The sequence below is a fragment of the Lynx rufus genome, unplaced genomic scaffold, assembly GCF_022079265.1.
Source record: "Lynx rufus isolate CCGP_SWC_20201006 ecotype Redwood Valley unplaced genomic scaffold, mLynRuf1.p SCAF_2, whole genome shotgun sequence".
In the NCBI taxonomy this organism is placed as follows: Eukaryota; Metazoa; Chordata; class Mammalia; order Carnivora; family Felidae; genus Lynx; species Lynx rufus.
The window spans coordinates 14,319,499-14,462,483 of record NW_025814834.1 but is presented as its reverse complement, the minus strand read 5'-3'; the positions used below and the strand labels follow the sequence as shown (position 1 = coordinate 14,462,483).

The 142,985-nt window shown below is 46.7% G+C and overlaps 4 protein-coding genes across 8 annotated transcripts; 2 read left to right on the top strand and 2 right to left on the bottom strand.

Annotated features, from left to right (window-relative positions):
* Nucleotides 1-2,367: 2,367 nt before the first annotated feature.
* WDFY1 (WD repeat and FYVE domain containing 1) lies at nt 2,368-48,217 on the bottom strand. 5 transcript variants are annotated; one of them, XM_047082775.1, is made up of 13 exons: nt 35,240-35,522; nt 34,292-34,400; nt 32,229-32,296; nt 25,600-25,673; nt 20,908-20,962; nt 19,128-19,278; nt 17,393-17,505; nt 15,508-15,634; nt 14,418-14,523; nt 9,300-9,401; nt 7,697-7,827; nt 6,527-6,635; nt 2,368-5,709 (listed from the first exon to the last, which is right to left on the bottom strand). In XM_047082775.1, exons 3-13 carry the CDS (start codon nt 32,233-32,235, stop codon nt 5,650-5,652), a joined length of 1,035 nt encoding a protein of 344 aa, XP_046938731.1. In that variant the 5' UTR covers nt 32,236-32,296; nt 34,292-34,400; nt 35,240-35,522; the 3' UTR covers nt 2,368-5,649. The 5 variants fall into 5 exon arrangements, with proteins under 5 accessions (XP_046938731.1, XP_046938729.1, XP_046938730.1 ...); XM_047082773.1 differs by lacking the exons at nt 34,292-34,400; nt 35,240-35,522 and adding an exon at nt 48,044-48,217; XM_047082774.1 differs by lacking the exon at nt 34,292-34,400.
* Nucleotides 48,218-53,335: 5,118 nt separating this feature from the next.
* MRPL44 (mitochondrial ribosomal protein L44) lies at nt 53,336-66,024 on the top strand. Its single transcript, XM_047084809.1, has 4 exons — nt 53,336-53,546; nt 55,503-55,971; nt 62,145-62,323; nt 65,507-66,024. Exons 1-4 carry the CDS (start codon nt 53,368-53,370, stop codon nt 65,694-65,696), a joined length of 1,017 nt encoding a protein of 338 aa, XP_046940765.1. The 5' UTR covers nt 53,336-53,367; the 3' UTR covers nt 65,697-66,024.
* A 7,680-nt stretch (nt 66,025-73,704) lies between these two features.
* On the bottom strand, nt 73,705-136,217 carry SERPINE2 (serpin family E member 2). Its single transcript, XM_047083669.1, has 9 exons — nt 136,019-136,217; nt 99,547-99,827; nt 96,566-96,793; nt 90,750-90,947; nt 82,430-82,628; nt 80,684-80,784; nt 78,713-78,799; nt 76,072-76,155; nt 73,705-74,463 (listed from the first exon to the last, which is right to left on the bottom strand). Exons 2-9 carry the CDS (start codon nt 99,803-99,805, stop codon nt 74,426-74,428), a joined length of 1,194 nt encoding a protein of 397 aa, XP_046939625.1. The 5' UTR covers nt 99,806-99,827; nt 136,019-136,217; the 3' UTR covers nt 73,705-74,425.
* Nucleotides 135,626-137,405, top strand: LOC124514142 (translation initiation factor IF-2-like). The gene is made up of 3 exons (XM_047082215.1): nt 135,626-135,935; nt 136,042-136,517; nt 136,831-137,405. The coding sequence occupies exons 1-3, from the start codon at nt 135,626-135,628 to the stop codon at nt 137,089-137,091; spliced, it is 1,047 nt and encodes a 348-aa protein (XP_046938171.1). The 3' UTR covers nt 137,092-137,405.
* Nucleotides 137,406-142,985: the final 5,580 nt, after the last annotated feature.

The window sequence follows — 142,985 nt, the reverse complement described above, 5'->3', positions numbered from 1 at the left end:
TGTCGTGATGGCATCACAGTCATCCCAGCCGACCTCTCTTCCTCTGTGCCCTTGGCTGCTAAGCAGCCTTCAGTGGTGATGTGGGTTCTAACTAGACCGTCCTAAAGAAAGATGGTCTGCTTGGCAGACAGAATTCTCATTGTAAACAAACTGAAATTCCACACATTAAGCCACTAAGATACACGTTTTTATTCCCTATTCAAAGGGGGAAAAAAAATCAAATGTTGGCAATGGCGTGAGGATATTAGCAATAGGACTAAAATAACGGGGCGCCTGGGTGGCTCAGTCAGTTGTGTCCGACTCTTGATCTCTGCTCAGGTCATGGGCTCACGGTTCATGGGATCGAGCCCCGAGTTGGGCTCCACGCTGACAGCTCAGAGCCTGCTTGGGATTCTTTCTCTGCCCCTCCTCCTCTCTCTCTCTCTCAAAATAAACAAACTTTAAAAAAAGCATAAAAAGCTTAAAATCTACATCTTCTTTCGGGGCACATGGGTGCCTCAGTCAAGGTTAAGTGTCCAACTCTCGGTTTCCACTCAGGTCATGATTTCTGTCTCGCGGGTTTGAGCCCCACGTCAGGCTCTGTGCTGACAGCGTGGAGCCTGCTCGGGATTCCCTCTCTTTCCCTCTCTCTTTCTGCCTCTCTCCCCCATGCTGTGTCTCTCTCTCTCTCAAAATAGGTGAACTTAAAAGAATATATGTGCATCTTCTTTGACCTAGTAATTCCTACTTTTAAGCATTTATCCTGGGAAAATACTTGCAAAAGTGGGCAAAAACGAGCATACAAGCGTGCGGAGTTTAGTATTTTTTTTTTCATGTTTTGTTTTTTGAGAGTGAGCCATTGGGGGGTGGGGGGGGAGGGTAGGACGTAGGAAGTAGGCTCCGAGCTGTCAGCACAGAGTCCAGGCAGGGCTCACCTTCAGGAACCACGAGATCATGACCTGAGCTGAAGTCAGATGCTCAACTGACGGAGCCACCCAGGTGCCTGAAAGTTTTTAAATAGCGTATTCATGAAAATTCTATTCTAAAAATCCGTACGGTAACTTCAGCGTGGTAAACATTGGTTAGACAGCCGCATGATGGAACAAGGGGATACTGCAGCCCAGGCTGGACGATGTTCCACTGCACACGCGCGCACCCCCCCCCACCCACTTCAGTGGACTAGAACAAGGATTTATTTTTCCCTCATAAAATGGTTCCACGGGACGTTCTCCGTCAACACGTACTTCCGCGACCACCGTGGGCCACCCACGGGGGCTGAACCGCTTACCTGCAGTCCCATGCTTCTGCAAGCACTTTGCCAGCTGAGGCAGGTCACGCGGCCTCACCTAGGCCGCGGTCGCGGGGCGTGTCCCACGTGTCCCAGGGCCCAGAGCGCCTGTCCACCCCAACTGTGCAGCAAGTAAAAAGGCTAACGTGGGACTCCGCTTTTGATACAATAAGCTGTCCGTAACACAGTACAGCAGGTGGGAAAATGGCAGGGCCCCTTGAAAATGGGTGGCCCGGTCAGCGAAGGGTCGGGACTCTTGACTTCGGCTCAGATCACGATCTTGCGTTCGTGAGTTCGAGCCCCGCGTTGGACTCTGTGCTGATGGCCTAGAGCCTGCCTGGGATTCTGTCTCCCTCTCTCTCTGCCCCTCCCCCGCTTGGTCGCATGCACGCACTCTCGCTCTCAAAATAAATAAACTTAAAAAAAACAACAACAACACTGGAAAGACCTACAGCATAAGGTTGACCGTGTTTTCTCTGGGCGGTGGTAGGACAGAGGCTTTTGAAAAAAATCTTTGTTAGACTTTTTGGTGTTATCTTTTTATTTTCCTTTTCTGTTTATTCCTTTTTATTATATATTATTTTATTACATATTATTTATTCAATAAAGGTATAGTGCTTTGAAAAAAAACACAGTAAATGAATGCCTTGCTGGTTTCTCAATCAACTCATCAGTTCTCTTGGGTCTGAACCACGCTGTTTCTTCGCAAAACTGAGCTGTTGACGTGGAGAACTACGGCACGGAGACCGGTGTCTCCAGGGAGTCTAGATATGCTGAGCGATCTGACTTCAAGGCCGCACAAACTTCAAAAGAGATGATGATACCTAACCCCTAAAGCTTACCTGACACACTCATTACACGCTAGCACATCAGAGCAGGCGGTATGGAGAAGGCAAGTGCTTTCAAGTCAGACAGACAGACAGGATCTTCTCGGTTTCCTCATCTGTAAAGCAGGGACAATAACGCCCTGTGGGAATGTTGGCAGATCAAAGAGCGTAAGGTAGGCAGAGCTCCCCGCACGCACGCGCAGTGTGCTAATAAGTAGCATTATTGCCCTATGTCCAGATCAACTATAACAAAAGCTAAATTAAGCAACAGGGTAACAAGCAAGGAACATTTTATTGTGTATGCATATTCTCAAAAATAACACAAAAAAACCGAACCCACAAACAGGAGCAAAGGACAAAGTTTTCTAACTCTCTGGGACACACAGGGCACCATGTCTTATAGAAACGTAGCTAGTACAAGACAAAATGTACTAATCAACATTGCCCTTTGCTTCCCCAGTCAAAAAGGCTATAGAGTAAAACACTTTAAATTGTATTCTAATATAAATTTGTTGCACAATTAAACCTCAATTTACTCAAAGAGTTACTGTATAGTAAACTACAGAAAATAGAGTAGGCATTCAAATAATCTGCTCACAATTAACAATTAAGCAATAGACACTCAAATAAATACAGCATGTATTACTTATTTGTTAAACCTCACACTGATAATGAGCAGATGCTTTATCATGAATAGTAACTGGTTCCTTACATTTTAGGAGACACCAGATCCAGTAACGGAAGTAGAAAGTAATTTAATGAAAACTCATTTAAGAAAATATTTCCTTGGGTCTGAGTCACTATGGTATTTATTACATATTCAGGCCAGTTTCAACAGTTGAAAAATGTAGGTACTAGCAAACTGAATTCTTTAGGGAGAGAACCAAGTGACGCATTCGAGAGCACTATTTTTTGTTTACATCCCCCAGGCAGCAGGACAGAAGCAGGACATAAACAGAGATTTACAGCGTACTGAATAACGTTTCCGGCTAATGCTACGCTGGTGTTTCTATCATTTGCGTTTTTTAAAAAGGGCAATTTTAGAACACATCTAGAATGAAGAATTGACATTTCCTTACCACATACATAACTAGATCTAAACGTGAGGATTTTCTCTAACATTCTGTACTTTTTAATCCCTATTTGTAGAAATTAGTGTGAGTATTCAGGAATGGAAAAACCACAAACTGTTACTTGAAGAACTATTTTAAATGACCTGTTTAAGAGCAACGCAGTCAAAATAAGGCAATAACTAGAAGTCTAGCGGTATTTTCCTTATGTGCCCAGTCAGCAGAATTGAGAAAATAATTTTTGCCCACCTCTATAAAAATATTACCCCATTTGCTCCCTAGTAAGTAGTAGAGACAAGACAAGCTTGCCATGTGTGTTTTTAAAAAGAAAAGTGATTAACAGGCTCTGATGGAGACAGAAGTCAATCGAAACATTCCTTCCTTTTCTGGATACCCCTCTCTAGTTCTTTGTTATATATGCCTTTCCTCCTTGGTGTATATTAGCTTAACCCCTTAGCAGGTGCTCTCACAACCTTATATTCTCTATAGAACACTGGGTTTTCCATTAAGAATTTTTTACCGTAAAAAAAGGGCTGAAAGCTATGGCGTGATATTGTGCTGTCTACCACGGACACGATAAAATCACATTGGACAGAAGTTAAAGGCGAACAGAACCACAGCTCAGTACTCTTTAACACGGCCAGAAACAGATCATATACTATTTTCCTTTCAGGACTTCATGAAATCCCCAGGATAGCACCTTTGTACGAGCTGGACCATTAACTGAACGAAATCTAACATTCAATGCTGCCCTTTAAGATCCCACCCCTCAAGCTTTCTTCCAGGCTGTGTGAGTATCATATGTTTTGTAAAGAGCTTAAGAAATGTTATTAAAGGTGATATAACACAAAAATTATAAGGAGCAACAAAATCCTTCAGTCGTATTTCTGAAGGCAAGTCAATTTTTAATGCAGATCATTCTAGATCATTCTAGAATCCTTTCCTTATTATTTGCGTCACTTGGCCATTAAGATATCTTAGTTTAACTGCCTGCCTTAAACATTATAGTCCCTCTCAGCCGTTGTGAAAAAACAGATTTAGTCCCTTCATGGTATCGCTCAGAACAACCACGCTGTCTTGATATGATCCCAACACAGTGACGCAGTAGTTTTTATCAGTATCCACCAGTAAGACTAACAAAAACACTGTTGCTCTCTACTTTAAAATCTGTCTTTCAGAAAAGTAGGCCTCTCTCCACTCACTTGCACAGACCTGAACAGGTACGTGTACTACTGTAAAAACAAACAGTCCAAGAAATAAATACTGGAATATTAAAAGACAGGCTCCCCCTTCCCCACCTCTTCCCCATCCCGGTACTAAGTGGCCACAAACTTTTAAAATGCCATTTGACACGAGAGAATTCACTGGTTGTTATGAACGTGATTTACAAGGTAGGAATGACTGTGCAGGACCTGGTGAACAATTGCTGCTCTGGGTTGCCCATTCCCTCCTATGAAATATTAACGATATTCCTCACAGCAAAGAGTCAACACAGTTTAAAAAGCTCTGGAGTTCTTTTCTGCGGTGTATATCAAATTGCCACAATAGCACAGGGGCTCATCTTGGAACTACAAACCGAATGCATGTGTCTTTTTGGAGGACTGCGCCGTTCCGTGGAACAGAACGATCGCTTCCCTTCGCAGTCATGCTGGTAGCTGGGTGGGGTTTTCCATTTTCCATTGGTCGTTTCTGACTGTAGTGAGGGAGTCAGGCGGCTCGTGTGACTCCCACGTTAACAGCACCATAAATACGTTTTGTCCTCAGAGCACGTCTGGGGGAAAGGGAAGAAGGTGGGCTGCCCGGGTTAATCTAGAAATTTTACAGCTCGCTTAGTAACAACCGTGAAGGTTGGCCGTGGCATACGGTCTGGGAAGAGGAAGCAACGAATGTGCCAAACATTGAGGGCAGATAACGGCCCTACCTGCCCAGAACAGGGATCCTTCAGAAGTTTGTCCATAACTAAGTGCACAGGATCCTCCCACGCAGACAGTAAGGAAGGAGGGGCCCTCTGGGCTCTTGAGCTCCTGCTGCGCCCCTCAAGACGGAGAGACCATGTTCTCCTCCCCCTGCTCCCTGCTCTGACGACAGAGCCACCGAAGCCGACAGAGCCACCGAAGCCCGTGGAGGGCCCACGAGTCTGACGGAAGGGGGCTTGCACCCAGAACTGCTTTAACAAAGTTCTAAGCATTGGCGCTCTTTTGTTCAATAGTTTTTCCTCTGAAACTCGCATTTGCCCAGTCGCTCCTTCAGCACACACGAGCTCCCTGTTCACGAGGGAGCCTTACCGAGGTCACTTCGTCCCCACAGGTCGTGCCACAAGTGCCCCCAAACACAGGTGACATGTTTTTCTTTTTTAAAAAAATGTTGCTTTGTCATTTTGGCGGCTACTGGCCATTCCCGTGACGGGGACGGTGGTGCCATGGGGAACGGCTGCATTTGGTGAAGGGCGCCTCTGGGAAGGTGCAGGCCTCGCCCGGCTCCCAGATCAACACGGAGAAAACCCAGTTGCCAGACTGCAGCCCACCACAGGCGTCATGTCCCAAATCTGCAAGAGAGAGAAGATGCCAGCGAGGCAGTGCTTGTCACGGGCTCCGAAAGCAGAGCTCACGCTGCAAAAGGCTGTTAAACTGGAAAAGGGGTCAAAGGAACTCACTCTCGTTCTTCTGCTATAAAACCTTCTCAAGATCTACAGTGACAAAAGCACACAAACCGTTCACTAAAATGTGAAAAAAGCTTGTAAGCGCTATCCTGTCACCTGAAGATTCCATCACAATGTTTGCTAGACATTTATTTTCATTTTTAATAAAAAGCCGACTGGGGAAAGCCCCTATTCTGAAGAATTAAGAGATAAAGCGTGTCATGATTTCACAACTCCAGAGTGGCACTGAGTCTAAAACGCTAGCTTTTAGTATCTGTGTTAGTGACCGAGGGATCGAAAGAAACAACGTGTGGTTATTTCTTACAAGTAGGAAACCTTCTGTCCAGGATCCCAGGACCACCAGCAAGGGAAGGACGACTGGCGGCAGGGGTCGGCTAAGGGGTCGGCTAAGGTGCAGACGAGCTGCGAGGCAGGAACCCTGGGCAGATGGCCACACTGGGTGCCAGGCCCCACCAGCTACCCCGAGGACAGATGTGGTACAGGGAAACACCACCGGAAGGAGCTACCACCAAGGGCCTGGGGACTCACAAACACGTGACTTGTTACTCAGGGTTTTCAACCGGCTGCAGGTGGCATGGCTGCTTGTAAAAAGGGAAGGCGAGCCGGCCGACCAGAAATGGGACGGACTAGAAGTCTTCCGTCCACGGCACGACCACGGAGCCATCTGCACGCACACGCTCGTCGGGACAACCGGGCAGGTTACCTTTACAATGCGGTCGGTCCCACAGGTCACCATCAGTCCCCTGGCAACGTCCATGGACATGTGGGTAATGTTATGCTTTCCTTCATGGAAGGTTGCTAGAGAAGTCCGACTGACCAAGAGAAAAGAGACCACTGAAAGCTCAGCTGTTTCTAGAGCTAAGGAAAGAGTCTTCTTAGCAACATAAAGGAAACACAATGATAGTGTCCACATTTGCTCCTCAAAATGTGCCTACAGTGAAGTTTATAATTAAAGGACTACAGAAGGCACGATCAGCTGCAAGACTGTTCTATAGAAGGTTTGGCAGAACTCCCCAGATAATGGATATGTATTGTTTTAGTGGGAAGGCTTATATATTCCTAGGCACTAAAAAAGCACTTTTAATAACGGCAGAGGAACTAGGGGCACCTCGGTTGGGCGTCTGACTTCAGCTCAGGTCAGGATCTCACGGTGCGTGGGTTCAAGCCCCGCGTGGAGCACTGTGCCGACCGCTCGGAGCCTGGAACCTGCTTCGGACTCTGTGTCTCCCTCTCTCTTTGCCCCTCCCCCACTCACGCTCTGTCACCGTCTCTCAAAAATGAATATACGTTAAAATTTATTATTATTTTTTTAAATAACGCAGAGGGACTACACTGCATGAGATCCCGTCCTGTGGGTAAGACCCTGGCAGGGAGGCTGCAGGGGTCGAAGCTTCTCTGCGACTGGGAGCAGCCCTCGGGCGCTGGCTCTCACTCTGCCCCTGCGCCCGCAGCCTCAGTCTCCTCGGGAACGAACTGACCCCAGCAATGCTGCACTCGCCTTTCAACTTGGGGCTCTGCCACGGTTTGCCAGTCTAGAACTTTCTAAGATGATTCAAAGGTAAGGGAAAGAAAATTAAATTTCCAAGCACAGGAGAAAAAAGCTTGGAGCACGGGATGAACCGGCTCAGCCACCGCATCAGTGCACGCGTGGCCTTGACCCTGCGCACCGCCCTTCGTGGTGCGGGGGCTCGAGAACGTCCTTCTGCTCAACTGCTCAACTCCCACGGTGTTTGGGAGAAATCTGCCTAGGGTCATAGGGCGAGGGCCGACGTGCCTCCTCAGAAACTCTTCACGGAGCTGGGAAGGGGCGAACATCTCTCAGGCTGCTTCCCCCTGCAGGTGCACAGTAAGACAGAGACACGCGAACACTCACTCCTCGTCTTTGATGGAGTCGTAGCAGGAATCGCACACGCGGACTTGGAACTCGAAGCCCATGACGGGGTAGCTGGAGCGCTTGCTGCTGCACTTGCCGCAGACAGCCTGCCCGCACTTCCTGCAGTGATGCTTGGGGAGGGGGGGACCGGGAGGAGGAAAAGGAGGAGGTTAACGTTTGCTTCCGCTTCGGGGCTCCCGGTTTCCCTTCGGGGGAGGGGGATGGGAGCGGGGTAGACGGGCCAATCTCAACATTTGTCAAGGAATTCCAAATCTCCTTGCTTTACTGGTCAAATACAGCTTTCGATTCACTCATAACATCTGTCTGGATGTCAACAAACGACATTACTAAAACCAACTTCAAGTTCGTTTAGGAGCTTAAACGACTAGAGGTTTCAGAGCAAAAACAAAATCTATTCCTACGTCAGTCAGAGAAAAGCTTTGAAATAAGGTAACGTGCCCTCATTAAGAAATAAATATCCATAATCATATGTTTTACTATTTCTTTTAATCTTCCAAACTGTGATTCTGGAAATAAGGCTCGAGAACATTCAAAACAGACCAGTTATTATTAACTTCGACATATTCTCTTCCTACTAAAAGTTTAGTGACCTGTACCTTTCCTCTCTCCAATCATAAGATGGAAATTAATTTCTTCACGTTTCCTGTAGAAGGAGGGGTTATCTCCCCCATCAGTTACAACGCACTTGTTACCACCAGACACATGTTGTAGGAAACAGGCCAAAGATGGAATTCAGATTCCATTTCAAAGCATCAGAATGTTATCCAGGTGCTAAAATCACCCCTGTGTTACCTGCCAGTCTCATATTAGACCTTGCGGCAGCGTAGTTCTCTAAGTAAAATTAAAGAAAGTTCATTAATACACACAAACTTTAGGCCAATCCCTCACAGAGGTGCTAAGAAATAAAATCAGCATTCTTTTTTACTTACCTGCACAAATTCATATTCAATCTTAGTGCACTACCTTCATGGTTGCTGTAGAAATATGGTTTTTTTGGTAGAACTTTAGAATTACATGAATACTCAGTGATAAGAGCATCTTTGAAAGCTATAGGCTACTCAGGACATGTTTCTTTAATTAGAAAAAAAAAAAAAAAAGTACCAGAAACATGTTTAGTAAAAATGTTCGGGTATACTTATATGGGACAATTTATGACTAATTTAAATTCCTAGTATCAGAGTATTCCAATGAGGGCCAAACTGTCACATGTCTTTAACAAACCGCAGAAGCATAAAGCTTCCAGTCATATGACCTGCTTCATTCTAATTCTGTGCATGGCTCGCATGGGATGCTGACGTTAACAAGCAATTCTCCTAGACTGAAGGATCTCTCGTGTAGCTGCAAGAGGCACTCAGTGTTTTCTTGTGCATTCCTGATTTTCCAACGCAGGATAAAGCGACAGCACAGCTGGCCCCAGGAAAGGTCCCACTCGCTGTGAGTTACACAGAGACCGTGATATCAAAAACACAGGGGTTCGCAGCGTTTACAGGAAGAAGAAGGATTCCAAACAAAATGACGGACTAATACCGCAAATAACAAGGTGCACGATTAACCTAGCGACAACTCAACGTTGGCTACTCACCTGTCTCAACCCCAGTGTCTTTGTGTCCCACATCTGTTTTATGTTCCAGAAAAAGGGCTGCTCGCATTTCTGACAAGAATCGCTCTCTAACCACTGAGGAGCCTGGGGGAGGAGAAAGTCAAAGCCACCATTAGAGCATCTCCATGTTGACTAGGATTTCTCAGGTTACTGATACAACAGTTCTAGACCTTGTTGGTGCTGGCCAACAAGGAATTTAAAAAAAATTCCTCAATACATCATAGCGGTTGCCATATTCAATACTACCTGTGTTCAGTAATCTTTATCATCTTGGCAATGTTTACAGGACTGTCCGGTTTTTAATCTGTAGACAGGACGGGGTAATTCAGTTTTCACTGGGAACTCCTAAGGGATGTCTTCGTAGATTTCTGTGCCAGAGTTGCTGAATATCGAAATCCCACTGAGTGAAAACCCACTTGTTGCAGAATCTGGGGGATGACCACCTGGGAAGTCTTGTGGGGTCACATCTTCCGGGGGCAGCTCCTGTCAGGCAGATTTGCCAGCCGGCCCCTCCGGCTCCCGTGAGCGGCTACCCTCCCGTGGGCACACGCACCGTCGGCACACCTCCGCCCCAGCACCGTGCTCTCTGGACTGTAATCCTATATGCACGTCTCGTTTCTCCCCACGAGCCTGTCATTCACTGCTCTTACTCATCCTGATGCATGGACAGCCTGTCCCAGAGCAGGTCCCCAATGAATTTTTATTCAAACAGGACGATTAACAGTCTTGATGTCACTTTAACCAGAACTTAGAAAGCACTGCTCTACACAAACCATTAGATTGTACCCGATTACAAGATGAAACTGTTAAAAGCCATTTATGAACCTCAATCACTTGTCATTACATATGTGCGATACAAACAGGAGAGAACACGAATTTCTGTCAGGCCAAAGACTGCGAAAAAATGATTCTTTCTTGATCTTGAAAGTGCACACTCCAGAAAAATACACCTGGTGAGAGGTGACCATGACGGGAGAATGGCGGACACCGCATTGCACCGGCCCCACTGACCCTTCTAAAGCAGTCAGTAAGACGGAGAGCCTCCAAGATTGAAGCCGGGACTTCTGGGGGCTAAGAACAAGTGCCTCTGCGTCCTTCTTTTGCTTCCAATTGCTTCAGGACTTTGGGCTTTCCTGTTTCTTACTTTAGATACGTCGTGAGAAATAACTTCTGCAAAGGACTTTCTGGGGGGTGGGGAGCACCACAAATAGCACGAAGTGGGTTCGGACAGAAGACAGGTTCCTCTGGATAACCGGAGAAATACTGGAAAGAAGGGAAGGTGAAGAAAAGGGTGACAGAGACGTGCACCCACGTGGGAAGGAGGACGGCCTTGCTGCAGAATTACCTCTTCCGCTTCTGTGATCAACAGAAGTCGGGGGTGGGGGTACGGTGGCTGGGGAACACTGCTCGGGAACAAGGCCCCTGAGGGAGAAAACGGGCAACACGGCAGGTCATGCCACCCACGGCATGGCGATGTCTGTCCGCGGGGAGGGGAAGCAGGTGCCGCTGCCTGGGCTCGGGTCCGGGACGCACGCGGCACCACACACACGTGGAAGAAAGCTCAGGATGTCTTGACAGCAGCAATATCCAATATCCCAGCAGGAGCACCCGCCTCGTGAGGTGGGGGAGGGGGGCGAGTCCACGCGTGGGAAGCGTGTGCATGGGGCCTGGCGTCCCAAGTGCCCCAGGAGTCCGGGCGGGGCACCAAGTAATTCTTGTGCCTGACGCCACCTGATTTTCAACACAACCCGAGGAGACATGCAGCAGCGACACCCCCACGGTGCGAGCAAAGAGACCGTGGCTCTGGCGGCAAAGCGGCCGTAGGGGACTAGTGTGTAGCTGGCCATCTAGGAGACCCTAGCTCGCCCGCCGCACTCGACACAGCATCCCCGAATGGGTCTTCTCTCTTTGAACGTGAGGCTCTCCGCACGTGGTTCTGGGGCGTGGCCACACTCCAGCCGAGCCCTTACCCTCAGGAACATACAATTCCATTTAGGGGCTTAGGAAAGAACATTCCTTGACTGAGCTGGGGTGGGGAGAGGGGCTCCAGGGAAGAAAGGTATGCTTTCCGTAACTTCAGATGACACACAAAAGACAAAATCGGAAGTAAACAGGCTTTCTGGAGCGTTTTGTTGTAAGAAGCACCCGCAACTTTCTTTCTTTTAATAGGATACAGTGCTATGCTCCAAGCTATCAGGAACCATCCTGTTCTGTGCTTATTCTCTAAAGGGATTTTTTTTTTCTTTCCTGAGAAGAGCAGAAGAGAACGCTAATCAAGCACTGTTTCGCTCTTCCTTACATACTGTTCCATCTGCCTGTGCTGCACAAAAGGGGCGACGTAACGAGAATAATCCCCCGCACAGCTATTACCAACTGTTGCAATAATCTGCATGGTACTAATGTGCACCATATTGAACATCCTGCGATCTACTAGTTTAAAATAAGGTTGTCTTTTGAAGTGGGTTCATTCTAATTATTACTTACTCATTTATATTGCAGGTCAACTTCCAAAAAGGAGCCCCGCTAATTATGAGCTAGCAAGGGGGCAAATCTGCTTTCAGCCTGCCCCAATCAGTATTTCCCAGTGACTCAGTAAGAAATTCCAAGCAGCGTGGGGCTAGAGAATCTGGGACTAATTCTGTGTGCCCTTGCCTAAGGAAGACCTATAAATTGTACAAACCCTAACTCCCAGGCCAGAACCTTCTGTATCTGTGTGTGGGCTGTTTCCCTTTGCACTATACTCAGCTGGTTTAAAAAAAAAAAAAAGAGAGAGAGAGACAGAGACAGAGACACTACTAAAAACAATGCATCTTTCTGACCCAATTTGCTTCCCCACCACCACTGTCAACTACTGAGAGAGAGAAGCCTGCAGAGCGTGACGTGGAACCCGCCAGCATGCATGTGATCGGGGGGGAATCTTCCACAAATGACTGAAAAGAGACGCGCCTACAAAGGAAGCATCCTGGGCGATGTCTTTTCTTTCCCTAGACGTATAAATGAACTCCACAATCGTGTGCCCTTGAAGGGGGGAATCCTGCTTTTATTTTGTTAACTACTTTTTTCTAAAAGAATTTGCCAAGGATGAGAATAGTGGACTGAAATCCAAGCGGGTGAGCTCTTAGAAGACGCTCCAGCAGCACTGGCCCCAGGCGTCGCCCTCCCACGCGACCCTGGGAACACAGCCTCTGGTCTGTGCGCTCAGAATGAGACTGAAATACAACGGGCCAAGAGTCCAGGAAATTGAGCAGTATGCTAGGTGTTTGCTCTTGATGCCTGCGAGAGCAGCTACTGGAAAACACAGTTAAAATAAACCTTTGCAAGGAAAACTGTATGTAATATTATGCCAACGTTATAGATAATTAATAACAAGTCAGCTTAAGCCTTACCAAAATATTTTGCCGACTCTTAAGATTTTCTGTTTGGTCTCACAAGTTTACTAAAAAAGGTGACAATCACTACTTCACGTTACGAACTCCGTTTTATTATTTACGGGGGTGGTCTGTTTCCTTCAGGAGATTACAAGCTTCTTGCAGGCAAGAAGGCATCGAGAGCATGGTAGCCGTAAAGTCTGGAAATGAGTCACGTCGTGACTGTTTTTTTAATAAACCGAACCCCCCGGATTACGTCTTCTGCGGCACGTGTGGTACAAGTCACGCGCAGAATCTGGTGGGACGGTGGCATCCCAACCAACGGGGCCCAGCACGCGGGCCTCCGCGCTGCATCCAGGACAGCGCCCTGAGCAAACCACGTGACCTCACACCACGCAGTAGGCAGTGCCATGCAGGAGCGGCAAGCCCTCGTTTCCAGGCATCAGAGCCACCCTCGAGGGGCTCAGTAAATGTTTCTGAAGTTGAAACGGAGTCCTCGGTCCCTCAACTCTAAAATCTTCTCTTTTGAGTCAACAAAAAGTCAGCTCTTCTGCTACCTACATCACAGGTTGGAAAAGACAGGTAATACCCACGCTGGCAGACGTGAGAATGGAAATCCTGCCTGGAAGTCATCTGACAACATCCATAAAAAGCATTAAGAACGTACACATCTCCTGTCCCGCAGGGTCTACTTTCAGAAATTTGTCTGAACGAAATAGCTGAACAATCATACAATGACGAGGTCATGAATGCTCACTGCAGCATTGTTTAAAATAGAAAAAAAAGACAGAGTTGCCCACAGGTGAGAGGACAGACTGGCGGTTGCCAGAGGAGGTGGTGGAGGGAGGGTGCGACGGGTGACGGGGGTCAAAAGGTACCAACTTCCAGGTTGTCAAAGAAGCAAGTCCTGGGGAGCTGAGGTACAGCCAGGAGGCTGAAACCGCGCTGGGTACTTTGAAGTCACTGACAGGGTGACTCGCGCAAGTTCTCATCACAAGAAACAAAGATTTGCAACTGCGGTGGCGGATGCTAACCGGACTCAGTGCGGTGACCGTTCCCGATATGTGCGAATGCCGAATCACTACACTGTACCCCTGAAGCTAATACAGTGATATACGTTGACTATTTCTCAATTAAAAAAAAAAAAAAAAGACAGCGAGTTTGTTTAGACAGAGTATCCGTCTAAAGAACCAGAAGCGGCTTTAGAAGGTGTCTTTGGATGACTCTACTTCACGGAAGAGTGGACAGAGAAACGACGACACTCCTCTAAACAAGGCCCCATAACTCGTTAGCCGCGCAAACCAATCAGAATTCAGGTCTGCTGAAAAGAACACTACGTGGACACCACCCGGTAGAAAATAAAAGCAGAGAACAGTGACATACTTCCCAGGGAGACGAAAAGCACCTTGCTGCATCCCTCTCCCAGCATCCACTGACAGGGACGCTGTGGCGCCCACTTCGAGCCCAGCGGCACCGGGGACCGTCTCCAGGCTGAAAACAGCCTTCGTGCAGTCTGCGGGCAGTGCTGGTCGCCGTGGAAACCCTCTAACGGGCAGGGGTGCAGTGCAAAGTGACACACGGGAGCCCATCAGGCGACAACCAACGAGCACGAGGGCGCAGAGCGGGGCTGTGCTAGTCGGCACTGACAGCCGGCAGGGTGGGAACCCAAGAAGCCAGGTTGTGGGGGGGGGGGGGGCCCTCCACATCAGCCTCGTCTTGCTCGTTCCCTTACCTCCTCTCTGCTAACGTCCATGTTCCACACTGCGATTCCACCATCCGACGAACAGGAGACGAGCTGCCTCGTGAGCTGAAGGTAACACAGGGACTGCACCCTGTCACTGCAAACAACACACATCGGTCACTTGTCTCGACGTGGAAAAACACAGGCTCAAATCTCGCCCCTTGCTGGAACCAGCAACCGGCATTTTGCCACTTTCAGGTACGGTAATGTGGCCTCTGGCATACACTTTAGTCAGATGATGTGTAATGACTCTGTAACTTACTATACGGCATCAGAGTTTCCACGAAAGAAACACTACTTTCAAATCAGTCATTCAGCATCGCAGGCCACAGAGAAGACGATGGCTACAGTCCTCTGGGCCAATCCCTGTGGTCCATTCCTTTTCGGGGGCGCAAGATTCACCTACTTGTTCATAACGAAGAGCAAGGAGGGGTGACGCCCTTACTGGAACGCAACCCGGAAACAATCTCCTGACCTACAGACTTGTGTGAAGGATCGTTCCTCGGCTACTTTGCTACCCGACTCTGCTTACAGTGGACAGCAACAGCCTACCCGAGAGCGAGGAAAGGAAAGGCCAATGTCCTCTTCCTCTGAACACTAGAAGGCAAGAACCTGAGTAATTCGACATCATGGCTCAGGTGACGGGGCCTGTGTCAAACCACACCCGCACATTACTTTTCAGAATAACCAAACCGGTTAGGCATCCAGTTCCAGACTGGCTTAGCATGGCATTCCGTGCAAGCTTCCCCGGCCGAAGTTCTCACCCGCAGTCCTTAACCCACCCGTGCCCTAAGCAGATATTTCAAGAGGGTGACTCCTTGGGACAGACAGGTGGCAAGTGCTCTTTGGACAAAGAAGGAAGAAGACTCTGGGCTTTTATTTTTGGGGGGGGGGGGCGTCTATAACACCAGACACGCAGGGCTAACAGAAAAGCAGTCCAAGTTAAAAGTGGACAGAGTGAGCCCCAGCATATGGCTGCCTTCACAGATGGGAGTTTGGAAAACAGAGTATCAGAATACTAATACTGCCCCGCCTCCCCCACACTCAGATTCTTTCCCCACCCCCACCAACAGTCACGCACTGGTGGCCCTGCAGCAGCAGTGTGCGGCCTTTTCTTCCTCCGATGTCCCACATGATGATGCTGTTGTCAGAGGCTCCCGAGAAGAGTAACCGCTGAATAGGGTCCCACCAGAGGCAGGCGATGCTACCTACGGTGAGAAAGAGGAGAGGTGAAGTACAGCCCTGCACCTGCGCATACACGTTCGACAGCCAGACCGAACTAGGCCCGGCTGAGCCCCTGAGTAAAACCGTATCTTTGTTGTGCGAAAGGGCCTTCAACACTTTATCACGAGTCACAAGAAGACACGGCATACCTATCACCCAGAGTTACAAGACAGTGATCTGCAGTTCTACATCAAACTACTTTGAACACAAAGATGTTTAAAGAATTTTTCTTCGTTCTGTACCAAAAAAAAAAAAAAAAAGATACATATTTATGAAGGGTTAGTTCAGAAAAAGCTTTTGAGGGGAAAAAATAAAAGCGGACAATATTCAATGAGAAGAGACAGTGAAGATCACTGTGGTCAACTTAGGGAAGATAAACGTCTAGATTATTCCAGGTTGCCGGGGCCTTGCAGGTGTTTAACCTCAAGATGCATATGTGTAAGGAAATTAAGTTAAGGGTCTCAGAAAACAAAATGGTCTGCACACAATGATGCCTTCTATATTGGCTAAACTTAACAAATTTGATACCCTTGAGAAATCTTTCTACAGTTTTCTCTTTCAACAGATTTCTCTCTCGGCGGTTCTATTGATTACTGCTTGCCTAGAAAAAGTTGTCAACAAACTTAATAAAACCGAGCCAGTCACCCAAGTTAACGCTTCTGGCACGTATAGAGAAAACCGACGAAGTCCCATTCAAAAGCAAACAACGGAAACTAGTTTCTCACAGAGACTTAGCATAAGGGAAAAAAAGAAGCGTTCTGCAAAACTGGCTTCAGGGAACAATTGTGCACAACTCCTGACCCTATTTAATGCTGTGCCCTGTACACTTCACTGGAGGCCTGACAGCAGATAAACATGGTCCTTTGCTATAAACGCTACTAAGCAGTCCCCAGAACCCCGTCTGTCCTTAGCAACCCAGAGAACACTCAGGAGCCTGGGGACCATGAGACCATTAGTCATAAACACAAGTGGTTTCCTTAGGGGCTGTGCCTTCCTGCCCGAATACGTTCTAACTTACTTACCCCCCTTTGCTCTACAAGATCCCCCATCTGACAGACTCGTTTTCACTCAAATACATTCGCTAGAAAGCACAGAGTATAGAGTGTATTTAACGTAGGATACCTAAAACACTATTTTCATAAGTAAGTTCATCATTAGTTCTTTCAACGGATCCCCCATTCTTCCATCGAAACCAGACGGTGCTCGAGTGTCTAATTTGTTACCCAAAATGGCCAAGTGAGTTTTAGAACTCTTCCTAGAGCCTGACCAACTCACCGCACTGTAGAAATGATAAAATCCCACCCATCCTTTCCCCTCCGTCGCTAACCAAGCAGAAGCAGAACAGCCCAGACATCTCTCCTAATTGTATTGTCTCCCAGCTCTTGTTCAGTGTCCTAGAAACTGACAAATTAAAAAAAAAAAAAGTACAACATTCTTCCAAAGGTCTTACCATTTATAAGAATTTTAAAAGATCTTCCGAAAATAATTTAATTTAAAAAGACACACAAAATAGACAGTATTATCCACATGAACCATCTGGACAGGGTTTTGACGACACGGAACCCAGCCCAAGAGGCTACTTACAGTTAGCCTTCACTCTTTTAGATCTATATCCCACATCTGGCTAATCAAACCGGAACCGACAGGTCATAGGAGCTGATCATTCATGAAGCCCCAGGGCCGAGAACTAAATCCGGATGCCCAGATTAGGTGAAGAACCCGTGGGTGATCACACAGCCTACCTTCATGTCCTTTGAGGGTTGTAATAACTGAACAGGAGTTCTGTTCAAGCTTCAGCAGGGTGATCTGCCCAGAGTAATCGCCAACAAAAGCATACTGAGTATCATAATCATATCTGTGGAGAAGCAGTCAAGGATATATAACACAATCCATCCGAAAGTTGTAAAATTGAACAATGTGCCCTTTAAGGAAGTAAGCACAAGCCTAAAACTATGAGACAAAGAAATACCCAACTGAAATTCGGGCAACACATATTTAAAAAAAAAAAAAAGGCTTTTCAAGGCGGAATTCTTGGGAAAATTAATACTCACTCATTTGACAAGAATTCACTGAGTACCTGTTACTATTCCAGCCAATACTCTAGGGTATTGAAAAAAAAAAAAAAGAGCTGACAGAGAAGACAGACATCAAAACAAGTAGTCATAATCAAACTGCAATTAAGTACAAAAAGGGAAACACTCAATAATGAAAACAGCAAGAAAGAACTGGAACAAAATGGCTATTTATGAAATATCTCTGGAAATAATGTAAAACCGGTAGCAAATACGGACACAAACCCATCTTTCTTTTGGCCTGGATGAGACAGCTTGAAGTGCAGAGGATGATTCATTTTAAATCGCCGTGGAGAGTTTTAATCATCCAAAATGCAGTTATTTGAACAGTAGTAAATTTAAATTTTAAAAATACACGAACCATTGACAGCAACTCACTACTTTCTCGGTCACTTAATGGCCATAGAAACCGGTGGCCGAGCAGTAGTTTAAAACACATCAGGCTGCCCATTGCTTCAGTGCCAAAACACAGGTCAGGCACAGCCTGGGCTGTGCCTTTGTGCTTCTGCACCATTTTCTCGCAATCCATATGAGAAGCCTACCCATGACAGAAACACTTCCTTAGCACAGGACGAATCAAAGTATTTTTCCCTTATCTGAATCTCAAATGTATGGGACTGCTTTGAATGCTTATTTTAAAGACCTCATGCTGTGCATTCATTTGTAGCAAACATTTTTCATAAAGCCTTTCCGTGGAAAAAAGGGATTTACCGCGCCAGACATCCAACTCTGGAAAAGGAACTACTATGGGGTATTTGCCTGTTGACAGCCTTGAGCGCACCGTCCCTGAGATACACCGCTGCCGCGGGTCGCCTGTAAGGGCAAATTCTACAGGAAACAAGTTCCAGACAGTAGAAAACTGTGAAAGCAGCAATTTGTTAGCGTTCTGAGGACCCTAAGGCATCTCTGAGAATGTTAAACGGATTATGAACCCCCTCCACATACACGCCGACCAACTATAAACCTCCCTTAAGTCCATTTATGAACTCCAGGGTCACAAATCCTTATTATATATTCTTTCAGGGTCTGCAAATGATCGAATAAAAGATCGACCCCCTTTTTGTTTTTCTTTATTCAACAAAAAGGTCTTTATTCTCACCTTGAAATGCAAAGGAATGAGGGGGTGAGGGGGGTTGATTAAGGAGGTTTAGGTTTCCAAGGTTTTGTATTAAAAACAGACAGTACTTCCCGGCAGAGAACGGCAATTCATCTGATAATGATTTTTAGTAAACCACCCAACTCTATACCAAAGAAAGGCGGACACAGAACTTCTTGGATTTTATGCGAAGTACGCAGGAATCGCTCAATCTCTGGATCTCAACCGCCAATTCACGATCAGATTCGAAACGAACTGCCGCGACAAGGAGGCGCCGGGCAGGGGAAGGGCCCGCCCGCTGAAGGATACTGTAAACACGAGGCCCAGGAAGTGAAGAAGTGCCTCCCGAGCATGTTCCCGCTGCGGGTGCACATCCAGCTGACGCACTTGTCGTGGCCGGTGCTGATCACCCACTCGGCAGCCATGCTGAAGATAATCGCAGACACTCGGTTCTGATGAGCTGCGGGAACACAAAGGGAAGTCTGCGCCCTTCACGAAGAAACGTGACCTTCCGAATCTGAACGGAGGCGCGCGCCTTCTCCAGCCGGCTGGCCTGGGGGCTCACGGTCTCAATTACCCTACCACGGAAACACCCGGGCTCCGTGAGCCAGCTTTCAGATGACCTTCCCAGCCCCAGCTCAGCACCACACACTTTCTTTCCGTGGCCCAGCTGCCCTGTGTCCCTACTTGGGTGGACGATGGGAAGCACAGCTCACTGAAGACTGATGCTCAAGAGGGATTCCAACAACAGATCAAAGAACAGACTTTTTTTTTTTTTTGGCTGTACTCGAGAGAACATTTTTCCTTTGCTATTAATTATCAGTCCCATATGGAATGTGGTAGTCTTTTCTTAAAGGAACAATGTTTTTTTTATAGTCTATCACTTTAGTACTTTGATCTTTTAGAAAACACTGACATTGTGAGCAGGAGAAGTTCCATTTTCTGAAATTAAAAAATAGTGCAAGCATTTTGATTCTGGAATATTTTCTGTTTGTCTGAAACTTTTTGTTATTTATAAAGACAAAGTGTTTGTGGAGTTCTGTATTCCAAAGTAACAGCTGAGAAAAAGGAAGGCATTCTATCATGTGACCTGTCAAATACTTTCGTTTCCAGGTTGATTGTAACCACACTAGGGCAGTAACCTGTCTAGTCTACTTCATCTAGTATAGGACCTGGCATGCAGCAGGTGTTTAATAAATGCCCAGTCTGATGAATGAAGTTAGAGGCTGGACAGAGAAACTGTTTGACCTTGCTCTCAGCTGTACAGGCTGCTTCAAAAGAATTGAGGGACTCTTTCTCATACATTAATTCGAAAACACTACAACTCTATGAGTATATGGGCAAAATCATCAACAGACATTCATAAAAGATCACAAATGATCAACCCTAAATAAAGCTTAAGTAACTTTTAAATTGAGAACTTTTTGACTATCAAACTGGCAAAAAACATTTGTAAGAGCAATGTCGTACAGACTTGATGAGCAGATACTTTCAGCTACTCATGGGATTGTAAAAATTCACACTATTGCTGGGAAGAAGTTTGTAAAAGAAATCTAGAGCATTAAAAAACTTGTTTGAGCCAGCTACTCCATTTTTAGGCATTTGTCTTAAATAGAAGTAACCCAGGGCTAGGGGATTAGCATCAGAATAATAGTCAAGACACACACACACACACACACACACACACACACACACACACACACAAACACATACCTCTGTGTGTGTGTGTGTGTGTGTGTGTGTGTGTGCATGTGAATGTTTCATACGCTCACCTACGTATATATACACTGTCATACAGGTCAGTGTGTGTTAGCAAAAAATGGAAGCACTACCCATGCTCCAAAATAGAAGAATGGGTAAATTAAACCTGGTCATGCACCCAATGGAACAGTATAGAAAATTTTGAACGGTGATAAGCAGGAAAGGATGGTAAATATCTCTAAGAGTTAATAGCCTCCTGTATAATTGGGGAAACACCACTAAAAAGTTCACGTGAAACCTAATTTTGATCATAAGAGGCAGTGTTCTAGTTTTGTGTGCGTCTATCTACACACATATATATGTAAGTATGTGTGTGTATCATAATTACCTGGGTAAGTCTTGATAAAGTTCATTTTATTAAAATCTTCAGAAACATGAAATTCCTAAAAGTAAACACATGCAATAAGAAAACAGTCATGGTTTTAAAAACAGGAACTTAACTTTCAAAACAAAGGAAAATCCAAACCTAGCTATGGCCAGAGGTGGGACTCAAGATTAACTCTAGAAGAATACTATGGAACTGCTTCTTTCATTGGGCTTGTCCTCAAGCCACTAGTTCTTTTGGGGAGCAGACCGAATACGGAAGGTGCTGCGGACCAGCACAGTATTTTTCTGCAGTTCTCCCTCTGCGAGTGAGAGCTTTGTATTCCTTCTCCCTCCGCTGCAGAGGAGGGCTTGTTAATTTTGCAGTCCTGGTTACGCTGAGCATTCCTCAAGATGACGTCCGTAAAGCAAAATTACAAAGACCCATTATGAACAGAGTTCTCAGCTACACTGAAAATATGGCATTGGGTACCTCACCAATGTAAGGGGGAAATTACATATATTTCATATAGAACACATACAAAAAAAAAGGAAGTGTAGAGGTTGTGGGTGGTTTGCTTTTTTAAAATACTCTGTATCTTCCTAATTTTTTATAGACAGGGCAATACTTTATAAGTAGGAAAAAATAAAAGTATATACTTGTTAATGAAAAAATCACCTTCAGCATAAAACGAAGACACAACTCTAAAGAGAAAGCACTATGAATTCTATTGATCGATGCTAAGTAATAAGTTTCTAAGGCTCTAAGTAACATGGACATTGTGAATTGTTGACAAAGAGAAAAAAAAACTCACAAAGGAATACTGATCCCTTGCTCTCCATCTTGGTATTGGAAAGTACAAAAATGTACCAGTATATATTACCATATATGTGTGTGTGTGTGTTCATATATGTACTATAATATATATTATATATCCTCAGATGTAAGATAATATATATAATATACAGTATATATGCCCAGTATAAATGTACTAGTATATATCACTGTATATATACTCATCTGTATTGGGTGGAAAATCAACAGATCATGTGCTAATGAACAGTAAACCGGATTCACATTGCCCCTTTGCACTGAAGAGGTGTGTGTTTTTTCTGTGCTGTTCTATAATCTACCCCTGAACCGGGAGCCACAAGAAGGGTCCCTGGAGAAATCAATGTGCAACCACTGCCATCACTGGAGAAATTATTTGTGCTTCGTGGCTTCTGGTTACACACGTGCATGCCCATTGCCACGGTATTCCTATAAAATTTTCAGGACACAAACGAGAACATTTGCATTTACGGCTCCGTGAGGCATTCACCGCAGCCCCAGACTGACGGGCGAGGAGCTGAGCAAGCCTGACCCTGCCCGCCGCTGAGTGAACTGCTTGGGCAGGGGGCCTGTCCTTTCCACCGGCTTCTTCCTCCCTGGCTCTTCCACACACTCGAGGCCTCTTATCTTTTCGTTTCAAAACCAAAACAAGCAAAAAACCAACAAAACTGTTTTTAACAATCCTCCGACTTTCTTCGGCCCCTTCTCTGAGATCAGCCCACACTGGCTGCCCTCGGGCCCTCCAGCTGCTCTCTCCTGGTCATTCTTCCACCCACCGCCCTCACGGCGCTGCCACCACTACAGAGAAAGGGCTTTCCCTTCCTGGGATGTCCCCAGGGTCATCTTCCAGGCCTGACCTCATCCTCTCTCTGCTGCACCTGACAGTTACTCACCCCCATGTGAATTTCCCTGCCCCTCTGGCTTCCACGGCCACAGCGTCCTCGCTGGCTGTCCTCCAGCTCTGCCCATTCTGCCCCCGTCTCCCCCATGGGCTCCGAGCCCTCTGATTTCCTTCCTGCTATTCCCAGGGAACGTGACCTTGGCCCTTGGCTCTTCTCAATCCACCTGCTATCCCCAGTTGGAGCCGCCCGGCCACTGTTAGCAGTTTCCGCTGACACCTATATTCAGAGAACTCCCAATTCCAGACCAAACCCTTGAGGTTCAGGCCCACGGACCCAACTGTCAAAACGGACCTCATCAACTTCCCCTCTGTATCAGCATCTTTTCTTAGAGGGCAGCTGACCGCTCACCACCACCATCCTGGCTAAAAACCTGGAAGCCATTTTCACACAGCTCTCTGTTAAGCACCCACATCCCACCAGACATCAAGCCTGCTGCCCAGACAGTTCTCGAAGCCATCACCTCTTCTCCAGCACTACCCCCAGTGTTTCGCAGTCTCATGTCAGGGTCCTGAAGTAGCCTCTTAGCTGGGCCACCTCAGTTTCAGCCCTGTTCCCCCGAACTCCACATACAGGCACGCTAAGCTCACAAAAATAGAAACCTGATGAGTCTATGCTCCCCGGCTTACTGCTCTTCAATGGCTCCCCTTCGTGCAATGATTACCTAATGTACTTGACCCTGAGGTTCGCTGTTGAGAGAGGTCACTGAGAGGACATGACCACCAGCTGGCCCGTGAACTGGGGCCCTGGCAATCAGCAGTCAGAGGCCCCTCACCCTTTTCCCTGGTCTCTGGTAAGCGTGTGTCACTTGGCGTCCCGTTCCCAGAGGCTGTCCCAAGGACACAGCCTTGATGGCGACGTGCTGTTGGGACCATCTGGACAGTATACGTGACTGAACCCAGTGAAGGCCACTATTTAAAACTTTTAAGATTCGGGGGCGGGGGGTGGGGCAGAGACTTCCTCATCTCGCAGCCATTCAAGACAAGCCTTGTACGTAGCCCCCTGGCTTCTTAAACCTGCTCCCCACCGCTCTGGAATGGCTCACCTCTTTCTTCGATCTCTCCCTACCTTCTGCTCATTCTCTCCCCCAGGTGAACACAGCCATTCTTACCGCTGAGAAAAAACCACCCTCGATGCTGAGGACTACAGCCGAGGCTCCCAATGGGCTTCAGGCTTGCATATCTGATGCTAACTTCGCATGGGCGGCCACTGCTTATCCCCCTGGTCTCTCAACTGTACGGCTGGGTTCCTCGTTGTCCTCTCTCCCTCCAAATGTCCCCTCCTCACATGCCCCCAAGCCTTTGTCTTCTCAGTAAATGACACCACTGTGTACCCAGTGACTCGAGCCAGAAACCTGGCTATCACCAGCCTCCTCTTCTTCCCCTCGCCACAACCAATCTTTCCCAGACGCACCTCAAATCCACCCACTTCTGTCCACTGTCCCCGTCAGCGTCCTCTCTCCCAGGGTCACAGCCTGACCATCCAGCTTCCATTCCTGCTGCCCCCCCAAACTGATCCATCCTCCACCAAGCAGCCACAGGGATCATTTGAGCGCATAAATGATATCCTGTCACTTGCCTGCTGAAAGCCCCGTAGAGCTTCCCACAGAGTCTACAGCAAAACTTAAAACTTTATCCAGACCCACCAGGCCCGACACGACCCGGCCTCAGACTGCTTCTCCCATCGCCCCCCAGCCCCGCCCTGGTGCTGAGCATATTGTTATCACACCCAAGGATGAAATCGTGGATGTTCTCACTTGCTCCAAGGTGGTGTCAAAAATATCAATCCAGCAAGCTAAACCCAGAGCAAACAGAAGGAAGAAAATAATAAAATTAGAGTTGAAATAAATAAGCGGACAATAGGAAAAACAAAAGAAAAAAAAAAAAAAAACACTGAAACCAAAACTGGTTCTTTGAAAAGATCAAGGAAATGGACACCCATTCATCAGCTGGAGCCAGGAAGAAACAGCGAGGACTCCAACCACTAAATCCAGCAACGGAAGGGGGACACGACCGCCAGCCTTGCAGAAGAAACACAAAGGCTCGTGAAGGGCTGCTATGCCCACGTGACAGAATCCCATTCCACCATAAAAGGAATGAGGCGCTAATTCAAACGCAACACAGATGAACCTTGGAAACATGCTGAGTGAAAGAAGCCAGACACGAAAGGCAATGCATCCTATGCGACTGTTTACATAAAATGTCTAAAACAGGCAAATCTCTGCACTCGGAAAGCAGATTTGTGATTACCAGGAGCTGGGAGAAGGAGGCGTGGGAGTGACTGCTAAAGGGTACGGGTTTCTTTGGTGGGGGTGGTGAGAATGTTCTGGAATTAGAGAAGGTTAATGGTTGTATAATCTTGTGAATATACTACAAAACCAGTGAATTACATACTTTAAACTGGTGAAATTTCACGCGAATTATACCTCCATTAAGAAAATACACGTACACACATCCACGCAATTAGAATCATAAAAATACCTACAATCTACACTAACTTGAAATCTTGAATATCTAGCCCTTCGCCACAGATAGTTTGAGAAGCGCTGCCTTAAACGGTCATATGAGCTGTTGGCTCAATGACCAGTCACCAACCTTGCCCTCTGTCCCTCTCCACGGTTACACTTACATACACGTGCACACGTGTGCACACAGGCCGTCTGCCCACCCCCCCGGCCTGGCCCCCTTCACGGTTCAAGGATGGGGCTGCTGTAGGCCTCACATTCACCTTAGGAAAGCTGTGCTTTGTGGCTTAGGCTGAACACCACACTATCAATCATGAAAACATTCTGAGCTCCGTGACTAGTTTAAAAATAAGCACTAATTAAAATTAATCCATGTTTAGGCCTAATACCCATACTGAAGTAAAAAAATCTTTGATGCCAAACCATCAGGCATCCATCGTTCTTTATTCCAACCGTCCAACAGGCGTGAACGCTGGGTGGGGGGGTGGTCAATGTAACGCATGCACTCTGGAAGCGACCTACCATGACGGCTCCATTATCCTGGCCCACAAATATCCGTCTGCTGTCGTGATGGTAAGCCATAGCAGAGCAAGGAGCTGCCAGAAAGACAAAGACCATATTAAAGGCAAAGCTACGCATTCTAAGTCATTGTTCAAAACACGTTATTTAAAAAGCATACACGATTTAGGTTTAAAAAAGAGGGCAAGAATGTTCTGTAGAAAATAATGATGTAAACGGAAAAGTTAATGGTTATTAACCATTATTGAAGTTCCTATTGAAGTTCTTTCTGCTGCTGCAGTTTAAAATTCCAACTCAGGGGCGCCTGGGTGGCTCAGTCGGTTGAGCGGCCGGCTTCGGCTCAGGTCACGATCTCACGGTCCGTGAGTTCGAGCCCCGCGTCGGGCTCTGTGCTGACCGCTCAGAGCCTGGAGCCTGTTTCAGATTCTGTGTCTCCCTCTCTCTGACCCTCCCCCGTTCATGCTCTGTCTCTCTCTGTCTCAAAAATAAATAAATGTTAAAAAAAAAATTTTTTTTAATAAAAAAATAAATAAAATTCCAACTCAAAAAAATCTCAATTGTTTTGCATCTTTGAACAGAGCAAGCGGGCATGCAGATTCATCTGGCTGTAATGCCCACCTGTAGGCTACGGAGTCCACAGACTGGTGCTCGGTGCTCGGAGTGAGAAATCTGTTCTCTAAACTCAGCAGGCCGTCCTGCCCCACCCCCCTTCCCCATCACAGCTAACAGAGTGGCTGGAATCATGGAAAAGGGGTTCCCAGCGCCAGAATTCCGATTCCACAGCATATGTGAGCCAAGTTAGGAAAGCCACTTTGGGATTATGTTTTCTCTTCCGACGGTCAAAAAAAAAAAAAAAAAAAAAGCCGGGGAGGGGGGTCCCTTTGCGATGACACACACAGCCTCAGTTTGGAGTACTGCAGTGGTAAGGTGCACAGTGGTGTTATGTGACCGGGCTAGCACCTGCTTCTTCTCACATCCACAGCCCTTTCCAGGTTCTACCTATCTGTCTTCCTTCTTTCCTTCCTTCCTTCCTCCCTCCCTCCCTTCCTCCCTTCTCCCTTCCTTCTCATTCCAGAGAATGAGTCACAGAGAGGAGAAACTCCAAATCATCTCCTTCTGCTAAAAATCAGAATTAAAATGATTTGTGAAATGGAACACTTGAAATGTTTGGGTTCGCTGCAGCCTAAAGAATTTCTATTGACCATGTGAGAACCACCATGAGGGAATACGTACCGTGAAACAAACTTGAGCTTACTTTGAGGTAACCCTTCTTACAAAAAAGTAAAAGAAAAAATATCTTATAAACGGCATTACCATTTGAAAATGGGTTAATTTAAGGTTCTCTCTCTAGAAAGGGCTGACATTTTCCACTGAAGGACAAAAGTAAACTCGAACACTGGACTGCACCTGAAGGCAAAGACATAGATAGCTGCATGATGAGATGATGGAAAGAGGCTTTTTCAAGTGCAGAGAACTACCCAGCTGGAAGGCAGGTGTTACCGCAGCGCGCACACAACAATCACACTTGACTGAAGTCCGTACCCCTCATCCACCACACTGAACTGGGGGACTAGAAAGAATGACCAAGTTTAGGGCCACCTGGGTGGCTCAGTCAGCTGGGCATCCGACTCTTGGTTTCGAATCAGGTCACGATCTTGTGGTTTCGTGAGCAAGAGCCCCACGTCAGGCCCTGTGCTGGCGGCATGGGGCCAGCTTGGGATTCTCTCTCTGCCTCTCTCTCTCTGCCAGTCCCCAACTCATGCTGTGCCTGTCTCTCTCAGACAAATAAAAGTTCTTAAAAAATTAAAAAAAAAAAAAAGAACAATCGAGTTTAAGAATTATAGCCCCAAAGGTATATGTATCTTAGTGTAATGTACAGTAAAACCTTGATTTGCGAGCATAATTCATTCTGGAAACGTGCTCGTAATCCAAAGCACTCATATATCAAAGTGAATTTCAAGAACCATCGGCTCAGTTGTGATGTGATGTCTGGCATCACCTACTGCTTGTACCGCAAGATATCGCTTGTTTATCAAGTTAAAATTCATGAGATGTGGCGCCTGGGTGGCTCAGTCGGCTGAGTGTCCGATTTCGGCTCAGGTCATGATCTCAGGGCTCGTGAGTTCGAGCCTCATGTCGGGCTCTGTGCTGACAGCTCAGAGCCTGGAGCCTGTTTCGGATTCTGTGTCTCCTTCTCTCTCTCTCTGCTCCTCCCCTGCTCTCTCTCTCTCTCTCTCGCTCTCTCTCTCTCTCTCAAAAATAAGTAAACATTAAAAAAAAATTTTAAAAACTCATGAGAAATGTTTGCTCATCTTACAGAACACTCACAGAACAAGGTATCTGCAATCCAAGGTTTCACTGTGCTCTTCAATAGCCATCATAAAATTATCTTTGGCAAACCAAACATGCGTTGATGATTTCAGATTCACTGTCGTCATTTTTGCTTACTTCTAGGTTGGAACAAAATCTTAACACTTTAGTTTTAAGCTTCTTTCGATTCTTTTTATGTCCAACCCCCCCTATAACAAACTGTCCATAAATATGTAAAATCCTCCCTTGTGTAAAATTTACAACGTGCTGAGTAGTTTTATGAGGCTAGAGAATTCTTACATTTAAAAAAGGAAGAAAAAACCTTCCCTAACTTATTTGTTTGGCATCTAAAGATGTCCTGGCTTTTTTCTTTTTTAATTTTTTTTCAAGTTTTATTTTTGAGAGAGACACACACAGAGAGAGAGAGAGAGAGAGAGAGAAAGTGAGCGGGGAGGGGCAGAGAGAGAGGGAGACACAGAATCCAAAACAGGCTCCAGGCTCCAAGCTGTCAGCACAGAGCCAACGCAGGGCTCAAACTCAGGAACCATGAGATCATGACCCGAGCTGAAGTGGAACGCTTAACCGACTGAGCCACCCAGGCGCCCCTGTCCTGGCTTTTTTCTAGAAGGGAAGGTTCTAGTGAGATAAGCAATATTAATTAAAAAAAAAAAAGTTTGGATATTCACACGGTTTTATAAACATGCAAAACACATACCATCTTTAACTCAGTGGCCTTTTATTTTTATTTTATTTTTTTTTTTTAAATTTTTTTTTCAACGTTTATTTATTTTTGGGAGAGAGAGAGACAGAGCATGAACGGGGGGAGGGGCAGAGAGAGAGGGAGACACAGAATCGGAAACAGGCTCCAGGCTCCGAGCCATCAGCCCAGAGCCCGACGCGGGGCTCGAACTCACGGACCGCGAGATCGTGACCTGGCTGAAGTCGGACGCTTAACCGACTGCGCCACCCAGGCGCCCCTCAGTGGCCTTTTAAAAAGGCATCACTGCCATCCAAACTCATATGCTTCCAACTCTAGTTTTGTAAATAAAGGTATTTTTGGTTTTTCCCTTCATTTATGCACTGTTTATGGTTGCTTTCATGCCACAGCGGCAGAGCTGAGCAGCTGCCACAGAGGCTGTGTGGCCTTCAATGTCTAGATGTTAGCTGGCTGGCCCTTTGCAGGAAAAGTCAGTGCCCACCCCGTGACTGCGGTGGGTGGCGTCACTCTGGAGCCAGACGGCAGGGACTGGAATCCCAACCACAAGCCATGGGTTTAACCCCTCTGGCATCGGTTCCCTTGTTGACCAAACGGTGAAAAGACCCCATCCCTTGCAGAGCTGTGTGATTTCATAGAAAGGTCCTACCCCAAAAAATGAGGCACGAGTCACCGGGTAGATGTGGACACTAGGAGGGACCGTTTTCCCCTTGGCTAGAGCAGATTCTGAAAGTTCTTTTTGCTCGGTGAGGTAAAGTGACAGAGTGACTCAAGTGTACAGAGCAGCATGCTAAGGGGCAGCTCCCTTCGCTCTGTCAGGCCCCAAGAAAGAGTTTCACCTGGTGGATGGCTGCTCGCGTGTCCTCGTCCTGCGTCCTCAACCCGCAGACGGTGTTCAGAACCAACTGCCACTTCTCACATTTTGAAACCCGTTTGGGAACAAAAGTCATCGCGAAACAGTCATGTCTCGTCATTCATTCGCCCTGTTTTCTGCCGGCGGTGTTCTCACAGTTTCACCAGGGATGCAGTTCCAGATGGAGTACAACACAGAAGCATCCGGAAGCACCAAGCTGAATGTGTTTGGGTGCAAACATGTGGGTGGCAGCCACCGACAACGGAGAGGCTGGGCCTGTTCTCTCCAGCTGTCACTGGTCTTTCCAGCCACAGCATTCTGGGAGCTACTTTCCAGGGGGGACACTTAAGCCAGGTTAGCAAGGGATAGCAACAGAGAGAGCCCACGCCACGGGCCCGAGACCTAAAAGCCAAGAAAGAGTGCACACTTCCACTGCCAGGTTTTGGGACAGAAATTACAAAGCTGTACTAAATATCTGGGATACACACAAACTGAGGAGTAAGTGAGCAAAATACAGGACAAAGTCTCTATTCCAAGGAGCACGAACGACTCCAAGGTTGAGGACTCGGGGACGTGAAGCTGTGCCCAAAATGTGAAGTGCGGGGTGTGGGGGAGAGGAGGGGACAGGAGGAATAAGAGTGGCAGCATTAACAAGACTGTCCACAAGGATGACAAATGTTCCCTGGCACTGGCAGGACCTCCTCGGACTGTGGCTACTGCCGGCCGTCAGGGCCATCACTGGGCCACTGCAGGTGAGGAGTTACCCGTCTGAGAGACGCCTCTGCCCTGCTCCAACAACCCGCCCCCCCAGAAAATTTCCCAAACGGGCTCCATGAGTACATCTGCCAAGCCATCGGTCATCACCGCTGAGAGGGGGCAGGCAAGGTGACGCACGCTCCCTATGTGTGCGGACGCGGGCAACAGTCAGTCCATAGTCCTCAATTATGATTAGCTTTTCGCGGAGACCTCTAAGGTGCTACGTCTCATACAGTCTTATGGTTCCTTTTGTAATGGTTATCTTTGTCCCGGTATCTTCGCTTTCAGCGACTAACCACCAAGACAGAGGAGGTGCGCAGCCTGCCCAAGCTGTCCCAGGCAGGCAGAAAAAAGGAAACTCCTGACGGACTACTAATTGTTTCTGAGCACGACTGCAGGACCCGAATGCTTGCGCGCGCGCATACACACACACACACACACACACACACACACACACACACACACACACACACCGCAAGAGACGTACAAAGGAGGAAGCGCAGCCAAGGAAAGAGGCCCTCGGAAGGATGACCCCGACTGATTACTCGGAATCGGTGTCTAACACGCCCCACTGGCTCTGGGCTAACTCTTAAGAAAGCTGTGAACGCAGTCAACAGTGTGTGCAGCGAGTGGCAAGGACTTTACAGCGGTGTTCGGACGTAACACAGCATCAAGCAGGCCCCAAAGCCTTTTTTCTTTTCCTAGGGGGTCCTCTGAATACTGGAACCCTTAACCGAGGAAAATGCCTCATTAAGGAATTAGCAGCCAAGGATGGCTTGTATGTGGCCGTTTGGGACGGCAGGATCCAAGCCCAGCTTGGGCCCGGGTGGCACCCAGGCCTCTGCTGTGGGGCTTTCTTTTCGAGAAAGGATGAAGAGAAGGAGTGGGGTGGGGGGGGGGGGGGTAGGAAGGCAGTGCTGCTGACATCTGCACAAAAGGCTGGAACTTAAGTGTAATTTTAAGTCACTGCATCCCAGGGCGATTTCAAAATCCCAGTGCAAAGGCTTTATCTTCTAGATTGAGTTTTCGAACACATTTAACTCCTGAGAAAGTTCTCTGCGTAGAAAGGGTTGTACTTTGGACCCAATCTCTCAGTAGTACCGGAAGTTTGTGAAAAGGCTGGGCCGGAGGCTGGTTATGAAGGCAGGGGGGTGCACAGAGCTCGTTTTTAGTGTCAGGATCAGCTATTACCAAGTACACGGTCACTAATAATGCAAGTTGGCAAAATAAAAACAGAGGAAAACCTGGGGGTGGCGGGCATGCCCTCCCCCCCCCACCTCTCCTTTCTTTTTTCAGTTTTGCTCAACTCAGCTTCAGTTAAGCCAGCAGACCCAGCTTCCTTTGCAAAAGAAAAGAAGTCTTCCTGTGATTTAGCATAGTCTGTTGGGGTATGAGGCAACTAAGAAATTCATTTTGAAATCTAGTAGCACTGTTTAAAAATTTTTTTTAATGTTTATAGATTTTGAGAAAGAGAGGGGGGAGTGAGAGTGAGGGAGGGGGAGGGGGAGAGGGAGAGGAGGATCCCAAGCAGGCTCTGTGCCATCAGCGTGAGCCTGATGTGGGGCATGAACTGTGAGATCCTGACCTGAGCTGAGATCAAGCGTTAGGTGCTTCACCGACTGAGCCACCCAGGGGCCCCTAGTAGTACCTTTTATTCAGGCATATTGAAATTTGATTCATCGGGGGCGCCTGGCTGGCTCAATTGGTTGAGCGTCAAACTCCCGCTTTCGGCTCAGGTCATGATCCTAGCGTCATGGATGGAGCTCCGTACTGGGCACGGAGCCCACTTAAGGTGCTCTCCCTCTCTCTTCCCCCTCCCCCCCACCCCCCATTTCCTGGCACGCTCTCTCCCTCTCAAAAATAAAAATTATATTTGAAATTTGAATCATCAAAGCATTAGACACACTTTTCTTGCTCTCAAAAAAATAAGTATTTGAAATATGAATCATCAAAGGCATCAGACACACTTTCCTCAAGTGGAACAGCTCAGCTACTCACAGGCCATTGTGTGGTAAATGCTGGGCCAGTACTGACCGCTGTCTCTTTTCAGCCATACTCGAATGGTTCTGTGGAGAAAAGAACGAAAGAGTACTTTTTAGTAATTTTATCTTCTTTTGTGCTCCAGGGAAATGTAACTATTTATTTTATTTTCAGTAGTATTTCCCAAATGACCTCATAAGGTTAATCAGGTGGACAAACTAGAGAAATACGCCAGGACCCACAAGTACAGCACATAGTACATTATATGTAGTCCATACACTATTCACACACACACACACACACACACACACACACACACACACGTGATCTACAGTTACATATATATGACCACATATGGCAAGTTATGTAGTAGCTCAGAGTCAGGATTTCAAGTGAGTTTTTTTTTTTTAATTTTTTTTTTTTCAACGTTTATTTATTTTTGGGACAGAGAGAGACAGAGCATGAACGGGGGAGGGGCAGAGAGAGAGGGAGTCACAGAATCGGAAACAGGCTCCAGGCTCTGAGCCATCAGCCCAGAGCCTGACGTGGGGCTCGAACTCACGGACCGCGAGATCGTGACCTGGCTGAAGTCGGACGCTTAACCGACTGCGCCACCCAGGCGCCCCTCAAGTGAGTTTAATAATACATAAAATCTCATTATATGAGGATACACCAAGAAAACGGGAGAACTATTCACTGCTTTTCTTAGTAAAAAACAAACTGTGCAAATTTGGTTGCTTGCCATCTGGGCCAAATGAGGACAGCAGAAGATACAGACGGAACGACAATGCTTCTGGAGAAGCGGGACAGATGCGCATGGGAAGCAGAGCCCACAGCAGTGCTCATTTCTGATAAGTCCCAGCCTTCCTGCCCCCGGGGGGAAATCACCCCACGCCAGGTCTCTGGGCCTCTCCTTTCATCAGAACACACACAGGGAGATGAGGAAATCCTGTACACAGGCAGGAAAATGACAAATGACCAGAATAGCCAAAGATTGGTATTTTGGCTCATGTCAGAAGAACAATAAGGAACACTAAGACCCTTCCTCCTCCACTCACAGAACCTCCTCCAAGCTCCAGGCCTCTTCCTCTTCGGAACCCCTGGGACACTCGTGCCTCCTCCCGCACAGGCACGCTCTGCCTCTGCAGTGAGTCCCAGCCATCCCACTGTCCCTTCCTGTGAGCTCTGTCCCAATCCCTCTCCTATGTCTAACAGCAGCACCGACTCTGGCACGCAGCTGGCGCTCATTAAATGTTTTCACCTTAAACTAAAATACAGAAGGCTAAATGTTGACTCAACAGGTCACCATCTTGTTTGAAGTTCAAGGCAAGTATGACTGGTCTATGAGGATAAAAATCAGAACAGTGTTGCTTCTTGGGGAGGAAGACAGAATGTAAAGGGACACACAGGATGGCAGGGCTCTGGGGAGTTGGTTACAGAGTGCATGAATTTGTCAGGACTTGTCCAGCTGCAATTAAGATCTGTACAGATTCCTGCGTGTGATTAGATCACAATAAAGGAAGACTTAGACGTTGACCTTCACTCATCCAAATAAGTAAGATGACCCAGTAGCACAGTGGGCAAATTACTACTTTGTAGAAGAACTGAACACAGGCCTCGGGGTAGGAACAGCCATGTGTACAACATGCCCTGTCTTCCGGCCACTGCCAACTGGTTACAATGGAACCTTTGCCAACCTTCTACACATCCCGCCCCTGATCACAACTGGCTAGACCAGAAATGGGCGTCTGACCCTAGCTGAACCAATCAGCTCCTCCCTTGGGAAATCAGAAACAAGGAGCGAGAAAAACAGATCAGTGTCTCCAGTAGTTGAAATGGCTGTTTCCGGTCATATGTTTTGCGATTTGGATTGCAGAATGTATGAAGTCAACTTATTAAAAGGAGAAACGAGCTGCAGACGGTCCAGGTGAGAGTCCCTCATGCCCAAAGCAGAGCTATTTCCCGAGACTGGGGTTTTGCGAGGCAGACACCCCAGCATCCTTACCAGAAACACCCTCATCAAGCAGCCTAAGTCAGTCTGACTTATTTCTGTTGTTTGCAATCAAGCAAGTACCATATACCGTGTCTGAAGAGACACCAAGAAGAATATCAAACACCGTCTGTTCAGCTGAGCGCCATTAAACGGGGTTCACAAGGCAAGATAACCAGGCAGACTTTCTTTTGAGGTACCTGTATCGTGAAAAGAAGTTCTAAAGCGTCCAAGTTCACATCCAAAATTAAAAGAGAGGGGAGAACAGACTAAAGCATGTAGAAACAGACCTTTAATTTTTACAGTTTGTAATTCCACATCTTAAACCAAAATTTAACACTTTTCAAGGTAACATTTAGACTTCTCTGTTATGGGGTCCTTGGTTGCTGTTCATGATTACCCGACCTTCTTCTTTCCCAAACCTCAGAAGTTAAAAATTTTTCATAATACAGACCTTTGTAGTTTGGAGCCATTTAAATCAAGTTATGAAAAATGGCTAGTGGCATAGAAAGTGTTCACGTTATAATGTTAAGTGAAAGCCCTCTACAAAACCAATAACGGCAGTATGATACCAATTTTGTTGGAAGATACCATCTGATCAAACCTCTAGATTCAACTACCAATTTACAGGAAATACAGAGGAACGTAAACACCACCCCACGGGTGCATTCAGCAAAACTCAAGACCACAGGCAAGGCTACAGACAATGACCCAGTTCCTTCCACAAATAATTTGCATAGGGAAAAAAATAGAGATAGAGGATCAGGTTATAATTAAAGAGGTTTTAAGAGATATATCTAGCAATCCCAATGCACAGACCTATCTGGATCCTCACTCAAACAAACTGTTAAACACACGTGTATCGTCGTGAAACTGAAAATCTAAACACTGACTAGATATTTGACAGTATTAAAATACCGTTCATTTCTTTAGGTGTAAGAATGGTGTTGCAGATTTTTGCTTATTTGTTTTTTTAAGAAGTAAGCAGTGATTCCAAAATGTGATGCTGGCCCTTGCTCTCTGTTATCGGTACACCCACCACAGTCTGGCTCCGTCAGCTCCTCTCATCACCTGGTGGGTTCTTCCCTCCGACACGGTGGGCCCGCCCCGGGGCAGGTGGACCAGCGGCTGCAACTCCCAAGGAGCCACGCATTCCGTTGCCCGTGCTGAGAGCCCACCAGCAGTTGGCGGTCTCAAATCAGGGGTCCGTGTGACACTTAGTGCCTATGACTTCCCAACCCAGACCTCTATCTCAACGAGCTGCCGTCCTCAAGGGCCCCAAGTACCCCGAGCTCCAGTTAGGCCCTCAGCCCTCCACCCTCACCACTCTACCAAGAACTTCCCTCTCCAGATAGTTTATCTGGGCATACTGCAGCACGGGTGCCATCTCAGCATGACACAGCCTGTCACTCGCTACAGAAGGCTTTACGGATACATTTCATTACTTACGTTCAACATGAGGGATGAAGCCAAAGGAGCTGCAAGAAGTTAAAGGCCAACTCCTTGAGAAGCCTTAAATCTACCCCAGGGTCCTACTCCAGTTCCAAAGACAGGATAGGAAAAGGCAAGGCACCGGGAGATCAGAGCGTCGCACAGCGCCCCGTCAAGTCCACCGGCCTTCATTCGTGCGGATCACAAAGGGGTTAAACCTGCCAGGTTTTTTAAGGGCCTAAAGAAGAACAGAGTACAGACACATTCTAAAACCCTTCAAATCAACTCCAAAAGTTGTGGGTCATGGACACACTGGCATCTCAAAGAAGGAAGGACTCAGTGCCACAGGCTTTTCCTTGGGTCCTCTCGTGAGAAGAGCGATACTCAAAGGCAGAAAAGGCGGCCGGAGAAGGGGAAACCCTAAAGGTTATCTCTTCCAGCCAATCATCTAACCTGGAAAGGTCTAATTTTAAGTCTGCAAAGCTCAGAATGATATTCAAAACAGCCCAAGGTCAAAATGGAACCTACCTAGACACCGGCATTTTGTGAAACGCAGTATCATTTCCCTTGGAGGACAAACGTTAGTACTGTACTTTGGCTTGCACCCAGCTGACACACTGGGAAACTGGCAAGACTTAAATGATCTCATGGGATGTTTCGGTTGAAAATCGATCTTATCCAGGCTGCAAGAAGCCCATCCTTTCTTGGGAATCAAGTTCCAAAATCGGCACTTGACCTTGACAAGGTCTCTTTGTAGTCACACCTTCTCTCTGGAACCCTGCCTCTTCTCTTTTCAAGCCAATCTCTTTCCCTTCCTTCCACAACAACGCTAAAATCTCTCACTTCCAAGATGAAATCAAGACAATGCTAGGTTTAACCCCTAACATTCCCGCACTCCCAAGAACCTATGCATTAAACAAAGCTGTATAATTTCTACTAAATAATATAGGAATGTGTTTTGTATGGTGTTTAGAATAGGTCTCATTTGGTTTAAAGAATGACTGCAAAAACAGGCTTAAGTTGGGCTGTTTATTAAAAAAGTCAACAAATGGGGCACGTGGGTGGCTCAGTCGGTTAAGCGTCCGACTTCAGCTCAGGTCGCGATCTCACAGCCCGTGGGTTCAAGCCCCATGTTGGGCTCTGCGCTGACAGCTCACAACCTGGAGCCTGCTTCGGATTCTGTGTGTCCCTCTCTCTCTGCCCCTCCCCCACTCGTACTCTGCCCCTCTCTCTCTCAAAAGTAAATAAAACATTAAAAAAAAATTTAGGGGCGCCTGGGTGGCTCAGTCGGTTGGGCATCCAACTTCAGCTCAGGTCATGATCTCACAGTCTGTGAGTTCGAGCCCCGCGTCAGGCTCTGTGCTGACAGCTCGGAGCCTGGAGCCTGCTTCGGATTCTCTGTCTCCCTCTCTCTCTGCCCCTCCCCTGCTCATGCTCTGTCTCTCTCTGTCTCAAAAATAAATAAAAATATTAAAAAAAAAATTTTTTAATTAAAAAAAGTCAACAAATTCCACAGGCCGAGAACACTTACTATTAAATAAATTGGAGGTAAAATCTATTCAATAAGTTCTAAGCAACACAATACAGTTTGTGACATTTATAGGAGAAAACTATTAAAAACTCCAGGATGTTATTAAGAGACCATATAATCACAGAGTATCAAGATCAGATGGTTTTATTTCTACAAAACCACAATATTGCCTGCCTAGACGAATGTCTAAGCTGCTTTCTCTACTGAGTTAAGATACAACAGCTTAACTTTTCCTTTAATATTTTGACAAGTTTACACCCACGCACCTCAACTCATTTTCTGTTTTGCTTGCTGCTTATTCTAGCCATTTTTCTAGAGGATGGATTTTCTTTGAGATTCCAAGACCATGTCAATCTGGAAAAAAAAAAGTCTTTCCTTACAACCGAAATCTCAGAAACAGGTTGATCTTTGCGAGGCTCTATTTTTAAGCTATTTTAAAACAATAGCTTGACAGTTTTCCGAAAGGTACTTAGAAAGGAAATGTGTCATTTCTTTCAGGGTCTGCATACAATTTTTTTCAGACTTCTCCCCGCTAAGATTACCTACATCTACCTCCTCCGGCCTCCTAGTTAGAGAAGCCGGAACTTCCATACAGCTGCGGCATTTTCCGTGCGTAGATGAGAAAAGGTATTTTTATGTGAGACGGTAATGTTACATACGCATCGCCACACTGCCTGCACGCCGCTACCCACGCCTTATTTGTCCGCCGGTCTTCAGCAAGGTGGACGGTCCGCTTATTTTCTAGACAAACGAAAAGCCAACGCTCGCCTGTACTTTCTTGTTTTAAAGGTTTCGAACTGAAACGTGTTTAAAAATGTGGGGGTGAGCAAACGGACACCTGAAAACAATAATAAAACGCTATTGCTAGGGTTCTCATAATTTTGTGTCAGCACCGCAAATCAGAACCAGCTCTTTGGCAAGAATTTGTTCCATATGGTGAGCAAAAACATTTCCCGCCTAACACTGCTGGTTCTGCTACCAACAGTCATGACAACAACAAAGTGATTGAGACACTCCATGCTTGGCAACTGATTCTGAAGACATTGGTTCATAGGAAAAAAAGAATTACGCATTTAAAAAAAGTTACTCTGAGCACTATTCAAAGGAGTAAGAACTGGGGGGAATGTTAAATAATGAAATGGGCTCCAGGCATATTAATTCAACGGCTTACGCAGTCATTACAAATAGTTATGAAAACCATGGGTCCGTGATAAGCTACTTGAATTAAGAGGCTGTTGTAGCCGTTAAAAATAGTTGCCAAGACCATGAATCCATGAGAAAAGGTTTATGAAATGTTAGTTGTTTTTTTTTTAAAGCATAATGTAAAATGACAGAGCTAACTTCCCTAACCGGGCTGAGCAGGACCGGTAGGAGAGGAGAAGGAACGCACCTGTGAGACAGCCGAGACCTATGGCTCCTTGTTGGGGTGGGGGGTGGTCCTGGAGCCCTGACATCCAGAGAACTGCGGGGTCCCCCACCTCCGCTCAATAAGCAGAACAAGCCAACAATCAAACAAGGAGGAGGTATCTTGTGTGACGTCAAGACAGCATCTAAATGTGAAGACTGCTCACTCCGCAGGAATGTGTCTGTCAAATCATTCCCAACAAGCGCCAACCAGGCTGAGGGGTAAAACAGGCCTCAGATTAGAAGCTCCAGTGCCAAGGGCGGGCACTAGAATCAGAGCAATTTCCAGCAGGGTGCAGAGCCTTCTCTTTCTTTCGTAAGGCAGATCCTAAGAGGCTCTGGTCATCCCTCACGGGAGGTTCTCCCTCGGAGATTGGTACTGTCCTCAACAGGGAGTCATGCCACGGGTGAGGCCCTGAAGTCTGGAGCGTGTCATGCCCCCACCAGGTCTGGTCAAGGAACTGATGCATCCAGGAGGCCAGTGCAGAGGGCCAAGGACGTCCAGAGCTCATAAGGAGACTCGGACCTGGACACAAGGGTTAGAGACACTGGGTGAACAGAGAATGTCACGCCCCGGGAGCGGTGAGCAGGGGGCACAGCCCCACAAAGGAATCAGATGCAGAAAGGCAGAGAAGAGAAGACACCCAAAGGCCCGGGGGCACCGGGCCTGAAAGAGACAGGGCAATAAAAAACCATGCCTCCTGATCAACACGTGGCCCTGCCTGACCTCTTCTAAGTTCACAGTAGTGAACTGTAGCGGCAGACAAAGCTGCTTCCTGTATTCTAGACACACATTCGGATTCGAGAAAGACGACGTCAGTCGAGAACGTGATGCCACATCCTCATGGCAAAGATGACAGCCAGGACCTCCATTTTATACTTAGGGAGACAGAAGGAAGGAGAGTGCAGGCCCTAAAATCAAACAAACCAACGTCAATTTCTTTGGCCGTTTTGTCCAATTCCATCGCTCTTATGTCAAAGGATGATGAAAATTCGCATTTCAAAACATTACAAAAGTAAATAATTCAAAGCCAAGAGGCTTTACGTGATAAATAACCAGTAAAAAAAAAAAAAAAAAAAAAAGGCTTTTCAGAAAATTCCACATTTTGTCCTCCAAAGCAGTAAGTAACCCCTAAACAATAAGGAAACATGAAGCGTTACTTTTTTTCCTCCGAACAAACCCAGACTGTGGAATAGCCTACATCTAATTTCAAAGCTCTCATGTAGTTCAAAGAAACACTGACTTCTGTGCTAAACAGGAGCAGTATTCTTACAAAGTCTCTCTCGATTAAGACATATTCTGTGTATTTTATTATATACTGTATTTTTACAGTAGAATAAGCTAGAAAGAAAAAATGTTAAGAAAGTCATAAGGAAAATAATTTATAGTTTATACCATAAACTATATGTACCAGAAACATATAAAATAATTTATAATTTATACCATACTATAGAAAATCCACATATAAGTGGCCCTGCACAGTTCAAAGTCATGTTGTTCTGTTCAAGGGTCAACTGTACTTGCTGTTTTAAGCCACTGAATTTTAAAGTGGTTTGTTTCATAGCAATAACCAAATAATACAATCCTACCTGTTCCAAAAATAGAATACCTTTAAGAATACTTAGGATTCTGACCTTAAAAATTAAAAAAAAAAAAAAAAGCATTTGGCATTTACTGAGTACCAAGGATTTAAATGTACTGAATAAACAAATAAGTCCACTTCAACTTTTAATTGAAATACAGGATCTTCACTTTACACAGATGTTAATTTGAATCCCAAGAAACTAAAGAAGTTACTGTAAAAGCTAAATGAAGTTATTTCTCTTAATTAAATATCAGTCAATATTGTTCATCCTATTAAGGATCATAATTCTGCATGTTCTTTTACCTTACTATAGCAGATACATGAAACGCAGACTAAAAACCACAAGTCTGGTTAAGAATGAAGTACTTATTCCAGGAAGACTTAGTCTGTGATCTTCTCCAAGATATGCCTGCCTGATGATCAGAATGGGTAAAGAGGCTCCTTTTATCACTTCTGGTCCCTCAGACTCCCTCAAAGAGTGATAAAAAGCAAGTTAAACATATAGTTTAGGAAATCACCAAGTCGATAAAGCCTCCTCTGCTTAAGCTGGACTAGAGGAGGAAGGCAGACAGAGTCAAAGCATGGTTTTCCTTGTGAAGAGCACGTATCTCAAGCCAGAAGGCATCTTGTGGGAGTGGTGATTAATTTCATTTTTTAACCTGAAACTCCATGAGAACACACATCTGGATCCAATACATTTTATTTTCCAGTACGATTACCTTGAAAATCATGCCTACACTTTTGATAAATAGATTCAAAGAGCACACGAGGGCTGTGGCAAAATCACAAGGCCAAATTCTGTCTCGCTTGACACAGCAGCATTTATAAAACGAGATCTTTTTTGAAAACTCTCAAAAAACACCCTAATCATCCCCAAACAGCTGAATGAAAGCAATTCAACCATCTTCATATTATAAACTGATATACCAGCATTATTCAATTAACCAATTAAACACAAAATACAAACGATAGCATATGTTACAAATTAAGCGCAAGGCCTGATTCTTTTAAACTCTTACAAGAGTAAGTTTGAGGAAATCTGATTTTCCGGTCACTCTTAAGGCTGCTGATACTATTTCATATCTTGATAAACCACCAAGCATCTCTGTTACCATCAGCAAAGGATATTTTTTCCTACTCTGACTACCTTCAGGGGCTACAGACATAATGGGTAATTCTGGTAGCCTCCATGCTTTCTATAACATTAGGATGTTAGCCTGCAAGAGAAAGAAAAGGATGTGGTCATCAATGCAATCTGCTTTTATCAAATAAAGAGCAGTTTCCTTTCAGCCAAGTCTCTTGAACTCTGCCCTCTTCATTCCTGCCACAGAAAGCTTTTCTCCTTTGGTAACAAAAGGGGAAAACACTAGATTTTTATTGAATTGACCATCTAAACGGAAAGGCAGGGAAATCGGCCCCTTTTCACTGAGGATAATTAGATTGGCTGAGGAAAATTTAAATTTCCATCTCCTTTTCCAGGAAAGGAATTCAACTGCCCACGATGATGACTCCTGATTTTGTTACAGGCAGATCTCTATCCCAAGAGGGAGGCCCCTTGTGGGGCATCTCCCCCGGCTCCTGAGGGAAGGACGCTTCTCCAGAAGCCAGATGGCTGCTTTTCTACCTGCAGGTATTTTCTTTTTCACTTGAGGAACCATTCCTGCTGTTACCTGTTCACTATTAGCATCGAGATGATTTCTTGTGACCTCTGTGCTATCAAGAAGACTAAAAGCCATCAGAACCTCTAGGAACAGGAGCAATCCAGGCAGGATGCAGTCAATTTAGGGGCTGTGCAAAGCTTTCTTAACTTCAAAAAAAAAGAAAAAGTTCAAACTCTATCCCCAGCCTCGTCTTGAAACACAAGGTTAAACTCACCCCAGAGAAGCACAGTTTGAGGAACTAGGAAGAGTAGCCTGGTTTCCAATTCTGTTCCATGCTTTATTCCTACCAGGTCTGTTTAGTGATTCACTCATACTAACATCTGAGAGACCACGGCATGCCTGCTTTCCTTCTGTGAGTCTAGAATTTTGTCAAGTGCTACGGCCAGCCCCCAATAAAAGCAGTGGGTCCTGAGTCTCTAATGAGCTTCCTGGTAGACAATATTTTACAGATGTGGACATAACACAGGAGCACTTCCTGTGAGACTCCACAGGGCAAGGACTCATGGAAGGTGACTCTGATTTCCTCTGGACTTCAACCATTCCTTTCCTTTCACTGATTCCGTTTTGTGTCCTTTGTAATAAATCATGGCCATGAGGACAACCATCTCCTAGTGAATCATCGAACCGAGGGGGTGATCTTGGGGCCCCCAGACACAGCAGGGCAAAGATTTTATGAGGAAAAACTAATGACTGACATGACTTGTAAATGACCAAATATGGAAATGATGAGAAGGCACAACTCAAAGACTGTTACAAGAACTTAGGTTTGTAAGTCACGCCGAAAATAGTATTGCTTTTATACAGGAAAAACTATTTTATTCACACACACACACACACACACACACACACACAGTAAGCAGATATCTTTAGCTTTTGATGAGACTAAAGTAATTAAATGGGAAATAACAGCCAACATATATATGGTGCTTTCTCTGTGCTGGGCACTGTTCAGTGTACTTTGCATACTAATTCATCTAAATCTCACAAAACCGTGAGGTAGATACTATTCCCATTTTGCAGATGAGAAAACTATGGCACAGAAAGAATAAGTAACCTGCACAAGGTCACACGGCTGGGATTCAAACTCTGGCATTCTGGATCCAGAATCGGTTCTTAACTATGCTATAAAAAGAAAATGAACGTCACAAAGAAGGGCCACTCTAACGAGAGAGGAATAAATGCTTCTTCCCTTCTCACTTCTTGCTTTTATTTTCTAACACAAATCAAAGAGTCTACTTTTAGGCACTGCATGACAACAAAAACACAGCAGTTAACGCCCTGGTTATCTGTATAAGCTAACAACTTCCGGCTATGCCAGGTTTTCTCCTAAGCATAACACTTAAAAATCAAGTGGTTTATTCGAAATTGTTTCTGCCTGAACAGTTAGTAAAGATACACTCTTTCCCTCAAACCATCTTTTCAGTCTTAGAAATGCCTAAAAGGAAATACACATATTAAAGTAAACAGCTGGCATAACAAGAAGATGCCACCAAAAATATGCTACGAGTTGGTTTTCTGTCATTTTTATCGCTTACCAGCCTAAGCGCAACATCCTAAAATATTTCACAACACGGGAGCTCTGCCTTTGTTTGACTCAGGCCAAGCAAAATTTCTTCTCCAGGAAATCAATCGCCTGGCCTCCAGGCCCCTGATGCAACAATAGCATAAGCACGCTCATCCTCAAACTGTTTCCCAAAATTGAAGACCTCAGGACCACAGCCCTAACTTATTTCTAAGGTTTTATCACAAAGGTTTTTTTTTCTTTTTTTAATTCTATCCTCCAACTGACTCTAAATTTTTGATGCAGTCCACAGCAAAACAGTTCAAAAGGCCAGTGGGTCCAGGGAATGGGTTTTCGCTGTCTCACCACATTGCAGTTCTATTCTGAAAGCAGTCTCATTTTCTGTTTCCACTCTCAGGAAAATGACTGCTGTAGCTCAAGCCCTTCAACTTACCGCTCAGGTTATTGCTTTTATTTTTACAGTTTCCCAGACTAGAGAGACAATCATACTTTATTCACTGAGGAATTTTTCTTTGTAAAGTCCACGCATGTATCATTCTTCTGTTTTGCATGCTCAAGAACTGCCCGTTCCAAAGTGCAGGCAACTGGAAACTGAAGAGTTTAGGGTAATTACCACGGTAACAAAATCTACATGAATGCATACAAAAGAGTAGGGCCGTTTTTTTCTGTTAACCCTTTGCGGCCCAGTAACCCCGAATGTTTCTGCCAAAACCATGACCAGTGGGTGACCCCAGCATGATGGAATTAAGCTCGGTATCCCACACCGGTTTAATACTCTGAGCGGATTGTTCGCATTAGCTTTGTCATATACACAGTTTGGTTTTAATGGGAAATAAACTCGTGCATGTAACAAATGACTCCAGGCAAACATATCCCAGAGACTGATGTAAAAGAGGACAGACAAGGTATAAACAGTGTTCCCTCCCAGTGGGCCTACACAAGCAAGCACCGTGACCCGGAACTTGCAGAACCGGGGTTCTCAAAGTGGGGTTCCTGGGCCAGCAGCAAAAACAGCACTGGGAACGTGGAAGAGAGGCAAACTCTCGGGCCCCAGTGCAGCCTTGCTGAAGCAGAATCTCTGGGGCAGGGCCCAGCTATCTGTGTTTTAACAAGGCCTCCATTTGATTCTGATACATGCTCAAGTTTGAGAACCACTGTCTAGAGAGAGCAGATAAGGAAGTACATTAAGCCTAAACCAGGGTATCTCAGCCGTGGCACCACAGACATCTGGAGCCGGTAATTCTTTCTGCGAGGTGCTGCCTTGTGCATTACAAGGTGTGGCGCATCATCTCTGGCCTCTACCCACCAGATGCCACCAATTCCCCCCTACAGTCGTGACAACTGAAATGTCTCCAGATATTGCCAAATGTGCCCTGGCCAGCAAAGTCACCCCTCACTGAGAACCAGTTTTCGAAACTGTCAAAGGCCCTCCGCGGTAGGGTGCATACCCTATGTGTTCTCGGAGGCTCCCAGCAGGGCCCGGGGTAGCACCTGCAAGGGACATGCACTGCTGTTTCCCCGGCAAAACAAAGGGACACTCACACGGCATGGGATAAACCGAGATTACAAACGGTCTCATCTATTCAAGTGGTAGCACCAGTGAGTTTTCGGGCCCAGTTTACAAACAGAAACCACTTTTGACTTTTAGAATGTATTGAATTTTGGAGCTCCTGATGAGGGAAGTGACTGTAGTACCCACCTCAAGGGGAGATGTGAGGACTGGATGCCGCCGAATACATGGGTTCAATTCTGTACCAACAGAGAGAGGAACTTTTTTTTTTTTAATTTAAATTTTCGTTCAGTAACATACAGCACAACAATGGCTTCAGGAGTAGAATTCAGTGATTCATCACTCACATACAACACCCAGTGCCCATCACAAACCCATCTAGCCCACCTCCCATCCCTCTCCCTCCATCAATCCTTGTGGTTGCTCTCCCTCTCCCCCTCCCTGCCCAGAGAGAAGGGACTTTTAAAAGGTTAGCTATTGTTATTTCCAACGTACAAATTCTGATCACGTCGCTTGCTTTGAAGTCTTTGATGGTTCCTCACTAGCTACGAACTAAGGTCAAATTCCTAACAGTGGCATACAAAGAAGGCCCTTCCAAAACGAGACACTAGGACCGTCCAGCTCTCAGTACTCTCTCCTGCCATGGCCACTCATCCCCACTTTGCTCCGATCACCTAGAAGTGACGGTGGTTCTTTATTCCCTCCTGTTCTTTCCATCTGCCTGGAACAGGGATGTGTGTCCTCCTCCCTTCACACAGCCCACTTCTCTATCCAGTGACATCTCCTCTAGGAGACTTTCCTTGAACTCTGGCCCTCAGGGACACTCTTTCCTCTGTGTCTCCCCAACACCCTAGAAGCCGAGAGCACAGGGCATCTCTTCAACCAGTCTGTCCAGTCCTTTGGAAGCAAGAGATTTTGGCATTACTGGTCTCTCTACACTACAGGTCCAGCAACACAGTAAGTGTCTAATAAATGCTTGTTTGATAAATAAGGGCGATCAGTGTTCTGTTTCCTCCATATGCTGGTTTCAGCGGGTCAAGGGCCATAAAAATCAATGAATCAGAAGTTAGGAGGGCAAGTGCTGTGGCTTTTGATCCCTGTTGTATTCCCCAAAGCCTGGCACTCAATAGGTACAGTATTTCTAAATATACGAATGCATGAATGAATAAATGATTGAACAGTAAGACACCTATTTATGACAATGTAAAGACAGACCCCCACATCCAACAACAACAAAAACCCATAGCCACGTACTTTCATAAGTCTCATAAAGGCACCTGCTAAGAAACGTCCTACCTTCAAGAAAGCTCCATGGCCTGAAACACAAATTAGAAACACAAGGCTCTAACAACCTTCACCTGGTCTGGTCATCAGCAAAGGCCTTGCTGTGTACGAGTTAAAAAAAAAAAAAAAGAGCTGATCTAAGGCTCCCCCCAGAACATTTCAGTCCCAGAGCAGCTAAGTAATCACTTTCCATAAAACATTTATCAGCACTGCTCCTGGTCAGTAATCTCAAATATTCAGCAATTTACCCAACATGCATGAGTCATGGATAAGATATTTTACTGAATAAGATAGCTAAGTTTTATGAAATGTCTGCATCTAAGTTGATTATCACGCAAATATCATTCTTGTGCCCTTTGCCTTTTTTTCACATTCCCTTCGTCTCCCTGTGCCTCATATCCCTCTCTCCCATTCCCTGCCTGCCTCTGCACACCAACACCCAGGTCTTTTGCAATCACTCCCCACCTCCTCTGAGGTTGGCTACATTATACAAGCCAGGAGAGGCTATTGCCTGCTCATAATAACAAGACTCGAAAAGCAAAATACAAAGGTCAACTAGGCAACCCAGGAGGCTTCAAGTTTTCTGTGCCCAGAACAGGCCCTCAGATGTTGCTTACTTCAAAAGATAGGACTACAAAAAGCTGTCAGCTCTAAGCAAAGAACAGTACCTTCCATTTCCAGAAAGCCTTCTGGCTTCTGGAATATCACCATTTAAGAGCACTCATTGTAGCAAGGAAACACAATTTCACTGAGCAAACATCCGTCATTTCTTCCAAACTCCTATTGTAAAGCCACAAACCTAAACTTTCAGGGTTTTAAAAACAAAAGTTTTAAAACAAACCATATCTCTCCAATCCAATCGCACAGCCCTGGGCAGACCAAAAAGGTAAGAGTCCTGGGTTGCATTTCTGGCTTCAGCAGTGTCTCTGGGGCTTTCCTGGGGCCTCAACTTCCTCTTGGGTAAAATGACAAAATCGCACCAGATCAGTGTTTCCCAAATGTGTGAAGGGCATTCTTCAATGCCAGTTGTCTTAGTACAAGAATGAGATGACTTCAGGTGCACACAGGATAACATACTCTAGTCATTAGTTTAATTCTTTATGGCAGGTGATACTGGGTTTCTGTTAATAGTGGAAAACACATTTTTCTTTAAAATCAAAGCACCCAACCTTTTAAAAAAATAAGTCTCTTTTAGGAAAGAAAAACAAAACAAAACTATGTAGTAAATAGAGTTCAGCGGGTCCCAGCAGCTGTGAAGCAGAAGGGAGAGAGTGAATGCTCCTGGAGGTTTGCTGAGAAGGGAATCCTTCGCAGCAGGACCCGCGGTCACCTGCCTCCAATACTCCTGGCTCAGAGGTTTGAAACTGACTGCGGAAGGCCAAGAAATCCCCTAGAGGTCGCGACGCTTTCGAGGGGCAAGCAAAACCCCACAAAGGAGAGGCAGGGACGGGGGTCCCGGGCTAGACAGGCGCGGTGGGGGTCACCGACGGGAGAGGCGCGACGGGAAGGGGTTACCCCTATGGAGGGGCGCGGCGGGAGGGAGTCGCCGGCTGGAATGGGCACGGAGGGTCCGGGGTCCCGAGCTGGAAGGGGCGTGGATCCTGGGCTAGAATGGCCCGGTGGGGGTCACTGACTGAAGGGGCGCATTGGGACAGGGGTCCTCGGTTGGAAGGGCGCTATGGGACCGCGAGAGGAGGTCCCCCGCTGGAGGGGGCGGTGAGACCCTGGTCCCCAGCCAGAGGGGTGCAGTGAAGGTCCCAGACCGGAGGGGCGCGTCGAGGTCCCCGGGGCCGAGGACGCCCCCTCCCGGAGAGGGACTAGGCCGCCGACCCCACGATCCCCACACCCTGCCGCCGGCGGGAGTACGGGCCACCCCCGTCGCGCCTCCGCCGGCGCACGACCCGCCGGCCCTACCTGTCCTCGCTGGCCGTGATGACGCCGTCCTCCTTGGGGATGAGAAGCGCGGCCGTGACGGCGTCCTGGTGCCCCTCGATCTTGCTCAGCAGCACCGGGCGGCTGCTCTGCGGCCTGGAGTGGATCTCGGCCGCCATGTTCGCACGACGGCGGCGGCGGCAGCGGCCTCCCGGGCGGGAAGCCCATCAGCTGACGGCCGGGCGGGCGGGGACGCGCCGGTTCCGCTCGGGCTCCCGGGGCCGCGTGGGCGCCGCGCCGCCGTAAGCTCCCGAGTGCTGCCGCCCGCGCCCGTATTGCCTGGGGAAGCCGCGCAGCCGAAAACTCCGAAGCCGGGAGAGAGCCCCGGAGGCCGTCTCCCAACAAGTGGGAAAGTGACAAAGGTTGAAAGGTAAAGGCATTCACCCAGCAGTGGATTGAGCCGTTGGAGGGACGAGGAACTGTCCCCCAAACCAGAGCCTTCTGGAAATAATGATACTACGTCGTGCTTCTTCTTAGAAGCCATTGTTTGGAAGATTTCGAAGATATGGCAAGCGTGAAAAAATACAGTGCCATTTTTAGAATCCTCGAAAGACAGTCGGTGACACTCATTGAGTGGTGACTCTATACCAGGCACTATCCCCATTTCCTGACACGGATTATCTTATTTAGTGCTGATAACAACTTTAAGAGATGGAGAGACGGAGCTCTTGTATTCTCTTTGTAGCCGTGAGAAAACTGGACCACGAAGAAGTTAAATCACTTGCTTTAGGGCGCACGGCTATTAGAAAGAGAAAACTCCAGGAGATGGCGTGGTGCTGTGATCCAGATGTCAGTGCTGCCAGGAGCTGGCCCAGCGCTGACAGCTGCTTCCTGCGGAACATAAACACCAAACAATGCCACTCCATAATCATATATAAACACAGCCAAAACATGAAATTGTCCAAACCACACAAATGAACAAACATCCCTCTATGCTGGCTAACAAGAGTGACTCCTGTTTCTTTACCAGTTAGTTCCAGCTTTAGCCTCTGCCTAGTCTTCCTTCCTCTAGACAAGATTTAGTAAAAGCTCCAATCATAGAATGACCCCCATTTCCTGACAAAATCCAGTCCAGTCCAGAGGATAGCCCTTCTTCCTTAAATCCTCCCTAAAATCACCAAACACAAACCTAAATCCTACAGTAAGTTCTATCACTAAGGCTGCATAATTCCCACGATATGCCTTCTCCTGCCAGTTAGCAACCAACCCAACGTGATCAAGTACAGGTGCGTTCCTGGTGGCTTTTGGCTACAGCACATCAAGAGCTGCTAAGTTACAGTCATGATGGGGACCCAGAAAATCATTGACTCCCGAGACCTCCCCTCTCCAACCCACACTCCCCCCCATATTATTCTGACCCATGAACTGCAGACTTGCACTAGAGATGTACCGTACCCATGGCTATCCAGCACTTCCAATGTGGCTAGTCCAAACTGAGTTATGGTATGAGTTCAAAATACACACCGAATTTTAAAGGCTTAGTACAAAACAAAACAAAGAAAATAAGGGATTTCATTAATAAATTTTATGTCGATTACATGTTGAAATGATAAAATTTAGATACATTCAGTTAGATATTTAAAACGTTAATGTCACCATATTTAATACAGCTAATAGATTTTAAATCACATATGTGCTTCACCTGGTATTTCTATTGGACTGTGCTATACGAGTACTTTCTTACATGAAGTTAATAACATTTATTCATGGATTTATTTATTCAACAAACATGCATTGTATACCGACCAAGCACCATATTCTGACAAGATGAATAAGACATGGTTCTTGCAAGACTTTTACAGTGTGATGACTAGAGACTGAACAACTTTTTTCAAACAACGAACATTTATTGAGTGCGTGCTATGACCCAGACACCATTCTAAATGTAGCTGTACTCCAAAGACACAAAGGTTGCTCTACCATTAGGACTTAGATTCCAATGAAAGAACCGGATGATAAACAATAGAAATAACTAGATGACATAGTATATCAGAAGACGTTAAGGGCTGTGAAAAAAATAAAACTGAACAGTGATAGGGGTGATAGAGGGTATGGCAATTTTAAACAGGATGGCGTGGAACGTTCCAAGATATGTTGCATAGATCCACTTTCATAGAAGAAAGGCAGGCCGCAGATGCTCTCTAGCTTTCAGCTCCTTCAGGGTTTGCCTCAGCTGCAGAGAGCCACCAAGGCTTGACCATGCCTTTCACGGGGCAGCCCGAATTCTGTAACTAAATGAGAGAGGAGTATAGAGGGCTGGCTATTTCAGTCCAGTGTGGGACACACTGATAGGCAGAACTTGCTCCAGAGCTCTCTCATGGGTTGGATGAGAATTTGTCAGGCCTGTATTGCAGCCGACTTCTACCTAATCCTGTTACATCCGCCTCTCTTCATAGATGTGGATTCCTAATAAATATCCCGCACACCAATCTCTGTCTCAGTGTCTGCTTCCAGAGAATGCAACCCAAGGGAAGGCCTCACGGAGAGGGTGATGTTTGAGCCGAGAAGGAGAACAGGGAGTAAAACAGGCAGAAGTGTGGAAGAAGTCCTCTCCTGCCAAAGGGCACAGCAAGTGCTAAGGCCCTGAGGTGAGAGCATGCCTGGGAATTTCTAGGGCCGGCAAGGCAGCCGGTGTGGCTGGAGCAGAGTGAGTGAGGGGTACAGAGAGATGAGGAAGAAGGGCCACCGGACAGATAATGTCGCCCCTGGAGGCCATGGTCAGGAGTTTGGCTTTTACTTTAAGTGAGATGGGACGCCAGTGGAGGATTTTGAGTGCAGAAAACTACCTTGATCTGCCTTCAGTCTTAAAAGGCAAGGGTGTCAGTCGGGAAGCTAATCAAATAAGGCAGTCGAGAGACAGTGATGGCTTAGAACAGAGTGCAGGCGGTGAGAAGACAATAGAGTCTAGACATTTCTGGAAGGTGGAACCAATGAACTTTGTTGGATATGGGGTATGAAAGAAAGAGGAATCAGGAATGACACCGGGGTGTGTGGGATGACAAACTGAAGAAATTGAGTTGCCTCTTACCGATCTGGGGAAGATGCTTGGGCAAGAAGATGGGGAGTTCAGTTTTGGATGTACGAAGCTTGACATGTCCATTTGGAGTTGTTAGGAGACGATTATGCACAGGAGTTTTGTATATACACAACTGGGTAGCAGAGAAGTCTGGACTGAACACATAACTTTGGGATTTGAAGGGACATAAATGAAGTGCATCAGGCAACCCTGGGTGGGGTCTGTTTTCTGAGCCTGGGTCCTAGAACCAAGTAGTCCCATTAGCATATGTTTATTGAATAAACAAATTCATGAATGAATTTTAAAAACTGCTTAATACCTCAACTCCGTGAGTTAGTGGGAAAAGCTTCTTGAGACCCTACATTTTTGCTTTGTATATTACGTTCTCATTGTTGTATTTACTGAGAAACTCTCAAAGACCCGTCCTATTAACATTATTTGCTCCAACTAGATTACTAGATTATTTCTCCCAGTATATGGACTGTTACAGAAATAATAGTTCCTGTGCTTCCTTCTAACCCATGTATTTGACTAATGTTCAGTGAATTTTGTTCACATGCAGTGTAAATTATTGAAACACAAAGACCAATCATGATTTTCTCTCATCCCTTCTGAGAGAATTTGCTTCACCCAAAAATCCATCAGCTTGTTTTATGATACGTGCCAACCTCCATTTCCTCTCTCCCTCCCCAAAGAGAACGCTTTTATAGGCTATGATGAACCATTCAGACTTTCCCTCTTGAAAGGTTAAGAGACCCCAAATTGAGTTGTATGATCTGCCAAAGAAAAACAAGAGCTAGACAATAGTTAAAGACAGATTTTACTCGGAAACTATTGCAATAAGGGAAAAGAGACCTGTATGTAGAATTCAGCTCAATTCCAAATACAGCATGGACCAGTGGGAATTTATACCCAAGGGGGCTAGGAAGTGTCCGTGAACATTAAACTAAGTGGAAACATCAAGGGTAAAGGCAGGGCTGGCGGGGGGGGTGAGGATTCTTGACAGGATTCTTCTGAAGGCAGGCCAGGGTGATCAGGTATAACGTGGGGATAGTGGCAGGTGATGAATTTGATTAGCTATCAAGGGTGATCAAGATATTGAAGGTGTGGAATTCTTCCTGAACTGACTCAGGATTCTTGCTGAAAGTGGGCTATGCAGGCCTAACAAAGACAATGAAGCCTAAGGTTGAAGCCTAGTTGAGAAGAGGGCTTAGGGGATCCTGTCTATAGTTTGGTCAAGGGGAGAATCCTTATCACAGCCTAATATTAGAGATTCTTGAGTTAAGTAGTGGCATGCCTGGGTCTGTGTTTCAGGGAGATGAATGAAGGTGAAGAAAGGAAGGTGCAAGGCCTGGCAAGGAGGTAAGGATCGCCATCAGGTAGCTGCTGTGGAAATAAATTGAAAAAGGACTTGGCTCCTGGACAAAAGAGGGTGTTCATGGAAATAGAAATAACTGAAAACATCGGAGCCCAATCTGGGTTACTGGGGGGGGGGGTGCAAGGGAGGGAGACACTGATGCCATTAACAAATAGAGACACCACAGAAAGAGGTGCCTGCCCTTTGGGGATCTAGATGTTCAGCAGGCAACTCAAACTTGGAAATTCAGAAAAGTCTTCCTTTGTGAATTAATATTAGATTAACATTTATATTAACCGTTTGGTAGGAAAGCAATATAATAATACTGCCAAAGAGAAGATAAGGGGGAAAAGACATAATTCCATTGTTCCATTTTGATGCATTTTTTTCCCAATCCTTTTTTTTTTTTTATGCTTTAGAAAGTTTGTACTGTTAGAAATTTAAATTTTGGTTAAGTCAAAATCCCTTAGTGGAGGGCTCCTGAAACGAAGGCTTTTGGAGATACGTTGGGTAAATATTTGTTCATAAATAGTGGCTGGATTGATGGTCTGTAACTCTTAGGACTAAATATATATTGACAAGGAATGGGTTTTTCTGAGACTTTAAGTGTCTTCTTCAAACTGAGAGTGAACCAGGTTTTTGCGTTAATGAGAAAGGAAGGACCAAGAAAGCAACCGCCAGGGCGAACCAGCTTCCACGAATTTTTGGAGCCAAATGCCCCTCAATCCGGGATCACCCGCGAGTAAACCCTAGAGCAGGAACTAGAGCTCGCACATGCGCAGTAAACACTCAACGGCAGCCGCCCCGCCCCCTGCGTACTAGCCCCGCCCCGGTTTCGCTCTCCTCGTCCAAGTCCGGGGGTTTGTGTCACCGAGGCACCGGTCCGGCTTTTTTCCTTCCGCCCTCCGTTGAGTTTTTTTTTTTCCCCCAGCAATGGCATCCGGCCTGGGGAGGCTGCTGTTGCGGGGGCCTCGCTGCCTCCTGGCCCCGGCCGCCCCCACTCTCGTCCCGCCTGTTCGGGGCGTGAAGAAGGGATTCCGCGCCGCCTTCCGCTTCCAGAAAGAGTTAGAGCGCTGGCGCCTGCTCCGGTGCCCGCCGCCGCCCGTGCGCCGGTAGGAACCGCCTCGGAAGGGGTCGGGTTGGCGGTGGGAGACCGGGCGGCGGCGGCGAGGAGGGTGGCTCCTCGCTAAAGCGCGCCTGGCCTGAGCCTGGGACACGTGTGGTAGAGTCACCGGTGGAACGTGGACGCGTGGACTGAGGCCCAGGGAATGGATTTCTGCCTTGGGGCGCCGCGGCACTCGCCCTTCGATCCTATCAACCGCGAGTTGTGAGAAATGAGGCCTCCCGAGTGTAACCTTTATGCGGGCCTGGGGGGTTGTAGACCCTGTGTTGCAATGGCTGGGAATTCTTGGGTACGGATAAGAGGGATGAAAGCGTTCCACAGCGTTGCAAGAGCGAACTTAAGTGTATGCACAAGTCCACTCGCCAGAATAAAAGGAAAACAGTAACAGTTGAGCTTTAGGGGTTTTTTGTTTTTGTTTTTGTTTTTGGTTTTTTTGCCCTAATTTATCTTGTTTGTTCTTAGCCTTGTTGCAATAGTGTCTGGCAGTAGCTTGGCAGAGCAGTCCAGTGGTCTGGTAGAGAAAGTCACAGGTAGCGCCACCTGAGATCTGCTGCACGTGAGGTCTCGGATCTTCTTGTCTCTGATAAGGTGTCTTTGACATGCAGTCGTGGCAGTGTGCACCTCAGTCTTTTGACTTCCATTTGTAGGTATTTGAGTTCCATATTATTGCTATTACAGCAGTGACTAGTTTGGAAGTTACTACTCCTTTGGAATTAAGTATGAAATTTCATAGCGGCTTTAATATTGCCCCCCCCCGAAAGGTGAACCAATTTAAACATAGATCAGTAGGAAGAGAAGTTCATATTCTTCTATTCTTTCAAAACAATATTAAGTTCTTTTCCTAATAGGCAAAAAAAAAATAGTTACCTCTTCTTAATTCACATTTCTTTGATTATTGTGAGGTTAGTCATGTTACTTTTATAGTTGGAAGAAACTAAGCATTATATAGGTTATATACATTTTATGACTTATAGCCAAAATCTTTAGCTTTTCCTATTTTAAAAACAATTTTTTTTAAGTTTACTTATTTTGAGAGAGAGAGAGCAAGCAGGGTAGAGGCAGAGAGGGAGGGGAGAGAGAGAGAATCCCAGGCAGTCTTCAGACGTTTAACTAACTGAGCCACCCAGGCATCCCTCCTATCCTTTTTTACTTAAAAGAGTTTCATTTTGGTTTTAGTGTCTCTTTAGAAAGACCTTGTAGTCATTCCTGGGAATGATTACGAACTTTTAACCTACTTACTATGATAGTAGATTGTTTAGTTGCTAATTTAAAGGGGTGTTTGTAAAACTTGATAAAATAAGAGCTGAATATAATGTACTTATTGTTTATATCTTGAACCTGTGAAATTATAATTTGTATTTCATACCTGGGTATAAAGCATAATTCTGTGGTTATAGGAGAAATGAGGACTCTAAAAGGTAGGGTAATGGCTCAGTCTCTGACGTTGAAGAACATCTTTAACATTGGCTCAAAGGGAGAATGAGTGCACCAGTGAATATAGCAAAGAACCGCAAGTACTCATCTGACTTAAGTTTTAACTTTTAGAAAATCAAAGCCTTGTGTTAAAATGAAACTCAGTCCGTGGGGCGCCTGGGTGGCTCAGTCGGTTGAGCGTCCGACTTCAGCCCAGGTCATGATCTCACACTCCGTGAGTTCGAGCCCTGCATCTGGCTCTGTGCTGATAGCTTAGAGCCTGGAGCTCGCTTCGGGTTCTGTGTCTCCCCCTCTCTCTGCCCCTCCCCTGCTCATGCTCTCTCTCTCTGCCTCAAAAATAAATTAAAAAAACATTTAAAAATTTTTTGAAAAAAAAAAAATGAAACTCAGTCTTTTTTAATTTCCTTTACATAATCAATCAAATTGCATCCCAATGAAAAGTTCTTGCATCATTGCAACATCTTATTGTTCTCTTTACCATCTCTTACTATCTTCTGTTCTATGTTTTCAGTTCAGAGAAGCCCAACTGGGATTACCATGCTGAAATAGAAGCGTTTGGACATCGGTTACAGGAGACCTTTTCCTTAGATCTTCTCAAAACTGCATTTGTTAATAGCTGCTATATTAAAAGTGAGGAGGCCAAGCGCCAAAACCTTGGAATAGAGAAAGAAGCTGTTCTTCTGAATCTTAAAGATAATCAAGAACTCTCTGAACAAGGGACATCTTTTTCAAAAACTTGCCTCACACAATGTCTCGAGGATGCATACCCAGACTTGCCCACCGAAGGCATTAAGAGTCTCGTTGACTTTCTCACTGGTGAGGAAGTGGTGTGTCATGTGGCCAGAAACTTGGCCGTGGAGCAGTTAACACTGAGTGCAGAATTTCCAGTTCCCCCGCCTGTTTTACAGCAGACTTTCTTCGCAGTAGTTGGAGCCTTGCTGCAGAGCAGTGGCCCTGAGAGGACTGCTCTTTTCATCAGGGTAGGTAATGCTTGATTGCAGAGGCTGGGACATACATGAGGTGGGCAGAAGAAAAAGAAGTTTAAAAAAAATTTTTTTTAATGTTTATTTTTGGGAGAGAGCGCAAGTAGGGGAAGGGGCGGGGCGAGAAGGGGACACAGAACGCGAAGCAGGCTCCAGGCTCCGAGCTGTCAGCACAGAGCCTGACTCGGGGCTCAAACCCACGAACCGTGAGATCACGACCTGAGCTGAAGCTTGGAGCTTAACCAACTGAGCCACCCAGGCGCCCCTGAAAAAACTGTTTCGTGATTCGTTCCTTTGTTAAATGATCTTGGAAACTTATATGTGAATTTTTCTCCCTACCAAATTCTGAGAAAGCCCTAAAGCTTATGGTAGTGTCTCATTATTGAGGGCATCATCAGAGGTGCATATTAAGTGCTAGGTTGTGAGTTCCCAGGGCTGCAAGCCTGTCTTCAGCTTTCCATCATTAGGTCCACAGGCAGTGCCTGCATGGTACATGTTCAGTAGGTGTTTAGTGAATGAATGACACCAACTATTCAAAGGCCTGGAGTGGTTAGGGAGCTTCGTGCTGAGGCACCGGCTGCTGTTCTACTTTTACAAGTAGTAAAATCTTGGATTTCTGAGTCTCGTTGATGTATACCTAATTCCTTGTTAGCCAGTAGCTTAGCTAATGAAAATACATAATTGGGATTCCTTGACTCCCCCTGTTCTTTTAGAATTTAACTGGGAGGATTTTTATCCCCTGCATTGGATGAATGCACGAGTTTTTGGTCACCTTTACATAATGGCAAATCCACACAATTACTTTAAGTCAAGAAACAGTCTTGATTCAGACATCTGAATGTCGGGTCCTTGAAATCAGCATCCCTTAACTGTTGGGATATCATTTCGTTTTGATCACTTTGATACAGAAGAATACCTGCATTGGCCAACATTCAGGCTTTGTTCATATCCGTCTTCCTCCTTCCCCAACTAGGGCCTGTAACAGGTGGGCCACCTCTCTGCCTTTGGGAAGCAGGTATATTAACGGCCCTTCTGGAGTGGGAGCTCAGAGAAGGAAAAAGGAGAACAGAAGATTTTTACTTGACCTGGTGGCCGTCAGCTGGTCTAGTGCTTTCTGAGTCTGGTTGATGTTCAAAACAGACTCTACGGGGCATTGTGTCCCCTGCTGGAACCTTCCAGCCATCTTCCTTGACCTGGGTATTGACTCTTTTTCCCACATCAGCTTCCGGTTTCCTGGATAGGATTCCCTTACAAATGATACCCCTTCTGTGAGTTCCACACTAGGTCTCAAGGATATTTATACCTTTGACATGAGTTGCAGGCTTCTGCTACTGGCAACCTCTGCCAGCCTGTTGGCCTGTAAGCAGAGAATGTGTGTTGGCAGCCAGGTGACTGTATGTTTCTCGTCTCAGATTTGGAGGCCACTGGACTCTTTGAAGTCCTCGCGGCTTGAGGTGAAAAGGAAATCCTCTCCTTTGCCCTCTCCTCTCCCAGTAAAATAGCTTTTTCTAAAGAAATCCTCACTGAGTCCTCCCTTGATTTCCATTCTCTTTGTCCCTTTAGCTTCTGTGGAGTCTTAGAACTGTCTAAACAAATTTTGGTCGCTTTGCTTTGATACTTCCACAAGGTAGTCCTGAGACCATTTTGGAAATTCATGTTTTCTGTGTCGTAGTGACTCTGTTGACAGTTCTATTTATAGATCCTGTTAAAGATAAGTAGGTCAAATATCTGTGTTTATTCCATTCATTTGTCCACCTAGGATCTGTCGTTTACTGTGTGCTAAACACTTTGCTGAGCACTGGAGCCGGAGCAACATGGAATACGATCCTTGCCTCCAGGGTCCTAGTCTGCTCATTAGGCGGTTCGAGTGGCCGTTGCTCTCAAAGATGTGTTATAAAGGTGCAGAGGGAACTCGGGAGGCAACAGTCAGTTATAACAGGGTTAGGGAAAGTTCATGAAAGTGATGCTTGCCCCTAGGAAGGACATTCCAGGAAGAAACCTTGAGGACAGGCTTGTGTGTGGGGAAGCGTATTGAGGAGTACATAGTGGATGGTCTTGTTAAGACTGCTCTAGAGAAACCTGGAGGAGTTTTGATAGATTTCCATGATCATAGGTGCATTTTAGAAGCATGTCTTCATACTGTCTCCCTGTTCTGGGGAGGTGAGATTGGAATGTTCAACCTCCACTTCCACTGAAAGTTCTAATAATAAACTAATAAGACCAGGAACCTATCGGGAAAAAATAGGAGGCATAGGTAATCACCAGAAAAATCTAGATTTCTTTTTCTATTCCTACTAATATCTTAGGCATTCAGATTGTTTTTCCTTACCCTACCGTTGGGTTATTTTATATTGCAGATAATCCCAGGGATTCATATATAGGTGTAATTAACATATGTGTCTTGTAAGGCAACTCTATACATTAAAAAATTCAAAATCCCCAATAAGGACTTACAAATTAAAAAAAAATTTTTTTAATTCCAGTATTATTAATGTACAGTGTTATGTTGGTTTCAGGTGATAAATATTTTTTACTAACGAAGCTGAAATAGAGTTCTGGTGCTTGGGCAAGTGTTGTAATGAAATTGACTATTTTATGAACTAAGGTGTTTTTTAAATTTCTCCCCTCCTATCCCCATTTACCCATCGTTTATTATATACTGGGTTTTTTTTAATCTTTTTTTTAAAAGTTTATTTTTTGAGAGAGAGCGTGAGCAGGGGAGCGTGAGAGAGAGAGGGAAAGAAAGAATCTCAAGCAGACTTCTCACTGTCAGTGCAGAGCCTTATGCGAGGCTTGAACCCATGAATTGAGACGACATGACCTGAGCCAGAAACCAAGACTTGGATGCTCAACCCACTAAGCTAGCCAGGTGCCCTATCCTGTGTTTGTTAACATGAGTTACTTGCAGTATATTTTAATGAAAATTTATGTTCCCTTATTTTCTGTCAATATTGATAGTTGTTTTATTGGCAAAATTCTTTGTTCATAATTTTTCAATTTTCTTAGTCTCATAGATTGAAAATATCAGGTCTTAAATAGGTTCAAAAGACACTTAACATGAAATTATTTAAATGATTTTTTTAAATCATAAATTTAGTGAAGTACTACCCTCTAGAGGTTTTTTGGTTTTTTTTTTTAACATTTATTTATTTTTGAGAAACAGAAAGTGAGCAGGGGAGGGGCAGAGAGAGAGGGAGACACAGAATCCAAAGCAGGCTCCAGGCTGTCAGCACAGAGCCCGACGCGGGGCTTGAACCCACAAACTATGAGATCGTGACCTGAGCCGAAGTCGGACGCTTAACCGACTAAGCCACCCGGGTGCTCTAGGAGAGAGAGAATCTTTTTTTTTTTTTTCAACGTTTATTTATTTTTGGGACAGAGAGAGACAGAGAGAGACACAGCATGAACGGGGGAGGGGCAGAGAGAGAGGGAGACACAGAATGGGAAACAGGCTCCAGGCTCTGAGCCATCAGCCCAGAGCCCGACGCGGGGCTCAAACTCACGGACCGCGAGATCGCGACCTGGCTGAAGTCGGACGCTTAACCGACTGCGCCACCCAGGCGCCCCTAGGAGAGAGAGAATCTTAAGCAGGCTCCACAACCAGTGCGGAGCCCCGGGCTTGATCTCAGTATCCTGAGATGATAACCTGAGCTGAAGCATCACTTAACAGCCACCAGCTGCCTCCCATAGTAGTTTCTTAAACGAGTTTCTGCTGGAAGTTTCTACCATTTATTCATTAATTCATTTGCTTTAAAAATCTTTTTCTTACTGATAAAGATATATTTCTAAGATAAGATTTCACCTTCAACTATTATTTATATTTTTTTCTTCAAGTTTTTATTTAAATTCTATTTAACATATAGTGTAATAGTAGTTTCAGGAGTAGAATTTAGTGACTTATTACTTACATATGACACCCAGTGTTCATCCTGACAAGTGCCCTCCTTACTACCCATCCCTCATTTAACCCATCTCCCCCACCTCCCCTCCAGCAACCGTCAGCTAGTTCTCTGTAGTTAAGAGTGTTTTATGGTTTGCTTCTTTGTCCTCCGTACCGTCTTCTCTTTTGTTTCTTAAATTCCACATATGAGCGAAATCATGTGGTATTTGTTTTTTTCTGACTCATTTCCCTTAGCATAATACACTCTAGCTCCATCCACGTTGTTGCAGATGGCAAGATTTTATTGTTTTTGACGTCTGAGTAATACTGCTTTGCAGATATATACCACATCTTCATCAATCTAGGGACACTTGGGCTCTCTCCATAGTTCGGCTGATGTTGATAGTGCTGCTGTAAACATCGGGGTGTCCCCCTTCACATCAGCAGTTTTGTATTCTTTGGGTAAATACCTAGTAGTACAATTACTGGGTCGTAGGGTAGTGATAGTTTTAATTTTTTGAGGACGCTCCACACTGTTTTCCAGAGCAGGTGTACCAGTTTTCATTCCCACCAACAGTGTAAGAGGGTTCCTCTATCTCCGCATCCTCACCGTCACCTGTCGCCTGAGTTGTCAATGTGAGCCATTCTGACAGGCTTGAGGTGGTATCTCATTGTGGTTTCGATTTGTATTTCCCTGATGATGAGTGATATGGAGCATCTTTTCATGTGACTGTTAGCCATCTGTATATATCTTTGGAAAAATGTTCATGTCTTCTGCCCGTTTCTTAACTGGATTATTTGTGTTTTGGGGTATTGTTGGTAAGTTCTTTATAGATTTTGGATACTAACCCTTTATCAGATATGTCATTTGCAAATATTTTCTCTCATTCTGAAGGTTGCCTTTTAGTTTTGTTGATTGTTTCCTTTGCTGTGCGGAAGCTTTTTATCTTTTTTGTTTTAATTTTTTTTAATGTTTATTTTTGAGAGAGAGAGCGTGCGTGCATGTACGTGTGCACGAGTGCATGAGTGAGTCGGGGAGGTTAGAGACAGAGGGAGACACAGAATCTGAAGCAGGCTCCAGGCTCCGAGCTGTCAGCACAGAGCCCGACGCGGTGCTTGAGCTCACGGACCTCAAGACCATGACCAGAGCTGAAGCCTGACACTTAACCGACTGAGTCACCCGGTCGCCCCAGAAGCTTTTTATCTTGTGAGGTTCCAGTAGTTCATTTTTACTTTTGTTTCCCTTACCTCCAGAAATGTATCTAGTAAGAAGAATCTATGGCCAGATTCAAAGAGGTTTCTGTCTGTGATCTTCTCTGGGATTTTGATTGTTTCCTGTACTTAACTTTTGTGTATAGTGTAAGAAAGTGGTCCAGTTTCATTCTTCTGCATGTTGCTGTCCAGTTTTCCCAACACCATTTGTTAAAGAGACTGTCTTTTTTCCATTGGATTTTCTTTCCTGCTTTGTTGAAGATTAGTTGACCGTGTAGTTGTGGGTCCATTTCTGGGTTTTCTCTTCTATTCCATTGATACGTGTGTCTCTTTTTGTGTCAGTACCATATTGTCTTGATGACTACAGCTTTGTAATATAGCTTGAAGTCCGGAATTGTGATGCTTCCAGCTTTTTCTTTTTCAGAATTGCTTTGTTTTCTGGGGTTTTTTGTGATTCCATACAAATTTTAGGATTATTTGTTCTAGCTCTGTGAAAAATGCTGGTGGTATTTCGATAGGGATCGCATTAAATGTGTACATTGCTTTGAGTAGTATAGACGTTTTAACAATGCTTGTTCTTCCAACCCATAGCATGGAATGTTTTTCCATTTTTTTGTGTCATCTTCAGTTTCTTTCATAAGTGTTCTATGGTTTTCAGAGTACAGATCTTTTACCTCTTTGGTTAGGTTTATTCCTAGATATCTGATGGTTTTCAGTATAATCTTAAATGGGATTGATTCCTTGATTTATCCTTCTGCCGTTTCATTATTGGTGTATAGAAATGTAACACTTCTATATGTTGATTTTGTATCCTGTGACTACGGAATTCGTGTATCAGTTCTAGCAATTTTTTGGTGGAATCTAATGGGTTTTCTACATAGAGTATCATGTCGTCTGCGACAACTATGATTTTTGTAGTAAAACTTACGTGAAAAACTACACAGAAATGAAAAAGAATAGTACATTTTGTCTTTTTCAATTCCCAGTAAGTTTTTAAATTCTCTTAAAAGTACTTTGAATTATGGTCCTTATTTTCATCATACTAATTTCAATGTATAAATTATATTTTTATGCGCAGGACTTCTTAATTACTCAGATGACTGGAAAAGAACTCTTTGAGATTTGGAAGATAATAAATCCCATGGGGCTACTGGTAGAAGAACTGAAGAAAAGGAATATTTCAGCTCCTGAATCTAGACTTACCAGGCAGTCTGGAAGCACCACAGCTTTGCCTGTGTTTTTTGTTGGCTTGTACTGGTTAGTAAAATTTTAATCTTAGCTTCATAACATTGATTGGAAGCCTTAAAAACTGACTTCACAATTCCTTAATATAATCTCTAATTGCATTGAAAGATTTCTAAAATTTTTATTTTTTAACGTTTATTTATTTTTGAGAGAGAGAGAGCATGAATGGGGGTGGGTCAGAGAGAGAGGGAGACACAGAATCCAAAGCAGGCTCCAGGCTCTGAGCTGTCAGCACAGAGCCCGACGTGGGGCTCGAACTCACAAGCAGTGAGATCATGACCTGAGCCAAAGTCGGACGCTTAACTGACCGAGCCACCCAGGCACTCCTGCATTAGAAGATTTTTAAAATCTCATTCCCACGATTATCTATTTACTACTTCTTTTCCTGCTGGTTATTCTTAGGGGAAGCCAAGTAATCTGGGGTTTGCTAATAGTAGCTTTTGCTAACCAAGTATACGTTGTATACTTGGAGGTAAGAACTTCATCTTACTCTAACTATTTCTGTAGAAAAAGAAAAGTTCTGATTCAAAAGTGTTACCGATTGAACCATAATCCACACTTATAACAGCTTCAGCTGAGCCTAGGACTGGAAAAGGAAGGGTTTAGTTGTCCATCAAAATATATAAATCAACCCACGTTGAACAGGTCTTAGTTTTGTTAGTAACAGTTGACTTGCCTCACACTGATTGAATAAGCGACCTCGATTAAATTAGGTAAATGTTTTCCTAATCTTTATATGACGAAGAATTTTCTAAGTTAAAGGCGATGGAAGGCATCACAAAGGAGAAAATGGATAATGTAAAAAGTTTCAACTTGAAGTGCACAGCACAATGATGAGATACTTCTGCTTATCAGATTGAAAAGTCTTAAACACGTCCTTTATCTGCAGTTCATATACTCCTGGCAGAAGAACAGAGTGGTGCAATATTTCGGAATTCTGACAAAACGCCAACAGTCTTTAAATTTTTCACGTTCTTTGATTTGGTGTTCTCACTTTTGGGTGTGTCTCCTTCTGGACATCAAAATGTGTAAACAAAGGTGTTCATTTGTGGTTTACCCTTTATCCCCCATACCTACAACAGTTCCTAAGACATAGTAAGTAAACAGTTGTTGAACTAATAGTTTTTAAATAAGGCAAAAAATTAGTAATAACTTTGGTATCCAGCAAGAGGGAAATGACAGATACACATGATGGAATATAGTACAGCTAGGACAAGTGATGTTCTTAAAGGATTTTTAATGATACATGGAAAGTTTGAAGAATGATCTCTTATATTTAAACAAAAAAAGGAGTTTGCCCTGTTACTAAAATTGTTGTCATCAGGTAGTAGAATTATTAATAATTATTATTATTATCTAGGACAAAACCTAGATTTTGCATAATGGTTTTTAAAAAAATGAACAGTGATACATTGCCACCATCATTGAGGTAGAAACATGATAAACAAACATTGTATAGTTGAAATTCACTTAGATGATTTTCTCTATCCTTTATTTTATACAAATATGTACTGTCTAATTATTATGGTAAAGTGTAACCTATATGATTAAGCTTTGTTTCATTCCATATTATTACCACAGCAAGTGTTTCTGAGCAAATTCCTTCCACATTGTTTTTCTTTTATCTGCACAGTTCTTGCTTGTCTTTCTTTGATTTGAGTCTTCCTTAGCTTTCAGGTCAATTTATATCGAATCAAAGCTACTAAGTGGAGTTGCTGTTCATGGAATTTTCAGAGATGCTTCTTTTAGTTGGATAGGTCCAGTTTGGGGTCAGGAAATTTCCAGGAAGTAGTTAAAGATAATTGAGAAGTAGCACATCCATACCACACTTGTTCAGTGCACATCCTTTCCTCCCTTGCTGGATCATTTTTTACACTTGGAGAAGAGATTGCTAGTTATAGTAAGACAGATATCAGTAAAGCAGAATACCTATTTTTGTTGTAATTTGGTTTTAATAGAACACCAATAGACTTAAGTGTTCACTGTGCTACTTCACTATCCTTTGGGAATAAATTAAAGTGGATTATAATATATAAATTTTTTTTAGATCTTAGCAAGTTTTAAAGATCTAAAGCTCTTATTGTAAAATCTAGAACCGGGGTAGCTCAGTCAGTTGAGCGTCTGACTTTTGATTTTGGCTCAGGTCGTGATCTCATGGTTCATGAGATCAAGCTCTGTGGTTGGGATTCTGTTTCCCTCCCTCTCTCTGTCCCTCAACGTGTGCACACTCTCAAAATAAATAAAACTTTAAAAAGTATATATATAGAACTACTTATCTTATTTGTTTTAAAGTTTAGATGAGAAACCAGAAAGGCACAATTTAGTTCTGTAAAATTTTTCCTCACATTACAGGTTCAAGATAAATTAAAAAAAATGTCAATTTTCCATGAAGAGTCTTTTTTTTGTTTTTGAGAAAGAAGGCACAAGTCAACAAGGGGCAGAGAGAGAGAATCCCAGGAGGAGAAGAGAGAGAGGGAGAGGGAAAAGTGGGACTCACCCAGAACGGGCTCATGTTCACCCAAAGCAGGGCTCGAGCTCACGAACCATGAGATCATGACCTGAACTGAAGTCAGATGCTTAATGACTGAGCCACCAGGCGCCCTCCATGAATTTAGTTTTAATAGTTTTGAGTTTTTGTAGGAAGATTTTTATATATTCTTTCATCACTAACAACAGAACAAAACCATATTTACCTAGATGCACCTTGGTTTTTGATTTGAAAAATATTGGGTGCACCTGGGTGGCTCAGTCAGTTAAGCGTCTGACTTTGGTTCAGGTCATGATCTCGTGGCTCGTGAGTTCAAGCCCTGCGTCAGGCTCTGTGCTGACAGCTCAGATCCTAGAGCCTGCTTCAGATTCTGTGTCTTCCCCTCTCTCTGCCCCATCCCTGTTCGTGCTGTGTCTCTCTCGGTCTCTCTCTCTCAAAAATAAATAAACATTTAAAAAAATTGAAAAAAAATATTGGACCTACTAAGTTGTTGATATTTCTATGGAAATGTAAATATTTCTTTTCTAACTACTGTATATAAGGAATTCGTACAAAACCCTACTATTCAAAAGATACTACATACAAAGCTCTTGTGTTACTCCTGATAGATATTCTTGCCAAAATAAGGTTCAGAAACCATAACAGGCTTGTGGCCCATGTCTTATGATGCGCGGATAATTTCAGACTACTCTCGGTGTTTTGTCTAGTGATAGAAAGCTGATTGCGGAGGGACCTGGGGAGACCGTGCTGGCTGCGGAAGAAGAAGCTGCTCGCGTGGCGCTCCGGAAGCTCTACGGGTTCACGGAGAACCGCCGGCCCTGGGACTATTCCACACCCGGAGGGAATTTCAGAGCAGAGAAGCTACCCGGCTACCCGGCCAAGCATGTGGCAGCCTGAGATCTGCGAGCCAGGCAGTGAGACACAGGTCAGAGATGCTCACAGCTGGACATTGTTCAGATTGTAAAGGAATAGATCTTATTCCTCATCACGAGTTCCTAAAATTAAACAAATATTCATCAGGTCAGTGATTCTTTTTTTTTTTTTCATTTTTGTTTTGTCAAAAGTCTTTTTAGATGTCTTCCAGTAAATTTTTTCTGAAGTCTTTGATTTTATTACTGTATCTCACACGTATAGTTAGGCGTATTTTATTCCTTTCCGGCTTCATCATAGTTTAGGTATGTGTTTCATGCGAACTTTAATGCCAATAAAAAAGTCATTCTCTAAAGACTTCATTGTAGTTTACGTCGATATACCCAGGTTGGTGAACTTTGCCCCTCAAATATTATTTTAGCTAAAATAGTAATCATTCTTAACCTTTCGAAATGTAAAGTGCAGATGATCACAGTTGGGTATTTACATGATCCTTAGATTCTGTCAAGGTTTAAAATTTTGTATACTAAACTAATTCATCTCATAGTTCTTGAATTTCTGTAAAACACATGGCAGAAAAGGTTAACTTTTCAAAAGCAGTTTAAAATACGCTAATTGAAAAAGTATACGTTTATCAGTGCCAACGGAAAAATAAAGTATGTGTTTATCAACTTCATGTCCCAGAATCACAGTCCTGGCTGCTGTGCACCAAGCATGTTGTAAGTATTTTACCGTAACATTCAGCTTGTGGAGGGCAGAGCTCAGTGTGTGTCCTTCCGGTTCTTCGGTCCTTCGTGTTTGATTCAGTGGCCCTCCAACCACACATTCCCTTCGTTTGTTTCTAACTTTTGGCAGCAGTGATAATTTTTGGTTTCAGTCTGTCAGTAGTCAGTCCCAGGGGTTAACAAGAAAAGTGGGACTGGGGAGTTGAGAATAGAAATGTTAAAACTGACAGCACTTTTGCCGTGAAATCTTTTTTTTTAGTTGAAATATTTTTATTTTATGTTCAAAGAGCTAGCATTAAGATAGACACAATGGATGACCCATTTCGTGAAGTCCACTTAATCCAGCTTCATGCAGCCTGGGTCCTTTGCGTCCTGATGGAGACCCACCCCGGTGGCACATCCTCAGGCCGTAATTCCGGGTCAGATCATGCCCGTTGGAGCAGAAGTGGCGAGAACAAGAACCCTGGCTGAATTTTCTCGGCTCCAGTAGAACCGCTGGTTGACCCGCCTTGCTTTCTCGGTGGCAAAAGACTTGCCATAAAATCTTTCTATTAAGGAAGATAAAGGGCCTTTGGAACCTCTTTCCTGAGACCGGTCAGGACAGTGGGACTTTTGTCATATGTAGGAGGGCTTACAGCTGTCACAGGAAAAGTAGAGACTGTTTTTAGAGAGGAAAGTCTCAGAATTACCTAATCGGCTGCATTGGTCCGTCAAAAGTAAAGTATTTCACCTTTCTTTTGAGAGTTCACTCCAGCTCCTAACACTTGAACGCCGGGATAGAGGGCCAAACCTAGTGGTAAAGTGCCACACTTGGGTGTGTCATCCACAAGTAAACACGATTTGTACGTATCTCATGGACACCAGAGAAGAAGAGATCATAGAAAAGGTTCTGAGAAGAAGAGACTGTAAATGTCCTCCAATCACTTAACTCATCCAGTATATGCAAAATGTCAGATTTAGCTAGAGTATTACTTTTTTTATGAATACTTTTTAAAAATTAATGTTCTTTTTAAACATTTGTTGTGTATGTATGCATGTATTTATTTATTTAAATAATCTCCACGCCCAGCATGGGTTCAAACTCATGACCCCAAGATCAAGAGTCACTTGCATCCTCGGAATGAGTCAGCCAGGTGCCCCAGCTGAAGTATTATTCTAATTTTATTCGGGGTGAACATTTTTCCAAAAGGTCTTTAGAGAATTCGATTGTAAACTCGGTAGTCCTTCATTTCCCTCACAAGTAGTGCTGATAATCCCAGATTTCTCCTGCTCAGGGCGTCTTGCAGGAGCTTACCCTACAGGGTTGGAGGGAACGCTCCTCACCCTTAGATTTTCAAGCTTCTGAACCTTGAACGCTTCTAGATTTACATGTGGAGGAAATCTAGGTCTAGTTCATAAAAACTTTGCAAGGACAGATCCAAATCTCTTATGAAGAATGTGATTTCAACACATTTCTAAGTAAAGTCTTCCCCGATTTAAGTTGTATATAAGAACATTTTTTTAATGTTTATTTTTTTATTTTTGAGAGAGAGTGCGAGCAGGGGAGGGGCAGAGAGAGAGAGGGAGACACAGAATCTGAGGCGGGCTCCAGTCTGAGCTGTCAGCACAGAGCCCAGTGCAGGGCTCAGACTCGGGAACAGCGAGATCATGACCTGAGCCGAAGTCAGACGCTTAACCGACTGAGCCACCCAGGCGCCCCAAAGTTGTATTTTTAAAAAACACCCACTAAACTATGATGGGCTGGAATGTAGAAAGTAAAATACTAACATACTTTTGCAGCTTCCTATGAAAGAGCTTGAAACTTGTAGCTAACCTGTAGATAAACTTTAATTTGCCACGTAAGAACCAATACTGCGTACATTTGACATGTGGGCAGGAGGAACACGGGGGTGTGAGGATGTTGTCAAAGGCGTGTGTGTGACCAAAAGCATACAGGGGCCACTTGGAGGACTGCCTTTTTGGCCACTGTCTAATTGACATTGAGAAGAGCATCCTTATGATCACACGGAAGTCGGAACAACTGTAAGCACTGATGCTTAAGGTTGGCCTGGCACCAGAGAAAGACATTAAAGCCATTCACGTTGCAATTCTGACCTCCTTTGCCACCATTTCCCACTTGCCAGTTCCCTGAGCCCAAAGCATAAAATTGAGCCAAAAACGTACGACTGATGTCTACAGACTCAATTACATAAGCTTTATCCTTTTTTAGTCTATAATGTTTTTATGATAGGCATATATAAAACAGGGAATATTATTCTCAAAGTGTTTCATGTGGTCTTGAGAAAGTAAACTATTACTAGAAACGAATTTCCAAGGAAGAGTGGAACAAACGGGGGCTGTTTTTGTTTGTGTTCGGCATTTTTTAGATTTTGGCCACAAGGTGGTGTGGTAGTCCCACCTGACAGTTAAGTAGTGTGCAAAGTGCCATTGGAGGGAACAGTTATTTCCTCCATACACAGGAAGGAGGGATGTATAGGGCAGAGGATTATAGTGAAACATGACTTTTCAAGGTCGCATAGAGCTCTAATATTCTATGGACCTGACTGCAAGAAGCTAGCTCGCCTTGGCCCTCAGGATGTGAAGCTAAGAATTTGATACATGAGCAATTCACCTCTGCTGCCAAGGAATGAATGTTTGAGCTTTTTTTTTTTTTATAAATAAAAAGATTTTTTTTAATGTTTATTTATTTTTGACAGAGAGAGACAGAGCATGAGCAGGGGAGGGGCAGAGAGAGAGGGAGACACAGAATCCGAAGTAGGCTCCAGGCTCTGGGCTGTCCGCTCAGAGCCCAACACAGGGCTCCAACTCACGAACCGCAAGATCGTGACCTGAGCCGAAGCCGGACTCCCAGCCGACTGAGCCACCCACATGCCCCTGAGCTTTTTTACATTTACTGAAAAGAGAGAAAATTGTAGGGCTGACATAGACAACACTTTTAAAGATTTTTATTGGCCCCTTCTTCCTATTCTTTTCTTCTGTGTGTGTGTGTGTGTGTGTGTGTGTGAACAATGCTCTGCAGGGTCAGGGACTCTTACTGTGCATCTTGACACTTCATAAAACCGGGTGTGGACATTCTTCCCATTTGGGGGACCAGCTCCCAACTCTCCCTGACTGAGGGGCGCCCCCTGAGGAGCCCCCAGCAGGGGGCACGCTGCTACCCTCTGTATCCCTAAGCCCACTTAATCTTCTCCCCCGTTCAACTGACCCTGGTGTCATCTCTCCAAACCTCCGTTTGTAAAGCCCCTCTACCACCATCCCCCAGGACCCAGAGCTGTGGCTTACAACTTTGGCTGGCTATCAGGGCGCTGGGAAGCCAGGGCTCTCTCTGTAGGAGACCAAGAACGATTGTTACATTAAATCCCATCTTGCAAACCAGGAACAATTTTTTTTTTTCCAGGAGAAAATTCACACAATCAAAAATTGTAATCATGAGCGCACGTGCTCCTGAAAAAAAGACAGCCATTTCGACGCTGGGAGTGTCTGTGCTTTTCCGCTAACACGCATTCGTTCTTATTCGGGTATCTGGCTGCCGGTTAGGGCTCGCTCGTAACAGTTCTAAGAAAAATTGCTGGAAGGAGAGCAACTGAGAAGATTAAAAACATTAACCTATTCCGCCTTCAATTGAGGAAGAACTCCATTATTTGTTTGCAGGATACCTTTTTACCACATCTGTTGTACATTAAAATTGCAGGATGAACTAATGAGTTTGTTCTAATGAGTTTTGCAGAAGAGATGAGTCATGAGATCATTGACCTGCTAGAAGAAGAATCTCTCTGACCGGAGAAATTGCCTGACTTTCTGAAGATACTTCCTCTACGCAAGTTATTGATCAGTGTCTCCCCAGCAAGACGTATCAGTCAGGGCCAGAGATATTTATCAGTAGGCAATATAGTTAATAAGACAAATACAGTAATAAAAAAACAATTCGCGGCTCATCCTCAGATTAACTAACCTGACAACGATGTCCGTGGGGCTCCTGACAACCTGCCTCCAAGACTCCGTTGTGGGTGCTGGGATTGCTTCCTTGTCTACGAAGGACGAGCACAAAGTGTTGCCACCCTGCGCTTGGTGGCTGGGGTTAGAAACTTCAGATGAAGGACGGATAGCACTGAGAAATGTAAAAACTCACTTCTGTTTTGTTCCCTCGCATTCAATAATTAATCTGCAAACACTAATAATGTACCTGTTACCATATAAAACAGTGATTTCTCATTTTGCAGACTTCTCCCTTGAATCACAACTGCATCATTTTTCTTCAAGATTTGGGAGAGGGTCAAAGGGGCGGTTGGGGAATCTCAGAAGAAATGGGACTTTAGAGCCAGTGGTGTCCTCCGCTCTTGGGTGACTGGACGTGGACTCGGTAGGACACAGGGTCTTCCAGCAGTCACGGGAGGCCAAGGACATAGAAGTCATCCCCCCGATTAGTTAACTCTGTCTACGCCTCTCCCCGGGGCAGCCAACCCCAACCAGTCCTAGAAAGGCATTTGCTACTCTGCTGTGACACCCAGTCCCAGTGTGTGGGTGTCCTTCCCCACACCACCAACACTCAGACACTGGACGTCCTACAATTCATCTGAATTCTAACACCATCTACAGAGACAGGGTGTCACATCTCATGGGTTAAGGGCTCAGGCCCACAAGGCTGCCTCCCCACCCCCCAACTTCAGATGCCAATTCCTGCCCAGGTTGTCACCTGTGCTTCTGACTCAGTGGCTGTAAATCAGAGGTCCCCACGACTCCCTCACTGGGTTCTATTAGCTTGCTAGGGCAACTCACTGAACTCAGAGAAACATGTTACTAGTGATCGCTGGTTTATAAGAGGATGTCAGTCAGGAACAGCCAGATGGAAGAGATACACAGGGCAAGGTCTGGGGCAGGGCGAGGAGCTCCTGTGCCTTCTCCAGTGCTCCACTCTGGCAAATCTCCAAGGGCGCATTAACCCAGAAGCTCTCTCAACCTGTCCTTTGGATTTTTCCGGAGGCTTCATTACAAAGACACATTTGATTAAATCATTTGGCCATTGGCCATTTGATTCAACCTCCAGCCCTTCTCCCCTCCCCAGAGGCCATTGGGGTGGGGCTGAAAGCGGCAGCCCTCCAATCTGGTTGGGTCTCCTAGCAACCGGCCTTCATCCTGCAGCCCTCAAGGCTCCCAGGTGTCTCTTTCTACCTTGGCCAACCCACCTGATCTAGTCCTGGCTGGCAGTCCAGATTCCTGAAGGTCTGCCTTCTGTGGAAATACACACTCTGTGTAGGTTAGGGCTTAGAATTAGCTAGATGCCTTGTAACCCCAAGAGCTCCCTCCCAGGACCCAGGCCCTCTGGGTGCTTTCTTAGTTTGGAACAAAGTTACCTTATTAATATAGCAAAAGACACCTTTGTAGCTTTCTATCACTTTGTAAATTCCAAGGGTTTGGAACTTCTGTGCCAGAAATGGGCATGAAAACCAAATACACATCTCTTATGATAAATCACAATATCACAGCAAACGTGATCTTTTGTGACAGGTCTGCAATTTTTTGTGGCAATCTCCGTATCTTAAATTTATTCCAGTTTTCGTCAAATAAAGGAGTTTTCATAAATTTTATCTTTTTGAAGACAGGGCCTATAGACTCATTGACTGAAGTGTATAAAAGATACAAGTTGAATTATATAAAAGTAAGAACTTGAGAAGAACTTTTCCTCCAGTACAGAGATTATAAACCAGTTCTAGAGGCTGCTAGAGTCAGAAACTGGGTGCTGACTGGTGAGAAAGGGCTAATGATGAGTAAGCTGGTAAAACCAAGTGAAAAAGAGAAGAAATATTGTCTAGGAACCTTGACATTATGACTTTTCCATGAGATTTTCCCAAGTTCTGTATCATAAATTTGAAACTTTATCATCTCATACACTGAAGAGGCATTCAGAAATGGGACCGGATACTTTGAAATTGAATATGCCCAGTGAAATGTGACCAATTTCTATTTTGGGGGAGCAGCCTATCTGTAACACCTAACAGGGCCACTCTACCAGACGGTATTCGGAAAGCAAACTCTCCCGGTCCTTTCTGGAACGAGTACTCCTGGACCCAAGAGCCAGGGATCCAGTCTGGGTCCTGCAGCTACTTTTATACTTCTCTCGTGGACTAATGTCCACCCGGTCCTATTTGTGTGTCTTGTAAGTACAGTTGCACCAATGAGGACTTGACCTAGTAGGAGTCACGCTTTCCCTTCCACGATGGCTTATCAGGGAGAGGACACATTTATCTCTGTACCCCTTAGTACCTCGCACCCAGGAGGTGCCCAAATGAATAAATGGAGTGTATATAACTCTTGGATTTCTGCTAAAACTATTCCTATCTTCAACTACTCAAAATAGCATAACAGAACGGGACGAGGAAACTGGAGAAGTAAAGCGGGCTCTCAAAGGCATTAACCACACTAGCATGTTTGCTAGGGTACAAGTAATCTGTGTCAACAGTTCAAAATAAATTTACTCTTAAATAAGGAAAGCAGTCCCCCCACCCTTTCCTTTCTCTCTTGGCTAACCAAAATATCCATACTTAAAGTACTCAAATAGTTGCAAACAGCAAAGCTCAGCCGATGTGACAAATAAGAATGACAAATTGTTGGAGTGCTGAATGTGCGGTTTTGATGCATAAAGAATGATGATGGGCACCTGGGTGGCTCAGTCCGTTGAGCATCTGACTCTTGCTCTTGGCTCAGGTCGCAATCTCGAGATCAAGCCCCGCGTTGGGCTCCGCGCTGGGTGTGGAGCCTGTTCAAGGTTCTCTCTCTCTCCCTCTCCAAAGAGTGATGAGTAGAGCTCACGGGTTTAAAAAAAAAAAAAAAAAAGGAAAAAATGTTTTTAAGTCTAGATACATATTTTAAACCATTCTGATTTTAGAAACGTGATGAGTTCTCCAAAAACAAAAGACAAAAATACATCTTGCCATTTTAGAAAACAGACCCTCCAGCCCATCACCAGAAGTGAAACACGTACCCCTCACTCAGTTCCCAAGGATGTCGGCACCGGGCGTCTTCTTTGAGCACTTGCTACAAAACCGGTCTTTACCTTGAATGCTGGGGACACGCCCCGCCGGAGCCAGCGCTGAGACCAGGGCTGGGACTGCCTTCATACTTCCCTGCGGCGACTCAGGCACAGACGGGTAGTGAAGCAGGGAACAGTGTCTGGCGTTAGAGGAAAGGAGTAGGAGAAGGCCAGGGGCTTTGGTTTTCTGCCGTTTGCCTGAGTGCAAAGGTTTAGAAGAGGTTTAAGTACTTTTAAAAGGCTCTGTTTCTTTTGTTGTATTTTCAATAACAGAGAAACAGCATTTTTTTTTTTTTACTACTCATAACACTTTATTTTTACTTTGTACAAAATACAAAAATGCAAATCCAGAGAGTACAGACCAGTAGTGACAGGCACACTGCACAAGAGCAAACCTTGTCTAGCAAGACGTTAGTTTTTTAAACTTTATTTTAGTGAATACATGCATTATATAAAACAACAACAACAACAACAACACAAAGAGGCTAGAGATTTCACTATTTCTACCCCCAAAATAATGCTTACTATCAAGACTTTGGATGGGACCAAAACAAAAGAATTAAAAAGGCCGATAATACATATATTTTTTCATAAAAAAGTAAAAGCCACCATAAAATGTGTTGTGGGTTTTTTCCCCCATCACACTGATTACATTTCTTCTGAAATGCCACACGTGTAAACAAAACAAAACTCCTGAACTGGACAGTAAATACTCGGGAGGGTTAGCCTAGGTACCTGCTCAGTAGTTTAAAGCGTTTTTTAGACATTTTGAAGCCTTTCTATCATTTGTCAGTACAGTGTTCCAGCCATCCTGCCCCTTTTTCCCTTTGATATATATCCCGGGACAAAAATGCTTGCATCATTGAGTCTCTGTTCCCAAGAACTAGTTTTGAAAAAGGAAGAAATGTACAAAAATATTTAACAGAACTATGAAAGATGTAGGAAAGGAGTTTTCTTCGTCACAAAGTAGTCTTTGCTTTTGCATGGTTTCTTCTGTATACTCTTCACGGTTGGTTTATCTGCCCCATGAATAAGACAGCACCTATAGAATTAAGAGAAAACAGAGCATGACTCTATAAAAACCATTTCATAAAATAAGATAGAAGGCGTGTAAAATAAGGGATAGTCCCTAGAGCTGTCCAACACAACTTTCTGCAGTGATGGAAATGGTCTATAGTTTCATTGTCCAATATGGTAGCTACTAGTCACAGTGGCTATTGAGCCCTTGAAATATGGCTTAGCTAAGAAACTGAATTTTAATCTATGTTTCATTTTTTTTTTTAATGTTTATACATTTTTGAGAGAGAGAGACAGAGCATGAGCAGGGGAGGGGCAGACAGAGAGGAAGACACAGGATCCAAAGCAGGCCCCAGGCTCTGAGTTGTCAGCACAGAGCCCGATGCGGGGCTCGAACCCATGAACAGGAGATCATGACCTAAGCCGAAGTCAGACGCCCAACCAACTGAGCCACCCAGATCCCCCTAAAAGATAATTCATTTTAATTAATTAAAAGTTAAATAGCCACGTGTGGCTAGAGGCTCCCATATTGGACTTTGGTTCAGGAGAACACTAATTATGACATTAAAGATACTTGTTTCTACTCTGAACGAACACGAAGCCAACCTCTCCACAAAGATAATCTTCTCCTTTTTTAAAGCTAGAGAGAGAGAGAGAGAGAGAAAGAGAGAGAGAGAGAGAGAAAGAGAGAGAGAGAGAGAGAGAGGAGAAAGGGAGAAAGCACAAGTTGGGGAGGGGCAGAGAGAGAGGGAAAGAGAGAATCCCAAGTAGGCTCCACACAGAGCCTATGCTGAGACCAATGTGGGGCTTGAACTCAGAAACTGTAGATCATGACCTGAGTCGAAATTGAGTCAGACGCTTAACCAGCTGAGCCACCCAGGTGCCCCCTTTACTTAATCCTCATAATTGTACTAAGAGGTAAGCACTACTGTTACCCACAGTTTCTTTTTTTTTTTTAATTTTTTTTTTCAACGTTTATTTTTTTGGGGACAGAGAGAGACAGAGCATGAACGGGGGAGGGGCAGAGAGAGAGGGAGACACAGAATCGGAAACAGGCTCCAGGCTCTGAGCCATCAGCCCAGAGCCCGACGCGGGGCTCGAACCCACGGACCACGAGATCGTGACCTGGCTGAACTCGGATGCTTAACCGACTGCGCCACCCAGGCGCCCCATGTTACCCACAGTTTCAAGACGAAAGCTAAAGCACAGAGCCAACTCTGAGCCTGTGACTTACAAAGCCAAGATTTATCGAATTAACAATCCTCAGGCCGGAACAACAGAGAGGGCTCACAGAGGTTGACGACGTGTGGTTTCTTATAAAATTGAACTACTACATTTATCAGAATATGGACCAAAAAATCAAAAGACATCAGAAACCCCCAAAAGGGCTGCAGAGCTCTATGTTAAAAACAAACCAACCAACAAATCTAATATCAGCCTTCACAAGATTCCATCACACTCTGTAAACATGGCCTGGATTTTCTTATCTCTTTAAGGTGGGCAGTTCTATTCTTCAGTGTTTGCATAACACAAGGGAGTGGAATTAGAGCAGCAAGGTTGGATTTCACTAGGATTCTGGGGACCTTTCTGAATGTTAACAGCCAGTGAGCAACAGAAGGGAAGAATCACTTACCTGTGGGATTATGTCGGATGAAAAATAGAAAGGGTCTGTCTACTATAAACCAGGGAGGTGACGACCTTGCAATTAGAATCGCAGCTACGGGAAGAGAGAGAAAATGTGTTACACCCAGCGTGAGGCCAGCAGGGCAGAGGCTGGCTGGATCTTCCATGCTGGAGTTCGGGGACACAATTCCCGTCCCTTGGGCTGGCCAGGTTAGAACAGGCCCAACGGTCACCATTTACGGAACACCTACCGTGGCCCAGGCCCTTTCCACTTGGGTGTCTCATTCAGTCTACACAAGTACCATCGTCCTTAACAAATGTACTTACTCCGTAGGCTTTTTATGAGGATTAAGTGGCATAAAAACTATTATAAGCTCCTAGAACAGTGCCTGCCACTGAACGACACCTAATGCATATTCACTGTTATTATTAGCTGTTTTGTATTCATACCGTCTGCCTTGCTGATGAAGGCCACTGGTCCTCTTAGCTCAGCCAAATCCCTTCTGTACACCCCGGCCCAGCTTAGCGTTCAACCATTTTGTCTGTGACTTTTCCTTCGGTAGTTCTCCTTTGCGTGGTAATGGAGACCACTCACTCATCTGGGACCTGCGACCTCGTGTTGCTGTTCAACCCGTCGGGTGTAGACGCTGGACTTAGACAGCAAACCGTTTTAGGCCCAGAGTCCCAGTCATGCTTACTCTGCCAAACTTACCCATGGCGGCTTCAGTTTTCTTGTTTTTTAATGTTTACTTATTTATTTTCAGAGAGAGAGCGAGTGCAGTGTGACGAGGGGAGGGACAGAGCAGGGGAGAGAGAGAATCCCGAGCAGGCTCCACACTGTCGGCACAGAGCCTGATGTGGGGCTTGATCTCACGAACCGAGCTGAGATCTCGAGCTGGACGCTTAACTGACTGAGCCACCCAGGTGCCCCGTGGCCTGGGTTTAATAAGCTTGTCTCAAGGCCTCGCAGGAGGGCAGGTGACGGGCATCACGGCACTGCTTTTTCCGCGATGGCCCGGTTCCCTTCCTCAAACCCCACAAAGCGCTAATGGCTTGGGCTTAATGTCACAAAGGAAACATCTCCACTTATGTTGGGGAAAATCCCCCAACCCAGGGTGACTGAAAAGCAGTCAACGGTTAGCAGGTTAGCAGGTCTTCTGGACTGAACCGTATCCCCTCGAAATCCGTATGTTGACCCTAACTCCCAAGGTATCGAAATCTGAATGAGGTCATGAAGGCGGGGCCCAAATCCAATGGCGCTGGTGTCCTCATAAGAAGACAGGGAGACGGGAGGGATGTGCGTGTAAGACAAAAGGCCACGTGAGGACACAGGCAGAAAGCAGCCCTTGACCTTGGGCTTCCGGCCTCCAGAACTGTCAGACATAAACTTCTGCTGCTTAAGCGCCCCCAGTCTGTGGCCCCTTGCTATAGCAGCCCTGCTGACCGACCCAGCAGGGCTGGCCTCCTGTGACTGGGCAGTCATGCTAGCGAGAACCCCACACTCGGGTCAGGACTCTGCTGCCCCTGTCTTGAAATTCTTAGTAAGTTTTCAGTAAGGGCTCCATATTCACATTTTGCATGGGGCCGTGCAAATTAACGTAGCCAGTCCTGATAGTTACACTAATTGGCAAAACTGGCCAATAACGGGCAGCATTCGGTTCTCACTTATCATCACCTACAAGAGACAAAAGGCATCTTGAGAATTCTAAGTGCTGTTATTCTAGGTCTTTGTTTTTAATGCTATTTTAAAGGATTACAAATTAAGTGTTTATTCTAGGAAGGCCATAAAGTGTCTATTCGGAGCATAAACGGTACCTTTTAACGACCAGAAACATGCGACCCAGTTACAAGCCTACTAGGATATTCACTTTATGAGTTTGCAGAGTTTGGCCAGACCTGTTTACCCCATCTCAGATGGATAATGAGGGGGTACAGAGACCAACCTAAGATCGCTCTATTTTCTCCTTCATCATATAAACCATGAGGAGAAAGCAGATGTGGATGTTCTACTTATCAGAGGAGGCTGCACAGCCGTCCTGGGAATTCAACAGCTGCTTGCTAATTCTTCACTTCGTCCTGGAACCAACCTGGCTGCCTATTTCCCATGGCGAGTGGCTATTATTTTATGTTTCGATATGATGATTGGGTTTTCCTGCCAAGAAGAAGCCAGCATCTGCTTTAACCTTCCCAAGGGCAGGGGTCGGCAAACCACTGTCCCCAGGCCAGGTGTGAGGAGTCGGATCCTGCCTTTGTAAATACATAAAGCTTTACTGGAACACAGCCGCGCCCATGGGCTTGTATCCTCTGTCCTGCCTTCACACCACAATGGCAGCGTTGAGAAGTTGTGGCGGAGACAGGACCGCCCACGAGGCAGAAAACACACACTACCTAGCTCTTTACCGAAAAAGCATGTGGACTCTTGTCCCGGAGGAATTGCTCGCACCGAAGGGCTTTCCTTTACGAAACAGACTCTGAGCTTTGAGGGTGCAGGTCCTTAACCTGTCTAAATTCACCACTGTCACCTGGGGGGCAACCCACGGTGCCCGGATGAAAACAGGGTTTGCTGCGTATCTGCTACGTTGACGGGCGGACCGCAGCACGCTCCCTCCCCCTGCACCCCAGCCGGTCCTGGCTCACGACCCAGTTCTTACTTGTTGCTGCTGAAGCTTTCGTTCCGTCTTCACTGACTTCAATTTTTGCTTTTTGCAAGATTTGAGAGACGTGAAGGTTTTCTGACCCTGTTTCCGGAAAATGAAACAAAAACAGCATTTATTTGATATGCGGGCCATCGGTTTGGCTGCGGGAGCGACTTCAAATCCATGGCAAATTCCAGTTCTTAAAAGGTGTCAGGAGAAGTGACCTCTTCCGGTCTGGTGACTGGAGGTTGTGGGAGGACTATCGACCTGCAGCGAGTTTCAATCTCTGCCAAGCGAACTGTGGTTTCGCTTTGGAGGAGGGACTCCCCTTCCCTGGATGTGTTAGTGCCTCTGTCAATTCAACTCTGACCGCTAAGGATTGTGTAAAAAAAAAATAAATAAAAAGAGCAGAGCTTTAAAAAAGGAAGTCCAGTTTTCCAGAAGAAACGAGGCAACAATATTATTTTTCAGTACAGAATGTCAGATCCAGGGAAGATTGCAGAGGGGATTTACAGATGGGGAAACTGAGGCCCAGAGTGTTAAGAAATCTGTCCTCAAGTCTTACGGCTGGTTACTGGCAGAGTTAAGTGCTCGCTCTTCACCACAAAAGCCACTCATCTCATGGCCATATCAGTGAGAAGAGTGTGGAGGGTAAGAAGGGTTTGGAACCAGACTCAGAACTGCAACTGTGCCTCTAGAACCTTCTAGTGAATTAACTTTCCTTCTCAGCAGATTCTTATCGCTCCAGCGATACCCGCCGGCCGTAGCATTCGAGGAGAACACGAACCTTCGGAAGTTAATGCTAGCCTTGGTGGGACATGGGTCTGGATGCAGAGGGAAAAAGTGCTTTCTGTGTCCCCTGGTTTTCACCTGCACCGATGCCTGGCTCTAATACGGCCGATGGGGAATGAGAGGGGGACATCTGCAGGGCGCATGTCACCCGTGAGTTAAACATCACACCTCAGGGGAACTTCAGGCACCTGGTCCTCCTTCGAGCACCCGCGAACTCCCATGGCCACTACGTGGTACGTAGGCCACAGAAGAGAACCCCGAAGGGGAAAACAGTGAAACAAGGCTAACTTCACTGGGCTGAGGAATCCTGTTAAAATGATTCTGATTCAGGAGCTCTGGGTGAGACCCAAGAGTGTGCCCTCGAAACGAGCTCCCAGGTGATGCTCATGCTGCTGGACGGGGGGCCAGAGTCCGGATGCCCGAGGACAAAAGAGCGTCAAAATATCCCTGTGGCTGCAAGTTCGCCAGGGCCACAGTGCGGATGGAGCCCTAGGACGGGTACACAGGTGCTCGCCTGCAGGCCATCGAGATTGGTAATGAGCTTGTCGAGGGGGAAAACAGGAAAGGAGTACAAATAATGTTTAAGCCGTGACTTTTCTCTGGAAGGAGGCTGCTGTGCTCCAAATTAAAAAGACCAAGAACCGACTATTGAATATCACTCTGGGAAAAGGTGCATATATTGGCAAACGAGGTGATACGACACCAGCTGTGTCCTAGATGCTCTGGCAAAGAAAGCTTCTCATCAGACCCTTTGAATTCACATGATCTCGGATTAATGGGCATTAACACACCTGGATATGGTGCATGCCTGTTATTGTTTGATGGAAGCAAGTATCTGAGAGTTCAAAAACCTTGATTTTCGCAAACACCGGGGAATCGTTTGCATTTGGAGGAGAAAGACTACTATCTAAGAGCTACATTTTTAAGTAATGAAGACAATACATGAAGTGCTTGCTTAACGGTGTCGACTCACTCGGGCTTCACCTGAAACGTGCACGTGAAACGTGGGGACAGGTGATTTACGCTGATCTAAATGACGGAGGATGAGCAGCATCATTTGGTGACGAATCAGACTAAATCTGGGAGGGTTTCAGGGCAACACACTCCTAATTTTGACCTTTTCTTTCTGAACAAATCAGAGACCCAGTTTGTAACAGTCTTCAAGTTTCAGAATGGGGTTTAAGTCGAACATACTTGTTATTTTCGAAAAATTTGCTTTTGATGGATCAAACATCTCGGTGATGCCGAGCACTTTCAGCGGCTCCTTCAGATCTGTTTGTGCTACCGCCGTGAACCTAGCAGGAAAGGAGAAAATAGGGGGAAATCATTATACCGTAAATGACGTAAGAGGGTGGAACCCGTGCCGGTGGGGAGACGTTGACAAAGCGACTCCTTTGTAAGTATGCTCTGAACACCAGTCTAAACTGTGTCTGAAGTTGTACTTCCAAGATTCAAGTTAGAGGACAAGTCATCTCTCGAGCACTTTGCTAGCAAAATGAGGACACCGTGACAGGAAAGGGGGTGGTCACCCCCTCGTGTGCGACGGGCTTCCCCATTCCGGTACCTAGGCAGATCCGCGGAAGCACCCTCCCTTATGCTGATGGGGGGGGTATCTGGAATACCCCCCCGAATATCTCCACTTTTCCCCCATTGCCAACCGAAGAGCCATCATCATGGCTGCTGTGAGAACCACCGTCCTTAGCGGGATTGGTCAAAAGGGAGGAGACACATTCCTGCTCACTCTTGTTGAGATTATGAAAGCATCTTACCGTTAAGACTGGAACAAACATTAGGAATAGGTGAGAACGTATGCTACGGGTGTTGGGGCGTAACCTTGGGTTTCTTGGATACTTGCGATCTATCTGGCCTTCCAGCCGTACATATGTAAATGTCAGTTAGTAAACCTATCGTCAGAGGATGTTTTACCAGGTTTTATCCCATCTGGGGGAAGAGCAAAGGGTAGGTGGGCAGATGGACTCTAATGATAACTTACCACTATCGTTGTGCTTTACCTATTATGTCATTCTGTAATGTACACTTACCATCTTATTCATTTACATCAAGCACTGCCGACATGAAGGCTCATTTCACACACGTGTACACACACACACACACACACACACACACACACACACACACACACTCCTGGGAGGATTGCTAATACTTATTATGAATGGGCTTCTCTGATTACTTAACTCAGTGACTAGAGAAGTAAAAGCTTTTAGAACTGGAAGGTAGCTTTACCACCCCGAGACGTGGGTGCTTAAAAGCCCTGGACACTGGTGGCACAATCACAGTCAGGGGACGTTTGCTGCCTCTTTCATGGGTCTGGGTAAAGCATTCTCGGAGCTGACAGAAATTCAGGATTTGGGCAGAATTTAGGATGACTTTTCCCTTGGTCTCAAGTCATAACAGTTCAAATTCCACCAATATTACACTTTCAGGGTATAGTAATAAAAAAAAAACCTACCATAGATACTAATATAAGAAATCTGCCTGAATGGTTTCAAAATATTCCCTTACCACCTAGCTTTCGGACCTTGGCCTTCAGAAGCTTCCAGCTAAAACTTAAGACTAACATGAAACTCCTCATCAAAACGCTACGAACCTTTACCGTGCCGTTATACATGTATTTTTCAGTCTTGGGGACAAAACTAAATATGTTAAAAGCTCTCAAAATGGCATAAGGAGCTTGAGGTCAGAGGTCAGGCTGCCTTCTTTTCTTCCCCACTGTCATTATCCTGCCGTATGAGAGGCACAGGGATTGGAAAAAAAAAAAAAAAAAGAAGAAAGAAAAGCAAAAAGCTTCTCCAAAAGCAGACCCTTGTATTCTCTCCAGGCAATTTCTGCAAAATAAATCAGGCCTCATGACGCGCCATGTCTTAGCCCCACGTTGTCTGGCACCTGACGCGACCGCCACCAGGGACCGAGCGCTCTTACTTGGGCAAGATGACCTGTACCCTCTTGGGCACCATCGTGCTCATCCAGCTGTCTATGGTCTTGGTGCTGATGTGAGGGATGATGGCCGTCAGCGGGGTGGAGCTCTCCGTGGGCAGCGCAATCAGCATGCTGATGCTTTCCCCGTGGTAGGGCAGTTCGATGAAGTTGTACCATAAATCGTTGGGGGTGCTTGTAGACCCTAAAGAAATCAGAGGCAGGTTCAGTGCATCCCCTGATGACTTCTGAGAGGGGTAGGAGCGAGTGCTGATCACATGGGTGGCCTCAGAGGGCAGAGAGCGGTTCCGTTGGGAAACTTCTCTTTTCCAAATATAGTTTCCTTAGAAAGACAAAGATAAGGACCGTTATTTCTTCTTTCCCCTGGTAAATAATTCCCTTTCTTCAGTTGAGATCTGTCTTAACAGAATGCCTTGGGGCGTCACCAAAAATTCTGTTGAGTGGAATTTAACTGGATCATGAGGCACTTAGAATACAGTACTTTGCAAGAAGCTGACCCCTATCATGTGAATAAGAGAATGAATTTGGGCTGCCTGAGAACGGTTCTTTTGGCTGAGCCTACGGGAGCATGTGAAGAGGAAGGAGAAAGGGATGAACGGCTCCACTGTGTAGGAGCCACACCAACCACCCCACCCCAACCCAACCCACGCCAACCCCCAATCACCCCAACACATTTACAATCTACAGCGTGCCCCGAGGTGGGGCACGCAGTCCCGTTTTACACCCGGGGGGCTGCGCTTACAGAAATTAAGTAACTTGCCAAGGGACACGTGGGCTAAGTAAGCAGTGGAGCCCCAGGACTCAGGCTCAGTATGTCTCATGCCAACAATGACCTTTGTAGTTCACTAACGCGACTCCCTATTCACTCTTCACCCATTCTGGTCATTGTCCTTACGGCTTTTCGACACCTTATGGTATTTGTACTCACAAATAAAAGCCCGAAAACAATTTAGACCAGCGCTTCTCAAAATGTTGGTCTACAGAGCACCCATCCTGCAGGACGCTCAGTAGACAGATTCCACACGCCACTGAATCGATTCTTCCTACGGATTCATAATAGACCCCAGTACCGTAAAGGCTCCGAGTCATTCTGAAGGAAAGAAAGCTGTTTGGCTTTCCGCAGGTTTCCCAAGCTAATTTGATCCTACAACCCTCTCATCTCATGTGAAATATTCAAAATATTCAGCAACTGATCAGCACAACTGTGTGCGGACCGGTTGGAGCTGATGAAAGCACATTCATAGGGCACCCGGGTGGGGTCAGCCAGTTCAGCATCTGATTTCAGCTCAGGTCATGATCTCGTGGTGTGTGAGTTCAAGCCCTGTATCGGGCTCTGTGCTGTCAGCTGAGAGCCTGCTTGGGATTCTCTCTCTCTCTCTCTCTCTCTCTCTCTCTGCCCTGTCCTGCTTGCATGCTGTCAAAATAAATAAACTTGAAAAAAAAAAAAAGCTTTTAAAAAAGAAAGCGCACCCATGAAGGGTGCCAGCTGGAAGCCCAGCTCGGGGGGTACATGGTCCAGAGAGGCCCCGGCCTCCCCGGGAAAGAATATTCCACACAGCATGCCATAAGATCCCGGGAAAACTTCCCATTAGGCCTGTGATGCCAGTTATAAAAATTAACTAGGTGAACGGAAAGCCAGCATTTCTAGATTTCCGGCAGATTTCAGAAATGTTTTACTAAACACTTCAGCCTTTTTAAGAACGCGGTGACCTCGGTGAGGCACTTAACCTCTGTGTGCCTCTCGGTATGGAGAATGGAGATACCACAGATATTAAAAGTGTGTACCTCACAGGGTCGCCGTGATGGTTAAATGAGGAAAAATATGTAAGGTGCTTGACAGGGCGTGGCCTGTGGTGGGTGCCCATTGAACGCTGGCTCTCTCTACCTCCTCCCCCTTCTCTAAATGACCTAGAAGGGCAACGTGTTTAAGAAAAAGAGAGGAAGCGAGCTTCTCTCATGATTTTCACTTGTCTTCTCTTTGGGGACGACCTCCGCCAGTCACTGCATGTGAGACAGGGACCTTGGATAAGCCAGTTCTCCACGGGTGGAGGTTGTGGGGGGCGGCGAGAGGCACGGCCAACTTTCTTTGTCTTCGTTACATAACCAACACTTCTAGCTATAAAATACGATAAAGAATAGCAAAGTTCTTAGAATACGTGACATGACAGGATGACATTTGAGTTTCTCCCTCTGGAAGAAAGCTGGGGGCAACTCGTGGAGCGCTCGGTACACCCGGTCCCCGTCCCGCTCCATTTGCCCGCGGGCCGTTCGGCAACCTTGTGCGGCCTGGCCGGCTGGGACAGGCGGGGACTGTCACTCAAGCCCCGTTCTGTCTCGGGGCTGCCTGAGAATCAAAGAGGGGATTTTTTTCACTTTCCTTTTACCTTGTGTAATAAGATGGTCTGGGCAGAAACCAGAAAATCAATGGGAGAGTCAGGACAAACATCACTTCCTAATGAGCCTTTTAATCTTCAAAGACAAGAGGAGGCCCCTACCTGGCAAAGCTGTTTGAGAAATTCTACGACTTAGGAAGTGGTTAGGAAATGGTTGCTCCAGGGCATGAAATAAGGACCTGGAGGCAGCCGTTAACCACTTCTAGACATGTTTACTGTTCTGATGGGAGGCAGCAGGGTCATGAATAATGAAAAGTGACGAGCCTGGGTGTTTTTGAGTCGGGAGACAGCTTCCACCTTCAGCAGTGAATCCGGTCTCCACCGAACACGTCATTAACTGATCAGTAATACGAATAACCACTAACCACTTTGTACCCAGTCGCGCACATCTTGCCTGATGACTCATTTCTCCCTGGCCCCACTTCTGCTTCTGATCACAGGCGCTGATGGCACAGCGTTGGCTCGGATGCCCCTGGCCATACCTCTTCCGTTCTTCTTTGCTCCGTGGCTTGAGGAGACAGGGGACAAAAATAACATCTTGCCTTCCACCTGATCAGTAAAAGACAGCTTTCGCAGCATCGGCCCACGGAGGACAAGGGCTGAGGTTAAGCACACGAGACCTGGAGTTCTAGGACCTGGGTTCAGATCCTGACTCTGAGACACTAGCTCTGGGACTTGGGCAAGTTGCTTAACTCCAAGTCTTTGTGTCTTTATCTGTAAAATGGGATAACAGTGCCTGGCTTACAGAGTTGCTGGGAAAATTAGACGAGACAATACACACAGCACAGTGCTCAGCACAGAGGCTTGCACGTTATAAAAACTTGCATCGACTGATGGAAGCAGCTTCGCAAAGTACTTCTCGAGCGTTCGGTCACCGTTCAAACAGTCGAAACACAGCACTGGTCCACCAAGAGACATCACACCTGCTGCAGAGGACACAGCTCCAGGGCAGAGTGAATCAAGCAAGGAAGGGGTATTTGGGAGCCTTGCGTCACAGCAGGGAGCCTGTCATTGTCCCAGATACCTTTCCATTAAAATGCCCCGCCCAGGCTCTCCATTCCTTAACATCTGGGAAGTCCACTGAGTGTTCTTTAATGGTGATGATACCGGAGTACATAAAAATGTGAATGGAGCAGTTTCATTCCTTCTAAACAGGAGGAAACAGATGAAAAGGGAAGACAAGTCTTTTCTCTTGGATGAGTAGGGATCAACAAATCCTTTAATGAGAGGTAACAGGCAAAGGACCAAGTATTAGAAACATGGAGAAGATTTAGAACATCCTGTCAATGGTACTTTAGGGATGATCTAGATTTTCTGGAAAGGTCCCTAAAGTACTCTGATCCCTTCTTTAAATCCTACAAAAGGAGGAAGTAACTAGGCTCACTAAAACGGTAAGAACTCTTCTCGGCCTCTAAATTCAGAGAGAATATTTTAAATATTGAATATCAGGAAAACTTTATACATGAAAACCCGTCCAGTTATCTTCTACTACAAGTAGCTTTAGGGATTCATGAGCTCTTGAGGAACTGTTTCAGCTACACTTCAGTCGAAACTGAAACGTACATTTGGAAACAAAAAAACCACACCCACTGCACATAGTGGTCCATATTCTAGCTGAAATGCAAAGGGGGTTTGGGGAGAGCTGATGGGGAAGAAGGTGTGGTTTAAGCAAGTTAGGTGAGTACAGGTGCCATTTGTTGAGCTAAAGAAGATGGCAGGAGAACCAGATGGGTGAGGGCAATAATATAATTCATCTATGGAACTAAAACTTAATAAACAACCACGTAGAGAGGTAATGTGGATAGGTAGGTATGAGTAGAAGCTGGAAATATACTGTGTATATCTCCACACATATATACATATATATTTGGAAGTTTTTGTGGTCTTTTTTTTCCCCAAAATAAAGTCTTTAATGTCTAAATTCATAATCGTAAAATCAAAAATTTATAAGAACTTTTGACTCAGCAACTCCTATCCAAGGAAATTACCTTTATAAATTCTGACTCAGTTCTAAAGATTTAAGAACAAGAATGCTCACTGAGGTGTTTATTACAGGAAAAAAAGTAAATGGCGACCCATAGGATATTATAATGAATTTATGCCATGGAATATTCTGCAGCTGATAAAAGGATCAAATAAATCCACATGAATTCACATAGTTTTCCATGATTTACTGTCTAATGTATGAAGCATATTACAGTGTAATCCTCCATATGCAAAAAAGTTTCATAGACATATTTTGCATATGCGTAGAAAAGGTCTCAAATAATACACCTACCACTTAATAGGGTTTTTTATGCTGGGAAATGGGATTATAGGAGAACATTTACTTTCTGCCTCATTATGTTTTATTTGTAGATTTTGCAATGAGCACGAAATATACTTCCTTTAAAAAAAGACTGCAAGGCCTTTTTTTTTTTTTTTTGACTTTTAAATTAGAAGAATTTCTATCCTCAAAGTGCTTACACTTTATGGGATACAGTCAGAAGGGTTTCCCCCTCCTAGTTTCCACCCTGTCTCCGTAATGCTACTAAATGAATCTTCTCAGAAATCTTGATGGCATCTTGCCGGGGGGGCAGGTCAGAAGACAGAGGGTTGGAATGGCAACGCTTCCACAAGGTGACCGAGGCGGCTTGGTGAGGCCCAGCACACGTGTGACAGGTGGCTGCAGAGGTCGCGTGAGTGGGCAGGGAGGCCTCTGAGCTCACTGGTGGCCTGTCTCAGCCGCAACCGCCACGTGTGAGCGCTGGCCGGTCGTGCTGGCCAGACCGACGACAGGCAGAAAGTGGGTGACCAACTAAGCGGTCTGCGGTCGTGAAAACAAACACTAGCTGTGCTTTCTTCAGAGGCCACAAGACACAAGACAAATCTGCCCTGTCGTACTGCAAAAAGCCACCGTGCTGGCCAAGGAGGGAAACCAGGGCAACACAGGGCCATCCTTGTGCCGTGGCAGGGCCCAGGACAGGAGCCAGGTTCCAATCCCAGGTTCCCCCACAGCAGGCCCATCTTTGGCACAGGGAGCGGGGCAAGAAGGATGGCAGCCGTTTTCCAGGGTTTGGTGTGAGGGAACGAGAACCATGGAGAGAAGGCTGACTTCCACCTTCTGTCCTGAATTCAGGGCAGGTCAGTAAGGGTCCGACAGGAAGGAGGCAGGACACCAGGCTGGGTCACAGGAGCACTTCTAAAGCACGGGCAGAGTGCAGCGAAACCGCTAAGCACAGTCGCTTGTGCTACAAACAGTGGGGCACCATCACCAGCCGTAGGCTGGCAGGGGCGAGGGAAGCATGGTGACCCAGGGAGAAAGCCCCCCTGAGCACACCTGCTGACAGGAGCCCCGGGGACCGCAGGGAGGGCCGGGAAGTCAAGGCCCCAAGTCGCCTCACCTGTGAGCTCCCCACACAGCCAACTGGATGGGAGGCAAGGGAGCCCACACATGCAGCCTCCTGGGGGGGGGGGGGCGGCTCGGGACAGCGGGGAAGAGGGTGAAGAAAGGGCATGAATCTGGGAAGGTGGAGGGAAGACAGCCAGCTCACCTTGGTTTGACAGTGTTCCAGTCGTTGACAGGAAAAGTACATTTACGCACTGCTTTCTGTAATGTGCACACGTGTGCTCTTAGACAAATCGTTTTTTTTTTTTAATTTTTTTTTTCAACGTTTATTTTTTTTTGGGACAGAGAGAGACAGAGCATGAACGGGGGAGGGGCAGAGAGAGAGGGAGACACAGAATCAGAAACAGGCTCCAGGCTCTGAGCCGTCAGCCCAGAGCCCGACGCGGGGCTCGAACTCACGGACCACGAGATCGTGACCTGGCTGAAGTCGGACGCTTAACCGACTGCGCCACCCAGGCGCCCCATGACAAATCGGTTCTTAATGGAAAAGCTACTCGCATATGCAACTCCCTCTCTAGGAACCTATTATATACTCAAGAAAACACGTTACACTCCCGCAAACACACACACAGTAGCGTTTCATAGGAATGTCTATAGGATCCTTGCGTTTTAACCTTTAACTACTGACATTTATTTTCCAGCAACAGAGATATACAGTAATTGAGGCCCTTCACTTTTCTTTTTTTAATTTATTTTGAGAGAGAGCAAGCGGGGTAGGGGCAGAAAGAGAGAGAGAGAGAGAGAGAGAGAGAGAGAGAGAGAGAATCCCAAGCAGACTCCACACCGTCAACGCAGAGCCCAATGTGGGGCTTGATCTCACAAATCGCAAGATCATGAACTAAGCAGAAACCAAGAGTTGGACGTTTAACCGACTGAGCCACCCAGGCCCCCTCCCCTTTTTTTTATTAGAACAGAGAATGTGTATAAAGATTGACCTAAAAGAAAACGGCTTTGCTTCAGAGAAGAGTTGGTAGCTATGTTAGTGTTCCGATGAAGTCTTCCTGGCAACACAAGCAGGGAACAGGGAGGGCTGGGGGGCCGACGGGAAGGAGGGAATGACTTTTGGGCCAAAAGAGCCTTTTATTATTCTCAGTTGCTGAGCACGTTATCTTTCTGCAGGGCTTTCAAATACATATTATCTTTAAAAAAAAAAAAACACACATTTGAGTGAATGCCAAAATTTTACCTAGAAGCTGGATGATAAGAAGGAAAGTGACTTTATTTATTGCCTTCTTCACCTAAGTCATTCCTTAATTTAGAGAATTACGCAGCTGGCACAATACTGAGCGGTGCCTGAAGCGAGCGTATGCAAAGGCGATACCTGGGGCCCGCATGTTCAGGTACAGATCGGAGGCATAAAGGCTAAGTTGCAGAGGAAAAAGATGAATTTAAATTGGCTCACAAATGCTTCAATGAAACCAGGCTTAGAAAACAATCACCAGGCTTCATTTATCAGTGCTGCGGCAATGACTGCAGGGCTCGGTCATTGTTTTCCTGACTGTAAAATTGATCCAGGCTTGGGCGCCTGGGTGGCTCAGTCGGTGGAGCCTCTGACTTCGGCTCAGGTCGGGATCTCGCCGCTTGCGGGTTCGAGCCCCGCACCGGGCTCTGTGCTGACAGCTCGGAGCCTGGAGCCTGCTTCGGATTCTGTGTCTCCCTCTCTCTCTCCCCCCCTCCCCCACTCACGTGCGCGCGCTCGCGCTCTCTCTCTCTCTCTCTCTCTCTCTCCAAAATAAACAAACATTAAAAAAAAATTAAAACTGATACAGGCTTGTTTTAAAAAGTTTCAAATTCAAATAAAGAAAAACAATCACTTGAAACACTACCACTGTTGACATTTTATTGAACACCCTGCAAGACACGTCTCTACAGATGGATGGATATATAGAAAGCATTTTACGTAAATGTGATGAATCAACATCTGTTGTACTAGAACTTGTTTTCTGAAATTAGCAACATATTGTATCATCTTTCCACTTCTGTAAAGCTGTTTATCATGTACGTTCCACTATATGTACACATCTGGCTTTTATTTATTTGCTGAGGTGAGATTATCTTCAGAGTAGAAGTTCCTCAATGCAACATGGTCTTCTAGGAAGTCCCCCGCCCCACATGTCTTTCCGCCCACAGTGACCAGGGCACCCATGTCTTCCCCCCCACCATGCGAGCCACCACTGGGCTTTGTCAATCTTTGCAATTTTTGCTAATCGGGTAAGTGAAAAAGAAATCTAATTTTTACTTGTATTTCTAGTTTGGTAACGTAAGATGGTGATGACTTTGTAACGTTTTCATGCGCTTTATGCCTCTTCCCATCTCGTATTTTGTGACCCGTCCTCTGAACGTTCAACCTAAGAGCCTGTATATTATATATTAATACATAACCCTTGTAAATAATACAAAACCTTACCAGGAACTTTAAAAACATCCTGCCCTCCTCTCTCCCACCCTTTTAGAAAAATAAAAGTCAGATTTGCTCTTGGACTAAGTGAAAGCACCCTCAGGGCCCTGCCAAGCATACACTTACCGCATCGGAACACGGAGAGCTGGGCCAGCATGGGCACTTGGTAGGACTTCCCATCAGCTGTCACAAACGTGCGTTTCTTTGTGTTCTCAGGTTGGAACCGCGATTTCCACAAACCCTTAAAATACACGGCATTGACCAGGACCAGTCTGGTGAGCGCACCATCGATGAGATTTGGGGAGAGCAGATTGTCGATCATACCTGAGAAGTCACGGAACAAGCAAGGGAAAAATTCAGAATTGGCAGTCTATTTGAGGGCAAAAGGCAGTGTGGGATCACGGAGAGTGAAAAATCAAAGGAATTTTTAAAACACTTTAAAAAGGAACTATTTACAACACCCTTTTTGTACCTTCTCATGTTCTTCTCACTAAAAATGAAAGTCAAACAGTTAAGGCTAAAATCAGAGAATCCATAAAGACTTTCAATATCCTTTATTTGGAGGTTACCAGACTTTTCCTTAAGAAATTCTTTTACAACGAATTCCCCATGAACCCCACGGTTTAGAAAATTTTACTCGCCTAAATGATTACTTAACGATGAATTTCTCTGTTTGCTAATAACTGGCGTGAATGACTGCCAAGGAGGGTTTTCGATGGGCACAAGATAGGCACAAGGTATGCAGTTGTTGTCTGAACCACCAGGTAGATTTAATGCCGGTCAAAAACCAACCTCTTCGACCTGTGCGATCTGATTGAGGGTAAAGGCTGAATTTCTCCTAAAGTTTTAGAAACGATGGGCATTTGGAATCCCTGATACCACAAGGCCTCACAGCTACTTTAAAGAAGGGCTGGAGGGGCACCTGGGTGGCTCAGTCGGTTAAGCGTCTGACTTCGGCTCAGGTCGTGATCTCACAGTTCATGAGTCCGAACCCCAAGTTGGGCTCTGCGCTGACAGCACTGGAGCCTACTTGGAATTCTCTCCCTCTCTCTCTGCCCCTCCCCTGCTCACACTCTCTCAAAAATGAACAAATTTAAAAAAAGAAAAAAAGGGCTGGATCTAAAAATCAGTGTCTACATTTATGAGTTATGGACTGAGCTAGGTGTAATATTACAGAGAAGCAAGGAAATGGCGTCTGTTCTAGAAGGCCTCCCAGTCTTGAGGGGAAATTCACTCCACAAAATGTAGAAGACCATCCGTCTTGATTGTGTTAGGAGTGAAGGAGCAGACAACCGTTCTAGTTTCAGAACATTCTTTGAGGCCACGAGGATCCTTCCTGAGTGCTATCTGTACTCGACGGTTTGGGTTTTCGTTAACGTACCTTTTGCTCCGTCTCTGAAGATCCAGCTGTGTGTTTACGAGGGGTCACTGATACCCAAAGTGATGAAAAATTAGTTCATAAATTCACTGTGGCTTTTGGCCTTAGCGTATTTAAAAAAATACACAGTGCCGTAACGTAAATGCTAGTTGTAGTTCTTTAAATGGTGAGAGTAAAATCAATAGTTTCTGAAGAAGCAAGAAGGTCTAATTCAGCAGAGAGAGCTTTAAGTCTGTCTGTCTGTCTGTCTACCTACCTATTTATTTACTGGGGGGAGGGGAGAGAGTGAGGGAGACAGAGGATCCAAAGCAGGCTCTGTGCCAACAGTAGAGAGCCCGATGAGGGGCTCGAACTCACGAACCACAAGATCACGACCTGAGCCAGAGTCGGATGCTTAACCAACGGAGCCACCCGGGTGCCCCGAGAGCTTTAAGTCCTTTTTGATGATGTTCAAGAAGATGCGAATGTGCAATAAACGAATGTTTGGATAAGTCGTGGTAAAGACGCGCGCCCAGAGGTTTCCCAGACCCCAGAGGGCTCCGTAAGTTTCATCACGACTCCTTTCTTACACAAGGGGGCACCAACGCTAAGTCAGGACCTGAAGGAAGATACACAGGCCACGAACGGCCATCTTTCGACGCAAGGGCGGCCTCCGTCTTGTGGGAAGGAAGTTAGAGCTCTGTGCTTCAGCCACTGCAAGCACCTTAGAGCTCCTGACAGCGAGGGCTGTGTCTTGCCTTTGCTGGGAACATCACCCAGTCCAACCCCTTTGTGCCTTTAAGACACAGCTCCCTCTCTACCTGTAGTAAATGTCCTCTGACCCTCCTCCCCAACTCCCAGGAGTTTCCGTAAAGCTCAACACTCGCTGCTGCCATACCCGAGGTATTTTGTGCCAGCCGAATTTAACGTGTCTCTCTCCCCGAGCTGAACCATGAAGTGCGCCAGAGCAAGGACCCTGTCGTTCACTTTTGAAACATCAAGCCTGGCTCAGGGCACCCGGGGGGCTCAGTCGGTGGACAATCAGACCTTGGCTCAGGTCATGATCTCGCAGTCTGTGCGTTCAGGCCCCGCGTCGGGCGCTGCACTGACGATACAGAGCCTGCTTGGGATTCTCTCGCTCCCTGCCCCTCTCCCACTTGCACGTGCTCTCTCTCACTCTCGAAACAACAAATAAATTTTGTTAAAAGAATCGAGCCTAGCTCTGTGTTCGGCACACGATCAGTGCTCAACACGTGTCTCAAGAAGTCTCCTCAGCCCTTTTTGTGGTCATTATGGTAAATAAAGCCTCTGATTGCCACCCGTAGGACTAAGATACGATACGGGGGCATGAAGAAATATTAAGCAACGATAAAAAGGTAAGGAACGCATGGTTAGAAGGAGGCCCACGAGGGGCTTGCCATCGCTAACTGCACACGGTGAACGTGCATCACCCGGCCACCCACCCATGCGCCTACTCGGCCACACAGCCACCCACCTACCCACCCACCCATCCGTCGATGCACCACCCCTCCATCCGCTCCTGGATGCCCACCTGCCATGTGCCAAGTGCTCTTCTAGGTAAGAAAACAAACAAAAATGAGCCCCGCCTTCAAAAAGCTACGGAGAAGACAGAAGTGGATGGAGGCTGGCAGGAATGGCTCGGAAAAGTGTATGCAACAGGAAGAAACACCTCGAAGTAGAAGCGAGGCCATGTGAGAGGGGGATCGGATCCGGTCAGCGAGGTTAGGGATGGGTTCCTTGAAGAAGCTGACCAAGTAATGGCTATAGAAACAGCTTACGCTTGTGGAACGTTGAAGTGCGAGGCACTCAGCTAAATGCCTTGTGCGTATTACTTACGTTCCCACAAAAACCTTAGTGTTGGTGTAACTGTTTCAGTGGGTATCACCGTCGTATCTCCATTTTACAGATGAGGACTCTGAGGCACAGGGAGGTTAAGTAACTTGCCCAAGGTTGCACAGCTAGGAAGTGGCAGAACTGACATTCAAACTCGGCGCCTTGCTTTTAACTACCATGCCGTGCACGTGGCAAGTGTGAAAATGGACAGGCGTTAACAAGGGACAGGCGGGGAGAACAGTATCCCAGGTGGCCGGATGCAGCGGTGGGGGCTGTGACAGGAGAGAGCACGGTGAGCTGGGGGCTGGACGGGAAGGAAGCGTGCATGGCCGGAGCACAGAGCCTGCGGAAGAGAGGCTGGAGAGGCGGGCAGGGCGGCCCTGGCGGGGTCGGCACCCCATCACAGCGGAAAGAACCTTCCCGTCTGGCTCTCCCACTCCGCAGGGGGCAGGAATCGTCACCTCTATGGGACGGACCGGGCAGTCTTCCGCACATGGAATGTTCGATCTCCAGGATTCTGGGTTCTCCCAGGTAGGTAAGTGCCTCTCAGTGAGGCAGATCACCCCAGGGGCCGTTTGGAAATTTGGAGGAGAGTTTTCAGTGGACTGACAGGTGGCCCGAGAGGTTACTTGCCCTGCAATGTTCACAACAGTCCCACACGCTAAAGAAATGTCCTGCTTCCTGTATAGCTTTCAGACTGGATAGTCACACTGGCCAGAAACTGGCTTACCATCATCTGGGCCCAGAACCTCACTCTTCTTCCCCTGTAAACACAAAGTTATCTGTTTCGTGGCACATTTTTAACGTACACCGAATTTTCCGGGTAGGTGACTACGGTGCAAAGCAAAGCGAGTGGAAGCTGTTCTTGTTTTGTTCTGAAATTTACCAAGAGTACCGCACCGTTTTAGGAAAGAACTCGCTTCAGAAACACAGGAGGGCAGCTCGTGGTTTTCACATCACCAGCACCCCACGCCTGTCTCTGCCTGTTTTCGTAGCCGTCCGTTCACAATTATTGTAAGAATACGACTGCTTCGCTGTTATGTGCTCAGGTGTACTTGTACCCAAGGGCTCACCTGCTGAACCACATACATAAATGAGTTTTGTTTTTCCTTGTATTACAGTTTGGCATTATATTAATTTTTAGAAGTGTCTGTGTACTTGTGCATAGGTTATACGAGCTACGAATCTCGCGGCAGGATGGTGAAGTGAAGGGTCAAAATCTTTGTTTACCAAGAGGTCGGCCAGGTTGAAAAAGCACTGCTGGGGCTCACCACGCCCCCCCCCTCCCCAGAGGCAGTGAGCAACTGAGTCAACGTGTGTCCAAGGAGCTTGAACACTGTTAAGCAGCACGCTAATGTGCCTTCCTATGACCAGTCCAGTTGGTAAAGAAGAAGGCTGGCAGGAGCCACTCACAGGCCACGGTCATCCAGCCACCTGGCTCTGAGTGCCAGCAACTTCCTGCCACTGTTCTTAGGCCTCTGGGCCCGGAAAGAAGCACCAGACCCTTCACATTTGCAGGTGTCCTGATCGTTTTGCGGTTTTAGGAAGGGAGCCCGGATTGCACTGTCCAAGAGCCTACTGAGAAGGAATGCTGTGGATTTATCAAAACCAGTTCTGGTTCCTCCACCCTCGGGGCACTCCCGGTCCATCTCTTTGCGAGTCTGTCCCACGCCCTCGGACATTCACGTATACAAGCCTGGTCATGGGTGGTGGAGGCAGACTGGGGAAGCATTCGTTTTAATGCAGAATGTTCGGCCCCTCCCTCGGAGATTCTGATAGAGGAAGTGGGGGGTCCAGTGACCTGCATTCTAAACAAATGCCCTGGGTAATTCTGACGCAGGCACCCTAGGAACCACACGTTGGGAAACAGGACCCAAGAAGCCAGAGTTTCCTCACGTTCTGTCTTTGGGCCACAATGGAGTCGTTGGGACTCCTGAGAGTTTCCCACTTCCACTCTTGCGACCTTAACTCTCCCTCCTATGAAAAACAGGTTCCCCAATCTAGATTTGCAGCCTTAATTTCCTGTTGATCTGGACCCATCTCTACTCCAGAACATTTCCACCTAGACCTCCAGTTTACAAATTAACAGGTTTAAAACACCCACGTTAGACATTTCCTCAGCTTAATGAGAGGAGAAATGCACGCAAACAAGCAATCATTATACAGCGTGGAAAGTGCTATAATGAAGGGGCTTAGAAAACGCAGACTCGTATGCCAATGGTAAGCAGAGACGAGGCACCGACTTCCTGGAGGCGACGGCAGCGAGAGAGAGAAGCAAGGGAAGCAAGGAGAGAGATCAGTCTCGAACCTCGCAGGGGGAGAGGGGCATTCCAGGCAACGGGAACAACAGATGCGAAAGTGGGAAGGACTGAGCGACTGAACCTTCAGAACAGGCCAGGGCCTGCGGGCGAGGCCTCTGGAGAGGCGACGCGGGGGGGGGACAGAGGAGAGTCCGTGGGGCTGGACTCTGCTCTGTTGCCCCTGCCACAGGGAGAAAGACCCCAGAGAGTACCGTGAGTCGTGGCACCAAGAAAGGGGAAGGAAGGTAGACGGAGTCAGGGCACCTCCTAAGAGAGGAAAGACAGACCAGCCGGCTGGGTCCAGGCGTTTCGCGATGGGAGGACCGTGGGACAGGCAGACACCAGCTAGAATCTTAGGAGCCCAACGCACACTTTCACTCACAAAGTATAAAATGGCACCCAGTGGTTCCCAGGGAATTGAGGCCACTCACCCCTGGTTTCGTTTCTAACCCACACGTTGATGGAGTCACAGGCAGAGGCTGGATCGTCAAAGTCCACGTTCCGGACTTCGCACTGAAACACGTCCTTGTTCCTCGTAACGAAAGGCACTTCCATTTTAGAGCCGTTCTTCACAAACACTGCGTTGGCCACCGTCACGATGTCTTTATTCTTCTTGGAGACGATGGCCTTGTTGATCTTCTTTAACACTTTACCGACTCCTGGAGGGGAAGTGGGAAGATGTAGCCACGTTTCCACAAGACTTTAGACACGCTACGTTTTTGTTTAACATCTCTTTCCTTGTATGGCAACCAACAACAGCACAGACAAGATAAGCCTCAGCAGCAAGAGACTACGCCTTCTGCTTTCTCAGTGGCCGAGTGTTAAGAAAAGGGGAAGGAGGGTAAAACCATTAGCGGTTCTTAAAAATCAGTGGTGCTTCCACCATCAAAACAGCATATCTGAGGCATCTCAACGCCTTCCCCACACACACTTGGTCCTCCTGGGAGACTTTTCCGGTGCCAGGTCAATAGGAAGACTGGCAAGTTCTTCTTTATGTAGCCATGGGGGAGTAAATCCAAGGGATCTTCCACCATGGGGGAGCAAATCCAAGGGATCTTACTAATTCATTCTCTTTTGCTTTCTTAACTACCTTTAGTGCTATTTCCTTTCCTGCCAAAGATTTAACAACGCGATCTCGTTTTTCTATTTTGGAAAAAAAAAAATGAATAAAATAAGCATTAGAAAGACTACAAAAAATTGTCATGTGCCACCATCCAAGAATAGTGTGATTTTTACTTGATATCAAGCTCAAAAAGCAAGGGGATTAATTTTGTGGCAATGTAAGCTTTATCTTACACGAGCCATTCACACAGGCTCCATTTGGTTTCAGAACATGGAAAAGAAGCAAGTAAATTATAAGGATGAAATGTGCGAGCTCTAGAGGGAGCTCAAATTACAGAGCCTTGGGTTCCTCGCTTGGGGTCCTTTCAAAATGACACCGTCCTAAAACAGCCTGCAGGGTCACGGTGACAGTCTCCTGGAGAGCTGATGTGTCACACGCTCAGAGGGTCTCTTCTCCAGATCCCTTAAATAAGGGTAGGGGAAGTCTGCCATGGTGCACAAGGAGGCAACCCTCTGGCTCCTTGTTTGGCCTCTCATGACCCCACCCTGCGCGCTGTTCTGTGGGGCAGGCCCGGTGGGAGTGAGCAGGCCTGCTTCATCGGTACGGGAAGAGCAGAGGCCAAGTCCCAGAGCCCGTCCCTTCTGGCCACACTGCCCCCTGCACACGCCCCGATCTCCGGCCAGGAAAAGACGGGTGTAGATTTCACTCCACTGCCCCAAACCGTTCTGCCTCTGTCCTCACTAAGAGGACACCTGAGTTCTCAGGGGCTGAGCCCGAACTAGGGCCTGGAAAACCACTCAGGCTCCCCTGAAAGAGTTCGTCCTGCCACCGAAATCACGTTCTGTAACACAACTAACTGCTAGTGACTTGGGAGAAGGAGAGGGTGGGGGAAGGACACCACCGACAGGCAACATCGGCAAGAACTTGAGAAATATCGCTTAAAACGAATGTGGCTCAGCATTAACACAAACGACAAAACTCCAGTCGCTGCCTTGGAAGGGTACTGGCTGGCAGGGTCTGGATGGCCCTGGTAACGGCCATAAATTCAAGCGGTGATTCGCCACGAAGCTATAAATCACCAAGAGTTTGCTGGACTTCCAAGCAAGCGGCGGAACCGGGAGCGTTCCAAGTATTAAGCCCCGCCATGCTTCCGACAGGTGATCAGACTGCAGACTCATGCAAAATTGAAGGCCACGTAAATAGAGCAGGGTGTCCCAGCATTTGGTGCTGGCAGCTCGGAGGCTACATTGAACACAACGGCCAACTGGGGGCGGAGGGGGGCGGGGGGGGGTGGGGACGGGGACGGAGGGAGGCACGGAGCGCTTGACCCCTGACCCCAGCTTGCCTTCCTCTCCGAGTCTCAGGCGTCAATGCAGTCAAGAGTCCTAGAACTTTATGGCTGACAGGAGTGGAAGAACAGGGAAAGGGACGCTCCCTCGTTCTCCAAAATAGTAAGGAAGACTTCCACATGCAAAGCGACTGGCTCGAGGTCACGGTGCACGGTGACCTAGAAGGGCTCTGGGGCCCCTTCTGCTCCCTCACACACGGCACCCGCCCCAGAGGCTGGTGGAAGGTGGGCTTTGGGGGAGGATATGTGAACTGGAGCGACAAGGCCACAGGGCTGGGAGACAGAGACGCTTACGTCGACGTGGGTAATTCAAAGCAATTCAAACCTTTTCCATCGGGCTTTACTGACAAAAATTCCTTCCATTTTTTTTTTATTCTGAAATACTGACAGATTCAGAGGAAGTTTCAAAACAGTGGACGGGGTGGTCCCATGGGCCTTTTCGATCAGTCTCCCCCAGTGGTAGCAGCCCGTGTGGCTATGGCACAGCATCACGACCTGGAAACTGCCGTGGGTGCAGCGCACCCAGCCCATGCACACCACACGTGTTTTACGTTCCCGGCACCTGTGTGTGTGTGTGTGTCGCTCTCTGCACGGCTGTCACTCACTGAGATTCATGTGGTCACCAGCACAGTTAAGACCCAGAAAGGTGCCATCGCTACGAGGCTCCCCCGTGCTGCCCTCCACGGCCACGGCCACCCACTTCCCCAGCTCACCACCGTGAGGTTTAGCCCAAGGCACCGTGGAGGTGGGGCAGGTGGGAAGCTTTCTTTTTAGAGATGAAGTACACTAGGGCATGGAGAGATCATGTGACTGACCCAAAGCCCCAGGGCTAGAGAAGAGACCAGAATCCAGTTCTCCTAACTTCTAGCACTGCTAACATCCGTCCTTTAGAGGAGACAGCCCTAAGTCCCAGAATGGTACCAGCGAAACCCCTCCAGAGGCACGACTCCCTCGAGGCGCCCCCCCCCACCCCGACTCGCCACAGCCCGGAGTGCACGCACCGTTCACGCCGTATCTCATCACCGTGGTGAGCTGCTTCTTAGTCCTGCCGTCGGCTCCCAGCTGAAGCATCCCCAGGACGGACGCAATCCCATGGGGGGACACGACCACGTTGTCAAGAGGCCGGGATTTGATAATCTGATTGAAAACCTGGATTCCTGTGTCGGAGCCTAGTTCCTCCAGAGATAGGGGGTTGAACTGGGAGCACACAGAGGGCAAAGTCACTGTGGCCACAAGAAAGAAGGGGAAATGCCAGTTCATGGTTCCTTCCGGCAAGGACAACCTGAAAAACAAGATCAAAACGATACGTGACTTCCTAAGTGATCACTTTTGGGGGGACTACTTTGTATTCAACCCGGTAGGATTTATTACACTCCGTATAACTGAGTGCCCTGTTAATTTACCTGAAATACGAGAGTGTAGCTGAAATCAGTTGCTGCTGTATTTTCTAAAGGGGAGGAGGGGCGGGGGGAGGGAGGGAGCCCCCATCTGGCAGGTTCCCAACTATGTGCCAGACACCAATCGGACAACCACCCTTCATCCAACGGACGCAGTATTTAATCAAGAACTACGGCATGCCAGGCCCTTTTTGAAGCACTGGGCAAACAACTAGAAACGATGGATGAGACCCCGGCCTTCCCGGAGTTTCCTTTCCAGAGGGGAGACAGAAAAGAAACCAGTAGGCGGTAACTTCAGAGAGGGATCAGGGCCGTGGTGATAAAACACAGTGTGCACGCAAACGGAGGACAAGTTGGGGACGACAGGAGATGGGTCACGGAAGACACCTCTGCTGAGGGGACACGTGTGAGGGGAGTCCTGAATGAGACAGAAGCATACCCCACCCCCCACCAGCGCACGGCCATGCAGGAGAGAGTTCAGGGGGGACGTGAGGAGGAAGAGGGCCCACATCCCCAAAGGCCCATAGACCCTAGGATGTATGGCTCTTGGATTTCATTCTACGGTCACAAGAGGTGATGGGCATTGAGGAGGGCACCTGTTGGGATGAGCACCGGGTGTTGTATGGAAACCAACTTGACAATAAATTTTATATTAAAAAAAAAACAAAGTCACAAGAAACCACGGGAGGGTTTAAAAAAGGGAGTGAATCCCTTGGGTCACTATGATTACTTTATAACCATATGTCCTTGTTTTAATTTTTTAAACTTTTTATTTATTATTATTATTGTTTGTTTGTTTTTTACCATAAGCATGTTATTTGTTAAAGGATTGCTAATTAAAATAAATTTATGGGGCACCTGGGTAGCTCAGTGGGTTAAGTGTCCAACTCTTGATCTTGGCTTAGGTCATGATCTCATGTTTTGAAAGATCAAACCCCACGTCAGGCTCTGTGCTGACAGAGCCTGCTTGGGATTCTCTCTCTCCCTCTCTCTGTCCCTCCCCTGCTCACGTTTTCTCTCTCTCTCTCTCTCAAAATAAATAAACACTTAGAAATAAAAACAAATTTAAGTGACACCCTTAAATCTACAATAAGGCAGAACAATTGGTAAATATATCAATTGTGAGAATGGCACTGTTTACACAGATACTCTCAATTACAGTGATTTGTTGGAAATACGAGTTCTTCCTTGATTACCACTCACTGAGCTCCCTTTGGCTGTGACAAGTAAGAGGTAGGAAATTTACATGTGTTTATGGAAAAGCAAATACTTTCATTTTAAATGAGGACTTAACAGAGGAAGTCGGCCAAACAAAAGCAGAATTTGGGATGTGGCTAATTTGATTCCTGCCTTGGAGACCCAAGCTTGCCGAGAAGCCAATTTGTCCTCCTGTCACGTGCATTTACGTGTGAGAGGTTGGGGATGTCTGCAGAGAACAAGAAAGAGAGGGGGGCCTTTTAGGAGACGGAGGCCTTGGAGTGGAGGGGAATAAGGTCTGTGTGCTCCAGACAGAGGGTCCCTGGAGCATTAGGCAGAGCTGGCATTGGGTGTTTCCTTGTCTTCCTCTGGACGCATCTGTCCTTGCTTCCCACTCCAGGACACAGTAGATGTTCAATAAATACATGTGGGGTTAAACCTGATGGCTTATATACTTTCTATTTTTGCTAATTGTTTTTTATTGCACCAAAATAATGTCTACTGAATGTGCCTACGACAGTGATCGTGTTTAGTCCTGAGCCTGTGAGCTCCAAACACTTTCCAAGGAGAGTGAAATTCACTGGTTTGGGGACAGGACTGCCATCAAAAGCAGACTTCGGCACCTGCACCCCCAAACCTCACCCAGGCCCACGAGGTGAACCACTAAGACCATCATTCGAGGGGATGTTGCAATTTTCTCATATATTGTGAAACGATCATGTTTTTAAAAATTTAGAACACTTGAGAGTTTCTCCAGGGCTTAATTGTAAAATAATTGTGTTAAGACAGCCTGTCTAAATTCAAAACATGTAAGTGACCTACATACGCTCCTACTTGGGGCTTTCCTATGGCCAGCGTGGCCTATTTTGACTTTGGCACCTAGGACTGGCTCTAATGCCACGACAATCCCCTGAGTTTCTCTCAGCCTGTTGGACGCTGGAGAGCTTCCAAATGCTGACTACGGAGGCTTTACTCATTTCATCTAAAAATTAGACACTGTGTCCTCCTGTCCTCCCTCCCTGCCTTCTTTCTGGAAATAAATCTCCTCTTTATTTTTTAATTTTTTTTTTTCAACGTTTATTTATTTTTGGGACAGAGAGAGACAGAGCATGAACGGGGGAGGGGCAGAGAGAGAGGGAGAGACAGAATCGGAAACAGGCTCCAGGCTCTGAGCCATCAGCCCAGAGCCCGACGCGGGGCCCGAACTCCCGGACTGCGAGATCGTGACCTGGCTGAAGTCGGACGCCTAACCGACTGCGCCACCCAGGCGCCCCAGCCTCTTTATTTTTTTAATTGTTTTTTTAATTTTATTTTTGAGAGAAAGAGAGAGAGAGAGAGAGAGAGAGAGAAAGCAGGGGAGGGGCACAGAGAGAGGGAGACACAGAATCTGAAGCAGGCTCCAGGCTCTGAGCTGTCAGCACAGAGCCCGATGCGGGGCTTGAACTCACAGACTGCGAGATCATGACCTGAGCCAAAGTCAGACACTCAACCGACTGAGCCACCCAGGTGCCCCAAAAATCTCCTCTTTAAAACTTAATATACCGCAAAGCCTTTCCAAGTACACCATGATCTGTACACTCTTTGTCACAAATGGTCAAATCTCGTAACTGGCACCAACTTCATCAATCTCAATTGTTGACTCTTCCGTTATAGTCTATTCTGACGTTACCTTCAGTGTGCCTAATCTCTACTCCCCAAGCCTCCCAAAGAAATCCTCCTGGATTGGCAAAGGCTTGAATAAATATTTGAATCTGCACACTCATCAAGGACCTCAAATTGCTTTTGCCTCTGGTAGCTTAAAGTTGATTCACCCGCATATTACAATTTATGTAGACGGCTGTAAAACAGGTAGAAAGGATCAGTAAGAGAGAAAAATATTTAACAGCTCCAATGCCTTGGAGTCAGCAAGGACAGTCTCCCAAATAAATAGCCATCTTATTTGGCAGAATTTTGCTTGGTTATGACTTTCTGCTAGAAGAAGAGCTTCATTATGAAGTGGGGGACGGCTGCCACGAGTGTTTTTCTTGGGTTTCTGGGATTTGGGACGTTTTTGAGAGATGTCTATGTGCGGTTTCATAACAGTGTCCTGGGACAGTGTCAGAGCTGTGCAGGACTTGGAATAAGAGCTATTTTTGATTGATGTTCTGGGCATAACTTCTTCTTGGCCTCAGTTTCTGAGGCTAAATGCTCCCTCGTTTAAGCTTACCTGGCTTACGTACACGTCTGAGACTGAGTTTTCACTCCTCTCCAAAGTTCAGTAGCCAGGAGAGGAGGTGCTGACCCATAAATCACTTTGGCTTATAAAATTCTTAGCTGATAGAGATTCATGTCCAAATAGACCATCTTTTACATGAACTAACCGCTGAACTTAATCAGGCTGTAAAATGCTTACTCTCTACGACAAGCAGCGTCTCCTTATGGAAAGAACACAGTAACCTCCTGTTTATTTGTAAGAGAAATTACACTGCAAGCTTTCAAGTAAGGGAGAAAGAATAAAGCTGTTGCCCAAATGTATTACATAGCATCGGTATGGAAGGTCAGAAATCTGTTTAAATGTCTCCATTTCTTGAGTACTCTTTTCATAACACTAAAAACAACACAACACAACAAAAAACCAAGAATCTGGTTTAGGCCATCTTTAGAGGGAGATCATAAACCTATAAATAAAGCCAACAGCCCAGACATATCATTTCAAATGTGGGCTTCTCTTTTCCCACCTACTTCTAGTTTCTCTCACTCCAAATCTTTCCTTTCCAGGGTCAGGGATGTTTTGAAAGTACAGTAAAACCGTGGATAGTGAATAACTGGTTCTGCGAGAGTTCCACAAGACGAGCAAACGTTTCTAATAAATTGTAACTTGATAAACGAGCCATGTCTCTCAATCCGAGTAGTACGTGATGCTGAATGTCACGTGAGCACAGCTGAGCCAATGGTTCGCGAAATTTGCTTTGATATACGAGTGCCTTGGATTACAGGCATGTATCTGGAATGAATTATGGTCGCAAACCAAGGTTTTACTGCAATTGGGTACTGCTTTGAGCTTTAAGTGAGACCGAGCGAAGTAAATAAGCTGGTTTTTACAAATGTCGGACTCATTGTGCATCCGTACATGCAGCAAGGTCTCCCCGAGTAGGGGTGGACATCAGAGAAACCGACCGTCCACAGACGCCGTGGCTTCGACCATCACGTCCACACTGGCGATGCTCATATCTGCACCTCGATTCCCCAACCCCCTGCACAGTGTCAGTGCCATATTCTCATCTATTTGCTGCCTATGTTCACCTGACTGTTCAGAACATTATCTTGGCCTGAAAAATCCTCTGTAGGCGGATTATGGAGAAGCCACTGGGCGGTGAAGTCCACCAGCTTTCCTCTTAAAGGTCTTGGCCTTGGCCTTGCCCATGCTCATGTCTTTCTTCTCTTCCTTGCTCTCCACCTGGTCACAGCCATTGCCCCCCACCCCCAACTCCTTCCGTGGCCTGTGGGAGGCTTCCCCTGATTGCCCCAGATGGGTCTGTTCTCCCCCTTCTCTGAATTTCCACAGGATTTCCTATCCGCACCTTTCATTTTGTTTTCCAAGTAGGCCCCCCCACCCCCCACGAGACCGGAAGCTCACAGAAAGCAGGGCCAGGGGCCTGCATGTCCGCAGGGTCTTATGTAGGGCCTTCCCGGCGGTCGTCACTAAGTCAAAGGTTGACTCGTGGGACTAATCCAGCTGTTCCAGTGTTTGGTGCGGAATAAAAGGCACTTTGAAAGCATTTTAAGCAACTGTGAGTTAGAAGGTATCACCTACAATCTAGATTTAGAGCTGTTCTCAGGAAAAAGGAAAATGAATAGGACCCTGGGCCCTCATTCCCATGGCGAGCATCTGGCCTATGCAGTGACCACCTCTAGGGGCTGGGTGTGGGTTTCCTACGTGCCCAGCTGCACAGTCTACTGGTTCCCACTGGTCACCACCTCTTACATCACTTCTCCAGGCTGTGAAAAAGCGCTTGTAGCCAGACCCCTGCAGTGAATGAGTGCTCCCTGATTAAGCAATGGCAGATTCACCCAGCCGGTCACAGAACACGAAGCTTATTTTCAACCTAACAGTCTTTTTTTTTTTTTTTTTTTTTTTTTTTTTTTTTTACAAAATAAAACCTACCTTACATACAATACCTGAGCAAAAGATAAATAAAATAGTATCTGTCAGCTCAAATGAGAAATCATATGAGATCTGTCAGCTCTATTTAGCGTAACAAATAAGATGTACACAAACAGTTTCGGGGGGAAAATACTAGAAGACTCTTCTGGCTCCCATTCTTAGCCAGAGGATTCACATCTGTTTTAGGAGGCCCCAGGGGCATCTAATAAGCGGCAAGCATTCCACCCCTTCTCATTCTCTAAAATATGTTTCAAGCGATGTATTTTTATAACAGGTATGGATCAAAATCTTCAGGGCATGAAAGATTTCAAATATATGAAAAATAATGTAAATCCCTAGTACCCAACACCCAGAGAAAATGGTGATCAACTCATGGCTTATTTTATTTCTTCTAAAATCGACAACTGTTTTGAAGCCAATTCTGGACACCATCGTATTCAAAATACCTTCAACATATACTCCAGACCTAGGGAATACATGTGTATATATACACAGTACCATTGTCCCACTCAAAAATTAGTGACTATTATGTTAGTATCTAGCCAGTGTTCAATTTTTTTTTATAGTTTATTTGAATCGGGATCTAAATAAACTCCACACATTACAACAGGTTGACAGATCTCTTGCCTTTTAAAAAATCTTAACCCCAGTTGCTTTATTAACTATTTCCTCTGAACTTTTTTTTGTTGAAGAAACCGGGGGTCTTCGGTAGAGTCTCCCCACAGTCTCGATTTTGCTAACGGCATTCGTGTGACGCTGCTTGACAGGTTCCTCTGTCTTCTGTACTTCCTGTAAGTTTTGTAGTTAGACCTAGAGCAGGGGTCTGCAAACTCCTGCGCCTGAGCTGGCCACACGTTTTGTCTATGGCTGCACTGAGCTCCTGCAGCAAGTTGAAAAGAGTTGCCCAGTTGCAACACGGACTGTTGGGCCAGCAAAGCCAGAAACATCTACCTGGCCCTTTACAGAAGGTTTGCCACTTCTACTCTAGAGGCTGATCAGTTTTTGTTTCTGTTTTTTTTTTTTTTTTTTGCAAGATTGTCGCACAGGGGTGTTGTAAGCAGGAGGAGAAAGTGGCCACGTGGCTCTTTTTTGTGAGGTTAGAAGCTGCTGGTGATCATCGTCTAAGTGCATTGTTTCATTAGGGGTTGCCAAATGATGCTATTGTAGTGCTAACTTTATTAGCTGGGTACTTCTATAAAAAGACATTTTCCATTCCAAATTCGGTATCCTGAGGTTCAGCTTGTAGAGCAAAGGCAGGATGAATGCTGGATTCACCCCTTAGGTCGTTCTTTAAATGATGAATTGGTTACCCTGTATCTCAGAGCCGACCAGAGGAGGGGTCTTGTTTGTTTGCTTAGTATAATTGTGAACTTACGTTTTTCAACATATTCTAAGGATCTTGATCCACTGAAATTGTATTCTTTTTCTCTGATGCTCAAAATGAGCCTCGTCAGGTTGAGCACCTGAGCCTTTCATAGGACCTCACAGTCCCAACAGCTTCCTTCTTTTCTGCTTTGACAAGATATTGCAGGCCCATTCTGCACCCTTCCTGCCCCAGGTAGAATCAGCCACTTCTCAACGGAGCTCTGGTTCCTCTTGGCGAGCGAGAGTATTTAGAGACCATCTGAGTATCCTCACCGAATAAACTCCAAATAAACTGAGAATCCTGGGCAATGTGGAAAAACCCGAATCTACTGACAGCACTCCCTGGACTATATCCAAATGTTAAAGTTCAAATTATGAAAGAGAGACCGCTTACCTGTGACCTAGTTTGCCCCGCGTGGCCACAGAGCCCACGGAGGAACAGTGGGTGAGGAAAGATGGGGGGGGAGAGATGGGCATTTCAAGCGGGGCTGGGACAATCAAAATGGATCACCCTCTTGTGAAGGCAGTTAGTCTCCTGGATCAAACCCAACCTGATGGCTTCTGGGAACCAAACAATGCGAGTGCCTGGAGTGAACAAGTGGCATCCAGCATGACAAGGAGAGTCCCCCAGGGTATCTCAGGTGGAAAGGGGTAACCACCAGCCCCTCCTCTCCATGAAAGCTGACATTTCTCAAGGAATGGGAAGCTGCAGACGTCCTTCTGGTTTCTGTGTTTGCAGTTTCTTGATTCTTAGAACCAAGGCCCCTTATTGTTTTGCCTTCGGACCAACCATTTCTTCTACAAGGGCTATAGAGAAAAGCTGCACATCAGATTGTATGGAATTGTAACATCTCCCGCCAGTTTTTCTGGACCGGGCTTCCCAGAGTCTTCCAAGAGCGAAGGAAAAGTGCTGGGCTGCCAGAGACGTCCACGTGGCCTTACGTAGGACTGTGCTGCCCAGCAGTCAGGCCCCAATGCTGCCCCCAATACTCTGCCAACAGGCAAGGGTCTAACTCTTAAGGGTGTTTGGCAAGAGGCATTCTAGACACCTCAGGAGTTGGCCCACAGTGATCAGGGCTGTATCTGCAAAGTGACAGTGGCTGTCATGCACCAATAATTGAGGTTAAGGCTCAAATATGGTCCCATAAATGCAAGAGGATGCTTCTGGCCTCTCAGACTTCTGCAAACATTATTGCAATAGATTCCATCAAAACCTGTCTTCATTTTCCTAATACCTACCACGTTCTCTTAAGATAGAAAATTAGATGAACAAGCAAAACTGTAAAGTGCATCTTGATACCCTTGGGAAGTACACAGAGTGTTAGCAGAATGAGTCAGCACCTTTACAACTTAAGGGAAGAAACAGGAAATGCCAACCGATCAAAGTGACAGAGCTTGGTGGTTTTAAAATGTTCTTTCAGGTTACTGAGGGAGGCTTACAGACCTCTTAGGATTTTTTCCTTAAATTTTTATCAGACTTCAAAGTGCATGGTTGATCTATGACACTGATTAATTTAGCCAAAAGGAACCTAAAAATGCTCAGGAGCAAGATTCTCAGAGCTGAAATGTATGGCAACAATGTCTAAAAGGTTCCTTCAATGAAGAGACACATTTTGTTAAGTACACTCTGACATCCAAGTGCCTTTAGTATATGTATCATTCATTCTGAAATCCCTTTTGGGGTAAAAGGGGGAGGCCAGGAGGAAGAAGGCAACTGGGGCTTTGTTCGTTGTCTCTCCCTCAGAATACAAGATCATGAGACATTTATTCCGTTTTCCTCTAAGAGTCAGGGGAAATTCATCTAAGTTTCAAATTCCAATTTTATCATCCACTAACTAAGAGATCCAAGGCAAGTCACAATCTTTACCAATCTCAGCTTTCTCCTCTGCACTCTATTTATTACAAATCAAATTCCAACGGCGGTCGTGGAAATTCCATAAACACGAACAGAGACAGACAGTAACTAGCACAGGGTCCACCTCACAGTGGTACCCAGTGAATGTTGGTTCTTCTTCCCTGGTCTTCCTCTTTGCTCAAGACCTGAGATAGTCTCTGGTTTTTATTTCAATGGCTACTTAAAAGAGTCTCAATGATCAAGCTAAGAAAATGGGTCGAACACAATACTTCCACCTTGACGTAGCCCCGTCTGTATCTGTAAGATTTCCTTAGATTATTTTAAGACAGGGTAAGACCACGCTAAGTGTGTTTTCCATGTCTCCATAAGAGAATGAAGGGATTCGGTTATGATGGGAGTAGAGGTGGGTACGTTCCAAAAAACGTTTAATGGTTCCGAGAGAGGTTTTTCGGTCTGTTGTCTTAGGTCACTAAATCCGTTTCACTTACGGTATCAAGTCCTACAGACTTTCTCAGTAACACATTTTTAAGATGCAACAGTTCAAATGGGTGATTTCCTAAATAACAACAAGGGCCGGGGTGGGGGGGGGCACCCAAGATGTTACAGTGATATTGACCAGTGTACTTCTCAATCTTTAAAACAAGGTAGCACCTTCTCTAGACATCAACAAGTATTACAGATACTTCACAACTAATCATACTTTTAGTAATTGTGAAAATACATGATAAAAACTACCATGAATCGATACACACTCTGAAAAAATGCAAATTCTTTTTATCTATAACGGCATCTGGACACATTTCAAAAAACCGTATTTTGAGGTATTACTTATTCAGTCTGTACTCAAGGCTCCATGGACATGACTTTTCTGAACCCTGAGAATAACTCTGATGTTGTCTATAGGTCCCCAATTCATAGATGAGAAATCAATGCTCTCTGGGTTGTTGCTAGCAAAAAACGGATCAGTAGGTGTTGTTAGTGTAAATGGATTAAAGAAAAATAAAAAACAACTTCCTAAAAAAGCAATTAGGGTATGCATCATCTTAAAAACGTATATACCTGTCAGAATAGTGATACCCTTGTTATGGAGCCACCCTACGGTAATAATCAAATAGATTTGGCCCTAAAAATGTTCACTGTGGAGTTATTTCTAGTGGAATTACTGCAATATTCTTTGCAAGAAATAATCGCAGTAACAATGATTACCGCAACCTACCTTTTATCAGATTTGTGTGCTAATATTTGCACCTGTTACCCTCACAGGATTGCCGCTGTGAGTTGGAATCCATTTTCTTAGCGGGTCTTACATGGCTTGGAGTTCACATACACCATTCCCTGACCCTGCTGGAGGCCAACAGCCACCAAATACTGACCCAGGAGTAGGAAAGCTTAGCTCCTTTACCTTCGGGTGGCAGAGACCACGTGAAGGTGAAGTTGATTCTCCAGAGCTCCCCATGGGATTGGGCTGCGGGGCTTCACCCCGATTGGCTGCTTCCTTTCTAATTCCCACCTCCCCGCCTGTCTGTGCTGTCTCACCCCAGAGCACTTCCTCAATGAATCATTTTCGCTTTCTCCTTGGCCCAGGGGCGACGTGTGGGAGAGCACAGGGTCGGTCCATGACATTCATCCAGCTGCTAAGAAACTATCTTGGAAGAAAATTTAAAGATATGGAAATACATTCTGGATATATCCTCATTGAAAAAAGGAAAACTATGATATGATAAGCTATGCAAAAGTAATACACAGGCATAAAGACTAGAAAGATGGATATCAAAACATTAGCTACATAATCATTCTGATGGTGGGAATAGGAGGACAGTTTATTACCCTTTACACTGTTCTGTATCTTTCAAAATTTCTACGGTGAACACATCACTTGAAACAAGCATCCCTTTTTCTGTTTATAAAACCACGGCAGTGGGAACTTAGATCAGCTTAAATGTGTAGGAAGGGGGAGCAGAAAAGAGCGCACGACAGCGGTTAAATCACAGGATCATAAAAGCCTGAATAAAAAATAGTAGTTATTGGAAAAGGAGAAATAGTTGAGGAACAACATAGTGGGATCCCTTTATATACACAGATGAGTGTTATACCCCATTCCAAGCCAGAGGCCATTTCACGTGGAGCCGTTTCAGTAAGCGATGGCTCCATTTTGACGAACCCGATTTGACACGTTTATATACAGCTAAACCTACATACTAGATATTTAAAGGCAGGGACTACAGTTTATTAGTTTTCTTATTCCCTGTTTACCATAGTACCTGGTATATAGCAGGGACTCAGTAGTCGTGAATTACATTGTCGCTCCATGGTAATTAGCTGTTCCTATCACTATTTTAAGTAGCAGCAGCAACTGTTATTGCTAACTTGAAAAAAAAATCCAATTTGCTTAAAACTTATGGAGAGTACATTCGTAAGCGCTCAACGATAATTGCTGTCATTCCTTGAATGTCTACCGTAAGGCAAGACAACGAACCTCGCATTTTATATATCCAACATCTAGCTGAATCCTCAACTTAGGTAGGCATTAGTATTTATACGTTACAGGTAACAAAAATAGAAGCCCAGGAAAAGTAAACAACCTGCCCAGAGGGCACGTGGTGAAGACGTGTCTGAAAACCCACACGCTTAGCCAATAGGTCATGCTGCCTCCCGCGGTGAAGTTCAAAGAGTCAACGGAGGAAAATGTGGAGAAACGCTGCCTTCTTTCTAACTCTCTGTCCTGTGCTTGAGCCGTCAGATACTGGGAGCAAACAAGTGACCACAGCTTTACAAGGCCCCAGAATTGAACAGAACGTTTGTTACTCTGGGGCTGTGGTTCTCCTCCGGGAGGGCGGTGACACTGCCCCCCAGGGGACATCTGGCAAGGTCGGGAGACATTTTTGGCGGTCACAACCGGGAGGAGGTGTTCCTGGTGCTGCGGGCTCAGGGATGTCGCTAGACGCCCTACCGTGGGCAAGACCACTCGGCCCCACGCGGAAACGTCTGGCCCCAAGCGTCAGGGCCTTGCTGGAACACTCCTTCCCACTCTCCTCCACGTTGCGTCACACAAGGACACCGCCGACCAGCCTTGATTTAGCATCAAGGCTTCGGCCTGCAGTCCCAGGCTGGTCCCTCTCAAAGCGACAACTGTACCGACACCGACGGTCACAGCTGGTCTCCCCGGAATGGTCGACCCGAGTCTTTGCCGCGTGGGAGAGGAGGGAATCCAGCAGGTTCCCTTCTGTGAATCCCAGAGGGGAAGCTTTGTGCGACGGTGGCCGAAGCTTGGGGCTGTCAGTCCACCTCATCAAATCAGGTTCACGGGTATTGCCCATCATGAAGACCTTCTGGAGGCCGGGGGGGGGGGGGAGTGGCGCCCCCACTACACTGAGCTTCCTGCCCAGAGCAGCGGGGAGGCATTTCCACTGGCCCGGTCACCAGCACTTACTCCTCCACAGCCGCCCCGGGCTGCGTGTCCTCGGGGCGCCCCTGACAGCCTTCCCACGAAGCGGCAGCAGGGAGCCAGGGCTGACATGACCCGGCTCTGCCCTCTCCACCTGCTGCCTGGCCTCACCCCCCGAACCACCCCCTCCCCCCCCCCCCCCCCGACGTCTTTTCCGCAAAGCCAAAGCCAGCTCTGGGATTCAGGTTCAGGGAACGGAACTACCAGGTCCAGAGGGAAAAACCGAAAACACCTGCACATACCCTGAACTATTCTTACGGCCACTGCACTTACTCCCTGGGAACTTTCTGAACTCGTTACCCCCGGGTATGTGCTTTGCACAGCAAAACCGAGCTCCGACTCCAACTTTTCTCCCCAACCTCGTGAAAAGGGAGCGGGGCCCGGCTGGGGGGAAAGGAGGCCCAGCAGGTGAAGGCTGAATCGGGTCTCCAGTGGCGCCCTGCGAAACGCCACCTACAGGAGGCCCGGGTCCCCCTGCGGAGATGTCCTCTTTTTCTCAGAAGGAGGTCCAGACTCGGAGGCTGTGAGGGCCCCTGCGTTGGCGGCGTTGAGGGAGGATGTGGGCGCTCATCGGGCAGGACCTGGAAGACTGGGGCATCCTCATGTGGGTCAGCGGGGAGAAGGTTGAGGAAGCCCGTATTCACCTGTGTGGAGAGGACTCTAGGGTTCTGGGGCTCAAACTCACAACTCGGTTCTCCTGCAGGCAGGGTGGGACTTCCAAGGCTGCCATACAAGGGGCTGCGTGACGGCGGCTGCAGTTGGTCCACACGCTCTTCCAGAACATCGATGCACACCAGCATGACGGGCACGGTGCCGAGGTGAGGACGTGGCCACGACAGACTCTCCCCGAGCGGAGGGCCTGGAGCCAAGGTTCCCAACCGGGGCGCATCTGAACCTCGGGGAACAGGCGGCAACGTCTGCAGACATTTTCCGTCCCCGCTGGACACGGGGAAAAAGCTACTGGCATCCAGAGGGCAGAGGCCAGGGACACTGCTCAAGACGCTCCAAGGCTCAGGAGAGCCAGTGCAAAGAGTTGTCTGCTCAAAACGCCAACACAGCTGAAGGGGAGCTCTGAGGAAGGGCCGCATGGTGGCGGGGGGAGGGGGGGGGGACATGGGAGGTGGGGAAGGGCCGCACAGGGTGGGGGGACATGGGAGGTGGGGAAGGGCCGCACAGGGTGGGGGGACATGGGAGGTGGGGAAGAGCCTCACAGGGGGACCTCACAGGTGGGGAAGGGCCACAGGAAGGGACATGGGAGGTGGGGAAGGGCCGCATGGGGTGGGGCGACATGGGAGGTGGGGAAGGGCCTCAGCAGGGGGACCTCACAGGTGAGGAAGGGCCGCACAGTGGTGGTGGGGGGGACATGGGAGGTGGGGAAGGACCCCACGGGGGGGGGACATGGGAGGTGGGGAAGGGCCGCGTGGGGGGATATGTGGGGTGGGGAAAGGCCTCACAGGGGGACCTCACAGGTGGGGAAGGGCCGCACGGGGGGATGTCAGAGGGTGAGCTGGACATAACGGGACAGGGAGTGGGGCAGGAAGGAGTATTCCAGACAGAAGATCTCAAGTGCAAAAAGGTCTTATGTTAGGAGGTATCATAAATGGTTCTGGAAACTGAGATTCTGGAAATACTGTTCTTTTCACACCATTACATCTCATAGTGTTTCTAAGACAAAGCCTGCCCTGGGGCCATAACCCGGACAACCGGCTCATCAGGACACAGACCAGAGGCCAAACCAGACAGGAGCTGGAAGAACCATCAGAACCATCAGAACCACTGTGATGTCCATCCTGTCCCACTGCCTTCTTTCTCCACAATCAGACCTCTGGGTTAGCAGAGGCAGGAATCAAAACCTTACTTGTTCCTAGACTCGAAACTAAAAGCGTGACTCAAAATAAGAAAAACTGACAAAGCAGACCTCTTCAAAATTAAAAATATTTGTTCTGCAAAAGACTCTGCAAAGACGATGGAAAGACAAGCCACACGCTGGTAGAAAATATTTGCAAAGCACATATCTGACCAAGGACCGGTATCTAGAACATATAAAGAACTCTCGTAACGCGACATTAAAAAAAAAAATCAAACACTCCAATCAGAAAATGGACAAAGACATGGATACACATGTCGTTGAAGACAATCTACAGATGGCAAATAAGTTCACGAAAAGGGGCTCAGTCCCATTTGCCATTAGGGACACGCAAATGAAACCCACAACGGGCCATCACCTCACACCCGTCAGAATAGCCAAGATAAAAGCTAGCGATCGTGCCAAATGCTAGCACACAGGCAGAGAACCTGGATAGTTCACACACTGCTGCCGGGGATGTAAAATGGTTCGGCCAACTCTGGAAAGCGGTTTGGCAGCTTCTCATAACACTAAACATGCGGGGCGCCTGGGTGGCTCAGTCGGTTAAGCGTCCGACTTCCGCTCAGGTCATGATTTCGCGGTCCGTGAGCTCGAGCCCCGCGTTGGGCTCTGTGCGGACAGCTCAGAGCCTGGAGCCTGTTTCAGATTCTGTGTCTCCCTCTCTCTCTCTGACCCTCCCCCGCTCACACACACACACACACACACACACACACACTCTCTTTCTCTCTCTCTCTCTCTCTCTCTCTCAAAAATAAATTAACATTAAATTTAAAAAAAATTCTTAAAATGACACAACTATGAAGATGGGGAACATAATAGCGATTGCCAGGAGTTAGGGTGGGTTGGTGTGGGTGGGTGACACGTAGGGTCCTTAGGATACAGCTCTGTGCTATCTTCCTGTGGTGGTCACACCAATCTACACGGGATAAGACCGCAGCCAAGTGCGCGCGCGCACGCACACACACGCGCGCGCGCGCACGCACACACACACACACACACACACACAGAGTGCCTGTAGAAACCTCAGTGAGGTGTATGTTTGTACCAAAGTCAATGTCCTAGCTGTGCTATTTATTGTTGTGTATAGTTACATGACGTGTTACCACTGGGGAAGCTAGGTAAAAGTTACATGAGACCTCATTACATCATTATTTTTTTACCTGAATATGAATCTATAGCCATCTTAAAATAAAGAGTAAAAAACAAAAAACCGTATTGTCAAATTTTTGTCAGTAAACACATGCACCTTAAGACAGATCTTTTTTTTTTAATGTTTTATTTATTTTTCACAGAGAGAGAGAGAGAAAGAGAAAGAGAGAGAGAGAGAGATGGAGTGTGAGTGGGGGAGGAGCAGAGAGAGAGGGAGACACAGAATCTGAAATGGGCTCCAGGCTCTGAACTGTCAGCACAGGGCCCATTGCGGGGCTTGAACCCACAAGCCATGAGATCATGACCTGAGCCAAAGTCGGTCGTTTAACTGACTGAGCCACCCAGGCACCCCAAGACAGATCTTTTTTAAATGTACGTAAATCATTTCCCAACACTGCAAGCACGCTAAAAAACCCAATATTCTAAAAAAAGATACCCAAACTATGTTTTTGCATAATTATGTCTCCTCATAACTCTTTGATTAGTCTTCTCAGCCTCTGCAGACTCCTGAGACAAACCACCCAAGTTCAAATCCCAGCTCCACTACCAATTCACTGTATGACTTTTGAGAAGTACTTCTCTTCACTGGGCCTCAGTTTCTTCATCTGTAAAATGGATTCATAAAACAGCAGTCTCGCCTTACGGGCTGCTGTGAAGAATAAAACAGGGCGATACATCTCAGGTCCTTTGGACAGTTCTTGAGCTCAACCACAGCTGTCTCTGTCGTTATTGCCACTCACTGCCATTATCACGGCAGCTCAAAAGTCCTCGGGTCTCTCCTCCGCCTCTTCAGGCCAACACGCCAACCTAGCTTCATAGTCCTCTCAACTGCAAAATATCCCCCCACCCCAATTTCTAAACATCAAAACAAATTTTAGGAGCTGATTTCTCTATTTACGTGTAGTCTTTTTTCAACTGTAGGCCATTTCCTTCATTTCTTTGCTGTAGGGGGAATTCAAAGGTCTACTAGGTGACTTTATCAGAGCTCAACAGCTGGTCACAAGTCCTCAGGGAAGGTGGCCTTGTGCTCCAGGGAGCAGCAGCCAGGGTCCACGTGGCCTCCACCGATGGCCCTGGTGATGGGGTCAGGAAATGACTGATGGGACTGTGTGACTCTGGAAACGGGTTCGGTTTCCAGCGACTTTCCTCGTGTTCTTTCCAAGACTGCCAGGCTCATGAATAAGAAAAAAAGAAAAAAAAATGTCTTCCTACCAGCTGAAACCAAAATAGGGTGGGATTAGACTAGAACAATTTTAAAACAATTTAAAAACCTGCCTCAGTGGTGGAGAGCCTCAGTGGTCCAAGTCTGACTGTAAGCCAACTCTCATCTGTTTTACTTGCTTAGATAGGAAAAAAAAAAAAAAATCTAATACAGAAAATGCTTGATGATTTCCCAAAGAAGCCATTTAGAAATAATTCTGAGCTACAGTGGAAAGCCTATTATGATGGTAAGCAGAGAGCAGAGGTAATACAGGAAAAATACCTTACATTTTTAGCAAGCAGAGCCGACTCAAATGGTTTCCTTTAAAAAAAAAAAAAAGTTAAGTAGAAAGATGCATTGAAGTCCCCTTATCCATTTTCAGAGAAATTCTGAGATGGGAGGAACAAGTACATACTCATCCCTAAACTTGCTGTCCCTCCAGGTTCTATGACCCAGTTGGTGCGAGTACCCCACCCACCCCCAAGAATCTGAGCCAAAAAGTCTGAGAGCCACCCATTATCTTTCTCTCCCCCATTCGCACCATCAACAAACTATCACTCTACCTCTGACACCGTTCCTGAATGGTCTACTCTCTCTACCTCCTTTGCTCCCAGAGTCAAGCCACCAACGTTCCGGAAAGAGGACATCAGTCCCTGGAAGAGAACACTGGGCTCTTATACCCACCTCACTGTCTGTACTACCCCAGTGACCTTGCGGACCAGAAGGGCTGACCAGGAACCTTGGCACCCAGACCAGTGTTAAACCCTCTAACGGCATCCCTCGTTCTTACGATGAAATACAGAGTCCCTCCCACGGCCTATGAGTTGGCCTGCCTTGTGCGGCCTTGGAATTTCTTCCAATTTCTTGGAATGAGTTGGCCTGCCTGATGCAGTTGACAGGAGCAGCCGGGCTCTTTCCAGCCTCTGTGCTCACGCTCCCCCCTGAACGGAACACTTGCCATCGTCCCCCCTCCTTGTGCCTGAGAGCGAGGGGCGGCCCGTCTGTCGCGTTCACCGCTCTCCTCCAGCATCCAACATGGCACACGGGACACGGAGGTGCTCAACGTGTCATCAAGTGTTGATGAAAAAAAAAAAGCCGGGCTTTCAGCTATCAGCTTAACTCCCTTCAGGTACTAATGTATTTGGGGCAGTCATTTTTCTGAAACGAAATTCTAGACAAGGTTTCGCCACTTTGGCCCTATTCGCATTTTAAGCACAAAAATTCATGGTGGGAGAGACTGTCCGGTGCACTGTCGGATGCAGCGTCCCTGACCTCTACCCACTGGATGCTGGTAACACCCCCTCCCCCTGAGTTGCGACAACCAAATGTCTGGAGACACTGACAAATGCTCGGGGGTCCAGAGACAAATTAAAAAGAGGTGGTTAGGACTTTAATGCTGCCCACAAAATACCCAACCGATACTTTGTATCACATTGAGCAATAATGCATTTTAATAATCACCCAACCGCCATTGCCATCATTTCAGTGGAAACATGCATTCCAGGAACATTCACGAACCACCAGGGAGGGGCTGGTTGGTCCGTCCCGAGAGTCAACTCGGCTTTCTGCATCGGTACTGTAGGTGACGTCTGAGCTCACATCAGTACCGTCTGATGGGAAGTGGCTGGTGGAGAACGGTGGGGAGGAATAGGGAGTGAGAGAAGAGTTGGGGGAAGGATGGGGTTCCCCGTATCTGGTAAGAACTTCTGTCTGTATCTGGCACATGAAAACAGGAGAGAGAAACCAGGGAAATAAGAGACCGCCTTCATGCTTGGGGTCTTTCCCCGAGACCACAACCGACAGAACCCGCAGGCAGTCTTTTCACGGTGTGGCAAAGCCCAGGAATGGAATGTGAAGGACTGAATCTCAACCCAGAACCAGCTCCCTGTCCACTGCCAACCCCTTTGACTAATGGGATGCTGCTGACATCCTCGTTTTACCTGCCACGCTGCAACAATATTTTCAATTATTGGTTAAACTGCAGATGCCCCATGAGTCATTTAAATAAATCTCACATGTATGAAACAGTCAATTGTGTTCTCAGAGCAATTCCCAGCTGTAAAAATAGAGCCACACAGAACATATTTTTTTCTGCAGCTAATTGAAAATACTGCACATATAATGCATGATTTAAAGCACCCAGGAGGAATTCCAATTTGCATTCCCTATTTTAAAATGTACAATCAAGCGCTGTCTTAAAGCGCCCTGCACGTTTAAGTCAATATTGCTCGCCTGAAGCCCCAACCACTTCTAAATTTTCACACTACAAATTGACGACTGAGGATTTTAATGCTCCGAGTGACTTTTAAAACAATGACTTTAATAGAGCTGCGTTTCCTGAGAAAGCACTCAGACTTGACTGGTTCAAACCTCACAGCCCAGACAAAATTCCCAAAATGGCAGTGAGACGCCCACCAGGAAGAAGGGACTGTGTGTAACATCCTTCGCTTGGGAACCCAAGCTGTGATCTCTTCAATGCCCACAGGACTGCTCTGGAGTTAGGAAGGAGGCCTCGATATTCTTGATGGTTGATCAAATGGTGGTTGGCAGGGTATGTGGCAATAAAGAAAGGGGTTGTCAAAGTAACAGGTGCCAAAGAAGGAGTGCCCAGACTCTCGGGGTCTGGAGGAAGGGGGCTGCAGAACTCCTGATCGTTTTCCATTTCGAATAGAGTTTTAGAAGTTGCACGAAATACTCACGCTACTTCCTACCCAACACCACGGTTCCCTCGGTCCTGCACCCTAAGTAACACACAATGACAAGGGTGACCGGCAATGTGGCAACAGGCGAGTGATAACCAAACTGACGAGGAACTAAAAGCGTCGGAATTTAAAGTAACAATGGACGCTCGACATACAGTTATTGAAGGAATGAAGGTACCACTCGCAAAGTAGTGTTACTCCTTGGATATGCGAACCTTTAACCCCTCGCGTTCGTTCCACAAATTAGGAAACAGAATTGAGAAGTAACGAAAGGACTCCAAAATGATCTATTTTGATAACCTGTCACCAGGGGCTAATGTCTCATATTACCTGTAATGGGGACGTAGACATCCCCGCCACTGGAGGATAAAGGCATCTACTGTGTGGAACTGTGTTGACAATTTTTAGCCTCCTGTGCTGACGGTCCAGGAACTTCCCCACAGGCCATTTGGAACAGACCCAGGCTGAGTTCTAGGACTCGGGCCAGGCACCGTCCCGCGTGCTTTCATAAGAGACCGATCGACCAACCTTCCCATAGCCAGGGGGCTTCCCGCGGAGGTGCTGTTGCTGTGGCCAGCGGGCTAGGTGGCTAAAGGGCCAGCTTCTCATTCTTCCATCTCTTGGGAGTGTGGTAACCGTTAGCCTCTCTGATCTGCAACATTCCTGGGGCTCCTGATGGGATCCGAGCTTTTCCTCTGTGCTGCGTGCCGGTGTCCCCCTAAGTGATGCCATCGGAGGTAGGGGGTGGGGGAGGGCTGGGGGACAACTGAAAAGTCAGCTTCTCTGACATCATGGAAATAGAACACGGCAACATGTGGTGACCCATCCTAGGTTTTTGCTTCTCCCTTGGGCACCGCTGGGTACTTACTTACAATCCTTTCTTCCCAGGGAAACAAGAGGGAAGGCAGGAAAGGGCTGAACTTGTATTGCGGAGCCTGAGAAGGGGAAGGGGACAGCCACGTGGCTCCCTCAGCCTCCCGACACGCCTCCAGGCCCAGGTGGGTTCACGGACAGAGTTCAGGAACGAAAGGCTCAGGGCAAAGAGGCAGGCAGCAACTTTCCTGCCCTCCCTCCAGATATATGAAAGACCGTATTAAAAATGGATTCAGTGGTGGATACAGAGCCGTTATCTTCCCTTTTTCATTAGAGGAAGGTAGGGCTGCTTTGAGGTAAGTTTCGGTACCCCCAGAAGTGATCCCGGGATACCTGGGCACACTTTCATCCCTTCTTCTTCAGTTTCCCATCTAGTTCTGGTGAGTAAGCTCCCTCTTCACCCAGGCTCGGCTTAAGAGATCCAAAGAACCCCACCGGAGTCCCACAAGCGGGGCGTTTTCAGCATAGATTACAAGCGAAATAGTTACACAGAGGAGGTTGAGAAAGGGTATGAGGGAATGGTTGCCTGGTCCCCACATTTTAACTTCTGGGGGGGGGGTGGAAATTAGAGGAGACTGATATCTTCAGAAATAAATACACATGTTATCTACAGGCACAGAATCTAGAAATACTTCTGAAGTGGAAGAGGGAACGAGGGATACGGAAGAGAAGATAACTAAGTTGGAGAAAGGCTCCTTTTGCTATGATCGCTGAAGCTTTGCTCACCTCTTTCAGTACGAGAGAGGTAAACAAATAAAATCTCCAAGCAATATTTTCAAAGAAGCCTCCTCTACATTTACGTGTTTATTTCTGGCAAGCAACCACCGAACCAGCAAAGTCCTGCAAAGCTCGGAAACCGTCTTAAGGGATGGGAAGTAGTATTTCAAGCTCGGCTTTAGCCGCCCAAATAGGTTCTTCCTTTAGCCCGACTCAATTCCTCTTGCCGAGCTCCCTCCGAATGCCTTCTGAAGGGACGTGGCGGGGCGTGCGTTCAGCTATTTCACAGAAGGAACCCGTGTTGGCGTTAGTACAACCGGGGGACAGGCCTGTAGTCTAGTCCCGGGCCTGCCTACATCGGATAAATTGCGTATGCGCTCTGTGACTCAATGACAACCCCTCTCTTCCATCTGTACCTCCAAAGGTTGCTCTGAGGGTCATGTAAGACATCATCCTGGGCGATGAGGGGACAATTCTCAGGCTCCACGCACCCTTCCCTCCTAAGACCAGGCTTAACTCTCCCCCATCCAAAGCTAAGGCCCAAGAACAAGGCTTTCTGGAATTAAAAGTCAATGACTTAATGAAAGCTCTCCTTCTTACCTCGGTCTAACCCCTGCTGTAAGATGTCGCAGGGAGGAAACTCTAGGGATGGAGGGGCTGAGCATCTTTCTGTCACGAAGGCACAGTTTATAGGGGGAGAACCGTCTCCCAGTTTCTCAGAGCCAGTCACAGAGACCACGTTCACGAACAACGGAGGCTGGCGAGTGGCTGGCTGTGCGGGACACGGGTGGAGAGAAGGGCATTTAGAGAGCTCCTACTGTGTCCACAGCCCTGTGAATGTGTCATCTCACCGAATCTCACACGAGCCCCCCCGGGTACAGCTGAGGTAACAGAGATGAAGAGACACTGACTGATCTGCCCACAGCACCCAGTGAGAAACCACGTGGATATGCCCACAAGTCAGACGCGGCCGGAGGCTTCTGCCAGAGAGGACAGAGCTGTCACCTGCCTCTCCCTTGTCCAATCCCTGGGGTCCTTTCGTTTCTGCAGGCAGAGCTCAGCGCTGGCACGGATCCCATTCCCTTCTGCTCCCGCGTGGCGTTCCCAGCATTGCTGACGACGCTCTCCAACACTGGAAGGACACCCCTTCTTGCAGGATAAAGGGCTTCATTTCTCTAAGTTCCAGGCACCACATGTGCTTGAGTAGATGGTTATCTCCCAAATAGGACAGACCTCCTCTTTTCCCAACGAGAAGGTCCCCGACACCTCCCCCTCCTGCCCACCCAAGGTTTGGTCAACCCGACTAAACAAACTTTATGACTACTATGGGATATCACGTATATTGGGATTTAGAAATAGTACTTTTCTTTCCCTTCTCCCCTTCCACGAAGCAGTTTCACTCCGAGCCTTCCCAGACATCTTCTCCAAGCCTGTCATCACTCCGAGCTGTCTCACAACTTTCCCGATCACGTCATCTCCTTTTCGTCCAAGTTGCCTACGATACAGCACTTTTCAAATCTGTGTGCCACGCTGTCACTGAAAAATCTATCTGAAGCCGTGAGAAGCCTTGCACAGGCCACTGGGACTGTTGCCTTCATAGGTGAAAAGATATACATGATTTCCACGGCATGTTACTGAGTGTGTGACTTTTTCATGAAACCCTCAACAGTCTCCATGAATTCACTTGACAGAGAGCGGCTATCACTCAGCAAACCCATTTCTTTTGCTTCCCCAACACAGAGCTGGGGCTACGTTTCCTAGCTTCTGCTGTAGGTAGGAGTGTCCATGAGACTGAAACACGGTCAACGAAATGGAAGCAGGACTGCTGTATGGCACTCTCAGACCTGGCCCATCAAAAGCCGCCATATGCAATCAATCCTCCGTGATCTTTCTGCTTCCACCAGCTCGATGCTGACAAGTACCATGACTTTTTGGAAACCGCCTGCTAAATCATATGGAGCCAAAAGATGGAAAGAGGCTGGCTCCTTGAATCTCCAGGATCAGAACAGACATGCCCATCTTGGGATTGATACAAGTGGAAGTCTGTACCACGGTACACATTTGGGTTTATTTATTACGGCAATTAGCACTACCTTAATGAACACAGCATTCAAAATTTGGCAGTTGTGAAGTCATGACCTCAGAAATAATTACTAAACCTGTATTCTAATTCTGTGCCTTTTTCTAACCCTTTTGTATCATGCAACCTCCATGAATGTTCGTAATAAATATAGACCGAGGGGATGGCAGGCTTATTTGTCCTTCTCCCTTTGTTCCCAAGACTCATTCATGAGTCTCATCCATCAAAGGCTTTTGGTGGACTCTGAATAATGAACTTATCATGACCTTTGTAAGTGGAAGATTTTGAAAGGACCCTAATATGTAGCAACGCCCGATTTCCCCAAAGAACAATTCTGGGGAAATTTTTCACTTCATATTCATGCACGCAGTTTTCAAATTAGAAAACATTTATTCACAAAGAAAAATTATACATTTCAGTGTCTTTTAATGACTTATTAAGGCATCACTTAGACACCATTTTTGCCTTGCATGCCCAACCCAGAAGAGACCAGGCCTGAATGCAGTTCTGTGTTCTCCAGCATCTTGTACTCATGAGTATTCAATGAAAAGAAAAGTTGTGGGGTGCCTGGATGGCCTAGTCACTTAAGTGTCTGACTCTTGATTTTGGCTCAGGTCATGATCTCATAGTCATGGGATTCAGCCTGTGGAGCCTGCCTAAGATTCTCCCTCTCCCTCTGCCACTCCCCTGCACACGCTCACTCACTTGTGCTCTATAAAAAAAACCAAAAACCAAAAAATCAAAAAAAAATTTGAAGAAAACTTGTAAAGTTCCACACCTTTCCAAAGTCATCCACTAAAACTTTTTCTTTTTTTTTCTAAAGACAACTATTCTCTCCTCCATGAAGGAACTACCTGCTTGGATTTAGCCATGGAGAGCATGGAAAGAGACGAAATGGCCAACTCTTATTATTGCTACAAATCAGTAAGTAGCAATTCCACAAAATTTAAAGCACAAAGGGTTTTGTCGAAGGTAGGGTGAAAGAAAAAAGCAAGGGCTGCATTACCCACGAGCGCTAGCTAAGACATTTGTGTTTATCAGCTACTTGACAACATTTCACATCGTGCATGGGCATACCTCTCCCCCACACAGCCATTAGGAGCAACTGATATTTAAGAAACTTCTTTGCGTAAAGGGCATTAGCATTAGCGCTGCTGAGCCTCCCAGACTCCTTGAAAGCTGGGAGTCGTTTCATGTGAAAGGAAATTGACACTCCAAGACTGTCCATCGCTCGCCCTCATTCTCAAACTTCATGGAGTCTCCGGGGTCCTCGTCTACAGAACAATCTTGGGCCACCAGCCTTTCAAGGCTGCCAAGAGAATGCAGGAGGGCAATGCACGTAAAGAGCTTCCACAGCCCACAACTTATGCTGCCACCGTGACCGCTCTGCTCATCGGGGGTCACACACTGCTCTCCTAGAGTCCTTCCCCACGAGGAGGGAGGGAGAGGGCATCTGTGCAGCCTTCCCCGTGATTCAGTCCACACCATCCCCTCCAGTCTGACCTCCCGGACATCTCATTCAGAGCACTCATTCTGGCAGTGAATTACTGACCCGGTGCAGTACTGAGGGTCCATCAGGATGACGGGTCTACTCCAGCGGAAGAAGAGCTTATCACTATGGTACTTGATGATAATAAAAAGCTAAGCGATTTTGAGGTATTTTTGCTACTTCATTGAAATCCTCTACAGAACATGCACCCCCTTATTGATTCCCCCCACTACAGTCTACCACGGCTCTCGAGCTGTTAAAGTATCACAGATATGCCCTTTCTACTGAAACATGTAAGATCCTCAAAGGTCAACTTGTCTTGTGGATACTTCTGTGTGCCTCAGAGGACCCGGCTGAAAAGACGAGTTCTTAAACCAAACGCACCCAAACATGATAGGACGGCCACTTTGAAGTCCTGTGTGGGGCAGATCCATCAAGAGTAAGTCTTGCGGATCTCTTGCCTCTCTGGAAATAATCCTCTTTGGGAGGATGGGAGTGAACAACACAGAGGAAAGGAGACAGGAATCAGTCAAGTGACTCTAAGGAATGCACGGTGACTGCCTCCAAGTCAGTGCGGTGTTCTGGGCGCTAATCAAGGATGGGTGACAGGTGATGGCAGTTCTGGCTGCTGTACCCGGACTTGGTGACCGGAGAGGTGACAAGTGATAGAAGCAGAGACACGAGTTCTCAACCTGTCTCAGCCCTGACCTTGCCAAGTGATTTAAGTCACTATTTCCTATGTCCCTGTCTGTGAAACAGGGACAATACTATCTTTCTATACAAAGAAGGGACTACCCTCATCAGCAACATTTCCTACCTTTGGAAATGAAGCCCAGAGAGGAAAAGTATTTTGTGGACAGAAAACTACTAACTGTACAGGCACCGGGGGGGGGCTGAGTCGGTTAAGCATCCAACTCTGGATTTCAGCTCAGGTTAAGTAAGATCTCACGGCTCACAGATTTGAGCCCGACAGCGGGCTCTGCAATGACAGCATGGAGTCTGCATGGGATTCTCTCTCTCTCTCTCTCTCTCTCTCCCTCTCTGCCCTTCCCTTGCTCTCACCACCCCCCCCCTCAAAATAAATACACTTAAAAAAAAATACTAACGGTAGAGCTGCGGTTTAAACCCAGGTTCATCTGACTCCCAAGTTCACCCCGTCCAGCAGCGCTCTGCCCTCTCCTCTGTGGGGCCGCCCTGCACTGTCGCTCAGCCACCACTGTTTAGTCTCAGTCAGTCACTGAAACAATGTTTCAGAATCCGAGATCTCCACCGGGAGACACGCAGACCTGGAGTGACTATCCCAGGGGCGAGATTCTCAGCAGAGCGCTGCGCACACCCAAATCTCCCTCTTCTCACCTGCCGGCCAGGACTAATTTCTACCTTACAAGGGTGGTTGACATTCAAAAGGTCATGTATAAAATGTGCCCGACGTATCTGACCCACTGATGATCCAGGCTCTTTCGTTTCCTTCTTCCCTTTCGAGCCCCTCTGCAGCTACTGTGGAAAGAACCCAGGAGGATAAGACAGACCAAAAAACCCTTGAGCGTTCCTAACGGGGCAGATAAGACACACAGAACTACAACACAAGGTAGAGAGTGAGATAAAAAGCATGATTTTGCCATTGCACATGTAAAAATATATATATTTATCCTACCCGAAAGAAATGTTAGGCTAATGAGTAACATACACGCACGGGAACCACTGTATTTCCAGCACTTGCTAAATTCATTCACGGTTAGTATGCCGAGCACTTTGATATTCATGATATACCACTGTTCTGCACAAGGACAGGTTTACTATGAATACTTTGGCATTCTCTGGCCAATCCTCCAAATTGATATTTTAATTAAGTGTCATTAAGAAATGAACACAGGTTTGGCCTAAGACGATAGGGGTCTATGAGTAAATTAATTTCAAAGACGAGATCCACACCTTCAGGGAAAGGAAGGTTTATAATTAAGTCATCACGCAGAATCCACCTCCCTGGCATCCCCATCCCACTGTCCGAGCAACAGTTCAGGTGTGGGCAGGCGCTGAGTGCCGTCTAAAATCCCAAACGGCTCTCTGCCCGTAAAACCCGAAAGTCTCCTCTCAGTGGCAGCAGAAAATACATTTCCTATCCGGGAACGTTTGCCGAGGTTAGGTCCAACGGGCATCGAACCCTTCTGCACCGCGAGGGAATCAAAGCATAATTACGTGACCGCGTGTTTTAAATGCATTCAGCGTGTGTTTCAAATGATTATTTCTAGGTATCTGCACATCAGTGGGTGGCACTGCCCACCGGACTTTCTCACAGCCTAAAAGACAAGAACAAAAAGAAGGCGCTGGATGCTACACTCGCAGAGGCCACAATATTAAACCAAATAGTGTTTCCATGCTGTAGAGACATTTATTGATTCTTCATAACTAACATAAAAAAAAAGCCCCCAACCTGACAGCGCTAGCCTGCGGTGTGCCCCCAGAAAGAACTGGTAACACAGCGTTTATACATCCTCACACGGGGGGTGGGTAGTTTATTTCACGCACCGGCCATCCTTTGCTGCATGGCCAGTACCGGAAGAGGTGGAAGTCTGCAGAATGCACAGACGACCAGCCGATGGCGAGGAGTACTGCCCGCCCAGAGCGTTACAGGCCTGGAAACCAAGCACGCGAACTCAACAGGGCGAGTGAGTCATTCGCTCGATCAAAGACACCACGCGAACGTGCGTCCCACAGGAGTGAGGAGCTCACCTGGACTCCTGGGACGGAGGGAACCCCACCGCCACGTCATTTATGCTCCGGAAGTCAGCTCCGTTCCCGTCCCTGTGCTCAGCACCTGAAGTATACGGCCCACTTCGTCCCCGCAGGCTTCAGACGGGGATACCTTCATGCCCAACTCACAAGTGAAGAAACTGAGGCTCGGAGAAGTTTAGTGAGTCATCTGTGGCCTCCTGGCCTCTAGCTAGTGACTGACCAAATTGAGATTCAGACCAGTCTGTGGGCCTCCAAGCCCTTCCAAGCCCTTCATACTCTTACTCACTACACTGCGCAAGGAGACGAGGAGCGGAAGGGGAATGTATGCCATTTGGATGGGACAGATTTTTTTTTTTTTTTAACGTTTATTTATTTTTGAGACAGAGACGGAGCATGAATGGGGGAGGATCAGAGAGAAGGAGACACAGAATCCAAAACAGGCTCCAGGCTCCGAGCTGTCAGCACAGAGCCCGACCGGGGCCCGAACTCACGGACTACGAGACTGTGACCTGAGCCGAAGTCGGCCGCTTAACCGACTGAGCCACCCAGGCGCCCCGTGGATAGGACAGATTTTGAACAAAAGGCATACATGAAAAAAACAAAACCAAAAAACCCATGAAACAGAAGTTAAACCTCAACCAGTGTCCTAAGCTCAGTCTGTACACGTTTGTGGAGTTCAATTAGGTATCTTTTAAAAGTCGTGTCACACTTGTTCTTTGGTGATGTGGACTTTTTATCCAGCTCAGCCTAAGTTATTCCCTCGGACTCCGGGTAATGCACTCTACCTTTCTGGGCCAAAGGTCAGTACTAATTTTAGAGTTGGAGTCCCAGGGAAGAAACAAGCGTCTAAGGAATAAACTGGGTGGGGAGCAAGAGCCAGAAAAATGTGACTTCCCACAGAACACACAAATGCTAGCCTCTTCCCATCTGGTGAGTTTTGGTTGTGGTACTTAAGGATCCCATGCAGCCAAGCGGGAACGTGGGTCCTTCTGCAAGGAGGCACGGAGTTTCACGAGAACTTCTTTTTGAGAAGTTATAACTATTGACGAGTTCTAAATCTCTGAAAATTCGTGGTATCAGCTCACACGTTTACACACCTGGGTTCAGACTCTGGCACTGACACACACACACACACACACACACACACACAGGCTGCACGTCGGGCCATGGATACTTCCGCCGGGGCACATGCCTTTCCCAACCGAGCCGGTGGAAAGAACACTAGGATCTGTCCTACAGGCAGGGATGAGGCCCCAGGAGGCCCCAGACAGCCTCTGCGGACTGAAAACAAATACTAATGGCAGTGGGGGTAACCTGCCTGTCCAGCACACCCCATCCAAGGCTCTTTCCCCTCCTGACCACAGGTCTAAACATGTGACTCAGACTCTGCCCAATCAGAGTATCCCATTCCCCTCACCACAGCCATTGGTCCAGAGAAAGGCACATGACCCGAACTGAGCCAATCAGAGTACCTCCCTAGGATTTTTCCAACTGGCCTGGCAGGAAGCCCCTCTTTCCTCTTGGTCATTGAGGCTGTTGGGAGGTAAGCCTGGAGCTACCTGCGCTTTTGCTTTTGGAGAGGATGAAGACCGCCTGCAAAGAGACACGGAGGGAGAGAGGAGAGCTCTAAAGCCCCGAGTCTCTGGTTTCAGTCCAGGGCCAGAGACACCCCTGCCAATTCAGGATCAGCAATGTAAGCCAATATGTTCCCCCCTTGCATGCCATGTCTTTGCATCATCTATTTTTTTTAATGTTTATTTATTTTTGAGAGAGAGAGAGCACGAGCTGGGGGGATGGGGGAGAGACAGAGAGACAGAGAGAGAGACAGAGACAGACAGACAGAATCCGAAGCAGGCTCCACGCTCCGAGCTGTCAGCACAGAGCCCGACTCGGGGCTCCAACTCACGGACCGCAAGACCATGATCTGAGCCAAAGTCAAGGGTCAGACGCCTAACCTACTGAGCCACCCAGGCACCCCTGCATCACTTATTCTGATAGGGATTTCTGCATTTGCAACCGAAAGACAATGCCGTAGTTAAGAGCTCATATAATCCCAGCAGTGATCAAATCCTCAAAATAGTTTCCGTCCTAAGTGGAGTCCTTATTTCAAGAATGAAGAATAAATATAGTGGAAGCAAACACTGCCATTATTTATATAGCATTTTCTCAAAACAAAGGAAGAGAAATCTATTTTCATTTGCGGTCACCTTGGTTGTTTTCGAGTGGGCTTCGTATTTGATGTTAAATTCTCTCACATACCACACCCACTTTCAAGATTTGGTCCCTAAAAACTTGGGCGAAAACAAGTGGTTATTTTTTCTGTAGCTATATTAGCTGGCACTAAGTAGAAAGGGAAAGTGTGGGGAGAAAGTGCTGATGCTATTTTTGGTATGCTCTTAAGAGAAATTCCCCAGGTTACCAGAGTTCTGGCTGCAGTGATGGGGGGAGGGCATTACAAAAACAAAACAAAGTACATTTATACCAAGATGTGCAGTCACTACAAGAAATCCTTTCTGCCTTTTCATGGGATTTTGGTTTTCCCCTGTTATAGCAAAACCTCCTCCACATTATCTTTCTCCCACGAATTAACTAATAAAAATAGAAAGGCACAGTGGATTCCAATTCTCAAATTATCCCTTCTGAAGCAAAGGGCAAAGGCTGAGGTCAAATTGGAGCAAGAGCATGAGGTGTTCCTGCGCTGATCTTGACCTAGAGCGTCCACCCCAACCGCTGAAGGAATTCAAGGATGAGACAGGGACACGTTTGTCAAAATGCAGAACGGAAGCTGCAAACAGAGGATTGCTTCGGCTGGGTGTACATCCCCATGCACAATGAAGAGTCCCAGAAGGAACACCAACCTCTCTGCCCTGGGCTTACATCCAGACCTAGAAACCCAAGAGCAGAACAAGGGAAGAATCATTGACTATGTAAATAGACTTGCCCCGTTGAGTGAAAGGCAGCGTTTCTCAAAAGAGAAACAAAATACTACTCTTTCAGTGTTCTTACATAAATTGTGAACTTATACATAAGAAATCACCTAAAGATGTAGTTTGTTGCATTTGAATCCACTCCACACCTAAAGGTATTTTATTATTATTATTTTTTAACCCAATGCTGATTTGCAGATCAGACATGCAATCTACTCATGAGGAAAGATGGTTCTGGGAAGAGAAGATAGGCATATTCATGGGTGGAGAAATGGTTTACAAAAAAGATCAAGTATAGGGGACCCAATGTATTTAACATTTTTATAAATGCCTTTAAGTGGGAAGACCAACTCGATCTTCACGCTGGCCCTCAGTGCCATTTCTGAGTACAAAGGAGCCAAGCTGAATGATTTCAGAGACTTAGGAGAGAGGGATAAGAATTTCATGTAGATGAACACAAAACAATGCATTTAAAAAAATTCACCTAGATCTGACATATTTAGGAGAAAGCTGGGTCAAAAAGAAAAATAAGTCAAGACGTTACATTTTTTTTTTTAATTTTTTTTTTTCAACGTTTATTTATTTTTGGGACAGAGAGAGACAGAGCATGAACGGGGGAGGGGCAGAGAGAGAGGGGGACACAGAATCGGAAACAGGCTCCAGGCTCTGAGCCATCAGCCCAGAGCCTGACGCGGGGCTCGAACTCACGGACCGCGAGATCGTGACCTGGCTGAAGTCAGACGCTTAACCGACTGCGCCACCCAGGCGCCCCCTACATTTTTTTTTTTAATGACATCTTTGAGATCATAATTTCATCACACCCATTGTATAGACAAAAAAAAATCAGTCCTGGATGACTAACTATACAAACCCCTGGCAGCACAGCCCAGACTCTCTCCCAACTCTTCTCATCAAACTTGACTGAAGACATTAGCCAAAAAAACTGCCAAGGGGGTGGGGGGGAGTCAGCAAGAGGGCAAGCATTACCGCCACCGAAAAGGTTAACGGAAATAAACCAGAATGCATTCTCTCCTACCTTGTACAAACCACAAAACAGGGAGTACAGCCTAGCCAGTGGACCTCAAGGAAGGCTGAACCAAGCCAAAAGAGGTTCAGATGAGGATAGCTGAAGCGAACGTAGAGACGGAAGTACTTCTGGGTTAGATTTTTGCTTTTCTTCTAAGTAATGTTCTATCTCAAAAGTCACGAGGAATCAAAGATTTTCTTGTTTTTAATTTTTGCTTTTTTACATTTATGTATTTTCGAGAGACAGAGCACAGGTGGGGGGAGGCCGGAGAGAGAAGGAGACCCAGAATCCGAAGCAGGCGCCAGGCTCTGAGCTCTCAGCACAGAACCCGACGCGGGGCTTGAACCCACAAACCACGAGATCATGACATGAGCCCGAGTCGGACACCTAACTGACTGAGCCACCCGGGTGCCCCTCCCCCCCCCCTTTTTTTTTTAACGTGAAGAAATATATTTAATGCAGAAGTACCAGGACAAGAGTGGAGGTCTGGGAGTGGGGCGGAGGGGAAAGGTCCCCTTCAAGCCCAAAACACAAGCACTAGTTCATAAAGCGTGTAGTAAACTTAAGAAAAATAGAAGTACGGTTCAGTTCAGATATCCGTTAAGTGCCTCTGGGTCATGCACCACTGGCTGGTGCAAATGAAGCTAAAATACAGGAGGCCTTCATTGCACTTAGAGTCTAATGGGTAAAATCTGTAGGTATGACACACTGTCATCAGAGAGGGCTCCACGGGGCAGGGTTTACATGTGTATGCACACTCCACACATGCCATAGAGGGCCGGGGATAGTGATTTTCAGGACAGACTTTTCTGGAACAGGGGACCATGGACCTGAGTCTTAAAAAGGGGGGAGTTAGCCAGACAGCGAACCAGTGAACGCAGAAGGTGGAGAGAGAATTCTAGGCAGAGGTCCAGTAGGAGCAAGGGGGCCTGGGCAGCCCCGTGGGGTGAGGAGTCTGCAGGAGGTCAGTTTTGCAAGAACATAAGGTTTTAAAAAGGCAGGGCAGGGAGGTGGGAAGAAGACGAAGAAAACTTAGACTCTCCCATGTCATCACAAAGGGCCAGCAATCTGAGGAGTTGCTGGCGAGAGTGGCAGAGCACCGTGGCCAGTTCTCTGGCTGAGTGCTGAGGAGCTCTGCGGCACGACTGTCCAAAGAGTGAGCCCGGGAGCACAAGGCCGGACTCTGGACGCCATGTATGAAATGGGGCCGCCACGTTCCAGGGGCTGAAGGGTCCCAGGAGAGTAGGGAGACTGCGGAATCCACCCTGTCCCGTCCACTCCCGAGGCACTTGTGAGGAAGGAGGAGGGTGGTGAGGTCTGTGGACACGGTTTATAAACAGTGGAGACTGCATCTCGACCCAGGTGAGGCAACACTACGATTCACCACCCTCCCTACAGAGGCTCACAAGCGTTTTTTGAGACACTGAGGTACGACACCTTATAAAGACAGTAGTTTACCTTCCAGTTTGAGACAGCTAACCTGCGACACAATGGAGCCGCTCCTCCAGAGTCAGGGTTTGCCCCAAAGGCAAGAGGGAGGCAGAGTTTTCATCAGGAGGGACACAAGCAGGGGTGCCTGGCTGGCTCAGTCCCTTAAGCATCTGACTTCCGCTGAGGTCATGATCTCGCGGTCTGTGAGTTCGAGCCCTGTGTCGGGCTCTGTGCCGACAGCTCAGAGCCCGGAGCCTGCTTCGGACTCTGTGTCTCCCTCTCTCTCTGCCTCTCCCCTGCTGGCGCGCTCTCTCTCTCTCTCCCTCTCAAAAATAAACATCTAAAAAAAAAAAAGAGGGACACGAGCAGACTCGGACTTGGGGCACTGGATGAAAGTCATCCCAGCACATGTGGAAGATGGCTGAAAGGGGTGCAAAACTAGGCATAAGAAACGTGGCAGGGTGCCATACAGTTAGACACCAGGGATTCACAGGCTGTCGATGGTCTCCCAGCCTCTGGGTGCTAACTCCAAAGCCCACAGGAACCAGGAAGCTCCTGTAAATGAGGACCACAGGTCCAGAAGAAACCAGGAAGGAAGCCACCTCCAGCGTAGTTGGGCAATGGAAACTCCATGCCCGCCATGGGTTGCCGCGTGGGATTGGAGGCCTCATGTTCCTTCCGGGTCTTCTGATTTTTTTAGAGAAGCTATAAATCCAGGCGGCATTTTAACATTTCTGATACGAACCCAATTTTTGTACGCTTCGTTCAGGCCAACAACACATCTGCCCCCTGGAAATGGCACACTGGCTACCATTTTGCTGGTTCTGGACCCTGAAGCAGGGCGGGGCCACCGTGACTAGAGCAGAAGTCTGTGGAACTTCTCACCGCGTGGAGAAACAATAGGACCTGGTGACTGCATGGGGGGGTGGTGCTGGAGGACTCTGGCATTACCAGGAGGTTCCTGCTTTAATACCCTAGTGACTGGCCGAGCCACCACCACCAAAAAAAAAAAAAAAAAAAAAAGTGACAAATTTTGGCCAACGATGAAATGGGTATGGGGTGAATGGTGATATGGTGATAACTTAAATCAATCAGTCTTAGACACATGGTGGGTTTCTTTTTTTCTTTTCTTTTTTGCCTACAGGGCACAGATAAGCCACCAGACTGTAGGCAACTAGCTGGAGACACCAATCTGGGACTCACTTTGTACTGGAGATAGTTGAAGTTGTGGGGAATGTGGTTCGTCGAATGACTCTACGTAGAGCAGAACGGGGGTCAGGGCAGAGCCCTGGGTAACCTCAGGAGGTACTGGAGAGGCAAGGGAAGCAGAAGGAAAACCAAGGGGACATGGCAATTAGGGAGGGGGGAAAAAGGTATCAGGAAGGTAGGAAAGGTCCGCATCCAATGGTGCACAGAGACTGAGAGAGAATGTGCAGGATCACCATTCAGGAATCGCGGGGTCTTCTCCTACTCTGGGGGGCCTCTGGCCAGCTTGCAGGGAGCAGAGAAGAAGGCAGCGACTGGAGAAGTGTTAACTTGCTTAAGAAGCCTGGGGAGACACAGTGGTCACTGGGGACAAGGTGGGGGTGCAGGGAGGAGCAGGGCTATGGCATTCTAAAAATACCGTTCAATAAGAGTTCACAGGGAGATACTAGGCAGTGCCACTTGGCACGCCAAAGAGAGGCCTTCCCTCTAATTTTCCCTAAGTTCCCTGCCCCAGCTCCTATGATTCTGTCCCATTTATTTTATCAAAGCAGGATTACGTTTGCTTTTTGTCTATTTCCTCCCACAAGAATGGCCATTCCAAGACAGATGCCAGGGACCCGCTATATTTGCCACATCAGGACCAAGCAAAGCCCCTGGACACAGCAGATGCTTACGAAGGTTTCTCGGGTGAGGGGGTAAATTCGGAAAGGTTTGCAGGAGGGAAATGGGGTAGGACACGGAAAGACTTCAGCTCAGTGGCCCCTACTTTCCTGGTAGAGCCGGCCGCGATGTCACCTGTCACACGGGAAGGAGGGAGGGGAAGAAGTCTCTTGTGTTGAGGAAGAGTTGCAGTGGGAGCACCGGGTGACCACCTGGAAGGCAGGAGCTTGTGGCTGAGACATTCAGACAATGAGGTTCCTGATTTCAGAAGATGAGGATCTCTGAGCGAGGGCAAGACTTGGATGTAGTCAGGGGACTCAGTCGCTAGAGTGCATGGAGGTAACCGCATTTAAGATGGTCACAGAAGTGGGACTAGAGAGCGCGCCCTCCATGGACTTTGGGACCCGAGGGACAGAAAAAGCCCAGCCAAGGGCCCCCAGGCCGAAGGAGAAGGACTGGTTGGCAGAAGATGGCCACACGGAGGGGTAGGTAGGACGTGGCTCATGTCCAACTCTAACACCTCAATCTCTCTGACTGGTAGTTAATCACCCATGTGCGGAACTTAAAAACTAATGTCCTTTGGAGACTGAGTCATTTTTGCCCTTTGAAAATTACACTAACATGTGAAGTTCATAGGAGGCGGAGATTTTCTGCTTAAATTCACTTTTGTTCAGAATAAAATAAAATATGGAGGACATCTTTATGACCTTCAGTAATTGCCCCCCCATAGTACAATATTTTCAAGCGTCATTTTAATACAGAATCAAAATTTGAGAGTTGAAAGGATCCCTAGATTCTTTGGGTTAACACCTTCATTTGCATAGCTGAAGAAAATTTTTGCTGAAATACTTGCAAACAGCAATAATTACTGATTTAGATATGCAGACAGCACTGAAAATATCTTCAACGTTTGAACTGTGCTTTAGATATACAAATTAGCAATGCTTACATTTCTTCCAGTTATCTCTGTTCAACTTTGGATAGAAAATCTCTAAAGTACAAAATTACCACGTAAATTATTCCTGAACAGTTCAGAAAAGTCAACTGCTTCCCGGCTTGAAAGCGGACGTCAAACCTTCAAACACCTTTTTATGTTGGTGCTAAATATAAGCGCGGTCTCTGCAAAGTGGCCAAAGCAACACACGGCAGCGTTTGCGATTTCTCAAGAGAGACACACACGAAGATTATTTTTCGTTCATTAAAACACTAAAACCTTCAGTAGCGTCTCCCATAATACCTGAAGGTGGAGTGCTATCTTATGTAATAGAAGCCCTCCATCCCCGCTCAGTTGGGAGGCAAATTAAACACCTAATTCCGCCCAGAATTCCCGAGTACTTTCACCTTACCTGTAGCCACTGATCGCTGCCTCGATTCCCATTTCTACAGATGGTGAGAATGGCAAAAATCTGCTCCATGGGGCTGAGTTGGTTGTCAGAGGCCAATTCAAAGGCTCTGCCCCAAACCACCGGTCGCCCCCACCCGGCTCGGCCAGCGGTAAACATAAGAGTCGGTTTGTCTTTTCCCCATCGGGCAGCGCACACGCCAAGCACGGGGTGGGGGGACGCCTGCCTCGTACCTGGGTACCTCAGGTTCAGGGTCACCGGCGCCAGCGAGGATGCGCCGGCGGAAACCACGCGGGCCCCGGGGCTCCCCGGCTGCGGGCACACCTGGACGCCACGGCCGTCGCGGCCCCTCCTCGCCCGGCCCGGGTCCTCCTCGGGCTCCCCGCGGGCCGGGCGCGGAGCCGGGCGCGCACGCAGCCTCGGCCGAGGCAGCCCGAGGCAGCCCGAGGCGGGCTGAGAAAGTTCCTCCGCCTCGACGTCGCCGCCCCGGGGCCCCGCTCGCCCCGCTCGCCCCGCACGCCCCCCGGGCCGGGCGCAAGGTCGCGGAGCGGGGCGGCGCGCGGAGCTCCGGCACCGTGGCCGGCGCAGGGGGGTGGGGAGAGGGGAGGAGGGACCCCCGCCGGCCGCGCCCCTCCCGCCCCCGGGCGCCCGCAGCCCGTACTCACCGCCCCTCGCTCGGGATCCCCAGGTGGCGGCGGCCGAGGGCGGCGCGGCCCGAGCCGGAGCCGGAGCCGGAGCCGGGTGGCGGCGGGGCGGAGAGTCGGAGGACGGAGAGCCGCGGCGGCGGCGGCGGCGGCGGCGAGGCAGGTCCGGGAAGCGGAGAGGCGGCGGCGCCTCCTGCCCTCGCAGCGCAGCCCGGCCGGCCCGGCAGCCCCACAGCGCGAGCTGGGCGGTCGCGGCGGCGGGGGCTTTATCGCCGCCCGCCCCGCACCCGCCCCTTCCTGCCGCCCCCGCCCCCGGCCCGCCCCGCCCCGCCTTCCCGCCGCCTCCTTTGTGTGCCAGCGGGCCGCAGCGTCCCCGCGCCCGCTCGCCGGGACGCCCCCACTCCGGCCGCGGCCGCGCGGAGGCCGCCCCCCAGGGCTCCACGTCGCGGGGCTGCGCCCGGAACGCGCCGGAGGCCGCGCCGAGCCCGAGGTGCGGCGCCAGCCCCGGGCCGAGCTGCACGTGGGTCGCCGGGGTCCGGGTGTGGGTGCGTGTGTGTGTGTGTGTGTGTGTGTGTGTGTGTGTGTGTGTGTGTGCGCGCGCTGAGAGGGAGGGACCCTAGGGCTCGCGGCGCGTCCCGGGGATGCTGGCAAGTCGTGTTGGCTGCACCCCTCCCCCCCACCCCCCGGGAGGAGACGGGGCGGGGGGGGGGGTTGCCCCGGGACAGTGCCCACCGGGCGGGGTGATGGGGGTAACGGTGCCAGGTCTCGGCCGGGGAGGGGCAGATGACCCCGCGAGGCGCTTCGCAGGGTGCCCCACAGCCGACTTCTCCTAGGTGGGCCGGTCGCCGGAGGCAGATGGCAGACAAGGGAATCCGGAAATCTGGAGTCGTGGCTGCGGTGACAGCGCGAGGTACCCGCAGAGTCCTGGGAATCCGGCCCTTCCCAATCGCCAACTAAAACTGCTGGGACCTTGTGCGCGACAGAGGCGCAGACCCCAGAAGCCCGGAAACGTAGCACCCTCAGGCTCCCAGCTGCGTTACCTGGCTTGCAGTCCTCCTTTGTGCCAACTTGGGTTTGTGGGGACACAACTTTAATGACATAAGTCCTGTTGCCCTCAGTGCGGAACCCGTGCCAGCAGGCCCACGGCCCCAACTGTGAGAAGGAAATGTGGCGAATCTAAGACACGGCCGTGAAATGAGGTTGCGTCTACTGATGAGAGCAACTTGGATGATCTACACTCGGTGTGTGGGCGGCCATGCTAGACGGTGTGTGCCTGTCGGGGTGAAGGAGTCACTTTCAAAAGTGTGAAATCTGGGCCAGCCTAAGGGTATTCACAGCCTCTCTTATAGAGAAATATGCTAGGGAAGGTTTGGCTCTTAAAATAAAAAGGAAACACAGTCCACCGAAAGAAAACCTGCTTCGTTATTTTACAGTCATGCCTAATATTCATATTTAATTACAGGGCAGGATATAAATGCTTTTTCCTTGTCCTCTCTGCCTAAAATGCTCCCCCTAGCCCCCATGATCTTCTCATCACTGCTTCCTTATACTTCAGGGCACCACTCAAGTGTCACCTTCTTTCTCGAGGAAACCTTCCCTGACCGCTTGACTTAAAGTCACTCCCTCTCTTCTCCAATTTATTAACTTTCTTCATAGAACTCATCATCATTTGGGGTATTTTTTAACATTTTTTTTTCTTGGCTACTTGTCTTCTACTCTTCCTCGTTAGAAAATATGCTTCCAGAAAGCAGGGAAGAGAAACCAGTTCATATGGTTTTCAACTCACCCCGTCCCTAGTGCCTCGAGCCAACACTACCCATATAGTAGTTGCTCAATAAATGTTTGTTGACTGGTGGGTGAACAGGGCCAAGTGACTACAGACATGGTAAGTACTGCCTGGGGAACAGTGTTAGGGCTTACTCTAGCCTGGGAGGGCCAGCCGGACCTGGGAAGAATGACATGAAGCCAGGGAGCTAGAGAAGAAAAACCCGGAGGTGGGAATGAGCTTGGTGTGTTTGAGAAACTGGGGACCAGCCTCTTCCAGATGGAAGGGAGTCATTCAGGAGCCTAGCGAATGGAGAAATAAGTTAGAACCAAGAAGCGTGGGTAGAGCCAGCTTCTGAAAGCCTGCTTGATTCCCTACATCCATTTCTGTCTCCATCACTTTTTTTTTCATTTTTTTTTCAACGTTTTTTATTTATTTTTGGGACAGAGAGAGACAGAGCATGAACGGGGGAGGGGCAGAGAGAGAGGGAGACACAGAATCGGAAACAGGCTCCAGGCTCTGAGCCATCAGCCCAGAGCCCGACGCGGGGCTCGAACTCACGGACCGCGAGATCGTGACCTGGCTGAAGTCGGACGCTTAACCGACTGCGCCACCCAGACGCCCCTCCATCACTTTTTTAACTGAAAATTCTTATGGAGATAATTGTAGGTCCTCGTGCAGCTGTTAGAAATAATACAGCGAGGTCCCTTGTATACTTTATCCCGTTTTCCCCAATAGGAACCTTTTGCAAATCTATCGTAGAGTATCACAATCTGAAGGTTCACACTGATAGGTTGACTTAGATCTGAAACACTTCGGTTCAATTTTTGCCATTGAAATTTTTTAGTAAAGTTACTCTTCAGTTTTTGAAAGAATGCACAGAGACTCTTTTGAAGGGTTTCGGCCTCTGGTTTTAACGGAGCCAACATTTTTGAGGGAGGGGAAATGATTTATTTTTAATCATTAGGGTCCGAATTCTCCAGCTATAAAAGACCGAAATCTTGGGGACTTACCTCTTTTGTTTACATTTTAATGACTGCCACTCACTTCCCTGTTCTACCCAGTACTGTCAAAGGAACATTTTGAGCAATAGTGTACATGACTTGTCAGTTCTGAAATCAGACAGGATGCGGTGTTAACTAATCTCCTAAACTAAGCCCAACCACGAATGTGCCTTTCTCTTTCCCTTGGACATTGGATGGGACTGCCAATGAGTGTCTCCCAAAGGGAAGCGATTCAAGACAAAGACCCATTCTTCCAGTAGGATATGTGGGGAATACCAACTATGCTTGTTACAGAATGTGCATGGCTGGTGTTGGCTGGCCCTCCTCATGCCAGCAAGAGGATACAGAAGCAACCTCCTAAGCTCTCCATGACATTCAAGTGACGAGGCAATTTGACATCCGTCACTCGGGAGCTGCCCCAAAGAAGCCGTGTTCCTTCCTCGGGCAGTTGGTGCCCATGAACGACCGTTCTTCTCACATGGGATCCTCTTTGAAATGTATCTCTCGCAGATGTGTGTTTTCAACGTGCATTTTCCTCCCGTCTCTTCATCGGTCTTATTTGAGAAACCCAAATTGTTTAATGCTCCTACCTCCCTCTTCCTTTGTGATTCACACTCGCAGCAGAATTTCATTTTGTCCTTCAGTTGTGTGGCTTGCCCTAATCCTCAGATAGAGCTTCAAATTGTTTATTCCTTAAAAAAAAATTTCAAAAGTGACCTGGAATTTAGCCAGCTGCAGCCAGTCTCTGAGTTTGGCTTTGTGTCCATAAGCTGCAGTTGAGAGAAACGCACGAAATGCCCAAACAGAATAAAACAAATGATCTATTTAGTCTCGTTTCCTCTCTTGGAAGAGATCCAGTGTTGAGTGCTTTGGAAGAAGACGAAAATCCCCCTGCCCCACCCCCACTGTTCCCCCCCCACACCCAAACAGTATGACCTTGTCTTTAAGTGAAAACCATCCCTACCTTCCAATGGGTGGTGGTGTTTTGTCTGGAAGAGTGACCCATGTCACAATAGTAAGATAGTAGTAGTTGCTCCTCTCCTATCTAACCCCTGTTTAAAAACACATTAAGCCACTTGTTACACAACATCATGGATGCAAATGTTGTTACACAAGATTGTTTTAACCAGGGGAAAGGAGACTGGTTATAACAGTTCACTTAGACGATTAGTTTTCTGGGATTGTCGCATCGGGTGTGATTTTTTTTTTTTTTAAGCTTACAAGAGGCATTTGTCTTTTTATTTCCCTTTCTGGTTGGCTTTTAAATAAATCCAATTTTCTTTTTCTGTAACTTCTGAAACAGATTAAACCAGAGCATCAATTCACACCTTCCCATTGTCGTCACTACTTTCCACAAGAGCCTCGGAGAAAAGACATTACTAAGTGCTGGGCTGAGAATTATTTTGTACTCGTGTTTGGCCAAATAGGATGGAAAGCTCTAGGTGCTGAGGATCACTGCGATACTGACCCCTTCAATCACCATCGTATGTCTTCTTCCTGCCCCCGCCCCTCTGACCTCCCTTCTTTCCTGCATCACTGCGTCCTCTGCCTCTCTCTCACCACCACCCCCCGCCCTTCTTGAGAAGGTTACCAGTAAGTTCCAATGGTGGCAGCCCCATCCGTTTTTCACTGTCCTTTATCACCCTTGATCACTTGGCAGCATTTAACTCTGGTGTTTTGCCCCTTTTCGAAATGCCTTAGCCTAACCTCTGTCTTCCATTTTCTTGACCAGCCTTTATCTTTCCCTCATCAGATCCCGCGCCTCCTCCCTTTCGTGTTGCGGTGCCAGCTGCTAACAGCTCTCTCTCCTCTGCACACTCTCTCCATGGACCGAACATTGACTGGTGTGGCCACTCAGCATCTCCTCCCCCCTGTCTTTTGATAGCCGGGTCTGGTTTCCTTTGGAAGATCACCACTCCTGCGTTATGTGCCACATTGTTGGGAATGGAAGACAAGGTGTCCTTACTTCCTTTAGCCAAGGGGTGGGTATATGGCCAAGCCAACAGGATCCCCTCCCAGGACTTTGAATCCTGAGGAGTCGGGCAAGTAGTTGGAGCTGATTCATCTCAGCTTGACCAGACTGTTCGTGAATTCTTCCCACCTGGGCACCCAGAACCTCCATGGCTCCTGCCCTTTCTGAGGAGAGGTGCACAGTAGACTTTTCATTTCTTCTAGGTTTTCCCACATCTAGCCAGATTTGGTTTCTTTTGCTTACAACCCTAACTGACATGTCCTAGATGTGTAGCGCCTCAGTTCTGAACGAATTCCAAACCTGTTGTCTACACATGACCTTGACCTCTGTCCCCGGCTCCTACTCACACATCTCCAAATGCCCGGCAGACCCTTCCACTTGATATTCCCTCGTCGCCTCCACCTAACAAGTCTAATGCTGACTTATCCTGTGCCACCCCAAAGCACCTCCTCCCCTTGCACTCCCCAAGTGTTCCTGAGGAATGACCGCCCTTGGAACGAAGCCAGAAAGATGGGACTAAGTTCTGACTCCTCCCCTTCCCTTTATGCATTCCATATCCAGCCATTCCCTGGGTGCTATTTATAGTTTTTTTGCCCCAAATCCCTCTTATTCTCCCATTTCCCCCCACTTTTCCTAATTCAGACCCTTCTCACTTTATGACTGTACTACTCCAATGGCACCCTAGCCATTCTCTCAGCTCCCAGATTCTACCCACCGTTGCCAGCTTCAATCATGCTACCCCAGCTTAAAATACTTCCATGTTTATCACTAAGGTCCAAATTCCTTGGCTTAGGCAATCTTCTTTGGAGGTTATGGTCACAGCTTCTGGAATTAGACCACCTGTGTTCAAATTCTCTTCTCACCACTATGTGATTTCTTTCTCTCTTTCTTTCTTTCTTTCTTTCTTTCTTTCTTTCTTTCTTTCTTTCTTTCTTTCTTTCTTTCTTTCTTTTTCTTTCTTTCTTTTTGTAACTTAACCTCTGAGCCTAAGTTTCCTTATCCATAAAGTGGAGGATTGTAATAGTATACCCTTAACATAGATTTATGTGAGAGTTGAGTAGTTAATCCATGAAAGGGGTTCAGCTGAGTAAGCTAGGTAAGTGCCCAATAAAAAATTATTACAATGAAAGCTCTCCACAATTCAACTCCAATGTACCTCGCTAGCCTTATTTTCTCATTTTTCTCTAAGATCGTCCTAAGGGCTTTACTAATGAGACCTGAATTCCTCGCCCAAATTCATATTGTAGTTTTTTACCATGACACCATTGTTCAAACCATTCTCTCTGCTCCAAATACCTTTCTCTTGTTCCATCTGGATAAGTTAAGTGGTCTTGCACTACAAACCATCTCAATCGTAATGGCTTAAAGCAACCATTTGTTCATGATTCTGTGGGTTAGCTGGTCAGGCTTCCGCTGAATGGTTCATCTCTGACTCACCAGTGTTGTCCGACCTCACTCACATGTGTGGATGTTCAGCAGGGATGGCTGGAACCCTCTGCCATCTCTCTCCTCTAGTGTTTTCATCTTCATGGGCCTTTCCCCCTTGTCATATTTCAGACTGAGGGGGTTCCCTCAACATGGATTTTCCAGCAGTAGCTCAAGAGTCCAACAAGAGGGTGAAAACAGAAATTGCAACATCTCTTAAGGGCTAGCCTTGGATTTAGCACAATGTCACTTCTTCTGCGTTCACAACAGGTCACAGAGCGATCTCAGATTGAAGGAGCAGTAGACGACCTCTTGATGAGAGGTGTAGTAATCACCTTGGACTGCCATTAACAAGATACCATAGACTTAGAGGCTTAGATAATAGATTCTCTCAAAGTTCTGGGGGCTAGAAATCCCAGACCAAGGTACCATCAAGGTTGGTTTCTGGTGAGATATCTTGTCTTGTAGTTTGCTGCCTTCTTGCTGTGTGCTTACGTGGTCTTTGAGAGAGAGATAGAGAGAGGATCTTCTGTGTCTCTTCCTCTTCTTATAAAGACCACTTCCATTGGATTAGAGCCCCACCCTTATTGTCCTCATTTAACCTCAATAACCTCCTTTAAAGCCCTACCTCCAAATATGGTCACACTGGGGCCTGGGGTTTCAACATACAAACTTTGGAGGCGCACAATTTAGTCTATAACAAGAGGAGTGAAAAAAATCACATTGCCAAAGGGCATGCAGGGATGAGAGGGCTTACTGTGCCTCGTTTTGGACATCATCCACCAGCCTTTTCTGCCACCGAAATAATTTCCACCCTTCACA

Excerpts from the sequence above, each read along its gene's own strand:
- WDFY1 (XM_047082773.1), bottom strand. The coding sequence starts at position 48,180 with ATGGCGGCCGAGATCCACTCCAGGCCGCAGAGCAGCCGCCCGGTGCTG. Across the intron at positions 15,635-17,392 it reads AACCCTCAAAGGACATGAAG|GTAGCATCGCCTGCCTCTGG; the intron begins GTAGGCTGTGTG and ends TTCTCACCGTAG. Across the intron at positions 6,636-7,696 it reads GACTCCATCAAAGACGAGGA|TCGGACTTCTCTAGCAACCT; the intron begins GTGAGTGTTCGC and ends TCTCTTGGTCAG.
- MRPL44 (XM_047084809.1), top strand. The coding sequence starts at position 53,368 with ATGGCATCCGGCCTGGGGAGGCTGCTGTTGCGGGGGCCTCGCTGCCTC. Across the intron at positions 53,547-55,502 it reads CCGCCGCCGCCCGTGCGCCG|TTCAGAGAAGCCCAACTGGG; the intron begins GTAGGAACCGCC and ends CTATGTTTTCAG. Across the intron at positions 55,972-62,144 it reads GGACTGCTCTTTTCATCAGG|GACTTCTTAATTACTCAGAT; the intron begins GTAGGTAATGCT and ends TTTTATGCGCAG.
- SERPINE2 (XM_047083669.1), bottom strand. The coding sequence starts at position 99,805 with ATGAACTGGCATTTCCCCTTCTTTCTTGTGGCCACAGTGACTTTGCCC. Across the intron at positions 96,794-99,546 it reads GATGAGATACGGCGTGAACG|GAGTCGGTAAAGTGTTAAAG; the intron begins GTGCGTGCACTC and ends CTTCCCCTCCAG. Across the intron at positions 80,785-82,429 it reads GTACAGGTCATCTTGCCCAA|GTTCACGGCGGTAGCACAAA; the intron begins GTAAGAGCGCTC and ends CTTTCCTGCTAG.
- LOC124514142 (XM_047082215.1), top strand. The coding sequence starts at position 135,626 with ATGCGCCGGCGGAAACCACGCGGGCCCCGGGGCTCCCCGGCTGCGGGC. Across the intron at positions 135,936-136,041 it reads GAGCTCCGGCACCGTGGCCG|GTGGCGGCGGCCGAGGGCGG; the intron begins GCGCAGGGGGGT and ends CGGGATCCCCAG. Across the intron at positions 136,518-136,830 it reads AGCCCCGGGCCGAGCTGCAC|GTGGGCCGGTCGCCGGAGGC; the intron begins GTGGGTCGCCGG and ends GACTTCTCCTAG.